The sequence below is a fragment of the Heteronotia binoei genome, chromosome 10 (assembly GCF_032191835.1).
Source record: "Heteronotia binoei isolate CCM8104 ecotype False Entrance Well chromosome 10, APGP_CSIRO_Hbin_v1, whole genome shotgun sequence".
Taxonomy (NCBI): Eukaryota; Metazoa; Chordata; class Lepidosauria; order Squamata; family Gekkonidae; genus Heteronotia; species Heteronotia binoei.
In genome coordinates, this window is record NC_083232.1 from 52828837 (window position 1) to 52973015 (window position 144179).

Consider the following 144179-nt stretch of genomic DNA (forward strand, 5'->3'; position numbering starts at 1 on the left):
TTTCTCCTAATTTAAAATGGTTGAAGGGTGCCTTTATTTGGTCTTGTTTTCCCAATATAGCAGATATGCCAGTAGGATGCAGGTGTAACCTCTCCCCTGTTTACATCATCCTCTTGATTGTAACCAGGCCTCCGTATTCCTGGTGGCTTTTGAAAGGACTGGGAGCTCCTGACAAAAACTCTCACTGTATTCTCTATAGGACTAACCACTTAAATCATACCCTTAAAAAACTTAAAAATCTCCACTGGCTCAGACTTCAAGCTAGTATCTCATTAAAAGTTTAAGAAACTGACCCAGTAGATTCAGATATGTGTGGAACCAGGGCTTTTTTTGAGCAATTGCACAGGAACACAGTTCCGACTGGCTTGGTGTCAGGGGGCATGGTCTAATATGCAAATGAGCTTCTGCTGAGCTTTTTCTACAAAAAAAGCCCTGTGTGGAATCCTTACCCCTAATAACAGAGTGGTGTTGTAAATTCCATGCTCATCATATCTGCTGCACTGAAGGACCTTCTCTCAGCACTGATTCGAATTGGAAGAATTTCCATATGTGGAAACTTTGCACATTGTAATCTGTGGATCATTTGATCAAACCAAGTTATTAACTTGTTGATATAATGGAACCTGGAGTTCTCCTGGAAGGGCAGCTGATCTGCATATTACAGAGATCAGTTCCCCTGGAAGAAATGGCAGCTTTGGTGGCTGTGCACTATGGTATTGCATCCCCATTGAGCTTCTTCCCCAAGCATTGCCCACATCTCCAGGAACTGGAGTTGGCAACCCTAGGAACCCTGTGACTACAATGCTCAAACCACACTACATAGCACTTTGAGGATTAGAATGTATATTGCTCTCTGGAAACTCATCCTAAATAATTCCTTTCTTTTTTCTTTTGCACACTCTTAGAAAAGGTACATAATAGTGTCAAAGTACTTAAATGTCACTATAAACATCTTGCAGCCTATTATTTTTCCTAACAAATAATTGGATTTTCCTTCTCTTTATATGTTGTATGTTCTCTTTACTATGTTGTAATCTCTTTGATTCTTGCATATAACTACAGAAAACTACAGAAAAACAGATGCAATTTGAAATGTATATTTTGCAGTGGTATCTGATGTTTTTGCTTTTATCATATTTAATTTGTATTGTACTTTTTGTAAAAATAAGTGTGGATAAGTCATCTGTTTTTATGGATTTATTTAATATGTAGAATCTTTCTAGGAAAAAACAGCAGTTCAGAATATAAATACACATTGTTCATTATAATCTTTTAAACCATTTGAAACAAATCACTGCTTTAACTTCCCTGAAAGCTTACTACGTGTTTTATTTAAAGTATATTTTTGTAGTGTATATAACTAACTTTAATTTCAGTTTATTTATTAATTTGTCACTTTAGTATATCAAGAGATAGTTTATTTTTTTATGAGAGCTGCAATAACCATGACTTAGCATTAAGTTAATGCAAAATTATTGTACATTGTCTAAAAAAATTAAAAGAATCTCTGCCTCTGATTCCTTTTGTTAAGTTGTGTCTTTCTTCCATCTTTAGTGACATGCTTGTCATGTTCTCTCTACTGAAAGGCCTTTATTTTATTTTTATTTTTTAAAAAAAGAATATTTGAGTGTGATTGCTATAATCCTGTTTATCATAATTTATGTGCAAATCCTGGTGAAGTCATGTTTTGTTTTCTTTAATAATGTGGTCTTTTAAAAGTCTTGGGTTGGATCCAAAGGTTGTGTTTCAGCAATGGTGAAGCATTCTTCCAGTAAAAAAGAATGGAGAAAGAATCCCTCATTAGTAGGTCAGAACCTTTGGATCAGACACCTGAAATTTATCTTCAAGTAATTGAAATTCAGGATTTGGCAGGTGTAAGTTGAAGGAAATAGTTGTATTGAAATAATTATACTGAAACTTAATTTGCTGTTCAACCTCTATCTATATTTATGGACTGGTAACTTCCATTTCAATGTATCTGAGAGCATGTGCGTGCACATGAAAGCTCATACCTTAAATAAAACTTTGTTGGACTTAAAGGTGCCAGAGGATACAGCCGTTGCTGTCCTTGGCCAAATGTGCAGCAAAACCTCTCTGCCTTACAAACCCTGCAGAACTGCTTCACATCCTGCAGGGCCTGGATGTTATTTGGCAGTAAGTTTCACCAGGTTGAAGCCAGAGCAGAAAATGCTCTGGTTCTGGTCAAGGACAGCCAGATATCCCTTGGGCCAGGGATCACCAGTAGATTTTGGTCTACCAAGCGTAACACTCTTCTGAGGGTATACCAGGAGAGGCTGTCCCGAAGATACAAGGATCCCAGCCCATAAAGGGCCTTAAAGGTCAGCACTAGAACCTTGAACCGCATCTGGTACTCCACTGGAAGCTGGTGCAGCTCAAATAGCACAGGCTGAATGCGCATTGTGTACCCAGACTTTGTAAGGAGCCACACCACTGCATTCTGCACGTGTTGGAGTTTCTGGGTCAGCCTCCAGGTTAGACCACATAGAGCCTACATGGTTCACTCATACCAGTGTAATCTTAAGGGCACTCGTCCCAGAGTAAGCCCTGTTGAATAATGTGAGACTTGGACCTGCTGGGGATTGCTCCCATTGTCTAGCATTGGTCCATCAGTACTTATGTAGCAGTTTGGCAAGTATTTACTGACAAGTTTGTCCTTGTGTAGTTGTCCATCTTAGTCACATCATACAGAGGAAGAAAACTGCAGATTGATACCCCGCCCTTCTCTCTGAATCAGAGACTCAGAGTGGTTTACAATCTCCTATATCTTCTCCCCCCACAACAGACACCCTGTGAGGTGGGTGGGGCGGAGAGGGCTCTCACAGCAGCTGTCCTTTCAAGGACAACTCCTGCGACAGCTCTGGCTAACCCAGATAAGAGTCCACACACTTTACCACTACACCAAACTGGCTTTGAGAGACAATTTCATAACACTTGCACTTGAGTCTTGAGAGAAACTTTATTTATATAGACCTTCCCACTTAAATGCCAGGATACAAAAACTAATTTCAGTTTTCATCATCCACAAGAATGAAAATAAATCCATGGAACTTTCATCTGCTACATTAAGGTCTTACTGCAAATGAACAGTGGGATTACAGTAGGAACAGCTAAATCTCAATAAATCTTACCATTTTGCTTCTACTTTTTAAATTCTTTTCCATTTAGCGCTGTACACTGTTTGCTCAGCATAATCCCAAGAATAGTTTTGTTGGATTTACTTGAATTGCAAAAGTTTGGACAGCCAAAACAAAATCAAATTGCTTCCTGAAAACTGTTGGTATAAAAATATTATTTCTGTGATATAGAATTGCAGATTCTCATATGTCTTGTGCAATTGTGTGTAAATAGTGGGCACTGAGTTCTGGAATACTGCAAATAATGGAAATGAGGTGCATGATGAAATTGAATAATGTGCATTTTCAACTGCTTGACACACAGATTAAATGGTACACAACCTGTGACAAGTGATGGCATTGAAGTTGTAAAAGGCTGTGGCAAACATGCAATGCCTTGGAGAGAGTGCTAGCTGAAAGACCACTTCCTATGAAAATCTTGTTTTCTTTAGGTGTTTCTCACTGAGGCATTTAAGTGGGGCAGCCTGGTTTAACTTAAATCTAAAGAGATTTTAACCCAAGCTGGTTATGGCCACAAGCCATGACTAATGTGGACTGAGTGAACCACAAAAAAGTTGTTTTGCCTTTTTGCTATGTAATCATCATGGATTGTATATAGCAGAAACTGAAGCTGGCCACATGTTCAGTGCAAGGTCATGGAAAAATGATCTTCCCAGGTCTTCCAGAACATTACATCTACTATTGCGGTATAAGCTTTTTGTTCCTATTGAATTATATTTAGACTCTTGGCTTCATTTTGTTTTTTAGAGTGCTCCTCAGTTACTTTCCTTACTTCTCTCCTTACTTCTGACCAGTTACGAAGAAGACCACAAACAGTAGATTAAGTCATGCATGTGATCATGACCTGCATGGGAAGATAGGATATGTATGTATTTATTTCAAACATTTATATACCACTTTTCCACCCAGATAGGGTTCTTAGGGTGGTAAACATCAAAACATTAAAACAATTCAACAGTACAACAGCATGTGTGTGTGTGTGTAATTAATTCAATAAACAAATACACAGGGCTTTTTTGTAGAAAAAGCCCAGCAGGAACTCAACTGGCATATTAGGTCAACCCCGATGTCACCATTGTTTCACACAGGACTTTTTGTATAAAAAGCCCAGCAGGAACTCATCTGTACATTAGGCCACATCCCCTGACACCAAGCCAGCCAGAACGGCATTCCTGTGCATTCCTGCTAAAAAATCCTGAAAAACCCATATACACACAACACAACCAATGAAACAAGTAGTCTGTACCTGTTGGTAGAAAATGAAGGATCTCCATGAGGAGAGAATTCCAAAACTTCAGCAACATGACCTAAGAAGGCATTTTCTCAGATTGCCACAGATCTAACCTCAGGTGGTGGGAACACAGGAAGCAGACCCTTGGAGTGTACAGGTAGAAGTGTACAGGTAGGTTCATATGGGAGTAGACAGTCCTTAAGGTATGCTGACCCCAAGCCTTATAGGGCTTCAAAGGTCAATGATAGCACTTTGAATTGGGCCTGGAAGCAAATTAGGATCCAATGTAGATAGGTTAAGCCTGGAGTGATATAATCCCTACAACCCACTCCAGTCAAAATTCTAGCTACAGCATTCTATGCCATCTAGCTTTCAGACAGTCTTCAATGGCATTCTCATACAAAATACATTGCAGTAATCTAGTCTAGAGGTTACCAAGACATGCACCACAGTGGCACAATATTTCCCTCCCAGGAAAGGCCTGCGGCTGGCTCACCAGATGAAGTTGGCAAAAGGCACTCCTGACCTGCCACCTGTTTATCCAACAGGAAGTCCTGTTCCAGAGGCAACCCCAACCTATGCAGCTGCTTCCCCTACATCACCAGCGTGATGATGTCACCCAGAAGTGATGTCATCGTGACAGCACACACCAGCTGCTCTAGGCATTTACAGGAAAACTCTATGGTTTTCCCAGATGCTCTAAGCTATTTGGGAGGGAAAATTCTATGGTACAATAGGTGCTATAGAGTTTCCCCCTCCCAAATGGCTAGAGCAGCTGGAAAAACCATTTCCCAGAAATGCCTAGAGCAGCTGCACATGGTACCGGGACGGAGGAGATTTGGCAACCCTAATCAGGCCCCTGGAGGGCTCCTAACAGGACTACAAACAGCTCATTGACATCTGCTTCCTTCTCTCTCTTCCTACTGCATCACAGCTTGCTTTGCCAGGCTTGCTCAAAACAGGAGATACAGAGCAAAGACTCTATTTTCTCCATTGGCTGACCAGCACATGAAACTACTTATGTACAAAAGCTTGCAATGCCCAGACATTTCATGTTTTCCCCTGGGTCTTAGGCTCAAAGCATTGACCATGAGATTTCTGTAATGAATGTCGATAAATCAAAAGTAGGTTTCCAACTTACAGACATGTACCTGAACAAAACCTGAAAATCATACTCAAGATTGCTGCAGCACATTGTCTCCAGATTTTGATGCAATAATTCAGAGCAAGAGGTGTCAGTTACCAGAAATATTGCAAGAGTGCTAATTGTTTAAGCATATTTTATATTAAATTTTTAATAAAAATCTTTAATTTTGTTTGTCTGTGTCCTTTATAAAGTTTATATCTTCACTACCTGGAATTACATTTTATGACACACATGACCCGGCCCAACAAGGTCTCATTTATGTCAGATCCAGGCCTCATAACAAATACGTTTGATACCTCTGCCTTAGGGAATGCAACCCCATCCAGAACATAAGATATCTTAGTTCCTGGGTCCAACCTCCCCCTCCCCCCCCCCACACACACTGGTTGCACTTAATTTTGTCATTATTAAGTTTCAGTTTGCTAGCTCTCGTCTATTCCAAAAGTGCTCCCAGGCATGTGCTCAATGTTCCCACAGTCATCCTGGGATCTACTGGAAGTGAAAAACTGAGGTTTCCTGAATCTTCAGTGTATGATTTAGAGATCTAGTATTATGGAAGAAGCTGGTCCACTGTCTCCACATCATGCATAATTTTATAGATCTTTATCATGCCTTACCTTACTCACTTTTTTCCTAAATTAAACAGTCCTAAGCATTGTAACCAATCTTCACAGGGCAGCTGCTCTAACAGTGGCTATTTGTATTGCTATTTTTGGCACCTTTTCAAATTCTATAATATCCTTTTTCAGGGAAGGTGACCAGAACTGTTCACAATATTCCAAGCATGGCCTCACCATAGATTTGTATAAGGACTGTATGATAACAGCAGTTTTATTCTCTATTCCTGTTCTAATTACAGCCAGAATTGAATTTGCCTTTTTCACAGCAGCTGCACATGTGATCAACATGTTCATTGAGCAACCTACTACCCCTTTCTTGGTCAGTTGCTACCAATTCAGGTCAGATTATGCTTCTCTATATAATACTCCTTTGAGAGTTTTTATGTCCTCACAGGTTCATGTATGTAAAGTATATTAGAATTTAGTAATTTTGGTCACTATAACCTTCAGGTTGTGTGTATTTTTCAGTCTGAGGTGACCTCTCTCAGGTTGCTTACACTCATTGAGAGTTATGGCTCAATATGACATTTTGGGGGTGTTTATGTCCAAGTGATGGTGCAGATCTCCTAGGATTACAACTGATTCCCAGGTGACAGAGACCAGTTCACCTGAAGAAAATAGCTGCTTTGGAAGGTGAACTCCCTTCCCAAACTTCATCCTCCCCAGGCTCCATCCCCCAAATCTCCAGGTATTTCCCAACCCAGAGCTGGCACCCCAACCCCTAAATCCAGGTCATTTAGGAACAAGCTGGAAAGCACTGCCACAGTACAGATCCTTGAGTTACCCTGCTGCTCATTCCTCCATTGTGAGAAATGACCATTTATTCCTACTCTGTTTCCCGTTCTTTAGTATATTTTCAATTTATAAAGTTGACTTATCTCATTATTCTGAAGTTTGCTCAAGAGTTGTTGGTGAGGGACTTTGTCAAAATCCTTTTGAAGTCCAAATAAACAATTTCACCTGCTTTATTCCTGTCCACATGTTTATTGACACCTTCACATGACTTACCATTGCAGAAGACATGTTGGCTTTTATTCAGCAGGGCTTGTCCTCCTGTATGCTTGACAGTTTTATCATTAATAATGCCTTCTATCAATTTACCCAGAACAGACATTAAACTATTTCCAATTTACCCCAATTTCTTGGAATTGTTACAGTTGCCACTCTCCAGTCCCCAGTATGGAGGCTGATCTTAGGCACATGTTACATGTCTTAGATCAGAAAATCAGCCACTTCACATTTGAGTTCTTCAAGAATTCTAGGTCCTGGTGATTTGTTAATTTGCAATTTGTCTTTAAGTCCTAGGATTTTATCTGCCTTATATCTTCAGCTGTGAAGACAGATGAGACAGATTCCTTTGGCTTTTCAGCAATTACCTTCTCCTCCTTCAGTACTCCAGTGGTCCAATTGCTTCCTGAGCCAGTTTCCTGCTTCTGATATATTTAAAGAATTCTTTATTGTTGGTCTTGATGCTTTAAGTGATATGTCCCTCTGTAATTCTGGCCTTTATTTATGCAATGTGTTTATTCAAGTTGATTCTAAAACCTGAATTTCATGGAAAAGCCTCTTATCACCAGCCTTCCTTCTGCAACTACTGCTGTGGAAGCTATTAGCGTGACCTGCTACTATTTTTATGAAAAACTGTTCTTTGTGAGGATATAAGCTGTTAAACTATCTGATTTTACTGTAGGTCTATGTGGGAGTATTGAGTTCTGCTTGACACAATTCTTTTTACTGAAAACCCTCTGAGGAATTTCATCTTGGAATCTCTCCTCCTCCTCTCTTGAACTACTCAGTTTTTCATTCAAGTGCTGTTTATTCATCTGGATTATGTCTGTTGAAAATCTGCTTTATTGCTGCAGACTCTGGGATTCCAATCTTGGATCTATGCCTTTGTTTCCACATAGAACCTCTATCAGTGATTCTCTGGCTTTCCATAACTGCTTTGTCCTCTTCATAGTTCTCTGGAAATATTTATTTCTTCCTCTAAGATCAACTAACTGGTTGAGCAGCAGGACTGCAACTCATTATATGTGTGTTAAAATGGACAATGCGCACTGGTTTTGACAGATAACCCTGGATTAGTTTGAAATATACAGAAACTGTTTTGGCTAATGTCCACATCAACATCATCACACAGGAAACACCATGAAATATAAATATTAACAATGGTGTGGTTCAAGGACTCCTAAATCCATATTGTGTCAGGTGATCTTCAGCTTTTGTAGGAAAGGTACAGTGTAATTCCATTGGGAATGTAAAGTGGCTTTCCATATTTTATTATTTTGCAGAAGAAAGTGATTGCATTCAACATAAAATAGGCATGATAAATACAATTAAATTCCTCAGCATAGTATTATCAACTTTGTTACCCATGATGAGCCATCTACTATTTTCCTTTAATAAACCATCAAATCAGATATTGTTAACCTGCTAGTATATTCACATAACTTGTTGTATGCAAGTTGAGACCAGGTACCATAATTTATCAGTCCCATCCATAGCCTCACCTTGTCTATACATGATTTTCTTGACACTATTTTCTTTAGTTTCCACAGTTGAGCTAGCATCAATCAAGCTGCCATTATAATATATAGTGAAATCACTCCAGATTTCTTTGGGATAGTACCAACAGAAGAATAATGCAGGTAAAATTCAATCATATGTTCAAATGCTTTTGCTAATATTATGGCCACTATCTGTAAGGTTGGAAGGATGGAAGACTGAGTCAGCCTCGAGCCAGCTACATGAAAAACCAGCTACCACTGGGGATCGAACTCAGGTCATGAGCAGAGCTTAGGACTGCAGTACTGCAGCTTTAACACTCTGGACCATGGGGCTCTGCCCTTAATCTCAAGGGAATAAATCTTTACAGAGCCACTATATTTTTTTAAACTAAGGAAATGGCCTCGATTTTACACTTAGTCTTGATTTTCTCAAGCAGAGCCAGCAACTGTAAACCAAAGAAGCTGGGCAATGCTTAACAATAAACATGACATAGAAAGAAAAGGCATACTTTCTCCTGTTCTTTCAACAACAAACAGAACCTTTCTTAAAACAACATGTTATGGTCTTCCAAGGAATGTGTGTTCTATGCCTTTCATTCCAGGTGATCAGTGGTGAGGCCCACCTGGCCTATGCAGCACCCAAAATAAATATTACATATTACCAGGGCTTTTTTTTAATGGGGAAACACAATGGAACAGAGTTCCAGAACCTCTCCATGGAAATAATTTTTTTTTTAAATTAAAAGTTCACAAGGGGCACCCATTTGTTTCTCTTTCATTTTCCTCTTGAGAGTTCCGGCACCTCTTTTTCCAGAAAAAAAAGCCCTACATATTATGTTAACATATTTGTAACCATGAAAGCAAAAGCTATGAAATCCAGAGAAAAAAATAGTTTTCAAAACACTTCCAATCACATACATGCATATACAATGGACGGACGGACGGACAGACAGACAGATAGATAGTTTGTCAGACAAATCAGTGTAGGATGTTTTGCCTGGAAGTAGAAATATAGAAAATAGTAATATAGAATGTTGTTATAGAATAAAAAGGTGGGGATAAGCCATTTGACTAGAATTCAATTGGCATTAATACTCCATCATACTAGAATAGCTATAAGTTAAATTTCCTCTTTTGTTCTGCCAAAGACAGGTAACCTGGGACTTTAAAACAAGGCATCATGAAAATTGAGTTGGTGTTACTGTTGCAGAGCAACTGTGCCATCCAGTGGCTGTATAGGTTAATTCATATGAACTGTTTGATCCACAGTGATGCCTTTCATGAAGAAAGATTCAGGTGTAAAGCTGTGTTGGTCTGAAACAACAGAACAAAGTTTGAATCCAGTGGCACATTTAAATCCAATAAAGTTTAATTCTGGGTATAAGCTTCTGTGCCATGCACACTTTATCAGAATATTTAATATTCAGAACTAAACTCTGTGGGTCTTAAAGGAGCCACTGAACTCAAACTTTGTTGTATTGATCCATAGTAATAATTTAGAAATTTAGGAACAATTGAGAAAGAATGTGCTTGTCACAGCTGTAGGCTGCTCTTTTTTCAATGAGCTCAAAACAATATATTCTTATCCTTATAGGATAAATTTAAACTGGGTGATATTTACTTTCTCAGGAAAGGAAAGGAAAGGTCCCCTGTGCAAGCACCAATAGTTCCCAACTCGGGGGTGATGTTGCTTTCACAATTTCACAGCAGACTTTTTACAGGGTGGTTTGCCATTGCCTTCCCCAGTCTTTTACACTCCCCCCCCCCCAGCAAGCTGGGTACTCATTTTACCGACCTTGGAAGGATGGAAGGCTGAGTCAATCTTGGGCAGGCTACCTGAACCAGCTTTCGCTGGGATAGAACTCAGGTCGTGAGCAGAGAGTTCAGATCACAGTACTGCAGTACTGCTGCTTTACCACTCTGCGCCATGGGGCCTTACTTTCTCAACCTACTGTTTTATGTCATTTTGGTTAGTCATAATTAAAAGGCATTATGTAGCTTTTGGTTTGGGATTTTGCTTTGGATGAACGTGGGCACCTGTACCAGTGAATTTCATGGATGGGCAGAATACTCCTGACTTTTTCCTACATATTTTACCACATACTGCTCAGGCACCTATGAGGCCAGCTGAAAGAGACACTGATATTTCTAAAAATAAAAGTCTCTTAATACATAAGAATGTAAAAAGAGTTACTGGATCAGACCACAACATGTACTTCAGCATCCTATTTCAAACAGCGTACAACCAGTTGTCCTGGGAGACCAACAAGCAAGTTACAGAGTCTACTCAATATTACCTGCTAGCACTTGAATTCAGAGGTTGCTGCCTCTGACTATGGCATTTCTAGGGTTCCCGATTTTCCACTGCCACTCCTGCAGCAGGCAGGAGAAAAAATAATGTTAAAAAATAGCCATTGACAATAGAGTCTGTCCACTCTAGGAACCACCAGAAACTCAGTGGTTTTACTGTTTACTGCCTAAACTCAGGTGTTTACTGTTTACCGCCTAAACGCAGTGGTTTTGTTGCTTACGGCCTATGTCTGTAAGATTGTTTACTGTGCTGCTCCTGCTTTGTAATGTCTGTTTTTATGATATTATTTTAACTCTGTGGTTTTATTGTTGTAAGCCGCCCTGATCCCATTTGCGGGATAGGGCGGGATATAAATCTAAAAGTTAAATTAAATAGAGATTCCAGTGATTTCTATACATGTATGACATTCCTTCCAGGTTTTCCTGGAAGTGATGTAGGGTTGTCAAGTTGACTTACCTGGCTAGCAAGGAGACCAGAAATGATATTGGTCATTTTTGGACCTACTTTTGGTTTCAGGCCTACTTGCAGTTGGGGGTGACACTCTGGCTTTCTATGATAAATTCAGCTTCAAACCATAGAGTTTTGCCCAAAAACTAGAGTGTTACTCCTCCCAACCAGAAATAAGCCTGAAACTGAAAGTAAGCCCAAAAAGGTCAGTCAAAAAGGCAGGGGTAGGGTTGACAAGTCTTACCTGGCTTTGGGTGGGGATTGGAAGTGATGTTACTGTGCTGGGCACATCACACATATAATGCTCCAGCAATCGGGTAAAAACTCTATGGCACCGGAGAGTTTTTTACCTGATTGCTAGAGCATCTCATGCCCAGCATGATAACATCACTTCCAGGTGATGTCATCACACCAGGCCTGTTGCAATGCACTGGAGCTCTTTGGGGACAGGGTTCCTCCACTAGCCCATTATGGGGTGGGAGGTTGGAGGTCCCAAAATCAGGGGAACCCCTGTTCTTGGGGGGAACTTGGGAAGCCTAGTTGGGGATGAAAACAGGGGCTCCCCTGCTTCCACTGAAGGGGAACCCCTGAATAATTAATGAATACCCCTATAATAACAAATGAAAATATGTTTTTGCCTTCAAAAGCAAAAAGGGTGTCTGATGCAATGTGTTAGAAGCAGACAGCCTTCAATCGGTGTGGATTTACAGATGTGTATTGGATAATAGAGAGGCCTCTTGGAGAAGCTTCTTGCTGAAGCTGATAACGCAGGGGGACAGAGGAATGGAAAAATACTGGAAGGAAAGCAAGGGGGTGGGGGAATGTTGAATCAGATAATTTGTAAGGGCCTGCCTGCTAGGCTTGCTTTGTGCTTAAAAAGACAGTCTGAAGATCGGGGAGGGGGGTTCAGTATTTTTGGAGCACTGATGCTCAACTGAACCCTGCTAACGGTACCAGTAGTAAAATACTTCGTTTCATACCAGTAAGTGTGTGGCTCCGTTATTTTCCTGCTACACCACCAGGGTGCTGGCTGTCAAGCTCTGTAACTTTATCATACTGAAATTATAGAATACTAACCAAATGGACTCTCCATACTAACCCACAGCCTTTTGTTATACTGTAGCTAGCATGCATATCAAAGGGGAGATGTTTGAAGTGCTAACTTTGTTTAGGTTGTAAAAGGAGCAAAGGAATGTGACCGTTAATAGATACCACCGCTGGCCAGCATCTTCCTAGAGGCAAAGAGATAAGCAGAAGCTCTCGTGTGAAAGTTTGCACCTTCACTCCCTGTTGTTTTGAGAATAGTGTCTTTGTTTAGATATTGCTTTGATGTAGATTCCATAAGACTAAGAGACACCCATTCCCAGGTATTAATCTCAACTTTTGTTTCCAGCTATGAGTTTCCAATAAAGTATTACATTGTCTCAATGAATACAGCCTTGAGTCTCCATCGCCTGACACTGGCAACTCTAAAGTTATGTCACACCATCTCTAACCTCATTGCACCCTGGACTGCTGTAAGTTTCCAAGTCATGCCTGGCAATTCTAAGTTCCCTTTAACTACCATGGCTTGTTGCCTTTGTTGGATCTGTCTAATACCCTTTTTAAGTCATCTATGCTCTTGGCCACCACTGTGTCCACTTGTAGTGAAGTCTACAATTTATTCATTCACTGAATAAAGAAATATATTTTATTAGTCTCAACAAAAATCTCACAGAACCACATGCAGTCTTTGGTATCCTCAGCAGACTGAACTTTCAATATGAAAACCCAAAACATGGGGTGAGAAAATTAAGAGGCCATGGTGGATAAAAATCCCAAATCTGCATTTGTAGTGTTAAAATGGAATACAAGAAATGTCTGAGGTCAAACTTCATTGGACAGTTTTGGATTCCAAGTAGGTTTTCAAGTGGCATGAAAGATAGTCCAGGGCATCGCTGATACTAAAACAGAGCTTCAGATCCCATGTTTAGCAGAAAGCAAAAGAAAAGGTGGTCAACATTATATTAGCAGCACTATACTCATTAATGTGTTGAACTAGATTTTTTTAAATTAACTGTGTTATAGTCCACTTTTTCACTGTGACTCTAAACAGATTACAAAGTTAGGAAAACAATACAAGTCATACCTAAATAGTGCAGTAACTAGATAACATTTAAAAAACAACAACAACCCTGCAGTACAAAATTGAGCCATTTTTGAAGCCTCAGACCTTCAGAATGGAGCCTCACTGTGCAGACTTCTTTATGCTTAAAGGTTTGAGGTAGCAATCGCTCTCTGCCATGTCTTCTGATAAAACTGTGTTTTCACTCCATATTTTCACTTTAAATTTTAACTTTTAGACACTAATGTAGGGGTGTCAAATGTCTGGCTCATGGGCCAGAACCCAGCCTGCCCAGGCCCACCAGGCTCTTTTCTCCCCCTCCCCATCCTGTCCTTACCCTTTGTAACTGCAAGGCTGCTGAAATTCCCCATTCTTCCTGCCTCGTCTGACTGCAGCAGGAAAAAAAACTGCAAATAAAATATGGAGTGGATTTTCCATTAAGGTATCTATGCCCAGATAGATAGGGCCGAGAGACTTTAAAGGAAAATCCATCCCATGTTTTCCTTGCAACTTTGTCTATGTTGTTTCAGTGTTCCTATAGCTGGTTGAAGCTCATGCTTCCTGGAATTCCGTCCTTGCAAATAAAGGGTTGATGCTTTGAACCAGCTTGTTTCTGCTCAGTGGACCTGAGAACTGGTGCCTAGTGAGTAATATAATAATAATAATAATAGATTTTATTTATATCCCGCCCTCCCCGCCTAGGCGACTCAGGGCAGCTAACAACATTCCATACATTAACATAAATAGGTAAAACTTTAAATTTAACAATTAAAAAATTTAAACATATAAAAACCAGTTAATTGAGTTAAAATACATAATTTAAGTTACATTAAATGTATCTGGCAGCAATAAAACTGTTCTGGCGCTGGTTCTGCCAGTTTAGATAGTTCCATGGTAATATTATAGATGGCGGTTCTTTTATTCCTAGCAACTCAGCAGTCGATATCAGTATAGGCTTGTCTGAAAAGGGTGGTCTTGCAGGCCCTGCGAAACTGGTCGAGGTTCCGCAGGGCCTGCACTTCCTCCGGAAGCTGGTTCCACAGTGCAGGAGCCGCGGCTGAAAAGGCCCGTGCTCTGGTGTTTTGGAGTAGTCTACCTTAGGAACCCATAGTCAAAGGCGGGTATTACACTGGAGAGCCATTACCAATCTAAGTAGATGCGGGATGGGGGGAACGACTTGCAATGCCATTTTTCCCCAGGCTCAGAGTATTTTATATTTTTAGTTTCTGCTGTGATCCTTGTGCTTTTTCTTGATGTTTATTTTTAAAATTGCATTACCAAATCCTACTATTCCCCCACCTTTCCATTAAAAAAATTGCAAGAGTTTTAAGCATGTTTGTATTTTAAGTTAAAATGTATCTTTAATTGTGCTTGTCTGTGTCCTTTATAAAGTTTATATCTCTGCTATCTCACATTACATTTTATGACCCAATCCCACAATGTCCCATTTGTGTCATAACCGTCCCTCCTAACAAATGAGTTTTACACCCCTGCTCTAATGTGATAAGAAACTGATAAGAAATAGTTTTTGGAAGCCCGTTCTTCCCCATTTTAAGCAGTTAAAAAACCCCTCTCACTTGGTTTATCTGGCTGTTTTAGTTGTAATCTTTGTTTGGCTGCCTCTCATATGTTTTCTCCAGACAATGAAAGCAGATAATTTGTGACAGCTGCAAGACATCTTACAGGCTTTCTTTTTGGTATATCTTCTCAGAGTTTTTGAACATAAGCCCTAGCAGCCTACAACTTTATAGTTATTGTTATTAGTTACCAACTATGGGAAAGGAAAAGAGTACAAGGACCCATTTAGATGTATGTTCTCCAACTAACGCTGCTAAGCAGCATTGTATTGATGACTTTCTTGTAATGAAAGAAACAGTAACTTGATTCCGTGATTCTTCATCTCTCATTGGATGTAAAGTTGTGGAGCATGAGTCCATGTCTGTCCTGTAAGGTTATTCTTTGGATATGGAAGAAGTTTCCAGGGGAATAAACCCACTGATAATTGCCAGCCTCTCCCTAATTTGGATGGGAATGCTCTTGTCAGGATTTTTTATTAAAATTCAGAGGTGACCATTGCCTTCTTACTAGGGAAAGTGTTGTGACTGTTTATCAGCAGCTTAACAATATTTCAAGTGAACGTGACAAGATCACCAGTAATTTCACAACCCTTCGAAAGAGCATTGCAATTTCTCTCCCCACTCTACAACTGGAACTGGGTGCATAAATAACCCAGGTGACAACTTTAACTCCTTGGCTAAATGGGCAAGTAATGGACAAATTGTTTTTTTCTGGGTTGAGAAAGAATGGATGGAGAAAGCCGTTAGAAGGATCAATGCATAGGTTGCAGAGTAATCAAATCACCTTGTTTGTTATCTCCACTCAGCTGAATAAAGGACAATGGGTTAACCAAATAATTATTCTTTACTCACTGAGTCAAATGCTACAGGCGTATGTTGACTTTCTTGACCTTGTACAAACTACCACCTGTAAGACTCAGGTCTTTTGGTCTTCAGTTGCCCTACAGTTCCTTCAATGTTGTCCAAAATATGTAAATTTATTTCCTCGTTAGAATTTTTTTCCTAAGCGGGTTTTCCTTGAGGAACCAGCTCAGCAACTGATAACTCAGTAAGAGGAGGTCTTTTTTCAGAGCCTACAGGTACAATGTGCAGTCATCCCTCATCCACATCATACACTGTTGACAAGATAGTTGCTAATTCAGTGATTTCCTGGGCACAACAAACTCCCAAGCCAATTTAGTAAAACCACAAACAGTTAACTCTTTGGGGACCTGCTATCAGGAGGAACAGTAAAAGATCTCTTCAACTCGGGGAAATTTAAAGATCTTTGCAGAATCTACGATCTTGTGCTGGATCTCTTAATCTCTTCCTTCTAAAGTTGGGAGCAGGTAGGACTCAAACATTACCATCCTCTACAGGCACTGACAGCAGACGTTCTACAAATACTCTTGAAAACAGCAATAAAACAGACTCTTCATCAAGAACTTACTGATCTGAAGTAAGTGGGCAGCCGTGTTGGTCTGAAGCAATATTACAAAGTTTGAGTCTAGTGGCAGCTGCAAGATCAACAAGTATCTTTCCTCAACCAAATGTGTTGCCCCCAAAAGTAATGCCCCCTGCCCAAAGGGAGACATCAAATTGCAAGACTCCTATGCACACCTCTGAACTTCCTTTTGTCAGTTATGGAGTCTTTGTTACTTAATAACATAGAAGGTGATATGGCTCTTAATTCTCTGCTTAATCATCTACTTTTAGTCCTGTAAGTGATAACTGTCTGTCCCTTTTTACAGATGATTTGGTAGCTTGTCCAGACCTCCTGAGGCCAGAATCCTATATAATTTTGTAATTTTTTTTCCAGTAGGAGAATAGTAGTTAGCCTGTAATATATATACCTGCAATACATAAACAATTCAATATGTATAGTAATAAGGGGATTCAAATACATCTTGAGTTGTATAGGAAATATTATTTAATGGTTTTAATAATATGTCATGAAAAGGTTTATTCATGGCCCCCAGCATGTACAGATATTCACAGAAGCATATTTACTCTGTCCAAACCATCACCAGATTATCTACTCATACAAATAGACTGTAGATGTTACTAGTAATGCTTGTCTGCCTTTATTGAGATGATTTCATCTGTAGAGTAGGGTGTGAAGTAAAGATCATGTCTTGCTGTATCATATCATATGAAGCAGCTTTTCTAGTTACTAGAAAAGTACGGTGGTCTACTTCATGGGTCATAAAATAAATAGCAATAGGTGTACATTTGCTTACCTGGAGCAATTTGCAAATATATTGAGACCTAGTGACCTCAAATGCCTATATTCAGGACTTTCAGAATCCAGTCAAGCAGCTAGTTTTCATTTGCCAGAAGTCCACTATGTCCAACAGGGGTTATGTTGGCAAGAGAGAGCCAGAATGGCATAGTGGTCAGAGTAATGAATTCTAATCCAGAGAATGCCACATGAAGCCTGCTGGGTGACTCTTGGCAAGTCACAGTTGTATCAGAACTCTCTCAGCCCCACGTACTTCACAAGGTGCTGTTGTGGGCACAAACAGTACAAATGAACAGATGATGTTGCTTTCTACAGATACAACCCATTGGTTTATCAAGGTCAGTATTGACTACTCTGTCTAGCAATAGCTCTCTCAGGTCTCAGGAAGAGGTATTTCATGAATCCTGTTACCTGACCCTTTTTAACTGAGGGTGCCAGAGACTGCATCTGGGACAATCTACATGCTCCTCCCAAAATTATGTATAGGATTGCCCTGGTAATATCCCAAATGAGGCTGCATGAGAGAGCTTTATTAAAACATTACAGTAGGGATGAACTTATTTTCAGACCTTTTCCCAATAACCCCTATCATGAATTGGGGTATTTTTGTTTTATTTTGTTTTTTGGAGTGATTTTTTTTAATTGAGCCCCAGCCTAGTCTTTCCTAGTCTTGCACCACCAATTCAGCCAGCAGGAGACAAGGAAATTTTAAAACAGCTGCCTGAATATAATTTAAATGCCCTTGCCTGTGTCTTGAGGCAAAGAGATGAACAGCCACAACTTGAAATAGTTATGCTGTACAGTAACCATGGGTTATTACACTTATGAAAAATAACATGGCCATGTGTTCAGCCTCCTGTGCTGCTCACCAGTTTTAAAGGGCCAAAAGATGGGATGGAACAGCCATTCATATGTTTGCCTTATTCATGATTTAAGTACATTTTTAATCCCACTCTTCGTCCAAGGAGTTTAGGGTGATGTACATATTCTCCACCCTCCATTTCATTCTTACAATAACTCTGTGTGGTAAGTTAGGTTAAGACAGAGAGTGACTTGTCCAAAGAAACACAGCAAAGCTTGATGGCAGAGAGGTGATATGATCCTGGATATGGTGTGTAATATTTTTACATGAAAAGCAGGATGTGTCCAGGGGGCACAGTGCTCCTTTGTCACTGTGCTCCTTTGCCTTAAGCATTTTGGTACCATTGCCTATTTACTCTATTCATTCAGTGTGAAGAGATCCTTTCGATACTCTTCACATTCCCTGTCTTGAATATTGGTCATTGGTAAATGTAGCCATCTTACTGCTCCCTCTGTTCCAGATCATTTATGTACGAATAGATTAACACAATTGGTTTTTTTTCCCTTAACAAGTTGCTATTTGAACTGAGAAAGAAAGAACACAATACATTTTCAAACATTTTGGTATTTGAAGAACAATTTATAACATTGGTCACAATATCAACTGTTACTTTTAAGGGGGGGGGGGGAGTAAAAGCTTTGTTTTATTCACCTAAATCCACAACTAATAATTTTGGTCACAGAAACAGTGTTATTGAAATAAAATAAAAAACAGAGTCCATCATTTTTATTTCTCACAAAGTTTTCAGAAATATTTTGCAAATGTTGATCTCTTTACTTCCCTATCACTGTTTGACAGTATCAGTATGTTACCTTTAAAACAGAAAGCAAGTGGCAGGGGGGACTACAGCGGACAAACCATTCTACACAGTTTATGATGTTTACATTCAGAATGTAATGTACACATCATTGTCTTTTTAAAGGCTGATATGATGAGGACATCATAGTAATTTTTCCTGAACCTTTGGTTTGTTTTATTTTTATATTGCTTTATAGATGATACAAGGTGTAAACTAGTCAAAATGAGTCATATGTGACATTTCACCTAGTTGTTAATCCAAAGTTGTGCATAACATATATTCATATCCAGGGCTTTTTTCCTGGAAAAAGAGGTGCTGGAACTCTCAAGAGGGAAATGAAGGCGAAACACACAGGTGCCTCTCATGAACTTTTAAACACTTTTCAGGAATTTTGTTTCTACAAAGAAGTTCTGTAACTCTGTTCCACCACTTTCCCCCAGAAAAAAAAAGCCCTGTTCATATCTGTATTGGCACAAATAGCAACTTGAATAGCCCAGTCTAACCCAAGCTCATCTAAGCTTAGAAGTTTAACAGGGTTGGCTGTGGTTAGTACATGATTGAGAGACCACCAAGGAAGACCAGGGTTGCTACAGAGAGGAAAGCAATGGCAAATCACTCCTGCTTGACTCTTGTCATGAGGCATCGCTATGATTGTTGTAACTTGATGGCACTTAAAATAATTATTATTATTACTGTCAAAAATAATACTGTCTGCTGTAGTGTGGGTGAGCTGCAATCCCATTCAAATACATGAACAGTAGGAAAACTGAATTGTAAAAGACTCTGTAGTGGTTAAATGTAATTATGGTTTTTTGGGTAGAAAAAGCCCAGCAGGGATCTCATTTGCATATTAGGCCACACCCCCTGACATCACCATTATTTTGTGCAGGGCTTTTTGTAGAAAAAAAGAGCCCCGTGATGCAGAGTGTTAAAGCTGCAGTACTGCAGTCCTAAGCTCTGCTCACGACCTGAGTTCGATCCCCAGTGGAAGCTGGGTTTTCAGGTAGCCAGCTCGAGGTTGACTCAGTCTTCCACCCTTCTGAGGTCGGTAAACTGAGTACTCAGCTTGCTGGGGGGAAAGCATAGATGACTGGGGAAGGCAATGGCAAACCACCCCGTAAAAAGTCTGCCGTGAAATCATTGTGAAAGCAATGTCACCCCAGAGTCAGAAACGACTGACGCTTGCACAGGGGACCCTTCCTTTCCTTTTGTAGAAAAAGCCTAGCAGGAACTCATTTGCAGATTAAGCCATACCCCCCCTCGCCCCTGACACCAAGCTAGCCGGAACTGCATTCCTGTGCGTTCCTGCTTCCCAAAAAAGCCCTGAATGCAATAATGGGACAATAATCAGGTGGTGAATGAAAGTGGTGTAAAAACTGATGGAAGGAACACTAACAATTTGAGATACTGATGAAGGTGAAAGCAGAAAGTGCCAAAGCAAGATTACAGCTGAACAGCAAGAAGACAAAAATAATGACTACAGGGAATTACATTATTTTTAAATTTGATAATGAAGAAATGGGCATTGTTAAATATTCTCTGTTTGTTGACTCAATCATCAACCAAAAGGGAGACTCAATCCAAGAAATCAGAAGAAGACTGAGACTGGGAGGACAGCCATGAAGGAGCTAGAAGAGATCTTACGTGTAAGGATGTGTCACTGGCAACCATGATCAAGATAATTCATACCATAGCATTCCCCATGACTATATATGGGTATGAAATGGAAAGAATGTTGATTCATTTGAAATGTGGTATTTATCTGTAGTGTATTGTTAGAGAAGAGTTTTATGGATACCGTGGACCTCCAAAAAGACAAATAAGTGGGTTCAAATCAAGCCTGACCTCCTTAGAAGCTAAAATGACTACACTGAGCCTATTGTACTTTGATCACATTATGAGAAGAGAAGAGTCACCAGAAAAGACAATAAGGCTAGGAAAAACTGACGACTCAGTCAAGGAAATACCTGAAAGATAAGTTAAAAAACAAAAGCAGGGCCAAAAGCTAAAACAAAATATGAATTAATTGTACATAAAAATACATGTATTGATTCTAAAGACATGTCTTTGTAATAAATTAGGGTTGCCAGGTCTGTGATGGAAAATATCTGGAGACTTTGGAAGTGGATCTGGGAGAGGGTGGGGTTTGGGGAGGGGAGGGGCCTCAGCATGGTACAATGCCATGGAGTCCACCCTTCAAAGCAGCTATTCGCTCCAGGGGAGTTGATCTTTGCCAACTGAAGATCAGTTGTAAAAGCAGGAGATCTCCATGCCCCATCTGGAGGCTGGCAACCCTATAAATAAATACATGTATTTTAATGTACAATTAGTTCATATTTTGTTTTAGCTTTTGGTTCTGCTTTTGCCTTCTAACTTACCTTTCAGGTTCTTGATTCAATTTTGTTGGGTTAAGTTTTTCCCCTCTCCCTTTTTAAAAATCCAAACAAGAAAGTCAGTCTGCAAGACCTGAGCAAGGCTGTTAATGATAAGATGTTTTGGAAGTCATTAATTCATAGGATTGTCAATACTTTAGAAGTGAGTTGGTGGCATATAACACGCACACACATTCCCAGAATAGTATTGGTGTTTCTGCCCCAGCACAAAAGCCTAAATTAGGCTAACACTGTTGTGCCAAGGTGAAGAACCTTGGCTTGGCTTTTAGGCAGCTAATCAATATTATACAGGAAGCAAAGTTACTGCCTGCTGTAGCAGGTTATTGTTATCATCTGTTATTGGTATCATCTGTCATTTTTCAGATCCTCGGATTTATGGAAATCATAAATATTTGAAAAAACTTCATATAAAGTAAGAGCACAACACTGAAGGAAAAATTAAATAAAGGAAATTTAAATGTAAGAATGCACTACAACTGCATTCTACAAACTATTAAATTTAGAAACAGTTGAAAGACAAGTAAAGCAATCAAGAGAAACCTTGTAGTTAATGGAAATATAATTAATAGTATTTGTGCAATTAACAAGGACTATATAAAAATTAGCTCAGAATGTGAGTTAACAGAGGTATTGACACGGATTACGTAATCGAAGTAAATTGTACAATTTTTTTAGAGAGAATCCTTTTCACTGCCTGCAAACTAGTGAGATATCATACCCTAGAAAATATAAAATTGAATTAAAATAATGAAAATTAGAAGTGGTATTTCAGAAACCTGTGAAATGAACATGCCCGCTCAAATTTAGTGCACATTAAGAAGTTATTTGTAGAGGAGTTTAAGGGGCTGGTGTAAACAACATCTCAAAACCTCAAGGTATCTTGTGGAGTTCTACAGGTTGCAATCCTACCCTCCATGCTTTTCAGTTGTGGCATAAAGCCCACAGGACAAATCATTCATCGTTGGGGACTGGCTGTCATCAATATGACAAAAATATCCAGCTGTATATATCATCCAATATCCTAGAGATGCAATAGAGATCCTAAATCACTGCCTGGCAACTGTGCTAAATTGGCTAAATGTGAACAAACTAAAACCTGAAAAGACAGGTAATGCTGATTGGGAAGCCAGAGGTTTTGAAGGGCATTGTTCTCCCTGCCTTCAAGTGGAGTTCAAGCTCACCCTTGCTGACTCCATTAAGATCCTTTAGGACATACGAGATTCAGCATTACTGCTAGACAAACAAGCCAATGCAGCTACAAAAAGTTTTCTTCCAACTCAGTCTAGCCTGGAAGATAGCCCCTTATCATAGCTATCTTCCAGGCTAGATCCATGGCTTCTCATGACCCCTATCTGGCCACCAGGATCCTTGCCACAGTAACACTGTGACTAGACTATTACAATGAACTCTACTTTAGGCCTCTCCACAAAATCAACTCAGAGACTACAGTTAGTGAAGAACACTGTGGTTTGGCTGTTATCAGGAGCTAGATGGAGCATGCATGCTGTTCCCATTCAGTTCATTGGTTACCCATTAGTTACCAGGCTCAGTTGGCTAATGGGATAGTGGTTAAAAGAGGTGTAGTGGTTAAAAACAGCAGACTGTAATCTGGAGGACTGGGTTTGATTCCCCACTCCTCCTCACAAAGCCTACAGGGTGATCTTGGGCCAGTCACAGCTATCTCAGAACTCTCTCAGTCCCACCTACCTCACAAGTTGCCTGTTGTGGGAACAGGAAGGGAAGGTGATTGTAAGCCATTTTCTGTCATGACCCCCATCCTGCAGAATGGCCTGCCTAATAAGGCCAAAAGGTCTTCTACTCTCTTGACTTTCTACAAACTGTAAAACTGAATTATTCCAAGGTGGCTTTTCTATAGAAACAGTAAGGCTATACTGTAACAAAACAGTCCAAACAGATACTTGGGTACAGAGTCAGGGACTGTAGCCTATATTAAATCATACTATCTTTTTACTTATGTTTTGCTTTAGTTCTGTTTATATTTCTGGTTGGTAACACCAGGGGTTTTTTTGTAGAAAAAGCCCAGCAAGAACTTATTTGCATATTAGGCCACACCCCCTGTTATCATCATTGTTTCACACAGGACTTTCTTGTAGAAAAAGCCCAGCAGGAACTCATTTGCATGATAGGCCACACCCCTGACACCAAGCCAGCCGGGACTGCGCTCCTGTGTGTTCCTGATTTTTTTAAAAAAGCCCTGGGTAACACAAAAGAAGAGGTAAAAGCCCAATTCCAAAATGGTACTGGATACCTAAAAGGTTGAGGTTACAAACATATTTTAAAAAGATTTGATCTTACATTGCACTTAAATGGTTCATTAAAAACAAAACAGGCCTTTAGGCCATACAGATCACATACTCTGTGTAGTACACATTACATGCACTGCTCTTTGATTACCTGGTTAACATCTGAAGTTGCATCATCTTTTCATCCCCTTGTAGTCATCTAGGGCTCTTCTTAATTTACAGTTGGCAGCACACATATGAACACTGTAAGTAAAGGAACTGCTATATTCAGGTCAGGTGGATAGTCATGTTGGTCTCAAGCAACAGAACAGAGTTTGAGTCCAGTGGCACCATTAAGTCCAACAACGTTTAATTTTGGGTATACTTTTATATGTGCATGCACACTTTTTCAGATACACTGAAACAGATACATTGGCCTATTATGCAGAAGAGTTTTGCTTCACTTTCACCATACATTCACCCAGTTTAAACTGGGTGGTGGGAGAAGGCAGTGCAGAGATGCACCTGCAGGGAGCCATCAGCTCCCCACAGCCATAGTGATTCCAGCAGGGCTGCTGTAGCTGCAGAATAACTACACTGGAGAAAAAAGAATGGTGCTTACGGAAGGCACAGAATCCAAAATTAGATTTAAGGGCTTAACTGCTCTGATTATCTATAGTAAGCTGTGTGAACATAATAGGCCATTTAAACATGTAAAGTGGAGGTTTGGGGAGGTGGTGCTCTGTTTTTTTCCCCCAAAAAATGAATGTTATAGGTGTGGGAAACTAAAAAAAAAACAGAGAAAAGTGGTGCCACATCATTACTTTTCCATTGCATGTGAACAGGTATATCTGAGTCAACATAAGCACTATCTGAAGGTCTCTTTAAATGTAGGTAGCTGTATCATACATCATAAATGTAGGTAGCTGTATCATACAGGGGCAGTGGCCAGAAATACCACACGATAACTGTCCCCTGAAAAATATACATGAAAACTCCCCATCACTGAGGTGTTATAGTCCTCAGGAGGGGAGTATACCGCTGGAATTTCATATGTATGGTGTGGGGTAGTATTTTAACATGTGCACACTCAGAACAAAATATCATACAATTTGGGGGGGGGGGGGTCTCCCAAAGTGTAAAATTTTGACATGGGGTGATACTTATATGAGGTTCTTGGAACCAAACACCAACAATGTCTCTCTCTCTCGGCTTGGCTTCGCGAACGAAGATTTAAGAAGGGTGCAATAGTCCACGTTTGCTGCAGGCTCGCTGGTGGCTGACAAGACCAATGTGGGACAGGCAGGTCCGGCCACAGCGGCTGCAGGGAAAAGTCTGATTTAGGGTTGGTCCTGTAGCAGTGCGATTCTTCCTCAATCTCCTTTTGTCCTCAAGACCAGCTATGCGTGTGTTCTCAAAGGAAGAGACAGCCTGGTGGATGGTGTGCCTCCATGCTTTGCGATCTGAGGCTAGGTCAGACCACTGGTGATGGTTGATGTGACAGGTGCTAAGGGATTTCTTCAAGGAGTCCTTGTACCTCTTCTTTGGTGCCCCTCTATTTCGATGGCCGGTGGAGAGTTCGCCATACAGGGCAATCTTGGGAAGGCGGTGGTTTTCCATCCTAGAAATATGCCCTGCCCAGCGCAGCTGCGTCTTCAACAGCAGTGCCTCGATGCTGGTAACCTCTGCCCGCTTGAGGACTTCAGTGTTGGTCACAAAGTCACTCCAGTGGATGTTGAGGATGGTGCGAAGGCAGCGCTGATGAAAGCGCTCAAGGAGTCGCAGGTGATGACGGTATAAAACCCACGATTCGGAGCCATAGATGAGGGTTGTCATCACAACCGCTTTGTAAACATTGATCTTTGTGCCTTTTTTCAGATGCTTGTTGCTCCACACTCTTTTGTGCAGTCGGCCAAATGCACGGTTTGCCTTTGCCAGCCTGTTGTCAATCTCCTTGTCGATCTTGGCATCTGAGGAGATGATGCACCCCAGGTAGCTGAACTGCTGGACTGTCTTCAGAACTGATTCACCCACAGTGATGCAGGGGGGGTGATAATCTTCCTGGGGTGCAGGCTGGTGGAGAACTTCTGTCTTCTTCAGACTAACTTCTAGGCCGAATAGCTTGGCAGCCTCTGCAAAGCAGGACGTCATATGCTGCAGAGCTGATACCGAGTGGGAGACGAGTGCAGCATCATCAGCAAACAGTAGCTCTCGGATGAGTTTTTCCATTGTCTTGGAGTGTGCCTTTAGTCGCCTCAGGTTGAACAGGCTGCCATCGGTGCGATAGCGGATGTAGACACCATCGTCCTCATCTAGATCTACTGCGGCTCTTTGAAGCATCATGCTAAAGAAGATCGTAAAGAGAGTTGGCGCGAGAACGCAGCCTTGCTTTACACCTGTGCCTATTGGGAAGGGCTCCGAGAGGTCGTTGCAGTGTCTGACTTGGCCTCGCTGGTCTTCGTGTAGCTGGATGATCATGCTGAGGAACCTTGGGGGACATCCTAAACGTTCCAAGATTTGCCACAGGCCTTTCCTGCTAACGGTATCGAAAGCTTTGGTAAGGTCGACAAAAGTCACATACAGAGCCTTGTTCTGTTCCCTGCATTTCTCTTGGAGCTGCCTGAGAACAAATACCATGTCGGTGGTGCTCCTGTTAGCTCTGAAGCCGCACTGGCTCTCTGGGAGGAGTTCTTCTGCAATGGTGGGCACCAGTCTGTTCAGGAGTATTCTGGCAAGGATTTTGCCTGCGATGGAGAGCAGGGTTATCCCCCGGTAGTTGGAGCAGTCTGACTTTTCCCCTTTGTTCTTGTATAGGGTGATGATGATTGCATCGCGAAAGTCCTGTGGTAATTTGCCTTGTTCCCAGCAGGTGACAAGTACTTTGTGAAGTGAGCTATGTAGTACTGTGCCCCCATGCTTCCAGATCTCTGGTGGAATTCCATCAACTCCTGCTGCCTTGCCACTTTTCAGTTGCTTGATGGCTTTAACAGTCTCTTCTAGGGTGGGGATCTCATCCAACTCTGTTTTCACCGGTTGAAGTGGGGTGAGGTGGATTGCTGAATCTTGAACTACGCGGTTGGCACTGAAGAGAACCTGAAAATACTCTGACCACCGGTTCAGTATGGATGCCTTGTCTGTGAGGAGCACTTGGCCGTCTGCACTATGCAAGGGACTCTGAGCCTGATATGATGGACCATATACTGCCTTCAGGGCTTCGTAGAACCCTCTTAAATCACCAGTGTCTGCACACAGCTGGGTTCTCTCTGCAAGCTTGGTCCACCACTCGTTCTGAATGTCTCGAAGCTTGCGCTGGAGGTTGCTACATGCAGCGCGAAAGGTTGCTTTTTTCCCAGGACAGGAGGGCTGAGCAAGATGTGCTTGGTAGGCAGATCTCTTTTTTGCCAGTAATTCTTGGATCTCTTGATTGTTCTCATCAAACCAGTCCTTGTTCTTCCTTGTGGAGAAGTCCTCGGGTTCACCAACAATGTACTAGTTGTATTAAAGACTGTCATTTATGCATCCTGAATCTACCTTTAGTTGGTCTTCCATGGAGAGTACAGAAGAAAAACATTTCACTGGGTTGCATCAGTCCCCATTCACAGACATCATCTTCACTGTCCTGAAGAATCCCACATTTGGACTGGCATCACATTGAAATTCCTTTATGTTCAGCAGGTTCAGTAAAAGGTACTGTTTGAACTGCTCTAGGATGGACCAGTGATACCAGTGTGTTCTATTGGTGAGAGTGTCAGACTAGTATCAAGAGACCCGGGTTTAAATGCCCACTCTGCCATGAAGTTTGCTGCTTGATCTGACAGGCCAGTCATATATATTCTGCCTCATTTATGTCACAGGGTTATGATTTTAAATAAGAAGAGAGAACCCTGTACATTGTTGTGAACTCCCAGGAGGAAAAACAGGGTAAAATATATTTGACAGAGGCATGTTGTAATTAATGAGCCTGTTGAAGAGGTCTCAAGCGGGTAAGCCAAGGATAAATTATGGTATTTTATGGTAATAATCTTGATACTCAGAAGCCCTGGAAGAACAGAGGATGAATAATATTTTTCATTTACAATTCTTTGTTGAGCTAACTCCCTCCAGCCCTCTGTAGATGCAATGCATTTCAACTCCTGTCCTTTTATGGCATGAGTTCATTGATCTAAGGAAGTTGCAGATCTTGTCCTGAAAAGTAAACTTCAGTGAACTCAGAGGAATAGCCAGATTTTATTTATCAGCTCAATCTTTCTTGAGTTAGATGTATTGTATATCCCTGGAGATAATTAAAATGTCCTGGCTTGTTTCTTCAAGTTCATATTAACACCACAACCTGAAATGGTTATATTCTAGGGGGTAGCTGTTTGTCTGAAGCAGAACAAAGTTTGAGTCCAGTGTGGCACCTTTAAGCTTACATACAAAATTTTATATCCAGAAGTAAGCTTTGTGTCTTAAAGGTTCCACTGGACTCAAACTGTGTTCTGAAATGATTACAGTGTACAATAATCATGAACCATTACATTAAGGAAAAAAGACATGGCAATTTGGTTATTCAATGGAGCTTATTCCTAGAACAATGTTCTTAGGATTTCATTGTATTTGTCCTAGTGTAGCACACAGTGTTCCTCACAGGTCTGATTATTCACTTCATTTATACTCCACCTTTCTCCCCCATGAGGACTCAAAGTGGCTAACATTGGTCACTTTATATATTTATTTATTTATTTCTTCGACTTGATGGATTGCCCTATCCCAACCAAATCCGGGCTCTGAGCAATGTACAGCTTAGCTAATAAATAATAATAATAATAATAATAATAAGTTTTATTTGTATCCCGCCCTCCCCGCCCAGGCGGCTCAGGGCGGCTAACAACCTTTTATACATGTACAATAATAGATAAAAACTTTAAATTCAACAATAAAAGCATTTAAACATTATAAAAACCAGTTAATAATTAAAAATACATAATTTAAGTTAATTTAAATTGATTTAAGTTAATTTAGGTTAATACAAACATTTAAAACCAATTAAATCAATTTAAATAACAATTATAAATCCTGATGCCATCCTATTAGCGTTTTTTCCAATTCAGATTTCTGGATGCAGCATCAAGGCAGGGGACTGGTGGGTGGGGAGGATTCTAGCTTGGCAACCATCCCTGTCATTAATCGAAAGCCTGGTGGAACATCTCTGCCTTACAGGCTCTCTGGAACTGTAAAAGATCTCCCGAGGTCCTAATATTCTCTGGAGACAGTTCCACCAAGTTGGGCCAGGACTGAAAAATTTCTAGCCCTTGTCAAGGACAGCTGGACCTCTTTAGGGCCAAGGATCACCAGTAAGTTTTGATCAGTAGAGCATAATGCTCTTCCAGGGACATAGCGGAGGAGCCAGCCCCATAGATATGTCAGTCCCAGACCTCTCAAGGCCTTAAAAGTCATAGCCAAAACCTTGAACCTGACTTAGTACTCAACCAGAAGCCAGTATAGCTGGTGCAGTACAGGTTGAACGTGTGCTATCCTAGGCGTTTCCGTCAGGACCTATGCCATCACATTCTGGACCTGTTGGAGTTTCTGGGTCAGACTCAGAGGTAGGCCAATGTAGAGCAAGTTACAATAGTCTCATCTGGAAGTGACCGTTACATGCCACTTCGGCAATATCCGTAACCTGGGCCTCCATGTGTAACCTCTCCTCCATTTTATCCTCCCAATAACCTTATTAGGCCGAGAGCATTTCATGGCCTTAAGTCATCCAACAAGTTTTTATGACCAAGTGGGGATTCCCATCCTTCTTCCAATAACCTCATGATGTATTAATACATCATTCACTCCCCCCTCCATTTCATTCTTACAGCAACAACTCTGTGAGATGGATTAGGCTGAAAGACCTAAAGCTCTTCTCCCACTTATCTCCCTGCATTCTGTTGCCTCAAGCTACCCACCTCAGCTCACTTCCAGGAACAGCACTGAGCTGGGAGAAACATGTTTTCAAATAATGGAGCAGGTAGTGTAAGCTGGAGGAGACTTTCCTTACTCCCCCCATGAGCTCCTTTTCTTGTAAAGGGAAAAGCCCTTCTGACCATGTTTTATCAACAGGTAGACAAATAAATGAATGCATGTTGCTGGCCTGTCATGTCTACCTTAGCCCTTATATTCTATAAAGCAATTTTCAACAGTTCCCCCCCTCCAAGTACCTTATACATGATTTTTTCCCATAGTGTCAGTGTCACTGACACTTCTAAAATGATGCAAGTAGCTGTACTCTGACAAGGAAGAAATATTTTTAGTGGTTTTAAACAAACACCTTTCACCCATAACTGAGGCAACTCAAGGCATGTTTACTCAGAGGTCATTTCCTTCCTGTTCAATGATACTTACTCACAGCTTGACTTTGTAGAGAAGGTTACAATGTCTTTAAGAAGACATTTTATGTGCTCTGTTGGATCCAACCAACTATCTGTCTAGAAGAGCATCCTCTATCCCAGATGCTTTCTGGAAGTCCACAAGGAGGTCATCAAGCAGGAGCAGACTGGGAAGCGAACGTAGCCCAAGATCAAGTTAAGCTGAGTTGTCCTTGTGATGCTACAAGCCAGCACTGCAGGGGCTATTCAACTCAGCAGGGCCAGCAGTGGTCATTAGCTCATCCACAGCTTCCTCTTTCAAGCTGTCTAGGAGGCAACAGGTAAGCTGCCAGTGTGATTATTGTTGCCAATGATCTGAGCCAAATGGACAGTGAGACTCTAGCAAAGTTGCTGGGGGGAGGGGGGGCTTGGCTGTGCTTACACCTGGTCATCAGTGGCTCTCTGACCACCCCACCCCTGGCATCAAGAGGAGGAGGAGATTGGATTTATACACTGCCCTTTGCTTGGAGTCTCAGAGTGGCTTTCAATTGTTTTGCTTTCCTCTCCCCACAACAGACACCCTGTGAGGTAGGTGGGGCTGAGAGAGCTCTGAGAGAACTGCTCTTGAGAGAAAAACTGACCCAAGTACACCCAGCAGTTGCACGTGGAACAAGAAGAAGACTGCAGATTTATACCCCTCCCTTCTCCCTGAATCAGAGACTCAGAGCGGCTTACAATCTCCTATATCTTCTCCCCCCACAACAGACACCCTGTCAGATGGGTGGGGCTGAGAGGCTCTCATAGCAGCTGCCCTTTCAAGGACAACTCCTGCGAGAGCTATGGCTGACCCAAGGCCATTCCAGCAGGCAAGTAGAGGAGTGGGGAATCAAACCCGGTTCTCCCAGATAAGAGTCTACCTCTCTTAACTACTACACAAAACTGGCTCTCTGAACTGAAGAAGTCTGCTTATGTGCAAAAACTTATATCTTAAATTATTTTAGTCTTAAAAGTGCCACTGGACTCAAACTTTACTCTTTGGTAGTGTTCTCTAAGCATTCAGGGTTACATTCAATATGGAGTTTCCATTAGCTGTTATGGTCTAATAGCCACTGATTATGCCTATTTGTTTTCCCCATGAATTGCTTGGCATTCATGATTGCAACCTAGACCTAGATACCCTTCCTAAACTGTGATATTAGCTTCTATTATTGTGCCCTGAAGGGACTAAATCAATGTGCTTGGACTGCCATAGTTTGCATAAAATTGCAGTGTTAGGCTTCAGGAGCTGCTGCCACCTCATTTTTATAAAAGTTAACTAAACAGTCAACAACCAATTGATGGAATTAGATTCATCCAAACATATCTTTGCTATCTTTCAATTAATACCAGCGGTTGTAATTGAAACAGTATGAATATACTTCAACAGATTGAAAGGGAAACTGTTTTTCAAAAGGTCTTGCCAGATTTTGATCTTCACCAACTTAGTATATGCCATTCTCAATTGCTTTGCCTTAATATAATGTTTTCATGTTTCATTTCCCACTATTATAAGGAAGAAAGTTTTGCCTAGTCCCCCTCCTTTTGCCCCCCAGTACTGTTTCTGAGGGTTATTAAACAGACATGTTTGCAGCTATGCTGATCCGAAATGAAAATCCAAAGCCGAACTATAATTGGTACTGTGTCTTTCATTAGGACCAACCAAAATGACACAAAGCAATGTGCAAGCTTTTGAGTTCCCCAGAACTCTTTGTTAGGAAGGATGTTACAAACTTTTTAAAAGTAGTGGTGGGAGAGAGAAAAAGATTTCTCAGGATTGCATGCTGCATTGTGTCATTCAATCATGATTTTAAGGACCAACAAAGCATTGTTCTGGTTTCCAAGTCACTCTGTCATCCAGAACAGCAATTCAGGCTGCAATGGGAGGGGGAAAGCAGTACAGCAGCTCCTTTAGCATATTCCCACTGCTTCCTATGCTAAAGGAGCTGCTGGCTAAGATCCTACACCCAGCTTAAAGGAATGTCCCTCAATATATGTAGTTACCCACCCAAATGGGTATAAAGGGTCTCTAGACAAAACAACAAGGCATTTCTACAAACCTTGTGTTCACACTATTTGTGGACATTTTGTTAGTCATATGTTAATAGTGATTGTGTATGATGTTATTTTCAACTATTTTTGCCTGTTAAGCTTTAGTAACCTCTTTACCTCCCCAATAGTCTGCTACATACCTGACTCCAAACCATCTACCTAATGGAACAGTATATCCTCCATAATCTCATAGCTGAATCTAGAAACAAGAGAGTAGTGGTTCATTTCATTGAAGATATAACAGACAAACTATATTGTCCTATGCAGGGCTTTTTTTGAGCAGGAATGCACAGAAACGCAGTTCAGGCTGGCTTGGTGTCAGGGGGTGTGGCCTAATATACAAAGAGTTCCTGTTGGGCTTTTCCTACAAAAAAAAACCCTGGCCCTATGTTACACACTTCAGAAAGTGGCAACATGTGAAAATGGCAGACTACATTGCAATGGCGAATTTCTGGTCAGCTTCACAAAAGACATGTCATAACCGTATATGTGAGATTTAACTTCTAGTGACTCTGGAAGGGGAGTGGATCCCTGAAGAAGCACAGTTCTCACCCAAAAATGGGAGCAGAGATTTCTTTAAAACTTTCAGGTGTAAACAGGCTTTTATTGAGTAGCCACTAGGCTAGATCCTAACACACACACAAGGACTCCAGCTCTACACAAGACAGCCCTTGCCCAGAAGTCAGACTAAATGACATAAGGTATGTCACATGCTGGCCATGGCAGATAGTCTGTGCCTCACACTTTGGTCAATGGGAAAGGGACTCTCCTATTCATAGTCGCTCCTGCAGACTTTTGCCTGGTGTCTTCTCTAGTGCCCTGAAGAATGGCAGTATGGAATTAACTGGAGGTGTTCAGCAGGAATGGAGGGTCCTACTTGATTGGCTGTGGTGGGAACTTTTTTGTCTGTTTTATAGTCTTTGTTGGGGGGATAGAAAGTCCTTGTGGGGGGGGCAGCCACTTGCTTGAGCATATGGGAGTGCTGTTCCAGCATCCAGTCACCTTGAGAAGGAGAGGTAGGATGATGGAGGGGAATACAGCAGGAGTTCAGTTGAGTTCTGCCTCAGAGAGAGAGCAGTTGAGAGCTCAGGTCTGGCTCATGGAAAGAGTGAAGGGTAGCTCTGCATGGTAGTGTGGCAGAGCAGTGTGGCTCTACTGTGGACAGAGAACAGAGAGTAACAATTGTTATGCCTTTCTCTGACAATTAGCAGACCTTATGTCATTTAGTCTGACTCTTGTGTGAGGGCAGTCTGGTGTAGGGCTAGAATCCTTGTGTGTGTGTTAGCATTCAACCTAGTGGTTACTCAATAAAAGCCTGTTTACACCTGACAGTATTAAGAAGGTTGAAATTACTCTCCATATTAATGTGCCTCAGTCAGGTTTCCCTTTTTTTCTACTTGGAGTCCCGTGCTGCTGATCTTTTCTGGGAAACCAACAAGTAAATAAATTAATAATCTTTTGTTTGTGGTTAATATACAATTCCTGCCTCAGTGATCTACATATTCTACTTGTGCACCAGAAAACTTACTTCATAGCAGCGACCCCAAAGCCCGGTGTGGCCAAACTTTCTTAGCATAAGAGCCAATTAGAATAAAGTCAGATGTTTGAGAGCCACAAGACGGGAAGGAAGGAAAATAGATGGCGGAGGGGGAAGTGAGAGTGAGGTGGAAAGAAAGCAACTTTAAATGCATTCTCCAAACTGTTGGTTTGGAGAACTGATTTAAAGAGAGAAATGCCTTCTCCAAGCTGATTGATGGGGCAATAGGGGCATCTAAGAGACACACAATATGTGTGAAAGAGCCACATGTGGCTCCCAAGCCTTAGTTTGGCCACTCCTGCCGAAGCCTATAAACACACGACCATTAGAACGTGTAGTACCTGAGGGGAAAGTTTATAGTTTACAATAGACCTGGTTCCCTCAAAATCATAAGAGGGTGTTGGGGTCCCCTCAATTGATAGAAACAGCTTGTCAAATTGTGGTTGTTTAGTTAAATAGGGCTGGTCTATGCTTGAGTAAGAGCCCTGTGGCGCAGAGTGGTAAAGCTGCAGTACTGCAGTCCTAAGCTCCACTCATGACCTCAGTTCAATCCCGGTGAAAGCTGGGTTCAGCTAGCGGGCTCAAGGTTGACTCAACCTTCCATCCTTCTGAGGTTGGTAAAATGAGTACCCAGCTTGCTGGCGGGAAAGTGTAGATGACTGGGGAAGGCAATGGCAAACCACCTCATAAAAAGTCTGCCGTGAAAACATAGTGAAAGCAACGTCACCCCAGAGTCAGAAACAACTGGTGCTTGCACAGTGGACTACCTTTACCTTTATGCTTGATTAGGTTCTTATTAGGTAGCAAAATTGGTACAGGTTGCTGTTAAGTAGGAAAGGAACAATCAACAAATACTATGAGGCATTTAACGATAATGGGAGCTCACCTTGCCCTGCTGCTTATGGGCTGTTATGGCTAGAGAGTGAGGGGGGAGAGGCTGCTTTGGTGCTAGGGAACACCAACTGGTGCTTAGCTGCTGAACAGTATGAGGAGAAGCAGGTGAAGAGTAGTACCTTTTGGCACAGGGTTCTATGCAGGCAATGAAAGACTAAACTGGGCAGCTTTGGCTGAGATGAGTTAAGCCAGGAAGAATTACTCATGTGCAGGCAGTTTGTACAGGCTGGCCTGCTGTGGGAGAGGGGCAGTAATAGCTTAATTATTAACAAGATCCTGCACAGATCCATCTTTAATAAAACCTAGTTGATTCATATCTGTGCCTCATATCTTCATTTTAGAACATGGGGCAATGACAACTATTCCCATTAACAACACTTTAACAAGATATTCCCCAAAGGCAAAAAGTGGGGCGGGGCATAGAACAGAGAAAGGTGTCTTCCAGGCAAAAGTGCTGGTCTGTTTTTTTCCTTGCCTTAAGTCACAAGTTGATTGTTCAGCTCAGCACTGTAGGTTTTTATGTGGAATTTCCCTATGTGTGTCTTATTATCCTTTTCAGACGTGTTCATTTTCAAGCATTTTTGTTGTTGTTTTTGTTGGCACATAAAAACAGCAATGCAGTACACATGTGTGAATTAACTAAAATAAAAGTTTACTAAGATATTAGAGAAGGTTACATGGAGGAATAAAATAGCTGAATGAGTGACATTCTTCTATTTAATGTTAAGCACCAAGATGGAAACTTGCATCTGCTCTTAGAACAAAGAAAGGAAGAAGGAAACCCAAAAATGCCTACTGACAAAACTCAGGCAACATTTCCCAGTTACAAGCTTACTAATGATCAGGCTAAAGGTTAGTTCATTATGCATAGGATCTTCCCCTTCTAACGTGGGAACTTCTGCTCGATGCCCCATAGGTCCTACCTATCTGATGAACAATTAGCATAGACAAACACAGGTTAACACTTTCATGGCATCAAGGAGAGAACTTTTAAACATTCCAACAGTTTTACATATGTGCTGTTTTGCTGTTGTGAGGGTGTCCACCACTGAATATAGTCTGCTGCCATATGCACTTACTCACCCCCAAAACTCTTGTTTGCATGTCTGGCCTTTCATTGGTTTGCTGCTTTCCCACATTTGACTCTGTTTCATTGGTTCTGTGGCAAGTTCTCACTGGGACAATTCACTTAGCATGAGAGGGAGCAGCAAAACACAGCTGACTCTCTCAGCCCCCCATGTGCTTTTGCAAGTGTATCCCCTTCCACACCAGTATGCCCTGATGAGCAACATCGGGGGGGGGGGAGCAGTGCACTCCAAAGTAAATGATAAGGTAGGTGGAGCAATAGGACAGGAATTAATATAGGCAGGTAAACAAACGAAAGGAAGGCATTTCAGGAGAGGGGGGGAGATCAGGAGAAAACAGGTTTCATAAAGAGCACAGAGAGCCAGTTTGGTGTAGTGGTTAAGTGCTTGGACTCTTATCTGGGAGAACTGGGTCTGGTTCCCCACTCTTCCACTTGCACCTGCTGGGATGGCCTTGGGTCAGCCATAGCTCTCGCAGAGGTTGTCCTTAAAAGGGCAGCTTCTGTGAGTGAGTGTTATGGGGGAGGAAGGTAAAGGAGATTGTGAGCTGCTCTGAGACTCTGAGATTTGGAGTGAAGGTCGGGATATAAATCCAACATCTTCTTCTTCATCTTCTTTGGGGGGAAAAAAGGAGAAAAGCCATGTCAGCAAGGGGTATGCAATGGAGCTGGAAAGAAGCATTTAAAAAAAAAGCAATGAAAGGAAACAAAGCAGAGCAATCTAGATTTTCTTATTATGAGGAAAGACTAAATAGTTTTTAGTTTAGAAAATGAATGGAGATGCTTAAGAGCAACAAGCTTTTTCTCCCTCTCCCAAAAGACAAGAACCCAGGGGCTTCCACCAGACCTGTAGCCACGGGGAGCACAGCCCCTCCATTCAACCTCCCTTGTGGCCCCTCCATTGGGTGGGGCCCCACTTCCCTATGTAGGACCCCTCCATTGGAGGGCCTCTATGACCCGTGGGAAAGGGTGGGCAGCCAGAGGGAGCAGTAGAAGGGTGAGAGGCCGTACAGGAGCCCCGGCAGGGCTTCCAACGGCCTCTTGGCAGGGAAGGGTGGCAGGGGGTCATGGGGGGTTGAGCGTCTCTCTCCAGGAGCCTTCATGCCCCAGAGGAACGGGTAGCATGAAGGGGTAGAGAGGGGAGGCGGCCACCGCCGCGGGTTACAAAGGGGTTACTATATGAGTGAGTAGGAGAGGGCAGGCGGGGGGAGAAGGCGCGGGTAGCCCGATGGGGCAGACCAGAGCAGGGTCCTCTCTGCAGCTAGCATTGTGGGGCGTTGCTGCTGCTGGTTGGCAGGCTGGAAAGGCCAGCTCAAGATGCTCTTGATGGCAAAGGAGCTGCTGAATTTAGAGCCGGAAGGTGGGGCGGACGATGAGGAGGGTTTCTGGCAGTAGTCAGGGGTTTCTGGTCGGTGCCGGAGCGCAGCGAGGCCAGGGCAGCAGCGGGAACCGGGGGTGGTTGGGCCTGGTTGGGCAGCATGCAGTGCTGGGGGGGCTCCAGAATCCTTGACGGCCAGCAGCATGCCCCTTTTTCTCCCCCCCTTTGGCGCCCCCCTCACTCGAACTTTTATCGCTTGGGCCCCTCCATCCAAGATTTTCTGGCTACTGCCCTGACTTCCACTGAAGTTGATTTAGGACAGATGAAAAGAAATCGTTACTCAACAAATGAAAAATTGTGGAATTCACTGCCAGTGGACATTGTGATAAGTATAGATGGCTATAGAATTAGTGGATTAGACAGATTAATGCAAGATGGGCCTATCAATGATGAGTAAAGGGAACTTCCAAGCAGGACTGGATCTACATTTTGGGGGGTGGGATTAAAAATGATGCCCCCTTATGGGCCCACTCTATCTTATGGGTCCATAGAATAGAATGAACTCCCTACCCAATTTGGCACACACCCCCTCTGGTGGCACCCAGGTTAAGCACCCCCTCTGCTCCCCCCTAGATCTGGCCCTGCTCCCATGCACAAATCTCTGAATACCCTGCTAGGAGGCTTTGAGAACCTCTGGTTAACTGGTTGTGACTGTATGAAATGGTAAGCCTGAATGGACCACTGGCATGATTCAGCAGTGCTCTGTTCTTATTTAGAGGTATTAGGTTGTGGAGGCACATCTGCACTGGTTTTATAATGCTAAAACCCAATTCCCGCTTGTGAATCCCTCTGGTTGTATTCAAAAGTTCTTCTCTTTATAGTCTATCGTCCTGCCCCCTGACTTTTCCACCCTTTGGATCCAAGTAAGAAACCCCGGATTCTAGGAAAGTTAGAAGCTTTGACAGGCAGCTTTTAGTTAATGGAGGGGGGCGGCTGGAGAAGGGCGGTATCAACTATTCTATGTACTCAAAACGATGAGTTTACTCAGGTGTCACTTGTGGACTTTTCCATATCTTTTTTTTTGTTGTTGTTGTTAATAAGAAACCTGGAAGCAGAGCAAACGTAATTTCAAACTCTAGCGAAGCCGCTGGGATGGGTCGGGTGTGTCATCATTTGTGTAGCGTCACGGTCTCCCCTGCCAGGCAAAAGTGTTGTTGCATCGCTTCAGGGAAGACATTCGAAGCCTCCGCTTGACCACGGAAGAATCACCGCAAGCTTTGGCTCCAGCCGTTTCAGCCCAGGTGAGGAGATGCGGGACGGGGCCAGGAAGGGAACTGTGACTCAGTAAGTACTACTAAAACAACCCGATTTAAAGTTATCCGCTTATCTGAAGAAGGCTATTTAGGCCCAGCAGGGGGGACGGGCAGCGTCTGTTTTGAAGCCTGCTTGTTAACACCGCACTTAGAAACATTTTTTGTCACTTACACACTTTTGTAACGTCGCTGAAAATCTGCTGAACTGCCCCTCCTCTTCATCATCTCTTCCCTGGAAACAGAATCGCCACCTCTTTGTGATCGTTCGCCCGATGTATTCTTCTTCGGACACTGCTGGTGTACAAAGTAAGATTACAGAATTTCCTCCAACTTTTTGGGAGCTTCCTTCTTTACCGCCTGCTTCTCCTTGTGTTTTTTTGGGAGGAGGGCATTATCTTCAAAGTTAATCTTTTAAGAAATTCTGATTTACAGGCTGAAGGGAGGTTTTCATCTGTATGTAGCCTATCTTGTCAATCTGAAGATTTTAAACGTTTTGAATATAGTGGGGATTTAAGTTTGTGTTTGAAACAAGGAAATGATAAAAACCCCTCAGATTTAGAACACAGAAAAAAGACAGAAGGAAAAGGTAAGGATGTTGAAGGACTTTTTCTACATTTTCTGATGCGAATATACTTTTGCTTGGGATGTTCATAACTCCATTGCTGCTTCTTTCAATGTTCATATGGTTTTGTGCAGGTAGCTGTCATTAAAAAACAATTGCAGCACTTTGCCTTACTGCTAAAGTGCCTCAAGTAATCAAGGGGAGGGGGAGAGAAGTACAAATACCTTTTCTAAGGTAGTGTGATAAGGCAGTTGTAGCTCATTGGCTTTCCCCATTCCAACCAGTTTCTGAAATGTGCATTGTATCTATGTCATCATTCAGCACCAAACATTCCAGTTCCCACATCTTAAGCCATAGGCTTCTAGTACTGATATATGGGCACCTGAGGTGATTAGTCAGTGGGCCACATGGCAGCTGAGGTATCTGGTCTGCCAGTCCCCAAGTTGAAGGCTTCTCCTGAATAAACATAAGGATAGCAGAAATCTGCAAGCAGAAGTAAAAGCTTCCAGTCCTAGAGATAAAGTAGCTTTTCTGGGACTGTTGTTGGTTCCTAGTTTGTGGTATAATTGCTGTGAAGTGCCATATAATAGCTTTATTTTCTATCTAAGATTTTGTTTTTCTGACTGTCAGTTCTAAGATTGTTGCCAAGGTTTTATTTTAGCTTGGTCTTAATTTTAATTTAAAGCTATACATTGATCTTTATAATAAGAGCTGCAATTCTAATGATGGGATGAATATGAAATTATGTATATGAGCAAGTGTTCTTGTCTGCTTCCAGCATAAGGGAATAATGCAGCAGACCCAAATTGCTTTAGCTTTTGATCCCGAAGCTATGAGACACAAATGGAGTTCTTCACCAGCATTCATTGTAGTAGAGGATACAGTCTGTTCATGCAAAGGAATATGGATTTTGGCAATGACATTGAAATGCATAAGGAAGCATTGGATGCAGCAACTCCAGGAATTCTAGACTGGATTTTGTGTATTACGAATGCAAAATCAGAAATTCTCTAAGAGAAGACCTGGACCGTAGACCAGTTGTAAACATAGTAAATTATCTCAGCCATGTAATATAATTATTTATGCCCTTTCAATAGAATTATTTGTGCCTTCAATTATTTCTACTCTTTCAAATAGAATTATTTGTGCGTTTTCACTTTCAGTGAAGGCCCAAATGACAAATGTTCCCTACCTCTCTCTTTGTGACTTGGCTACAGTGATCCACACAGTGGTCACCTCCAGGCTGAACTACTGTAACTTGCTGTATATAGGACTACCCAGAAACTGCAACTGGTCCAGAATACAGTGATGCATATTCTTACAGGAACATACTGCTCAGAAGTTTCCTATTTGTGTGTTATTGTTGGTAACATTTACTCTGGTTTTTAGCTTGGAATTGAATTTTAAATGTCTGGATTTTAAAATTTTTATCTCTGGTTCTCATCACAATTATGTGTCTTGTAAGCTGCCCTGAGCCTACCTCGCAGGAAGGGTGGGATACAAATAAAAGGAAATTAATTAATTTGAGGCCCCGTAGTCAACCAGTGCTTTACCAGTTGCACTGGCTTCCAGTTTGATTCTGGATCAAGTTCAAGGTTTTGGTTTTAACCTTCAAAGCCCTATGCAGTCTGGGATCAACATACCTTCAGCTTTGTCTCTCCTGGTATGTCCCTCAAAGAGCTTTATGGACCAACATCTTCTGGTGATTCCCAGCCTAAAGGATATCTGACTAGCCTCAACCAGTGCCAGGCCCTTCTCAGCTCTGGTGCTGGCCTGATAGAACACTCTCCCAAGTAAGATTTGGGCCCTGCAGGACCTAATGGAGTTCCTTAGGGCCTGTAAAATAGGAATGTTCTGGCAGGCCTATAGTTGAGGTGACGGAAGTCCCATCTGGTTTGACCTCCCCCTGTCCAGTTCTGCTGTTGTTTTGTCTTGTTTGCCTTCCCATCCATCCATTTGCATCAATGCTAGCCAATAGCTATTGACATACATAGGCAGAGCCTCTGCTGAGAACATAGGTATTAAATTGTGTTATTGACACCAATCAGATTGTTTTAACAGTGAATCTGTATTTAATGAGTTTAATGATTATTTATAACTATGTCTAATTGTTGTGTTTATATTAGTGATAAAACAATTTAATATAAATTAATGATAAAATGATATGGCGATAATTAATTCCTGTCACCCCATTCAATAGGTGATTCTTTTTTTAAGTTACGGGGGTGGAGGGGAGGCAGGAATTGGAATATACAAAAAGAGTTACTGGTATATAAAAAAACAAGTGCATAAAAAGTACAGCACTAACTGGTTATATGTCCTTATAGGTAGTAATATTTATTACATGAAAAGTAGAGGTAGTCCCCTGTGCAAGCACCAGTAATTTCCAGCTCTGGGGTGACATCGCATCATGACATTTTCATGGTAGACTTTTTATGGGGTGGTTTGCCATTGCCTTCCCCAGTCATCTACACTTTACCCCCAGCAAGCTGGGAACTCATTTTACTAACTTCAGAAGGATAAAAGGCTGAGTCAACCTTGAGCTGGCTACCTGAACCCAGCTTCCACTGGGATTGAACTCAGGTCGTGAGCCGAGCTCAGACTGCAGTACTGCAACTTACCACTCTGCACCACGGTGCTCCTATTTATTACATCTAGAGCACCTCAAATAAGCTTTAGAGAGTAGCCATGTTGGTCTACAGTAGAACAATTAAAATATGAGTCCAAAAACACCTTAAAGAACAACAAGATTGTCAGCGTACAAGCTACTTAAATTTAGCAACATCAATTGATTCAAGATGCAGTGGGCAGGATACAAAGATCATATGGCCTCTATTTCATAACAACAGAAATTGTTGTTATGTTTAATGTCCTAAATGGCTTTGGGTTAAGATTTTTGAAGAATCCAGATAGCCAGTTAATTCTTTTGTTCAGGGGTGGAATTCTAGCAGGAGCTCCTTTGCATATTAGGCCACACACCCCTGATGTAGCCAATCCTCCAAGAGCTTACAAAAAAGAGCCTTGTAACCTCTTGGGGGATTGGCTACATTGGCGTGTGTAGCCTAATATGCAAAGGAGCTCCTGCTAGACTTCTACCCCTGCTTTTGTTTAATTTGATTTAATTTTCTCTGGTGGTGAGGTAGGCGAAGGTGACAAGTGATGAAACTCTTTCACTGGAGACACCTCCCCTCTGGAGTACCTCCACCTTGAGGTTCACCTGACACTTTCCTTATTTGCCTTTAGATACCTGGCCAGAGCATTTCTTTTTAACTGGGCTTTAAATTAAGTGCTCCATCTGCTTTAGCTCTGCTTACATCCTGGCTTCTAGCTGAAGGACTGTCTTAACATTACTGGAATGTTTTAGTCAGTTTACTACTGTGTGCTTTTATGGCTTATTTTTATGCTGTGGTTATATGATTTTATTGTACCATTTTATTGTGCGAGCTGCCTCAAGCAGGCTTCTGGAAAAGCAGCATATGCATTTTCTAAAGATAAAAAAAAGTTATGAAGGATGATTTAAATAAAAATTAATATGTTTTTAAAATGGGCGTGCTACCTCAATAATATTCTCTTTGCTCTCTCTATGCAGATTTGTGGTGAATGCAGTTTTCTGAACTGGAACTATAACACAGAACAGAACAATGAATGGTCACTGGAAAACTCAAACCATAAAGGAAACATCCAAACCCGGTAAAACTGATATTTTTAGTTGTTTACTAGTATATTGATAGCTCCACTACTTCCTGCTTATGATGTCTTCAAATGCAAAACAAAAAAAATGAACCTTTTAAATTTTAAACTGAGAGCATGAAACTTTATCCTGTAACAGTCTTAATTTGTAGTATGCATGAATGTTTTTAATAAAAAGGTGTTTTGGAGATCTTTTATGCATAGAATCACCATAAGTCAGAAACAACATGAGGGAACCATAAGTCAGAAGCAACATGAGGGAACCATAAGTCAGAAGCAACATGAGCAACACACACATTATTTGCTTTGTCAGGTCCCCTAGGTGACTAAATTGTGCTAAAAACAATGCAAAGCCTAATGCTGATCCCTTGTACCAGAATTTCACAATTCTGTAAATTGCGACTTTGAAACCTGTATGAAGCTTTATTGAAGTTAGTATGTTCTCATTATTTAAAAAAGGTAAAGGTAGTCCCCTGTGCAACTACCAATCATTTCCAACTCTGGGGTGACGGCGCATCACAACGTTTTCACGGCAGATTTTTTTACAGGGTGGTTTGCCATTGCCTTCCCCAGATTATTCCCCAGTAATAATTCTCATTATTACAGGCCACATTTATAAAACTATCTTACTTAAGTCACATTTAGATAGCAAACTGATCTGTTTTCATAATCTAGTTGTAAGTGAAATACTTGATTTGCATTTAGATAGCAAATTGATCTGTTGTCATAATATAGTGGTAAAGTGAAATACAGGGCAGGCAGGTTCAATGGACTTGTTTTTCCAGAGGCAATTTTTGCATGTGGCAAGGGTTCTTCTTAATAGATTTGGGTAGTCAAAGAAGCTGAGGCAAGATACCTTGGCAACACAAATATATCTTACTTACAGGAAAGAAAACAAGCCACAGCATATGTAAGATCAGTTTCTTACATCTCTTTTGGTTGCTGAGGTGGCTTTCTACAGCAACAACTGTTCCCAGCCACTCCAGGTCTCCAATCAAGCCCCCTTGCTACTGCCATCTCTTCCTCTTTAATCCTTTATAACCTGCCTAAGTGCAGCTTTCTTTGTGTGAACATCACCCAGCAATCATGCAGAGGTTAGTTCTAGTGCCTGCACCTGACACCCCCTTATTAGGAAGGCCGAAGTCTAGGAGGAAGTGACCCTGCAGCCACTTTGATGGAACCTGGCTGCCAGTATGCTCTAAGCCAAGAGCAAGTTACCTGAGAATACTGTACCCAACCCCACTTCAAGGGGGTTCTTCTGCTGATGACACTACCTGCTGTTCCTGCAGCAATTAATCAATAAGAGGCTGTCATGCAGAAAGTAGATGTGAGATACTTTCAGTCGCTACATGGGAAAATGTAGAATCTACCCTGTATGCATTTTCCCATGTTAATGTCCAGATACACATCTTCCTGTGTGAGGATATTATACAGCCACTATTGGAAAGTAGCAAAGCCTTATTTTATGCTGATGCAACAGCAGATGGGGTTAATTTAGTTTACCGAACTGTGTGACTACTTCTTGTCACAGAGCCTTTTGATTGCCTTGTTCTGTAACACAATTTGATATGCACCAATTATAATGTAGAATGATTTGCCTGCAGTTAAAATATGATAAACATTCTCAAATGACATCGGTAACGAATTACTTTTGCCTTTTATGTCTTCTTTATACTGTGTTCTCAGAATATTTTTGCTCGTTAAACACTGGATTGTATTGTTTGAAATGTTTGCATTTGAACACCTTGATCCTAAAATGCCAACCTGTGTATAAATGAATAGAGAAGTAAATCTCAGTGTCATTGGTGGGGGGAGGTATTTTTTAAATGGGGCTTCCTCTCAGTTTTGTATAGAATGCCATTCTCAGTGAAGCCAGTGCTACTTACTGGTATATTTAAGGTCCAGAACTTGAATCTGCAGAACAAGTAAACAGTACCTGAAGCTTATAGGTGCCTTGAATTGCAACCCTACTTATCCTGCTTTCTCATCAACAGAGCATCCAGACAATGCCTATGACAACCCTGCTTTCCAGTTGGATGAAATGGTTGCACAAAAGTAGGTTTTCCATAAGCTGTTTGAGATATTTGTGCTTAAAATGACTTCCACTAATCTATTTTTTTCCTGCATAAATCTCTTTAGAAAGAAAAATGCAGAGTCTAATAAAAAGAAGAAGAAGATGGTTGGATTTTTCCAGTTGGTTAGTGTGTGATCTGTTTATTTTTTTTCCTCATCACTTTTATGGGCCAGTTCACATGTTTTCTCCAGCACACCTGTATGTAGTGAAATCAAAAGCATCTTTCCAACCTGCTTACATAACTGCACACAGGAAGGTAACCCATGGGAGGTTACATGCTTATTTGAATGTGGGATTTCCCTTAAACCTGCCTCTCTTTTTTTAGCATCCTTGGCTATTCAGAGATCCTGCATTCAAACAATTCTGGGATCTTCTTGTTTGGTGGTTACTGTCTACCATAGTCTGAGAGCAGTGGGGAAAGATTGAGGAAGAAGTACATGAGCTCAGATCCCACTCCTGATCCTTCAGGTTTCATTTCTTTATTTTTTAAAAAATTAAAATGTAATATGCAAATACCTCTCTCTTTTTTCATCATAATACCAATTCAACAAGTTCAGTGATAACTCTGGAATTTATATGGCTCTAACTGGGCCTCAGACTGAATGCCAGTCAAGTGAGCAGTCAACAACCTTGTCCCCACCCCAAGTGAGCAGAAGGCTGGAGAGAACGGTACAGTTACCAATTTTGGGCTAGGAAATTCCTGGAGATTTGGGGGTGAAGTTTTTTTGGGGGGAGGTAGGTCAGCAGGGATATGATGCCATAGAGTCTGTCCTCCAAAGCTATCATTTTCTCCAGGTGAACATGATAAAGAAGAGGAGTTGGTTTTTTATATCCTGCTGAACTTCACCTTTGTTACCTTGTCTTCAGAATCAGTTTTTGTAGACACCAGACCTTCTTTGCCTCTCTCTCTCTCTCTCTCTCTCTCTCTCTCTCTCTCTCTCCCCCTCTCCCTCTCCCTCTCTCTCTCACTCCCCCTCCCTCCCTCTGTCCCTCCCTCCATTCCCACTCTACAATTTACCAGGGCAGAATCTTCCCTGTGGCTTTAACACCAAGCTTTCTCAAGTTTCTGTCAGTGTAGCTGTTATGCTTGTCACTTTTCATCCCTGTTGTCTGTCAGTTTACCATTCCCTCTCTGAATTCTCAGATGTCGATTGCTTATAATAGCCTACAATTCAGTCTGTGTTTTGGCCATCCCACACACAGATTCACGCCCCTGCACAATTTAGCTTCATAACATACACATTTGTACTTCTGCTTATGTGAACCTCTGTGATCCTGATGATTATTTTATTTAATCTTTTGAAATACCACCTGTTACTCAAATTTTTCATTATTTGAATGTTTGGACTTTTCTCAGATGCTTAAATACATGACTATGGTTCTCTTCCACAATGTCTTCTGTATTTTACCAGTTTTTCTTTGTATTGATCTAGTTCAGTTTTGCAGACTCACTAGATATTCTTTTAATGCTACTGGGCATCATCACAGCTGCAGCAGTTGGACTTGGGCAGCCTTCTGTTATCATTATTTTTGGACAGATCACAAACAGCTTTGTGGCAACTGGCCAAAATGTGTCTACAAGTAAGTCACTAAACTTACCAAAATAAGTTAAGAAAACTGGAAGATAACAGTTCAGATTTTTAGACAGAGGCTGAACAGCAAATTAGCATGTAACATGATTAAGATATTTTAAGATATGCAAGGATAAAACAAGAATAACCAGTTTATATGGTCAACAGTTGTTTGGATTTATTTAAGAGGAAACAACAGTGAAGGAATATCTATGTCAAAATAGGAGATAAATGTGTAAAAGTATTTCTAATTGTGGGAAGTTTACTGAAACTTCGTTGCTCCTCCCCATTTGTCTCCTCTCAAGCATGGAGGTAACAAATAGAATTATTTTCTTTGTTGGGGTAGGGTGCAGTTCTATGACAGAGAGATGCATTTCAGTTTTCATTGCATTACTTTACAATCACCATACCAACATATAAAAGTTATCTGTGACTTGTGACAGTTTATATTGAAAAAAATGTTGTTAGGTTTTAAGTTGCTACTGGACTTTTATTTTGCTACAAGATATTAACACTACAATAACTACTGTTGAATCTTTTTTCTTAAAGGAAAATATTAATTTGATTGAATAAAGGGCTGCTTTAGAGAAGGTTGCAAAACATGTGCAGAAGATTTCTCATTGGCAAATGATCAGCTGCTATGAAAGTTGTGTGTGATCTAGAAGTTCCAAACCCTACACACTTAAACCTGTGGTTCTCTATTTTTTTCTCCCCAGAATTCTAAGTGGTGGCTTACATGCACTGATGTTTTTTTTATCTACATGGGGCCCAACTGTTGGCTGTTAGATATAGTGATGGTTTTTCTACAATTGCAGGACCATATAAAAATGCCATGTTGACATTGTGTTTGAAAACAGTTTGCAATACATTTTTCAACTATACTCTTGCTACCATTTATTTTATAGATGGGAATAATTCAGAGTGTCCAGCTGGTGCAACAAGTATAGAAGCCGACATGACCACGTAAGTTCCCATACAGTTATTATTTTGAGAAGTTATAACTTTATCTTGCTATAAAGGCAAATTTTGTTTTTGTCTTTCAGTGTATGATTACAATCACACTCCTTTTTTCAGTATACTAATGTGTTCAACAGAATGCTGCTTATTTTAGCTGTTAATGTCTTCATCAGGTTTGCTTACTACTATGTTGGACTTGGTTGTGGTGTGTTGCTCCTCAGCTCCATTCAGGTCTGGGCCTTTTTGACTAGTGCTGCAAGACAAACAGCAAGGATACGTGATAAATTCTTTTTTGCTGTTCTTCACCAAGAGATGGCCTGGTTTGATACCATCCGCATTGGAACACTGAATACCAGACTTACTGAGTAAGAAATTTCTATTCTGCTGTTGGGGATGGGGTATGGAAGGAAGTAACTGTCTTCTGTCTGGAGGATACCTAGCCAGATTTTGTGGGTCTATCTGCCAAATCCAGCTAGAGACTTGGAACCACATAAAAGGTGATTGCCACTCCTGTATGTCTAAATAGTTGGTGAGCTGCATGCATTGTATGTGCTCTTTTCCTTCCTGATCTGCTAGAGATATGCATGTGGATCACTTTTGAAGTGGTAAAAATTCTGCCAAAAGAAAACAGAAGGGCTGCATCAATTACAGAGATTTTAGAAAATAGGGTCACTGATGGACACACTGAATTCTTGAAGGTCTTATTTGTCTCATTAAGTTCAACAGAAAGCAAACTTATGCATATGTTGCCAGAGTTCTCTTCTTTTATAAAGAAAACAGTTGTGGGCTATCTCTTGTTTATGAAATCTGCCATTGGGTCTCATGTACTGGTTCTATGGGAATGCCATATTGTTTGGGAAATTGTGGATATAGGAAGGGTTTATGAACTATAGAAAGAGAAAATTTCTCCCGCAACATAGAAGAATGCATGCATGGATTCTTCCTTTTATTAAAAAAAAAAAAGGAAAATATTCACGTGAGATGAGGGTACCCCTATGTATGCTTTAGACCTCCAGTATTCATAGGAAATAGCTAGGTTGAGGCACACATCTGTAATCTGCAATGGTAATTATTTGGGATTAGGCTGATTTGGTGAGGCATAGTTCCAATGTCACTCTAGGTTCAAATGCCTCAATTTGTCTTTTTTTTTAACAATAACCAAAGTCATGGTGTCACCCAAATGATCCATATGCATATGTAAGTCACCTAGGGTTGCCAAGTCCAATTAAAGAAAAATCTGGGGACTTTGGGGGCGGAGCCAGGAAACATTGGGGTGGAGCCAGGAACAAGGATGTGACAAGTATAATTGAACTCCAAGGGAGTTCTGGCCATCACATTTAAAGGGACAGCACGCCTTTTTAAATGCCTTTCTTCCATAGGAAATAATTAAGAATAGGGGCACCATCTTTTGGGGCTCATAGAATTGGACCTTCTGGTCCAATTGTTTTGAAACTTGGGGTGTATTTTGGGGAGAGGCACTAGATGCTATACTAAAAATCTGGTGCCTCTACCTCAAAAAATAGCCCCCCCCAGAGCCCCCAATACCCACGGATCAATTCCCTATTATTCCCTATGGGAATCGTTCTCCATAGGGAATAATAGAGTGCCTAGTAGACATTTCCCTCCCCTCCCCCCCGCTTTCTGACGACCCTGGGGATTGGCAACCCTAGGTCCACCAGCGGGGCCAGGATAACAGAGGCTGTGGAAGAGAGGGCCATCAGTAGCTGTGAGTTGACATGGGCAAATGGAACCTCTGTAGATAGAGAGAGAGTACCCGCTGGAACACCAAACACCACGAAACCTAAGAAAACACACAGAACATTGCAGCCTTATCGCATGGCCCTAGCTCAGTTTACTAAGTGGGACTTACTTGGGGAGGCGCTGGGTTGCCAGCTCCAGGTCGGGAAACCCCTGAAGCTTTGGAGGCAGAGCTTGTTAAGGACACAGACCAGGGGGGGGGGGATGCAAGCCATGCCCTCGAGGGCGCCCACCCTCCTCCAAAGCTGCCGTCTTTTCCCGGTGGGGGCGGGGCTCCCTGCAGCCAGGAGCTCCGTGGCCATTCCAGGAGCTCTCCAGGCCTCACTTGGAGAAAGGTAGCCCTCCCGAGCGGGCCCCTGGCTGCGGGGAGGGTGTCTCCCAGGCCCGGAAGGAAAGGAGGGAGGCCGAGGTGCTTTGCCTGCGGGCTCCCCAGAAAGGCAGGCACTTGCTGGAGGGCTGGCCGGGCTGCGGTCGGTGGCGCTGGGGCTGCCCGCCTCCTTCTCCTCGGGGCCGTGCGCAGGCAGGGCAGGGCAGAGAGGGCCATGGGGCAAGGGCAGCAGTGCAGGGCCCGCCTGGTGGGAGCCCCGCCGCCTTACCCTCCTTGACGCCGGGCAGCTTGGACTGGTTGATGCCGATTTCGGCCATGGCGGCGCCCGCAGCTCCTCACCTGGCGTCGGGGCTCCTCCGGAGCAAGGAAGGCTGCAAGTGAGGCAGCCGCTGCCTGTGCCCCGTCGCCCTCCTCGTGAGCAAGACGCCGCTGCAGCCGCGCCAGCTTCCCTCCCTCCCTCCGGGGACAGCCGGCGCTCCACCACCAGGGCGCGGAAGAGCCCCCAGCCAGCCGGGCTGAGGTGGGAAGGAAGCTGCGTGGCCGCCACCCAAGAGAAAAGGACTCCAAGAGGGAGCGCTGAGCTCCAGCCCACCCCGCTGGCGCGGCGCGAGACCTTGGTCGGCAGCCAGAACCCAGCCAGAGGCCTGCTCGCCCTCGGCTTGGCTCGGGCAGGTGGGAAGGGCCGCCATTTCCCCCCCGCTTTCCAGATGTTTGGGGAGCGGGGGGAGGAGGCTCCAAATCGGGGGTCCCCCGCCCAGGCGGGGGATTTGGGAACCCTAAAGTCACCCACAGGAGGGTCATCCTTTAACATGTCAAGAGCCTATATACAGGTGCAGTCAGGGCAATTATTATTGGGACCTTCTGCCAGGTATACACCAGCATCCAATATTTAATCCAATGCCTTATATGAGTATGCAGGTTCTTAGAAATTAAGAAAATGGATAGCAAAGGAAATTAGCAAACAGCATACAAAAACACACAGAGATTAAATAAAAGTTCTGTAAATCCTAGCTTTTACTAAATCCTAGCCTTAAAAAGTTACTAATATAAAGGAAGGATAAGGTGGTGGGATACAAAGGAAGAAAACGTATGAATCTATCCACTGAGTGGAATCCAAGAAGGTTTGTTGGAATAAATTGGTGAGAGCAGGGTAGGAAAGCAGAGCACAGTCTTTGGGGGTTGCCTGTCTTGGATAGCAGGGCCAAAGCAGAGTCATGCACACATTTCCACTTTGCACTCCCAAATGAGGGTTTGGAGCTAGTTGCAGGAATCTGGTATTAAGATGGGACCCAGCAGCTAGAACAAAATGCTGGGCATTCTCAGGGCTTCCTTTATATTACTTTAGAATGATAGGAGATTAAGTCGATGTGAGTGAATATGTCCATTTCCAAGCAAATTTCCAGTTACTTTTCTTTCTCCCTTTGAAATAGAGGATTGGCTTCATTGCTCTGAGATCTCCCTTCTTCCTCTCAGATTAAAGAGATACATACTTTTCTAATATTCCAAAGCTTGGGTAAGGTCAAATAAATAAATAAATAAAAAGAATTTGTAGGCCTTCTGGAAGATCTATGGGGGGCCTCCCTTTGAAGCAGGGGCAGCCCAGCCTGAGTGAGTCATGGAAAGCGTATTCGGGCATGGGGAGGTGGAGGGAGGCAGGTGGGGGAAGGTGGGTGCAGGGAGGTGGTGGGTGCAGTGAGAGAGGGTGCCTCATGGCACTCCTAGGCCAAGTGGCACCCAAGGCGGCCACCTACTTGGCCTACTCCCATGCGCCAGCCCTGTGTGTTGTGTTTTCATGCCACTGTTCTCTTCTGACTTGCTGATAAGTCCCTGTGGCTGATTCTCACTCTCTGTGTATAAAGAGAATGGATCTGTTGCTTCCATCTCAATTTTTGAATCCCAGGATGTCTCCAGAAGGAAAAGGAAAAAAGAAACTGGGTTGGTGGGTGAGGCGTTCCTCCAGTAATAATCAGATAATAGAATTTGTGCATGAAATATGACACATTTATTGTGCCTTAAAAGGAAAGGTCCCCTGTGCAGGCACCAGTCGTTTCCAACTCTGGGATGACGTTGCTTTCACAACGTTTTCACGGCAGACTTTTTACAGGGTGGTTTGCCATTGCCTTCCCCAGTCTTTTACACTTTCCCCCCAGGAAGCTGGGTACCCATTTTACCGACCTCAGAAAGATGGAAGACTGAGTCAACCCTGGGCCGGCTACCTGAATCCAGCTTCCGCCGGAATCGAACTCAGGTCGTGAGCAGAGAGTTCAGACCACAGTACTGCAGTACTGCTGCTTTACCACTCTGTGCCTTAGAGCTTCAGTAAATGTGATGAGATTCTCCAAAGAAAGATAATGTTCGTATAGTTATGTATTGTAAGAATAATTATTATGAAACCTGAAGAAAATGGGATGAAATACATTAGACTTGAGAGACTTATGAGACTAATTTTGTGTCCACATAAACCCCCCCCCCTACAATGGCACCTAGTTTTTTGGGTCACTGCGTGACAGAGTGTCGGACTGGATGGGCCACTAGCCTAATCCAACATAGCTTCTCTTATGTTCTTATCCATCATTTTTTCTCCTTTGATTGCAGTGATATTAATACGATTCAAGAAGGCATTGGAGACAAGATCAGTTTAATAGTCCAGTTTTCTTCGACTTTTGTGGCGGGGATTATCATAGGATTTGTGCATGGATGGAAGCTTACTCTTGTGATTTTAGCTGTTAGCCCTCTTATTGCTGCATCTGGGGCTGTGTGGTCGTATGTAAGTTGATGAAGCTACTAGTGATAATTCATTAAGTTACACCATTTAAATCCCATGTGCTGTGTTTTCTTTTAAGAGAAAGTAATATCATTTTTTAGCATATGCATTTTTAAAGAGAATGTTTAGCCAGTCATTTTACTAAAATCCATGTCATCACTTTTGGTATAGAAAGCTAATCAGGAGATGGTTACTTCTCTGCACAGAGAATTACATGTGCAGCCAAATTCATATGTGTGAAAATGGGGCTTATGCAGTGCTAGAATTAAGGCATATCACCAAAAGATGTTTCTGATTTCTTATCATACACAGTAACTTTATTCATATAAGGGGAATTAACAGTCTCTAAACTTTGGTGATTTTTCTTTACATTTTCTAGCTTCTGTCCCATCTAACTACTAAAGAGCTGACAGCTTATGCTAAAGCAGGTGCTGTTGCAGAAGAAATCTTGTCTGCCATCAGGACTGTTACTGCTTTTAATGGACAGAAGAAAGCTACTGCGAGGTAAAATCCTGTGGGTACATATGTATGCAGGCTATGTATAACAGCTGCATAAATGTAAGCAAGCAAACCTGTGTAGAAGTGTACATTTTATCCTATATTTCCAAAAACTGAATGAAGCATTCTCCAAGGAGAAATTATCATCCCTCCCAGCCAGCATATAAATGTAACCTTTCAGGGTAGACTTGCCTATCAAGTTTATGTAGTGGGGAAGGAGTGCACAATAGCCTTATAAAGTGTGTGCTTCTTCCCCATCAGTGGGAATCTCTGGCATATGAAGAATAGGCTTATCTGTGGTGGTTGGTAGAAATATTTATAAAACTGTTTCAGTTGCCATGGATGTGCCCAGCACATGCCTTTGTTGTTGTATGTTAGATAAACATTTAAAAGATTCTTCCATGTTACCAGTCTGGAGGATCATATGTATTCACACAGCGCATCATATCCCTGTGAGCAAAGTTTACCATAACTCATATTGTGCCTCTGTTCATCCATGTTGTTAGCAGTGCTCCCTCCAAGCTGAGTTAGTGTGAGATAGCTCACAGTTTTTTAGTACCCAACTCACACATGTTTGTTGTAGCTCAGGAAAAATGACATTAAGAGCAAACTATGCAGTAGCTCACAAATTTAATGCCAGTCGCTCACAAGACTCCACAGCTTAGAGGGAGTATTGGTGGTTAGTAGTAACAAAGGCAGAAAGTAGTGTGGAGTGTACAGGTTGAGCATCTTGCAGCCTTCATCACAGGGAATGTTGTACTTTCCAGCACACTTGCTGCAAAAAAATGAATCTATATATTGAGCGGAGGGAACTAACATGTAATTCACACTGCTCAAAGATGTTGCATGATTGGGGAAGTGTTTATCAAACTGTAATTGTGGAACCAAAAGTCAAAGCAAACATCTGAATTAGAACATTTTGGCTCTGTTTTTAGGTATGATGCAAACCTAGAAGAAGCTAAGATTGTTGGAATGAAAAAAGCCATCACCACCAATGCTTCTTTGGGTATCACCCAGTTTCTTATATATGCATGCTATGCACTTGCCTTTTGGTATGGAACTAAACTCGTACAGGAGGAGCCAAAGACATATGACATTGGGAAAGTGTTAATTGTAAGTTTAGTTGTTCTACTTAATGCAGACTTTAAAATATGGTCTTGGGACTCCAAACACAAGTAAAAGTTTCATTTGGATTGAAGGTTAGGGATCCAGCCTATATAAGCACTGCTCAGTTTTTTATGTACAACTGTTGGCTATTGAAATGGATATTCCTTAAAGAAAAGCATAGTTAAGTAAACCAGCAACTCCACACAGTTACAATGAAAAAGAGATGTGTGGAGGGAGTGGACAAGAAGAAGATAGAAGATGATATTGGATTTATATCCCGCCCTCCACTCCGAAGAGTCTCAGAGCGGCTCACAGTCTCCTCTACCTTCCTCCCCCACAACAGACACCCTGTGAGGTGGGTGGGGCTGGAGAGGGCTCTCACAGCAGCTGCCCTTTCAAGGACAACCTCTGCCAGAGCTATGGCTGACCCAAGGCCATTCCAGCAGATGCAAGTGGAGGAGTGGGGAATCAAACCCGGTTCTCCCAGATAAGAGTCCGCACACTTAACCACTACACCAAACTGGCTCTCTGACAGGGAAAAGCTTTTCTTCCTTTCCCCATAATACTAGAACCTGGGTCATCCACTGAAGCTGAATTGGAAAGTCAGGACAGACAAAAACAAGTACACAGCATAATATAGCTAATTTGTGGAACTCACTACCACAGGATGTGGTCATGGCTGCCAACTTGGGAGACTTTAAAACAGGATTGGACAAATTCATTGAATCTATCAATGACTCCTAGTCTTAATGGATATCTACTTCCTCCAATACCGGAGGCACTATGACTCTTTGTATCTGTTGTATCTAGGCAAGAGAATACTGTTGCAATTGTGAACTTGGGGCCCTCCGAACAAAAATTTTGGGTATGGGGCTAGGTGGACCTTTGGTTTGATCCAGCATGGTGGTTTTGATGTTCTTAAATAAATAACCATACCATGTAGTGTTAGGTGGAAATTAATTGTATTGTAAATAAAACCCCAATGTATCCATGGCTACTGTGCTGTGGGCTGGTTCAAACAGGCATATGATATGATAATGAAGCAGTAGAGGCAGCTGAATGGTCATTGTGTGAACAGAATGCTGAGCTAGATGGACCGAGGCCTGTATGCATAGGGATGCCCGTGAGGTCCAGCCCCACCCCCTGCAAACAACCTGGCACCCTCCCCAAACAGCTGTGCCTCCCCCCCTTACCCCTCTCTGTGAAACACCTGCACAGCTTGCTAGGGAAGGGGAAGTATGTCTCAACTTATACTTGGCTTCTTTCAGTGTGATCGTAACATCTTTGGGCTTTGACTTGCCTCCAGAAGTTCGATAGAAGCCATCGCAGGAGGCAACCTGGGGTTTGCTTTTAAATGCAGAGTGGGAGGAAAGAGGTACAACAGCTGTTAAGAGTAAAGCTGCTTCAGGAGGTGCAAGACAAAGATCCTATCTTTGGTCTCCTTTCAGACTGCCTGCAAAGGTGGGGGGGGTGTACGAAAGGGAGGGAATGCGAATAGCCCATGGCACCGGGGTTAAGGGACTTCTTAAGGGCGTATTGTCCTGCTGCTGTTGCTAGCTAGCCAACAGAACCAGATTGTGTCTGTAAAACCTCAAGGAGCTTTCCCAGTTTCTTCAGCAACACTTGCCAGACCGGGGTTAGGTTTTAATTCCAGAGTAGTGCATAATATGCAGTCCAGGGATCTGGGGTTAGGTTTTGAATCCAGAGCAGTGCATAATGCTTCAGAGAGAATACAACACCCAAGCATAAATCCTAACTTTTCTTTATTATTTCCAGACTGCCACAGGTGCTGCTTCTTCCCTCCCCACACATTTTAACCTGTCACCTCTTACCTAGCCATGTCTCTCCTTCTCCATATTTCCCTAACAACAACAACCCTGTGATGTAGTCAACTCCACTGTACTAAACTGCCCCCTTGGAGACTCCCTAACAATTTCTTTTCTGCATACAGGGCTGAGAGGACCTTTGGTTTGATCCAGCATGGCTCTTCTTATGTTCGTAAATAAATAATCATACCATATACTGCTAGGTGGAAATCAATTGTATTGTAAATAATACCCCAGTGAATCCATGGCTACTTTGCTAAGGACTAATTTACACATGCATATGACATGGTAATGAAGCAGCAGAACCCTGAAGTGGAAAAATGGGTTTCATCATTGCATGTAAATATTCCTTCGCATAAAAAGTTCTCTGCAGATAGAAAACCAGTACAATACAATAGTTCTATCCCCTACTCTTCTCTAGTGTTGGTTTTCTTTTGCAGGGAGTTCTGTAAGCCAAGGCTATTCTGCCATCTCAGAAGATCTCAGTTGTCTTTCTATTACATAACTTCTTGGCATATGCGGACCAGGCCTAATTCTCTCTGGTTTCTCTCTTTTAAGGTTTCCAAAGAAAAGAGAATGTATAACTGGATTGAAAGGAGATACAAACTTGCTGAAAAAAATTGAATAACAATGCTGTATAGTTTGTTCTACTTGTCTTTTTTTTTTTTTAGGGGACATTTTTGGACTTATAATAACTGAATTGCTGCATTAACTGATGGAAAATCATATATAATTTTTTCCCTGTAGGTATTCTTTTCTGTGCTGATTGGAGTATTTTCAATTGGACAAGCATCCCCGAATCTGGAAAGTCTGGCAAATGCTCGTGGAGCAGCCTATGAGGTCTATAAAATTATCAATAAGGTATTTATTGGCCAAGATACATCAGATGGTTTTGACACATTGCAAGAACAATGTGCATACTAAAAGAAATAGAGCAAAGTCTTGATAATGGTGATTACTTTGAGCATCTAGATGCACGTTCATTAACTCATAAGGAGTTATGTTCTTTCCCTGAATGTGGATAAACATTTGTTACCTGCCAAACTCAACAAGATCTCTAAGAGGGAATCAGAGGTTTCTCCGGTAAGACCATCTGTAATCTGGCTGCCAAGCATGCATAAGCATGTGTGTTCCCTGTTTTGCTAGCAGTATGATTTTTATCTCTTACCTCCTTTAACAACCTTGCAGTGTTCACAGCCTTAGTTGCTTAAAGGAACATTGTTGTTCTTTTCAGGATAACTTAAACATGACCTAGGTGAAAGTGATTCAGGAAGATGTGCAAAAGGCAGAGCTAAGTGGGTCACATGGGGATTGTACTCTCCTCCATGAAGGGGACCAGCCTCCACTCATCTTCTTGTATTCTTTTTTTTTTAACTCATTCTTTTAATGCAAGCTGTCATGACACGCATATGTCAAGAGCCAGTGCTGTGAACTGGTCCTACTAAATTCTGGGACATGCAAGTTTAAAGCCTTACTCAGTGGTGAAGTCTATGGGGTGATATTTGGCCAGTGTCTTTCATCCTTCACCTAACGCACAGGGTTGCTGTGAGAAGAGAGGAAAGCCATTCCCCACTGAGTTTCTTGGAGGAATGGTTGGATGAAAGTGGGTTGACAGATGGATAATGAAAAGTCTAGTCTGGGACAAATCAGTACATTAGTTGCCATACACCCACTCGCCCACTCTGGATACAACCCAGATTGTAACTTACTTGCAAATGTCTTTCCAGCCCCGGGCCATAGATAGCAGCTCCAAAGAAGGATTCAAACCAGACACACTAAGAGGAAAGATTGAATTCAAGAATGTCCATTTTAGCTACCCTTCCAGGCCAGATACTCAAGTAAGTTTTTTCTTTCTTTCATCTTTCTGGAGGGGCAGTTGTTTGTGTGCAGGGAGTGTAATGGTCCTACTCTGTGTAACAAAAGGGAAAGTGCTGATAGTTTAAATGACCAATTTGTTTCAAGATATATTCCTTTCAAATATTGTTGGTGATTACAAATAAATATTTGCATCTGGTTAAGAATATATAATGTTCTGAATGTCTTATATGTTGAGTCAAAACTTTGGTCTATCAAGATCAGTATTGTTTACTCTGACTGGCAACTGCTCTCCAGGATCTGAGGTCTTTTACATTGCCTCCTGATTTAGTCTTTTAACTGGAAATGCCAGGGATTGCACCTGGGACCTTCTGGAGGCAAAACAGATGCTCCGCCACTGAACTACAGCACCCCTGATAAAATGTGGTGGTTACTTCTGTCCATTTTAGGGTGTCATTGATTACCCAAGCTGGCTTGGCTTGGAGAAGTGATTTAAAGAAACAAATGCTTTCTCCAAGCTGGCTGATAGGGCAGTGGGGGCTTCAAGAGCCACACAATATGTGTGAAAGAGCCACATGTGACTCCCGAGCCACAGTTTGGTCACCACTGTGTTTAAAATAATTTATTATATTGTAATAGCACATTATCATTTGTTATTAAAAATTAATACATATACATTACATTTTCTCCATCCCTCCCCTCTTTTGGTGACCCCCAGCAGTGCATTTTGTTAAAAAACTAATAAACTTTATCTATTAAATAATCTTACTTCATCAAAAAGAAAGAAGAAAGAAAAAACCATAGGTTATAATTGTAATCCATTTTCATTGTAGTCCTTTAGTCATTAACAAAAAGGAAAAAAAATGAAAAAGATGTATTCTAATAATCACTTTTTTACTATAATCCATTTAAAGTTTCTTTAGAGATTAACCATTGTCAAAAATCGCCAAATACCCTTTAACGTTCCATTGTTTTTCAACATACTTTTGGAACTTTCCCCACTTATTTTTAAACTTCTCTAAATCTTGTTCTTTTAAGATTCTTGTAAGCTTGTCCATTTCACTCCAAAGCATAACTTTTAAAGTCCACTCCCACCTTTCTGGCATTTTGTCTTGTTTCCACATCTGCGCATATAATGTCTGTGCAGCTGAAAGCATATACCAAATTATCGTTCTATCTTGTTTTAAAAATGTTTCCATTTGTAATCCCAACAGAAAAATGTCTGGTGCCTTCTTAATATTATATCCCAAAATTTTTCGAAATCTCTTGCTGAATCATTTGCCAAAATTGTTTTGCCTTTCCACAAGTCCACCACATATGGTAGAAAGATCCTTCTTGGTTTTTATATTTCCAACATCTATCCGACACCTGATTGTTCATTTTTGCCAATTTTTGAAGTGTCATGTACCACCTATATAACATCTTAAAGCAATTTTCCTTAATTTTATAACATGTAGATACTTTCATAGAGTTCTTTCATAATTGTTCCCATGACTCCATCTGTATTTCTTTATTTATATTTATCGCCCATTCTATCATTTGTGATTTAACTACTTCATTTTCCGTAGACCATTTCAATAATAGTTTATATATCTTTGAAATCAGCTTTTCATTTTCCCCAAACAGCATTCTCTCCAGTTCTGTTTGTTCTTGTCTTATTCCATAGTTCTTAATGTTCTGTTCAAGCAAACTCTTTATTTGTTGCAATTTAAACCAATTATATTTATACTGTACTTCCTCAGCCAATTTTAATTCCACCTTTCCTCCTTGAATTTTTAAAAGCTGTTTATATGATAACCACTATTCTTCTTTGATATCTGACTGCAGTTTTATTACTTCTGTTGGCACAATCCAAAGCGGTTTCCTCTCATCTCCATATCTTTTATATTTTGTCCAAGTATTTAACAGATTACTTCTTATATAATGATGCGAGAAGAAGCCGTCCATCTTATTTTTCCCATAATACATAATACATGCCATCCAAAAACATTTCCATGACCTTCTAATGCTAGTAATTTTCTATTTAATAATGTCATCCATTCCTTAATCCACAACAGGCATACTGCATCATGATACAGCTTTAAATTAGGCAGTTGAAATCTGCCCCTTTCTTTCACATCAGTCAAGATTTTTGTTTTAATTCTTCGTTTTTTCCTGGCCCATACAAATTCTAAAAGTTTCCTTTGCCATTTATTAAATTGTTTGTTATCTTTCACTATTGGGATTGTTTGAAACAGGAACATAATTCTTAGTAAGACTTTCATCTTTATTGCAGAAATTCTGCCCAGCATAGACAAATTCAATTTATTCCATTTTATTAAGTCTCCATCAATCTTATGCCAGAGTTTCTCATAATTATTTTTGTACAAATCAATATTTTTTGTTATTTTCACACCTAAGTATTTTACTGTAGCGGTAACTTCACACTCAGTTAACCTCTGTAGTTCTTCCTGTTTGCTCTTTGACATATTTTTGCACAAAATTTTTGATTTTTCCTTGTTTATGTAAAAGCCTGCCAATTCTCCATATTCTTGTATCTTACGAAGCAACAGTGGTGTTACATGAGTGGGATTTTCATTTATAAACATTACATCATCTGTAAATGCTCTGTACTTATAAAAAAAACCTTTCACTTTCAGTCTCTCTATCTCATTATCTTCTTGAATTTGCATTAGCAAAACCTCTAAAGTCATTATAAATATCAGTGGAGATAGAGGGCAACCTTGTCTTGTTCCTTTACTTATTATCATTTTTTCCATTAAATCTGCATCAATACAGAGCCTTGCTTGTTGTTCAAAATATATCGCCTCTACCATTCTTATAAAATCTTCTCCCAGTCTCGGTTTCTCCATCACTGCAAACATAAAGTCCCAATGCACATTATCAAATGCTTTCTCTGTGTCTGCAAAAAATGCGACTTCTTTTTCAGGATGTTTCTCATAATATTCTATAATGTCTATAACTGTTTTGATATTATCTCTAATTTGTCTCCTGGGAAGAAATTCTGCTTGTTCTTCTTTAATAAAACTGTTCAAATGCTGTTTAAGGCATTCTGTCAGAATTCTTGCATATATATTATAGTCATTGTTAAGTAATGAAACTGGTCTATAATTTGTTACATTTGTAGCATCTCTGTCTTCTTTTGGTATCAACGAAATTACTGCTTCTTTCCATGTGTTAGGGATTTTCCCATCTGTTCTTATAATGTTCATCAATTTCTGAAGTTTTGGTAATAGCACCTCTGCGAGAACTTTATAAAATTTTGCCGTAAGCCATCTGGACCGGGTGCTTTTTAAAACTTCATTGAATTAATCGCCTCTTCTATTTCTCCTCTTTCAATTGATTTATTCAACACCTTCTCCATATTTTCTGTTAAGGGATTTACCTTAATTTTTGGTAGATATACATCAATTTTTTTTCTATCCATACTTTTACTTTTAAATAGCTTGGCATAATATTTATAAAATTCCCTTTTAATTCCTTCATGATCAACAATGTCCTTTCCTCTTGACATGATTTTATTAATTACTTTATTCTCCGTTCTTTTTTTCATTTGCCAAGCCAGATATTTTCCAGGTTTATTCACTCCTTCAAAAGATATCTGTTGGAGTCTTTTTAAATTCCAGTCCACTTCTTTATTCAGCAAATGTCTCAATTGGCTTTGTAATATTGTAATCTCTTTTATAATTTTCTTTTTCCCGGGTTGCTTTTTAAGCTCCTTCTCCTTTTTTCCAATTTCTTTCTGAATGTCCATCATTTGCTTATTTTTGGCTCTTTTATCTTTATTATTTAATGTAATTAAAATGCCGCTCATTACCGCTTTATAAGCATCCCACACAATTTGGGATTGAGTGTCCTACTTTTCATTTATTTGGAAGAAGTATTTAGTTCCCTTTTCCAGAGACACCACTATCTCCTGTTTCTGTAGCAAATCCTCATTTATCCGCCATCTTGGAGTCTTTTTCCCTGAATTTGCAGACCACATTATTGGATTGTGGTCTGCCCCTATTTTAGGAAGTATCTCTATTTTTTTCATTAATAGTCCAAGATCTTTTGTAGTCCATATCATATCAATTCTCGAAAAAGAATTATGCCTTGCTGAAAAGTAAGTATAGGCACGTTCTTTGGGGTTTAGTTCCCTCCAAATATCTTCTAAACTCTCTTGTTTTACCAGCTCAAAAAATGACTTTGGTAATTTCCTTCATTATTTTTTTTCCCCAGACCTGGGAAATATTCCCAAATATTTTTTACTGTTCCATTAAAATCTCCCATTATCATAATTTGTTCATACACCACTTGGTCTAATTGTAGCATAATATCTTTTTTAAAAGAGTCTTTTGCTCCATTTGGGGCATATATTTCCAACAACAGAGTTCTTTTGTAGTTCAATGTTACTTCCACCGCAATGTATCTGCCATTATCGTCTTTAAAAATTAATTTGGGGTTTAATTCTTGTTTGATGTAAAATACTACACCCCTTTTTTTCTCCTTGGCCAATGAACAAAATTCCCTGCCAAGTTGTTTGTTCCACAAAAATTTATAATCCGTTTGTTTGATATGTACTTCTTGCAGGCAAATTATGTTACATTTTTGTTTCCCAATCCAATGAAAAGTTGCCCTTCTTTTTTGTGGTGAATTTAGTCCATTTATATTCCAAGATATTAATTTGTAGTCCATAATAGTTTTTATTCTTGATCTGTTCCCCCAAATTCCTTATGCTCCCCCCAAAACTTTGTCATTTCCTGACTATTTGTGATGGTAAATCTCTGTCCTTTAAATTCAAAACTTAAACCCTCTGGGAGTACCCATCTGTATCTCATTTCTTTTTCTCTCAGCTTTTCTGTCAGCTTTGTATAAAGTCTCCTGTCGCCGATGACTTTCCTTGGCAATTATTTCATGATTCTTACACTACTGCCATCCACCTCCAATGTGCTCTCAAATTGTTTACTCAGAATCTTTCCCAACATATCTCTTGTCACAAATCTTACTATCACATCTCTTGGTAGTTTGTTTCTTCTGGCATATTCCAGATTTACCCTATAAATGTAGTCATAGAAATGGTTAGTTTCATCTGGGTCTTCTTCTAAAAGTTCAGCAATAATTTTTATTATATATGTCCTTAAGTCGGTCTCAATAGATTCAGGCACTCCTATTAACTGTATCTGATTTTCCATTAGTTTACAGTCTAGTAGTGATGCCTTCTCCTGCATTTTTTGAATAGTGGAATCCACTGTGTCTATTCTTATACCTTGGTCTTTCACCTTTTCTTCCACCTCTTGAACTTTCTTTAACACTGCTTGAGACTCTTTTCTGAGATCTTCAATAACTTTTTAAATTTCTTTTTTAACTTCTTCTGCACTGGACTCAATGTCTTTTTTTATTTCTTTCTTTATTTCTATTTTGACTCCTTTATTATCTTTACCAATCTTGCTTCCATAGCATCCTGCCTTTTGGCCATTTTTGCTTCTTCAAGTGACCCAGCCCTCGTTTGGATCTGCTTTGTTACTGATTTTTGTACAGACATCACTATTTGCCCATTGCTTAAATAGGCTGTAAAGTTGACCTCTCAAATTCGATTTTCAAGTACTCAGTCTTATAGATTGGACCATGCCCTTTTATATAAGCCCAAAATCGCTGTTCCCTGATGCTCCTAAACCCAGATATTAATTTTTAAAAAATTTTATTCCTTCAAAATGGCATCCGCGGTTTTTCTGTCCTTTAAAAAAAAAAATTCCCTTTTTCTCCTAAACTGCACCAAAGTTGATTCTGAACATATAATCCAATAGATTTCACCTTTTAATAATGATATCTGCCGGCTCCACTATTTTTTAAAGTCCCGTTTTCTTTTAATTAATTTTTAAAATTTTGACCTTCTTTTAATGGCCACCAATACTTCTCTATGATTTGAAGTCCTAGAGAGGGCTGGGAGGCTTGCTATTTTCCCTTCCCTTAATGGCTTCTTCCTTTCTTTCTTGCCACGGAGTCTCGTTTTCAATAGTTAAGAAGTCTCACGTTATTTCTATGACACCATTTCCTGTGTTGTCTTCACCAAGTCAGCAGTTCTCCTCAGAGGGGGTTGTCTGCTCCAGACCACAGGTATTCAAAACAATATTTGTTTTTCCTCTTTTAATCTTATTCCTCCAATTTCACCAGTCCCAGTATTACCCCCTCCTTTATCTTCCTTAATTTAAGATGGTATAATTGGATCCAGACCTTTGTTTTTATTTTAAATTAGTCTTATATTAGTCCCGGAGTGATAGATATAAATCTTTTACCTTCAATGCCGATATCCTTCTGCACACTGCTCTTTTTGAAAATAGATGTTAATCAGTCCCAAAGAAGCTTTGAATCTTGGTGAATTTAAGTCAACTTAATGTCCTCAGAAATCCTCTGTAGATGATTGAATGCAGTCCTTCTCCGGGGACTCTTCAAAGCCAAAAAAGAACCCCACTGGAGTCCCTTGTCAGCCAAAGTAAATCCCCTCAGAAATTAATATGCATATCTTGGCCTTCTCCCTGCCTGGAAGAAGTAGGCAGCAGGTGTTACAATCACCTTCTCTGCCCAGAACAGAGGTTCTGGTCTGCTCCTCAGCTGAGAAGCAGCTCAATCTGCCATGACCAAAACCTGGAAGTCACAGTTTGATCACCACTGATCTATACTATACTCCAATAAGTTCACTTCATGAAACACTTTACAAGGTAGTCTGTCATCATCATAATTTTATTTAATTGATAATGATGGCTCATTCAGTTATGCAAAGCAGAATCATCAGCCCTCCCACAGACAAGGCAACATTTCTACATGCATGGAGGACTCCTCAGATTTGTAAATTATTTTGTAACTTTGAAAAGATAAAACCCACTGAGTATTAAGTCTGCTCTAGAAAATCTTGCAAGCAGTAAAATCTTGTAGACATAAAATCTTGCAAGCAATTTGCAATCATTTTTTTTAAAAACACAAACAGAAAAAATATGGAAAACTTTGCTTCTCAAGCTCCTGTCAGCTTATGGAATTTTGTAAGGACAGACTTGGTCAGAGGTTGAGGGATGTTTCTGGATAATGTATGTATACCCCCATTATTTTTTGTTCCCATACAATATAAAATGCCAATCAATATAGCAGTGAAAATCGATTATTACCAACAACATTAAGTAAGTTTATAGACAGCATTATACAGAAAAATATGATTTTAAAACATGAAGAAAAGTAAAAGAAAAGTAGAATTATCAGATAGTTAACTAGATCTTAGAAACTGTGAAATGCTCTCTTTCTGATGAAAAGAGGGGGTATACAATTGGCAGTTGAAAGTGAGAGTTGGTTTGAAAAACTCCAGCTATTGATTCAAAATTTTGAATGGCTTTGTGTGAGAAAAAGAAGGCATACAGGCTGAATCACTGACTGATATCCGAGCCTGAAAGGAAACTACAGCTGCAAAGTGATATAAAACAGGCAGTGTCTATAGAGAAAATGAAAATTATACAAACAGAGAAAAAGGACTCAGAGAAACCTAAGTTTTAGAAAGGACTAAAAATAAAAATGTTAATGTTGAGGTTACTGGAAAAAGAGGTAAGACACTGGTGTTTAGAAAACCACAGATACTATATCCAAATTTGAAGAACAGCAGTTATTTAAAGTTAGAAAAGAAATTATATGAAATCAAGGAGTAATGAAGGATTTCAAAGTGAGTGCAGAAATAGAAGTAGTGGGGGAATTTGTTCAGTCATGTCTGCTGAGGGAAAGGAACACTTAGCAATGTAGAAAAATATATCTGATAATGAAGGAGGGGGAAAAGAAATGTATTTAAAGAATGCATGTTCATATATATTCCAGAAACAGCAACACATAAAACAGGAAAGGGAGGGGAAACAGCATCCATTTTAAATTAAGTCTCTGGTCAATGATAATAGTTCAATTAAAATATAAAAGTATGTGAAGATAATTTTTGTGGCTGGGGAGCTCATAAATGTTTCAAAAACAGATTTAAATACATTTGAAAGTTGTAAAATTGTAAAAATAAAAAAAGTAGAATTGTAAAATGTATTATAAAATGCAGAATAATACCAATAATAGCATTGCAAATTAATATAGCAAAGGCAGGGGGGGAACACTGCAAAAACAAAGCATAAAAAGTGATGAGGGAATCTTTTGGCATAGCATAATATCCATAACAAAAAAAGACTGAATGGAAATAATAATATTATATTGGATTTATATCCCGCTCTCCACTCCAAAGAGTCTCAGAGTGGCTCACAATCTCCTTTACCTTCCTCCCCCACAACAGACATCCTGTGAGGTTGGTAGGGCTGGAGAGGGTTCTCACAGCAGCTGCCCTTTCAAGGACAACCTCTGCAAGAGCTATGGCTGACCCAAGGCCATGCTAGCAAGTGCAAGTGGAAGAGTGGGGAATCAAACCCAGTTCTCCCAGATAAGAGTCCGCACACTTAACCACTACACCAAACTGGCACTACACCAAATAAGAGGAGTCATGAAGGCTGAGAGGAGTCCAATATCACTTCAAGTTACAGACATGAGGCAGTAACTGTCCAAAGCATTGTCAGAAAAGTAGATGGACATATCAAGAAAAGAGAACTCTTTTAAAAAGTTGTGAAAGTTTCAAAAGCAAAGAATTTTCCAAAGTATTGCCATATAAAGTTTAACGCATTACCAGAGAAAAACATGGAAATTTTAAAAGAAATGCTTTACTAAAAAGAAAAGTAAGAAAATATGAAATGTGTGTTTCTCAAGCAGATATAAGAAACAAAAATGTAGAGACTGAACATTGTTGCTACAGAGTTTAATGCGCCTTTACATGTTAAGAAAAAAAAACCCAGAGTGCTTGACTTCCAAACACATTGTCAGTTTTTGATATAATCAGTTATGAGAAAAGTGATAGTTACAAAATGTACTATTAATAATAGCAAGGTCCCTGAACTTTTTTAAAAAGGAAACCTTTTATAATTATTCATGGGTTTTACCATAACACATTTGCCTATATACGTAACCGCATGCTTCCTTTTGTATCTGTAGGAGTCAAAAAATTCTGGTCCTACATGAAATATATTGGGTTTTTTGAACACAGAGAATAGTGTATAATAATGTAACCAACTTATATCCCAACAAATAGTCTGTGGTATCCTGATCATTGTTTAAAGTAAAATGTTTAATAGCCTTTTTAAAAAAGAGAAGAATGGAGCCTAAATAAAGGAAGTATAAAAGAAACAGAAGGTCTTTATGGGAGCAACAGTTTTTATGTATTTCATTTCATGTGAATATAGTCAGCCACATTCATGGAGAGAGATGAATGTCAAAAGTTGTATTGATCAAAAATGAATCATTCCAGATTCTCAAAGGTCTGAACCTAAAAATCCAGCCAGGAAAGACTATTGCTTTTGTTGGCTCCAGTGGCTGTGGGAAGAGCACTACAATTCAGCTATTACAGAGATTTTATGACCCAAATGAAGGAGAGGTATGTTTTGATCAAATGGCTGCTATTCAAGTTCTTGTTTTCCTATGTAAGGGGCTTCTCAGTACATTTCACTAAACAGATGCAGCTCATTCTGATTCATCCTCATCTGTTCTGTCCACTGTATTTCAGGGCATCCTCATCTGTTTCATTCACTGTATTGCATGTCAGTAGATTGTTCATCGTACCACATTGTAACCAGCAAGATCAAGGCAGTACACATAGATCTCCCTTCATCCATTTTGCCTTTTTACAAAAACCCTGCAAAGTATGTTGGACTGAAGGAGGGTGACTGGCCCACTGTCACCCTGTGGGTTTCATAGCTGGTAGAGACTGCTAGAGCTAGGGTTGCCAGGTCTGACTCAAGAAATATCTGGGGATTTTGGAGGTGGAACCAGGAGACTTTGGGGTGGAGCCAGAAGCAAGATTGTGACAAGCATGATTGAACTCTGAAGGGAGTTCTGGCAAAAACATTTAAAGGGACTGCATGCTTTTTAAATGCCTTCCCTCCATTTGGAAATAATGAAGGACAGGAGCACCTTCTTTTGGGGTTCGTAGAATTGGACCCCCTGGCTCCACCTTTTTGAAACTTGGGGGGGGGTGTTTTGAGGAGAGTATCTACTCAGATACACTTGGGAGGTGAAAATTTGGTGCCTCTACCCTAAAAAACAGCCTCTCCCAGAGCCCCAGATACCCACAGATCAATTCTCCATTATACACTACAGAAATCAGTCTCCATACAGTATAATGGAGTGCCCAGCAGACATTTCATCCCCCTCCCCCACTTTCTGATAACCCTGAAAAAGAGGGGGCGTTTTCGCACTCACCTTCAGCCGGCGCGACCCCCCTCTTCACCGCGCAGGATCTGCGCGGATTTCGCACTAAACGCCGCGGAGCAGCCGGAAGAGCCGGAAACTCCTGGTGCAAAAGCGGCGCAAACGGAAACTGCTTTTTGGTGGTTTCCGTTTGCGCCGGGAGTTTCCAGCTCTTCCGGCTGCTCCGCGGCGTTTAGTGCGAAATCCGCGCAGATGTTGCGCGGTGAAGAGGGGGGTCGCGCTGGCTGAAAGTGAGTGCGAAAATGCCCAGGGAGAGCCTACAAGCCAGGGGATCCTCTGCCCTCAACTGGGGATTGGCAACCCTAGCTAGAACATAGCTGGTAGCAACTGCTAGAGCAGATGTGTAATACCTGGTTGTGATGGACTGCACTTTAAAATCTTACAAGGTAATTTAGTTGAGTGACAGGCTGCTCCAAGAGATCTGTTTAGTTAGCAGTGGTAGAGCAGAGAAAGACTTCTGACCTTGTTCCTTCCCTTAGGTTTCTGGGCTGAACCAGCAGAAAAATATTATACTATGACAGGGTGGGACAGCCATTGTTCTTCAGAACAATGAGGCTGCTTAGTCAAAAAGGAAGAGAAATGGAGGGAAAATTTTGCTTCTGGGAGAGGGAAGTGTATAATACCTGGTAATCACTGTTACGCGCACTACCTTGGTATCTGAGCTTATGCCATTCTGTCACCCATTTTCAGTTCTTTCATTCATTTGAAAGTAGTACATGTTTCCTACTTCTAGTCAGTTAGCAGGTAAACTATTCCAGCAGACTAATAGCAGTTAAATGCCCAAGTTTGTTAACAAAAACAATAATTTCATTTGTTGCCATTCAGCCATGCAAAGCTGAGTGAATTGCTCTTCCTCCATTGGACAGTACAGCAAGATTCATGTCCAGATCACAGAGCAGTGTTAAATGTCAGAGCTGCTTTTCAGATTCCATAGTAGTGAGGGAGGAAGATATATCACTTGCAGGGGTCATTTTGTAGAAAAATAGGTGGTGGAGCTTATCCAGGGATTGTTATGCAGCTGCACATACTATTCAATGGACGAGGAGGTAGAACTCTCAGAAGGAGGAGGTGGAACTCTTAGAAAGGTTCAGGAGCTGTGCTCCTGTGAGCTCCCACTGAATCTGAGGCCTTTTCACTTGTGCTTCCTTTCTCCCATGTCAAGCAACAAGATGGCCAATCCACATATTCCCATGCTGTGGATTCTAAATTCAGAGCACAGTTTACAATGTTATGACATAGTACTCCTGACGGTTTGCTTTTAGATTTTTGCATAGATCTATGAATGTGTATTTTTTCACTGTTCTGGCTGACCTGCAATTTTTAGCCTTGAGGAGAATAATTCATGAATCAATAGCTTTATGCCCATAATAAATCCTAGAACAATAGAACAGAGTTTGTAAAAGTTATTCCTTGAAATTCTCAGAATTTGCAACAGTTATTCCTTGGAATTCTCAGAAGTGCCTAACATCACATCTTTAGAAATAACAAATTAGATAAATAAAGTTATGTAAGGCTCACATAATTATGGCTATATAAGATAGCTGCTACTCATAAGATAGAGCTACTCATTGCAAAATTCAGGCTTAAACTGAAGAAAACTGGGGAAGCTATTAGGCCATTCAGGTTTGACCTAGATCACATCCCTTATGAATATACAGTGGAGGTGAAGAATAGATTTAAGGAACTTGAGTTGATAGACAGTGCCTGAAGAACTATGGACGGAGGTTCATGACATTGTACAGAAGGCAGCACCATCCCAAAGAAAAAGAAATGCAAGAAAGCAAAGTGGCTGTCTGAGGGGCTTTATAAATAGCTGAGGAAAGAAGGAAGGTGAAAAGAAAAGATTCACCCAACTGAATGCAGATTTCCAGAGAACAGCAAAGAGAGATAAGGAGGCCTTTCTGAAGGAACAATGCAAAGCAATAGAGGAAAATAATAGAATGGGAAGGACAAGAGAAATATTCAAGAAAATTGGAGAAATCAAGGGAACGTTTTGTGCAAAGATGGCCATGATAAAGGACAAAAATGGTAGGGACCTAACAGAAGCAGAAGAGATCAGGAAGAGGTGGCAAGAATACACAGAAGAATTATACAAGAAGAATCTCAATGTCCCGGACAACCATGACAGTGAAATCGATGACCCTGAGCAAGACATCCTGATGTGTGAAGTCAAATGGGCTTTAGAAAGCATTACTAACTACAAAGCGAGTGGAGATGATGGTATCCCAGTTGAGCTATTCAAAGTCCTAAAAGATGATGCTGTTAAACACAACAATGGCCACAGGATTGGAAAAGATCAGTTTATATTCTAATCCCAAAGAAGGGTAATGCCAAGGAATGTTCAAACTATCGCACCATTGCACTCATTTCACATGCCAGCAAGGTCATGTTAAAGATCCTAAAGAACCTCTTGTTGAGGGTGAAAGAGGAGAGCACAAAAGTAGGCTTGAAACTCAACATCAGAAAAAACTAAGATCATGGCATCTGGCCCCATCAAACCTTGGCAAATAGAAGGGGAAGACATGGAAGTAGTGACAGACTTCACATTTCTGGGATCCAAGATCACTGTAGCCATGAAATTAAAAGACGACAGCTCCTTGGGAGGACAGCTATGGTGAATCTGGGCAGTATAATAAAAAATAGAGACATCATCTTGCCAAAAAAAGTCCGCGTAGTCAAAGTGATGGTATTTCCAGTAGTAATGTATGACTGTGAGAGCTGGACCATAAGGAAGGCCGAGCACAGAAGAATAGATGCTTTTGAGTTATGGTGCTGGAGAAGACTCTTGAGAGTCCTTGGACTGCAAGAAGATCAAATCAGTCAGTCCTAAGGGAAATCAACCCAGACTGTTCACTGGAAGGTTAGATGCTAAAGCTGAAGCTCAAATACTTTGGCCACCAAATGAGAAGGGAGCATTCCCTGGAGAAGATCCTGATGCTAGGAAAGACAAAAGGCAAAAGAAGGGGACGGCAAAAGATGAGATGGCTGGACAGTGTTACTGATGTAACAAACACGAATTTGGGCAGACTTCGGAGGATGGTGGAAGTCAGGAGGGCCTGACGTGACTTTGTCCATGGGGTCACAAAGAGTCGGACTCAACTGTGCGACTGAACAACAGCTAGATAGCCGCACCTTACCCCCACCCAGATCTTTCAGATATGAGTTGTAGTGAGGCTATCTAATCTTTTCTTTAAAGGATTTGTAATTGCATTTTACCTTTAAATGCTGACTAAATAGGAGAAGCAATGATATGCATTCTTTTTAGTGGATTATCTCAATTACATATGCAACTGTTTTCCTTGTAACTGTGCTTCTTGTTTATTTAATCTGTTCAAGGATAATTAGAGTGATTTAAAAAAAATAATGTTCTTAAAAGACAACACCGAGTGATCATTGGCTGGAACACAAAGACCTATTTCCCACTCACCTTTTGCTGCTGTCACATTCATCTTCTCAGTGGGGCTTCCTTCCGATTTCATACTATCTGCCCCGGAACTGACGTTTTCGCGCAGCAAACAGAAACTGGTCTGTGTATCTTCCATGCCTTAGAAAACACCCAGAAGCAGAAATCACTGGTGGTGTGTGGGGGGATGGGGGGGATCTTGTTGTTATTTTGGCAAGTGTAAAGGAGCAGGATATTAAGTATCATGGATAGAGGGAGAATGGGAAATGAGAAGCCCAGATTCATGTGTCAAAAAGTATTCTCAGCATTATATTCTAGGATTTCAATATCATGTTCACGGGGTAGAGCAGAATATAAATTTCCTAAATAAATAAATTAAATGTTCAGTTCTTGTGGCCAATCCTCTCTGAAATCTATGGATTTGTAGAGATATGACTGCTGTCATCACAGCTTAGATATTCACAGATGTATATTGCAATTAAAATTTGTGTCCATGGCCAATGCTTGGGTGGGGGAAATACTTGTGCTGCGTTTTGCAAGGCAAAGCTGAGAAGTGGGAGGTGTTGTTCAAAAATGTAGCTGTTTTCTCCTTATACTACTCTTTGTTTTAAACATCTATTTTCACGGAGGGGGGATGAGAAAATAGTAACCTCAATAATCACTTAACAGATATTTATTTAAACTATTTAGTTATTTTATTTTCCAATATATTATTCACTCAAAACCTGTAAATCTACTAGCTACCTTCTGTTTTGTCTCTTTAAAAAATCCTGTATCTTTTTTTCAGATTACCATAGATGGACATGATATCAGGACATTTAATATCAAGTGGATGAGAGAGAACATTGGCATTGTAAGTCAGGAGCCTGTTTTGTTTGCCACCACAATAGCTGGCAACATCCGCTATGGCAGAGAGGATGTAACAGATGCTGATATTGAGGAAGCTGCAAAAGAAGCTAATGCTTATGACTTCGTATCAAAACTTCCTGATGTGAGTACCAGAGCATTCAGATTCTCTTTTATGATCCTAGTATTTTTGCTCTTTACATTTTTCAACCATCATTCAGTTCAAGTGTGTGGCAAAAAATTGTTCAGTAGGAAAATCTAAATATCATTTGGCTAATCCTTCAGAATTAGCACAGGAGGTGATTCTCCTGTTAGATGTATTTTTATTTATTTATTTTATCTAAAACATTTTTATGGTGCCTTTCCACCTGATCAAGGTCCACAAGGCAGCAAACATGAAAAAGAAAACATTTAACACAAAAATATAGTTAAAATATAAAATAATTCAATTTAAAATGCAAACAAACAACATTAGGAGGAGGGTCAGTAACTGTTACTGGGGATATGCCAGACAAAACACAGAAGTCTTCACCTGCTGGCAAAAAGATACTGATCCAGCGAGACAAACAAATCTCCCTGCGAAGAAAGTTCCAGAGTTTCGATGCTTCAGTCAAGAAGGCCCTTTCCTGGGTTGCCACCTGTCTAGCCTAAGATGTCGGGAGCAAGCAAAGCAGGGCCTTTGATGATGATCAAAGTGGTTGGGTAGGTTCAAATGGGAAGCAGCAGCCCTTAAGGTAATTTAGGATGTTTGTGTCTGAGTTAAGGTTCAAGAATAGTCTGCAAAACAGTCTGTGATCTGCCGCGCTTGTAAGACAGCAACACAACAAAGCAGAGCATTATGGCCCAAATTCTGGCATGATTTTCAACTATGTAACTGATTTAAATGTGTTTTCTTTGAGATACGATAGAATCATAGAGTTGGAAGGGACTTCCAGGGTCAACCCCCTGCACAAGGCAGGGAATTCATAACTACATCCCTCCACAATCCCAGTGACCATGGCAAAAAAAAAAAAATCCAGGATCCCTGGCCAAACTAGCCTGGAGAAAATTGCTTCCTGACCAGTGGCTAACCTTCCTCAGCAAACAAATGCCTTCTCTGAGTACCTGAACATTCAAGTTCTATGCTCTGAAGAAAATCTGTGCAGAATTGTACAGAAAACATCAAGAGTCAAATGTGAATAACTAACAGCACAATCCGGGGGGGGGGGGGGCGGAAAGTCCTTTGGGAGCAGACAAGCCGCTATGTGGGTGCAGGAAGGGTTTGCGCCAATGTACGACCGGTGCCACCACAGTGGGGGGGGGAGTTACATGGGCATGGGGCTGCCCGAGCGGCTCTCCATCCGAGGGCAGCGGCGCCTGAGGGCTATGCCCGAGCGTGGGCAGAAGTGAGGCGGAGCGTGGCATTTAGGTAGAGGAGGGGGTGGAGTTGGGAGCGCAGCCAGGCTTAGGCAGCTTCCTGAGCAGTTTGGCCCATGACATGCCCCCCTGAGAGGTGCAACTTTATGCCGGCAAAAAGGTTGGCATGCTCCATAGGCACTCGTTGGAACCAAAAACAAAGGTCGCCTCTGCCGCTGCGGAAGCTCGCAAATTGTGATTGTTTCACCAATCCCCTCGCTCCTCAGGCTGACGAAGCTCCTCCCCTGACCAGTGGCTAACTGGTCCTGATGAAGCCCCTCCCCTGACCAGTGACTAACTGGTCCTGATGAAGCCCCTCCCCTGACCAGCGGCCAATCACGGTCTCCCCCCTCCTAGAAATACTTCTGTTCTGGCCTTGCACAACTCAGTTGTTAGGGTGAGGAGCGTGTGGCGGGAAATTCTGCCGGCGAGCTCCTGGCCATACAGACTTAGAGTGAGGGACAGGCAGGCACATTGGTGACGGGTTTTGCACCTCGCAGTTGCTTTGACAGTATCTTTGACTTGCGAGGGGGAGAGAGAGGTCTGTCCCCTGGGGCTAACTGCTCTTGTTTCCAGGTCTCCACAGGTTCCGGGCTCCTGAAGGCCCATGGCTGAATAAGTTCCACTGTCCCCATCCCCCCAGCCTCCCCCTCCCCTCACTCTTGACTGCTTGGTGTGCGAGCGTCTCTGGCACTTGAACCAAGCAGTGGACTCCAACAGGGGGCATTTGTTGACCCCGCTCCCCTGTGCTGCCGCCTGCTCCCTTCCCTTGGTCTGCCCTCTGCCGCATTCCCAATCCCTGGCAGGGCACAGTGTGTGTGTGTGTGGCAGCTGCCCCATTGCAGAGAGCTGGGTCAGAGACTGTCCCTTTAAGAGAGCACCCGGCTGAAACACAGCCTGCTCTTCCAGCTGCCGCCCCTGCAGGTGCTCTTGATCTCTATCTCCGTTTTGCATGTGGGACTCCAACACAGAGGCTTCTGCATGTGTCGCTCCACTGCCCCCCCCACTCCCTCAGCTGTTTCTGCCCACTGCTCAGAATGGAGCCCCGCCCACGGCGAGACTGCCCAGCATGCACCAGGGAGACTGTTGCTCTCTGTTCCGGAAAAATAAAGTCTGAGCTGTGCCCTCTGTTGTCTCTCCTGCTTGGCATCTGCTGCACGTTCCCTGGGCAACTCCCCCCCTGTCAGTGGCCTTTCCAAGGGAATGCCTAGGAGGGTGGGCAGACTTGGTTTTGGGGGGGGGGACAGTCTATGAGCTGCCACGCTGTTCCCCGCATGGCTGGACCGGGGAGGGGAGTGCCGCCCCTCAGCCTGCCCGGGCTGACAGCCTACCCGACCCCACAGGGCTGTTGTGTGCAGGGCACTAAGGGGGGGGGGCTGATGAAGTGGACTCAGAGTTCTGTGACTGATGCACTCGCACTCTGAGTTCCGCGGCCCCCAGGGGAGGTGTTCCATGCACATGGTAAGGGGTGTCAGGGCAACACAGGGGGTCTCTGCTGCTGGGCTGCTCACTCCCAGACCACATTCCATCCACTGTCTATGACAGTGAACTCCCGCACTTGGTACTTCCTGCTTGTCTGCCTGCCATTGGCAGAGTCTCTGACAGCGGGAGGGTGTGAGGGGATTCTCCGTGGTCCCGTGCGGGCCTGTCTTGTCCTCACCTCTGCCTCATCACCAAGCCAGGCTTCTCATGTGCGCATGCCCAGCCTCACTCCTGTTTCCTCCTCGTGTTGGTGGGACGTCTCTCTGCCTGTGATGGTCTGCCCATCATTGGCTCCATTCTCTGTTTGGGGACGGGTTGGAGATGGCTATCAGCCTCTCTGTGGCCGCCTCTCCCTATCCCTGAGTGTCATGAGCCGTGGTGCATGCGCCAGGACTGGCCAATGGGGGGGGGGGTGAGCTGGCCCTCCCCTCCGGCTGCCTCTGCCTCCCTTGTGCCTACACCAGCGGCGTTGCCATGGCGATTGTCTCCCTCATGGCAAGCTACGTCTCTCCCCTCCCCATGCTCCAGCGTGCTGAAGTCCTCAGGAAGTCTGCTAGCAGCACGGCAGCTATGTTGCGGCCGGCTGCCACTTATGTCTGGATTGGGCTGTTAGTGTCATAAACCAATGTAATAGCTAACTACAATGTAACAATGTATTCTGTGTTTACCCAAATCAATGAATCTTAGTAATAGCATATAACATTGTGGTCTTGCATTTTGTCCCCCTGGGAATACTTCCAGCTATTATTTAGATTGCCCTGGTCAATTTGGGAGATCACTCCTATATTTGGAAGGTAGAGTATCCTGGCAATAGAAAACAAAACTCTGTGTTTTTGTGTTTGGCTGTAGAATGTTTCTAAAATGCTTATTTGAAAATTAATAACTTTTGTAAAATGAATTGTGAATGTGTTGTGGTTTTTTATCTGATTTCTGTGCTCTGAATTTCTCAGAAATTCAACACCATGGTTGGTGAAAGGGGAGCCCAACTAAGTGGAGGGCAAAAACAGCGCATTGCTATTGCCCGAGCCCTAGCCAGGAACCCCAAGATACTGCTGCTAGATGAAGCCACCTCTGCTTTGGATACTCAGAGTGAATCCATCGTTCAAGCTGCACTTGATAAGGTAGACTTGTTTCTATAATCACATATTTTAAAAGCCTGGTTTTAGTAGTCCTTGCATTTGCAAACCAAAATGTGGGTAAGTGCAACACACACGCTAAGAATTCAGAATACAGGGGTGGCTAGTTTACCATCAAACCTCATAAAATCAGAGGCAGTAACAGTATACACCCTTAGTTTATTATTTAGTTTATGGCCTTGAATCCCTCTCATGAGCCTCTGATTCAACCCTGAATTACTAGACTTGGCCACAATAGAACTTATGCAGATGGTCCCCTTTTTCAGAGTGTTTTCTACAGAAGAAGATGAAGATATTGGATTTATATCCCGCCCTCCACTCCGAAGAGTCTCAGAGCGGCTCACAATCTCCTTTACCTTCCTCCCCCACTACAGACACCCTGTGAGGTGGGTGGGGCTGGAGAGGGCTCTCACAGCAGCTGCCCTTTCAAGGACAACCTCTGCCAGGGCTATGGCTGACCCAAGGCCATGCTAGCAGGTGCAAGTGGAGGAGTGGGGAATCAAACCCGGTTCTCCCAGATAAGAGTCCACACACTTAACCACTACACCACACTGGCTCTCCACACCAAACTGGCTCTCTGATGATACTTTAGGAGGTGATACTTTAGGAGGTGATACTTTAGGAGGTGAACACTGATGATACTTTAGGAGGTGATTCACAGACCATTTATCCTGCAGTTGTCCTGGTAATGTCAGTGGAGCTTCTCAAAGTACATAGTCTGCAGTTCTCTCCCTTAGTGGCTGCTATTCCCCTTTGAGTTACAGGGCGCAGGGCCAGTGCGTGGGAGTAGGCAAAGTCGCCTAGGGGGTACCACTGGCTGCCCCCTCCCTGATGCATGACTCTGGCTCCTGACCACTGTCACCTTGTCCTTTCCCATCACCAAGCTGCCCTCAACAAAGCCAAGCCACCCCCCTCTCCCCAATGTGTGACTTGGCCTCCCACTTCATCCTATCCTGCCACCCTCCTTCCTAACATGGCCGGCAAGCACTTATTCTCACAATTTTTTTATAACATCGCTTTTTTTGAAAAATTAAAGATCAGTAAATTAAAAATGTGAAACGTTTCAAGTTTGACTCTCTTCAATTTACCTATATTTTTTAATAATCGGAGGGGCGCTAGTGGGTGATTCACCTAGGGCGCCAGAAAGCCTAGCACCAGCCCTGGCAGGGGGGTATTATCACATTTTATTAAAAAAGCCACTTATGAACCTAACCTGAATGAATTTACAGTGAATGTTATCCATTGGTGTTCTCTAACAAGCTAGAATCTTTGTCTGCTCATTCTGTTTTGTTTTTTGCTCTTAATAATTAGAACTGTGACTTTTAAATTTAAGTTGCTTTTAAACTGAACAAGTGAAAAACACACTAAAGAAAAATATCAGTCAAGTCAACACCAACGTAAAACAAGAACATGATATAACAAGGAAAGCAGCAGGGTAGGGTTGTCAGCAAATTTCAGCTGCGAATTGGAGAAACTTTTGGGGACAGAGGCTGAGGAGTGAGGAACATCATAGATGCTATGATGCCATGCAGGGATCATCCAGAAATGACACACACACCCATGACACTCTAGCAATTCCCCTAATTTTTATGGTCTTTAGCAATTCCCCTAGCCTCTATGGTCATTAGCGATTCACTTAATCTCTGTGGTCTTTATACATAGGCATTTGTAAGAGTTTGGGCACCAGATGAAAGTAAGTCAGACCAGCATAGCAACAAAGTAATACAATGATCACTCACCTTAAGGAGGGCAAGAGTAGAAAATTAAACACCAAATGGCTAAATAAAGTTTTTGCCTGGTGCCTGAAACTTCATAGAAGAGGTCCAGATGGATATTTATTAATTTTATTTATTTCCTTTACACTCCACTTTTCTTCTCAAAGTGGCTCACAACACTCTCCCCTTCTCATTTTACCCTCACAACAACCCTGTGAGATCAGTGAGTGGCCCAAGGTCACTCAGCCAGCTACCATGGCAGAGTGTAGATTCAGACCTGGGTCTGCCAGATTTTATGGAAAAGCCCCATGGTGCAGAGTGGTAAACTGCAGTACTACACTTTAGCTCCAGTTTGGCCTATGGGACAACAGGTTGACTGCTGTGTGACACAGTATGCTGGACTAGATAGGCCACTGATATGATCCAGCAGGCATTACTTATGTTCTTATGACTAACCCAAGGCCACTCAGTGAGTCCACGTCTGAAAACTCTAAAATACGGACCATCTCTCCACACAGCTGACCCATCATTACACTGCTGACCTTACCCTATTTCTGACTTGATAAATCTCTTGAAACAGTACTGCCCTGCAAGATTAAGTCACAGTGTCAATGTATGCAGCCTAATTTGTAAGGGATCATAATATGAGAGACAATACAACTTCCTTACTGTTTTTATGGTGCAGAAGTTAAAACTGTGCTTTATGGATGCCAGCCACAGTTCTCTCAAGATGCCTATACTTCTCATTTTCACCTTCTTTCCCTCAAGGCTAGAACAGGACGTACCACCATTGTGATTGCTCATAGACTCTCTACAATCAAGACAGCTGATGTTATTGCTGGTTTTGATAAAGGTGTTCTTGTTGAGCAAGGGACACATAATGAACTTATGGAACGCAAGGGAATCTACTATGCTCTTGTAATGCAGCAGGTAAAGAGGCACAATGAAATATTTTGGTTTACTACCTTCCTCCAAGGAGCGTACTACTGCATTTTTGTTATAGGTAATGCACATGACTCCAACTCTATGTGTTTGGGCTATATGAGCATTGTCTCCATCTATGTATTTTTAAGCAAATCTTTTGAGAAGCCTCCCAGTACTTAGTCTATAAATAAGGGACTGAGACCTCTAATAGTGGTCACCTAGGGTTGCCAGGTCCTAGGGTTGCAAGCAGGGTATAGCTGTGCTATTTCCCACTGATAATGTATTTTCTTTTTTTATCTTTTAGCGTTTTGGAGGGGATATTTATGACAAAACATCAGAAGAAGAGACAGAGTCTGAGACTGATGATGATGATGACGATGATGAAACATGTGATGAAGATGATATAAATGATTTTGAAAATACTACCAATTACACAGAAGTGCAAAGAAACAATAGCATGAGTAGAATATCTAGAAGATGCCATATCAGTCGGGCATCTACTAAAAGATACTCTGAAAAGAGGAAGAAGACAAGGAGGAGAAAAACAAAAAAGAATAAAGTGGTATGTGCTGAGATTCTGATACACTTTGCTAAGATAACAAAAACATTGTACTGGTTCATACTGATTTTGACTCATCTACCATGACTCTTTACAATTATGTTTTAGGCCTAGGATGGAGGCTACATTGGTAACCCTGATGGATGACCTGAATTTGTGTATTAATAAAGAACATGCATATTTGCTGCTACTGATAGATCTGCCATTAGCCTTTTACATGGCTGGCGATATTATTAAGGCATTTAGAGTCAAGAGTTGAGAGCAATGATACTCAGTGGCTTAGGAGCTACATGTAGCTCTTTGACATATCACTTGTGGCTCTTGTGAGCACCTTTCCCCGTGTTTCAGGAAAGCTGCCAAGGTTCTTGCCCATTGGGGCTTGTGGTTTTCAAGCTCCCACCTTGAAAAAGCCACTGCTAGAGGAACAGGAAAGCTACAGGTCTCACTGAGGTGCATTGACTCATGCCAGAGTAACTTAATGTGTGCTTGATGGTATTCAGATTTGGGAAATATTCAGGAACCCTAAATTTTTTCCAGATTCATTATACCCCATGGGGACTGTTATAGTCAATGGTCTCTATATGTATAATGGAGAATCAATCCAGGGGTATCTGGGGCTATGGGGGACTGTTTTTCTGAGACTTGGGGAGTTATATGGAAGAGAGGCATCAGCAGCTCTTGAGGGAACAGCTCTGAGAGGGCTTATGACTGACCCAAGGCCACCCAGTTGGCTGCATGTGGAGGAGTGGGGAATCAAACCTAGTTCTCCAGGTTAGAGTCCGGCACTCTTAACCACTACGTCATGCTGGCTCCCCAAGATCAGCTGGGACAGTGCAAAAAAGCGTTGGCTGGGGCCAGCTCACAGTTTAGCTGAATATGCCCAAATAAAAGCCCCCCCCAAAAAAATTGAAATCATGAAAAGCAGTGCATATGGATAACTCAGCAAATGTCCTTAGTTGGTGTGTTTTGAGTTCCTGAGAATTTCTTAGGAAAATTTTGACACTGTGGTTCATTGCCCAGCAATTACATTGCCTCCTGCAGAGTTATCACCCATTGCTGACAGCAGTTTTATTTGTGCCCAATTTTATTTGTCTTGCAGGAAGAAATGCTGCCTGAGGTGCCTTATTCCAGAATTCTGGCTCTGAACAAGCCTGAGTATTGTGTTATTGCTGTTGGTGTCATTGCTGCTGCCATTGGAGGTTGTGTTACTCCTGTGTTTGCAATTCTGTTTGGAAAAATCATTGGGGTATGTTTAGCACTGTTCAGTAGTCAGGTTCTCCTTAGACTTTGCAAAATCTTTCTCTTCTACCTTCCAAGCAAGCCTTCTTACCGTGTCCTTTATAATAATTTTTCTTGGGATCCAAGTTTCTCAATGAAGTAGCCCTGCTTTGCTCAGTTGTGTCTCTAGGAAACCGTAAAACTACAAGAAAGAGGCCTCCCAAATATACATTCAGTTAGTGGAAAGATTTGTATTGAAAATATCTTATAGAAAAAACATGGAATAATACAGAAACATGGAAACAATTGCAGCAGTACATTGAGGGGTCAGGAGTGGTCTAAAGCTGATTCCACACACTGTTTAATTTGCAATTGCCATGATTTGTCCAGTTTTATATGCCATCTGGATATCATGGTTGTCAACTCACTACATTCTAGTATGTTCTGTTTTACTTCTCTATCTTGACAAAGTATTTAATTTAGATTATTGTTTTCCTACTTGTTTGAAGCAATTGATTTTCCCATGTGAACAGCCAAAATACTACTGAAATTTCTTAGAGCTGCCATTCTATTAAAAAGCTTTATCTCTTTTCATTCCAATCTGATTAATTATTTTCTGTTTTCTTGGAGCTTGACCTTCTACAGATCATGAATAACTGGCTAAATTATCAGCTGAGGGAAGGCTTGAGAACTTTTGTTTTCTTGGCAGCAGGCTAATCACTAAACTTTTCTGTTTGATTTTTTTTCTGGTTATTATATTGTAAGAGTGTTATACATTTAAAAATCTGTGGTGATTTTAACTTTCTGCAAAGTAAAAAGTATAAGAAAAAGAAAAGCACTCCCTTCTGAGAATGATCATTTATACACATTATAAGCATGTGAAGGTAGATTTTCGCAGGGAATATTGCACTGCCTGAAAACCCACCCACCCCTACCCCAAAAAAATTCAGTTTTACTTGCGACTGGAAACAAATTGATCAATCCGCAAAAAAAAAGTTCATAGTGTGAAACTAGCTAAATAACATGAGGTAGCTAAATAATGTGAAGAAGAAAGCAGCTAACCCAAAAGGAAATAAAGCAGAATCACATTTGTTATACAGTCATTGTTAAGAGTCTGGATCTACTGCTTTTATGGCATTAAGCATTTGGTGAACTAAATAGAATGGCTGTAAGTTAAGGATCCCCATGGCACAGAGTGCTAAGCTACAGTACTGCAGTCCAAGCTCTGCTCACAACCTGAGTGCAATCCCAGTAGAAGCTGGGTTCAGGTAGCCAGCTCAAAGTTGACTCAGCCTTCCATCCTTCCAAGGTCAGTAAAATGAGTACCCAACTTGCTTGGAGTTAAAGTGTAGATGACTGGGGAAGGCAATGGCAAACCACCCTGTAAAAGTCTGCCAAGAAAATATCATGATGTGACATCACCCCATGGGTCAGTAATGACTCAGTGTTTGCACAGGGGTCTACCTTTACCTTTAAAGTGGTGAATAACACTACGTTTGTAACACAGACTTTCCAAGGAGATGCCGGAAAGGGAAGCGAAACCAGAGTGTTGCTTAGTCTGATGTTTCTTGTACTGGGAGTGATCAGCTTAGTAACATACATCCTCCAGGTAAGCACTAACCTAAAGCTGGCCTAGTATTGAACATAATCATAAAGTTCCTCCAGATGTGAACAAAGTGCCCCAACACATGCATACCATCTAGACAACAGCCTAAGATACGGTAATGGGGATGGCCTTTTCCTTAGAAAACCAGGTTACTTTAAAAACCAGACTTCTGCATTTTATGTACTATCAGTGTGCTTAATGGTTTATCAAAGAAAACTGTAGCATGCAACTGCAATGATAGCCCCCAAAGCACTGACTCCAGTCCTAGGGGCCATCATTCCACTCTGGGTGTTGTCATTCTGTGGCTGGAGATTATCATTTTAATGCATTTCAGTGGATGCCATGTAAGTCAACTGGCTTTCCTGGCTCCCATTATATCCAGTGGGCATTCCATCATATCCCATTGTTCCCAGTGGCCAATCCTTCCACTCATTTTAATACATCCCCTCTTAATGCACACTTGCCTGTCCCTCATGACAGCCTGCAGCCTTTCCAGGTGTCTGGCAGCTGCAACCAAAGATCCTGCCAGTCCCTCCATGCCCTTGGAGAAAGCATCCTTCCCTTGTGGAAGGTCTCCAACCACTTCCATTCTGTCACCACTCACATGGAAGAGAGAATGGGGGAGAAAGGCTTTGCCAGCCATGGGCCCCATGCCCAGGGCCTAGCGAGGGCTCTGAGATCCTGGCTATAGCACCAAAGTCCTCAGGCGTATGCCTGCCTCCTCCACCAGCACCCTCCCCACCCTCTTCCAAAACCATCAAGTTTATCTGCTGCATAGATTCCCCAGCCCCCTGTCATTGATTCTGAGGATCCTATGATGCCTTGCTCTCCAATGCCCTCCTCTTACAACAAGCACACATTTATTTATTCATTACTTATATTCCACCTTTATCCCCAGTGAGTACCCAATGTGGCTTACATTGTTCTCCTCTCCTCCATTTTATCTTCACAACAACAACCTTCTAAGGTAGATTCTAGTGAGTAGCTATGTTAGTCTGAAGCAATAAAACAAAGTTTGAGTCCGGTGGCAGCTTTAAGACCAACAAAGTTTAATTCTGGGTATAAGTGAAGTGTGCATGCACACGGGGGGGGAGCTCCCTCTGGGTGTCCTGCCCCCCCAGGGAAAGTGCATGCACACAAAAGTTTATACCCAGTATTAAACTTTGTTGGTCTTAAAAGTGCCAGGTCCCTGGGTCACAGCCCTCCCTCTTGGTTGCATCATCAGACAGTCCTAGGGGGAGTCATAGAGTGGGTGGGGAGGGAGTAGGGCAGGGAGGGGCATGGAGCTCCTGTCATGCAGTTGAATTACAACCCAGACATTTGAACTCCAAATCAAGAAAACCTCTCATGACTCAAGTTGCTACCTCTCTGGGTCCATGGACCAGTGGACTGAGCCTTCCCTGTCATGGCATGCATCTAAGTGGGGTGGACTTGCAGGTGGAAGATCTGACCAAGTGCAGTGCTCCACTCCAGGAGGTAGACTGGGACTGCAGACTGAATAGTGTAGAGGCAGGACAGTACTGGCCACACCCTGAGGTCTTCCTGCTGAATCATCATCACCTGCAGGAAAGCAAAACAGAGACACAAGTAGTGATGGCAACCAGGCACAAATGCCATGATGTGCTCAGCCAGATCTGTGGTGCCCCAGCTAAGTCTGTGATCCCAACTCCAAGAGGAGGGAATTTGCCTCTAACCACCCTTGAGGCAGTTGCTGGTGCCATCCACATTACATTCACTCATCCTGTGTTGAAGTGCTCCATGACTGCTGATGATCCATGCACTGTAGCAGTTGCAACAGCAGTAGCAGCAGCAGCACAAGGCTCTGATCCTGCAAGGGAATGAGTGCAAGGGTCTCCCAACAAGCTGTTCTAGTAAAGTGGGGCAGCTGCCAGATCCACCAAACCACCAATGAGCCCTGCCCTCTGCTGGTGACCAGGGGAGGCTCTAGGCGAAACAGTGGCTTTTTCTGCACTAACCTTGCTCCGCGCCAGGCTTCTATTTCACTCCAAAGCAAGCTAGTGATTCTGCACCAGCTGCTCCACACTGCCATTTTGCACCGAGGCAACTCATAATTTGACGCACAGCAACAGAAACCTGAAAAAACAGTTTTCCGTTGCTGTGTGCCAAATCACGGGTTGCCCCAACACAAAATGCCACAGAGCAGCTGATGCAGAATTGCTAGCTTGCTCCAGAGCAAAACAGAAACCTGGTGTGGAGCAAGGTTAGTGCGGAAAAAGTCACAGTGAATGAACTTTGTTTACCTGTCACTGCACAGTTGCCCCTTGGGGTCAAGCTGCTGGAGATGGGCTAGCTGTTAAGGTTCTGCATTGACATACATTAGCCACACAGTATGGACTTGGATATTGGTGCTAAACGCTCACCCAATACTGCGAAGTGCCTTCTCTGTACTTTTCCCACCACCAAAATGTCGCATGGCTCTATTTAAGTCCACACAGCAGGGAGCTATCTGAGTCCCATGCTGTGCACCCTGCCTAATAAGTTCTGAGGCATCCCATTCAAGGTTTTGGGGACAGCAATTGTGTACTGGGGTAGCTGCAGGGGAAGGAGGTGACTAGTTGTGCCTGTGTTTGGCATCCTATGCTCCTACAGGCCTTTTGGCCACAGCTGCACCAGTAGGGGGAGGACACTCATGTTTTTGGCTTGTGTGGACACCTATGTGCTACACTGTGTTTTTTGCTGGTATAACTTTTCCCAGATACAATAGTGGCCAAGACCTGTAGGATGGCATTTGAGTGCAGCATCATGCTAACTCTTGGAGATATGCCAGCATAATAACTAGTTGGCTCCCTCAGCACTCTCCCCCCTCCAAATGCTAGCCTTAAAAGGGCATGACACTTTCCTGGTATCCAGAAATAAAATATTTTGTCCTCTTATATTTACAGGGATTAATGTTTGGGAGATCTGGGGAAGCTCTGACTATGCGGTTGCGATCACTTTCATTCAAAGCATTGCTTCAACAGGTAATGACAGAATAACACAGATGGATACAGCTACACACAAGCAGACACATAAATGGACTTAGCATAGTTCCACTTGCATAAGATATTGTGCAACACCTAGTACTTCCTCCCTACATATTATAGTGTCCAGAAATTGATTGTATAACTTCTTGTGCAAGCATAAATTCAAGTGGGGATACAAGCAATCTGACTTAGCCCAACTTAAGATTTATTTTTCATCCATTTCTGCTTGCAGAAGAGCTCTAGTGCAAGTGAAAATGTTGCAATTGGATCCAATCCTGTATTGCTGGTGCTAAATATTTTAATCATAAGCGTGTAAAATAAACTAGTAGGTGTGATAATTAGCATAGTGAATACAGGTATCCTAAGCTTTGCAGTTTCTTTGAACTGGCACTTAATATACTTATGTGATCCTCAAATATAGTCATGCAAATTCAGCAGATTTTGGGAGCAGCAAATAATTGTCATAGATTACCAGGTTTAAAAAAATTGTCTGTAAATGAGGATAGTAAAAACTGTGATCTTCCACCCTTAAATTCTTAAGATGCTCATAGACAAGGAACTTCAGCAAACTGAACATAGAAAATTAAACTGAGACCAGGACCCAAGTTTCCATAGTCTTTCCCTAGATTCCTTTCTGCTTTAATCAACAAAAAGAAAAGTTAAACATCCAAACTGGATGATCCTGCATTCTAGTATCTGAAGACAGCATTTCCAGCTTGGTCATTCACTTCTCGTTATTGTGAAAGGAGCTACTGAAAAAAGACTGAGATCTAACATTGATCTCCTCCTGGAGAAATCCAGCTAAGGCAGTATGTCTAAAGCTCACAGAGTTCTGAAAATTAGGTTATTAGAGAGAACCCTATGTGGATCACTAGTGTTGTCTTAATAACATTGTTTTAATAATTGTTGACTATTTATGTGGGTAGGTTAATTTTTTATAGCTTATAAACGATAAGAAATCACTTAATCTTTCTTTTTAGAATATCATCAATATTTATCCTAGGAAACGATAAATAAATATTTGGGAACTTGAGTTGACTTTCCTTCTTTTTCCTCATTGATTCATTAATTAGGTATATAATATAGTAACAAATCATTGTTGAGGTATGACAAGGACCATGTACAGATACAAAGATTTTCTCAACCACTTTCTTGTTTTCAGGAAATTGGATGGTTTGATGACCATAAGAATGGCATTGGGGTTCTCTTAACCAGACTTGCTACAGATGCTTCTCAAGTCAAAGGAGTATGTGTTCTGTTGTTATTTTAAAATGTATTTCCACAGTAAAGATTTAATTGCACTGATTCAGACAACACGTTATTGTAGAAAGCAAAATTATTGGCCATTTTAAATTACCAGCCATTTTAAATATTGCATTGTTGGTGTCCTGAGCAATTTATGAATGGTATTCATAATGTAATTGTAATAATTACCAAGGTCAGGTGGTATCCTTTTACTAAAGTATGCACTTCATTCGGTATAATGCATCGAAGGTGACTTTCAGCCCATCAAAGGAGGGCTTATGAGAGGAACATCCACACTTCTTAAACACTTTGACAAAGAAAAGTACTTTTTTCCCATCAGTTCACTTATAGTGACTTATGACTTATGGTGACTGTGGCAAAACGGGCCTGTTCCACCCTGCCCTCCAAGATTTTTCCAACACCTGGAAAGGAGAGACAGTTTTGTGTAGTGGTTAAGTGTGCGGACTCTTATCTGGGAGAACCGGGTTTGATTCCCCACTCCTCCACTTGCACCTGCTAGCATGGCCTTGGGTCAGCCATAGCTCTGGCAGAGGTTGTCCTTGAAAGGGCAGCTGCTGTGAGAGCCCTCTCCAGCCCCACCCACCTCACAGGGTGTTTGTTGTGGGGGAGGAAGGTAAAGGAGATTGTGAGCCGCTCTGAGACTCTTCGGAGTGGAGGGCGGGATATAAATCCAATATCATCATCTTCTTCTTCTTCTTCTTTTCTTTCTCTCTTGGGTAACCCACCACTGCCTGACCAGGGCTGGACCATTCACTAGGCAAATTAGGTGATCGCCTAGGGTGCTGATGGTCCAGGAGCGGAGAATTGAACATAGTTCCCCCCTTGCCTCTAAGAGTCTCTGAGAGGCATAGTTGGTGGGGCTTTCTTACTTAGGGTTGCCATCTCTCGATAGGGAGATTTTGGGGGTGGAGCCCAAGGAAGGAACATATAATGCTGTAGAGTTTACCCTCCAAAGCAGCCATTTTTGCCAGGGGGAGTGGTCTCGTCTGGAGATGAGTTGTGATCAGTGTTCCCTCTAAGCTGAGTTAGTGTGAGCTAGTTCACAGTTTTTTAGCCTCTGGCTCACATAATTTTGTCTCAGCTCAGGAAGGATGGCTCCGAAGCAAACTAATGTATGTAGAAGCCAAATTGCTTGCCCACAATTTTAATACCAGTAACTCACAAAGTAGAATGTTTGCTCATAAGACTGCACAGCTTAGAGGGAACATTGGATGTGATGTTGGGAGATATCCAGGCTCTGCCTGGAGGCTGGCAACCCTATTTACTTCCTGGGCTGGAGTGTAAGTTTGCTGATTGTAGATTGGTGTGGAGAGATTCTAGAATGCCTTTATGAAAATCCTGATTATTAATTCTAACAAGGATAAACTGATATTGTATGTTGCTACTTGAAAGCCATCTATCATGTTCAAGATGTTGGTGGCATTGCTTTTCTTTAATGTTGGAGGCAGGGGTGGAATTCTAGCAGGAGTTCCTTTGCATATTAGGCCACACACCCCTGATGTAGCCAATCCTCCAAGAGCTTACAAGGCTCTTTTTTGTAAGCTCTTGGAGGATTGGCTACATCAGGGAGTGTGGCCTAATATGCAAAGAAACTCCTGCTAGAATTCTATCCCTGGTTGGTGGCATTTTGCAACTGTTAGTCAAGGCCAAAGGGGAAAATAAATGCTTCTGCAAAGCCACCTTTAATTGAACTTGCAGATGTTAAAATAGTGACATACATAACACCAAGTCATTGAAACATGGAGCTTTTGTGTTTTCTTCTAAACTGTAATTCTGACATCAATAGACTTCACTTGTTTTGTTTGTCCTTTATGGAAGAAAAATAAGTTAACTTCAAATGCTCTCTCATTTCAGGCTACAGGAAGTCGACTGGGCTTATTAACTATGACCATCTTTACCCTCCTTGCTGCTATTATTATTGCTTTTGTCCATGGCTGGCAATTAACATTACTCATACTGGCCTGTGTTCCTTTTGTTGCAATTGCAAATGCTATTAGATTTCGATCAGTGGCTGGACATGCATTAAAGGATCAAAAAGCCCTTGAAGAGGCTGGAAGAGTAAGTTCTCCAGATCATAAATGCATATACATGATTAGATCCATGGCAGTGGACAATACATGCAACACTTAACTTAACTTTCATTCACGTCAGTCATGCTTATCCACGAATCCCTTGGTTGCATGAGAATGGGACCTGTGTACATGACCATGGCAAAATCTCACCAGATTTTTTTTCTGAAGACTACAGAACTAGTTAAGTTCTCTGTATAGCCACATATGACTTTCTAAAGGATGTTATCTAGGCTTTTCCTACTTTGGGATAGCCTGGAAGGCACAGGAGAGAGCACAGAACCATGATACAACAGTGGCATTGTGTGTTGCCCATTCACTTGCTCACCTTGCCATAAAGCAGGGGTGGGGAATGTCAGGCCCGAGTGCCATTTACGGCCCTTGAGATCACTTGGTCCAACCCTCAGGGATTGCTGGGCCAAGCCAAGCCATGTGGCAGCCTCCTTGGGGCCTGGCTGGCTGACCAGGATCACTGTGAGGCCTGGAAAAGTCACTGTCACAGTTCAGGCAAGTTTTCCCCACATTTCTTTATTTTTCTTTTATTCTATTCCCCCCTCCATTTTTTTGTTTTTCTTTATTACTCTTTCTTCCCCATTTAATTTTGCTTTCTTTCCATTTCTACTCCCTTTTATTTCCCGTTCTTTCCATTTCTTCCCCCACATTTCTTTATTTCCCTTTCTTTCCCCTTTCTTCCCATTTCTTTATTTCCCTTTATTCCCCTTTCTTCCTCCAATTTAATTTCCCTTTATTTTCCTTTCTTCCCAGGCCCATAGCTATGAGGGGGCCTGTGGGGGCACAGCCCCCCCCCTGACTTCTGGGTGAGGCCCCTTGACTCGGGGGCCCCAACCAGCCCCGGGGCTTCTGCTGCATCCTCGAGCTCAGAACAGGGGGCAGAAGCAGTCCCCAGTCTCCCCCTCCAGTTAAAAGAGTAGGCCCTTTAAAAGAGTGTCCCCCCTCCAGCTGATCGGCAGGCCCTTTAACCCACCGGAGGCCAGAACTGCTTCTGCTGCCGGCTTCCCATGCTATTTGAGTGGCAGGGACTGTGGCGATGAGAATGATTGGGAGGAAGAGAAGCTCCTTCTCTTCCCTTCATGTCACTCTCATCGCCAGCTCCCTTCTGCCATGGGAGGGGGAGCAGTGGCCCCCGCCACTTCTGGGAGATCTCCTCCTTGTCCCATCCTCGACTTTCCCTGCCCACCACTCACTCTGGCTGTGCCATGGCAGCTCTCCTCAGGGGACCCTCCGCTGCTGCCACACATGTTCGGTAGCTATTGGAAGAGGGAGGGAGACGTGGTCAAGCCTTGGCCAGCCGCAGGCACACCCCACCAGTTAGCCAGTTTTCAGATGGGCCACTTACACCTGGGGCAGAGAAAAAGGGCCAGCCATTCGTGGGTTGGGCGCCGCATTTAGAGCCTGCCGGCTATTTGTGGACTGGGTGCCTGTCTGAGCCTGCTATGCTCCTGCAAGTCTAGCTGGCCACGGTGCTCCTTGCTTGGCTGGTGATGAGGAGCAGGGGTGCTCTAGGACCCTGTGGAGCAGCCCCTGCCAACTGCCTGTTGTCAGCCAGCTGTGACTCTCTTGGCAGTGACTCTCTCGAGGCAGCCAGGAGCCTCTATAAATTTTAGAAACATTTCAATGTCTAAAAGCTTCCCCCCCCACGCACACACACATCCCAGTAAGTAATTGTTCCCATCTGACTGCAAAACTTTCCCCTTCTGCTGCATATCTGAAGCTATTCATGTTATCTTTTGTAATTCACAAGGTAAAACTCCCCCCCCCCATACACATAAGGAAAGAGCATTTCCTCTTTTAAGCCCCACCCCCCTCCTTCTTCGGTCTCTCTAGCAAGCCATTCATTTTGCTCCAGCTCCACAGCACTGGTTCCATGACTTCCTCCTACCAAGCGAATGACTCAATGCATATTTAAATAACAAGACACCCTGTGTGTTCACTGTAATTTGTGAACAGGTCTTGCGTGCATGCATCTGTGTTGGGGGGGGGGGAAGGCTGGCAATATGCTTTCAATACAGTTATCCTTATTTTTGGGTAGTAGAACTGTGATATATGGACTTCAATTGATAGAGCTGACAACTCTGGCTGGTAAATTCCTGGATATTTTGGGTGGATCCTGAGGAGGTCAGGGAGCTCAGTGGCATGTAAAGTCCAGAAGAAGAAGAAGATACTGGATTTATATCCTGCCCTCCACTCCGAAGAGTCTCAGAGCAGCTCACAATCTCCTTTACCTTCCTCCCCCACAACAGACACCCTGTGAGGTGGGTGGGGATGGAGAGGGCTCTCACAGCAGCTGCCCTTTCAAGGACAACTTCTGCCAGAGCTATGGCTGACCCAAGGCCATGCTAGCAGGTGCAAGTGGAGGAGTGGGGAATCAAACCAGGTTCTCCCAGATAAGAGTCTGCACACTTAACCACTACACCAAACTGGCTCTCCACATTCCCCCCCCCCCGCCTAAAAAGCCACCCTGTACAGAGGAAATTATCTCCGTAGTCCAGAGAACAGTTGTTATTCTGGGTGATCTCCAGGCCCTGCCAGGAGGTTGGTAGCCCTGCGACTAAACCCACCAAATAAGAGGACTAAAGGTAGTTCTGCTTCCCATTGCTTCAGGTGACCTTCCTGTAGTTTGCTTTAATTTTTACACACACCCCTTCCCTCCCAGCGTTGTTATTCCAAGGAGGTCTCCCATCCAAATACCTTGCCAGAGCAATTTAAAGTTTTTTGAAAATTGGTTATCATTGGGGGGGAGGCAAGAAATTAGCTTTGCCTAGGGCACACAGTACAGTGCCAATTGCTTTATATATTATATTGTCAGGATAAGTATTGTGGTCTCCCTGTAAGATCAGACCCAACTGAGACTGCTGCTTCAGAGTTACAGCTGGGTGTCTCCACAAACATGTGAGTCTGCTATTGTGTCAGTGCTTGGATCTTAGTGAATCATACATACTGTTGTATTTAATTCATTATCTTGAAGAAGTACGATGTTAAACTTCTCATTGAGAGCACCTGGCTCTGGCTGCAGTCTTTTAAAAAGTTTCTTGGGGTGTAAGCCTTACTTCTGAGTAGACCTGCTTAGGACAGTAGCTTTTCATTTCAATTAATCAGTTGCTACAGTTTGTCTCTGTCAGGAAATTTATGTCTCTATTACCTTTATTGTTATGGACACTCTTTGAATTTTACTCAATCACAACACTTACCACAACTTCTCATGACATAATATTGTTCCCAGTGGCTAAATTCATGAGACTAAGACCCAGTGTTCCTTAAACATATGATAGCATTTTATTCCTCTATGTACCCAAAATACAGTAAAAGAAGAAAAACAATTTCCAGTTCTCAGATATTAAAGCTTTTAAGCTTATACCTTATTACTTAACTTCTACTTATACATTATACCTGCTAATATCTAAGTCCAGCAAGCATTTGCAGAGACTAAGTCCCAAAAGCTTTCAGACAATCTAAGAGAGATCGCTACAGGAGAATTGGCTGGTACCCCAGAGACAGGACTGAATCTACATGTTTTTTAAGGAGGGGCAAAATTAAGAAATGGTGCCCCCTTATGGGCCAATTCTACCTTATGGGCCCATAGAATAGAATGGACTCCATACCCAATTTGGCACACACACCCAAGTAGCACCTGGGGCAAGCACCCCTTCTGCCCCCCCCCCCCCCAGATCCGGCCCTGCCCAGAGAACAGTTTTATTCTCTGACTTGGCAGCAAGAAATAGTGTGAAATACAGCCCTTTTATAGTATCTAACGTGTGAACCCCTTTCTCATCAAAGACTTTTTAAATATAAAGACCTTGTATTATCCATGGTTTTAGTGATTCCTACAACCAATAAATTGTGACCAAAAATGCAGCTTTTTTCAGCTTTAACAATGTTAACAATGAAAATACCCCTCACCCACTCAGTGAGCTTTATAAGGAGAAAGAAAAGTCTTCTTCACAAGGAAACTTGTCCAGGAAACTAGGCTGGAATGCAAGGTTTCTCTGCAGCTTGCACACAGCTTGGAAGTTTATCTTCCCTTGCTGAGGCCTCTTCACTCCCTACATGTCCTCCTGTGCTTGAAGCCGTTCTCCCTCTGCCATCCAACGCCACTGTCTTCCAAAGCTGCCCTTGAAGCCACCACTAAAGCCACCACCATCCTCTCTCCAAAGTTGCCTGCTTCTTATCTACACAGCTCTCCTATCCCAGGTGTTCTTCATTTACAATGTGTGTAGGATTTAACCTCCCTGCTGTCCTGGGACTGCCATTCACATGGAGAAGGGCTGTATGGCTCACCATTTATCTCCTCATGTAATTTCCACTACACATCTTGCTCATAAATCTTTATTTTGACATATCCCTTAGCATCTAGATAACAGACGCACTTAAGTGTTGGCTAATTGGCATCCCTCTTTGATGCCATCTGGACACTGACAATGTCCAGCGAGAGAATCTTGATAACAGGAGTTTCTCATCTCTAGTAAACCCAAACATTTTTCTTGCCAATAATACTCTTTTCTATCTCTTGTCCCGTCTGAGATGTCCTGATTACACCCTTATCTGACCTAAGATACACTCTTTCAGGCAGCTGTCTTGCAAAGCATCCTGGGGCTTGTAGTCAGTAAGTGTTTGAGTGCTTTAAACAGTGAGTGTTTCATAAAGTGAATTAATGTTTCATAAAGGTGCCAACCTAGAATTTTTCCATGGCAGTCTCTTTTTAAGCTACTTGCTTTTATACCATTGAAACTGGCTATATAGCCAATTGTAAGTTAAACTGGGTTTGCTGTGTCTAAAAAAAAAAGTTGCATTATAATAAACAGCAAAAGGGGGAGCTAAAACAGAATTTTTTTCTTATTTCTCAAATTAGATTTCAACAGAAGCTGTAGAAAACATAAGAACAGTGGTTGCATTAACAAGAGAAGACCGATTTTTTGAGCAGTATAAAAACAAGCTTAGAAGGTCCATACAGGTAATTCATGCAAGACACTGACTTCTTCGTATGTTGTGGTGGAAAATGAGGGGATGCTGAGTGTAGACAGTATTACTGAGTAAGATCTTGATAAGGGAACGAAGTAAAACTAAATTTGCTTAATGTATAATAGTACAGTTCTTGGTCTTACTTACCCTAATCTCTGTCTTACTTACCCCAACACATCTAAATTAAAGTACATATGCTCAGTGTGCAATGGTTCTCCTGGGGCTTACTGATCACTACTGCTTCTCCTCAGGGCCCTTTGTAACACCCATCTCTCTCTGATTGCTCAACTGTGCAGCTCTGTGTTCTGAGGTAAAAATCAGTTAATGGACCAGTCACAGACTTTCAGCCTAACTTGCCTCACAGGGTTGTTGTTCAGATCAAAGGGGGAGAGGAGAATGATGTAAGCTGCTTTGGTTCCCCCCCACACACACACACACACTATGAAGAAAGACTGTCCTTTTCCTATGTAGAGGCTTCAGGGAGGGGGAAGGCAATGAAAACCTGAAGTCAGAGGGGCAGATAAATGGACGGATATAGGGTTGCCAACTCCAGGTTAAGAAATTCCTAGAGATCTGAGGGGTGAAGCATGGAGAGGGTGGGGTTTGAGGAGGGATAGGACCTCAGAAAGCTGCAATGCCATTTCCTACTGGGGAACAACTAGAGATCAATCAGATTTACAACTGCTTTCTAGATGGCAGAGATCAGCTCCCTTGAAGTGGGGGGAGTCAATGCCTTCAATTGGGTGGGGAGAAGATAGCAAGGGTGGCAGGCACTCACCCAGAGCCTTCTTCTAGAGCCTGTTGTGTTTTTCTTCACAACAGGCCTTACTCCTAGTATTTAAAAAAAACATTCCCAGAGAAATCTTGCATTGCATACCTTTAACAAACTGTGGAATTAAACACTATCTGGTAACACTTCCAGTATTGTACTTCATTAATGAAGATGAATGTATGTTCAATGCAACTTACTGTGCATAAGGATTTTACTGGAGATGTCCCAGTTGCATGGAAGTAACATGATTGAATACATATAAAGAGACTTACCTGTTGGACATGCTTGGACTCTCTCATTTCCTGTTTATGCACATATCCATTGTGGTACAAGAACTGGAGTTCACGGCATATATGGAGATATTTTGTGAAATTGTGTTTGCACTCTTCATAATTCGATGTAAAATTGTGTGACTGAGATTATTGTTGCACAGAGCCTTGGTACTTGCTTTTTTTCCCTCCACCTGGAAAGTGGCAATCCACCTGAGAGGGAGTTTCAACCTTCCCCCCCCCCCCCCACACACACAAGTTTATTAATCCGAGCTGACCTTCCTACCTCTCCTCCAGTTGTTGTTCCCTTACAGTTAACATTTTTAATACTAATCAGAAGACAGATCTAAATCAGTGGCAATTCTTGTAGCATGTATGTTTGTTACTACTAAAAATATAGGTGCTCTGAAAAGTATATTTTTTTCTAAATTCTTTTTTTTTATTGACTGTATCTTATGTCAGGGACTCATTGAAAAAAGCTCCACTTAGTGGGTTTACATATGGAATATCCCAGTGTACCAACTTTTTTATAAATGCTGCTGTCTTCAGATTTGGAGCATGGCTTATTACACATTGTTTGTTAAATGCTGAACAATTCTTTATGTGAGTATGTTTTCTGTTTTTAAGACCCATAGTAATGGAAATAATTGGTTTTAACTATTTACTAAGCTACAGTGTACAGCTGTGTGTGTGTGTGTGTGTATATATATATATATATATATATATATATATATATATATATATATATATATATATGAAATCATTTGTGGTATATTCATTTCTTCAGAGTTATTAAATAAGGCAAGGCAGACACAGAGCGGCGGGAAGATCGGGCCTGCAAGAGCAGCAGCGGTGGAGAGAGCAGGGGCTGCCAGAACAGAGGTCCCCTCCATCGGAAATTTTATTCTGCAGGCCCCCCCACCTAAAATTTTCTGGCTGCAGGCCTGGTCCTATGCATGTCTATGCAGAAGGTCCACTATGTTGATTGGGACTTAGTCCCAAATAAACATGCATAGGATTGCAACCTATACTGTTAATTCTATAATGTCATATAGTAAAAGTTTAAATGCAAAATCATGTGATACACTTAATGATACAGAAGTTAAAATAAGTAAGTTTTAAAAGAAAGTAAGTGTTGCATATATTCCAGGGCATTCTGGCCTTTAAAGGTACCTGAGAAAATGCAGCTCCCATTCAGTGTGGCTTTTGTAGATGTAGATCCCTTGATCGCCCCCAGAATAACAGCTTTTGTTGTTCAGTGAAGACCCCTCATTCCTTTCTCGCCAGCTAAAAATCTGGCTGATATAACCCTGCCTTTCCAAATTACACTGTATAAATTCAAATGGGTAGCCATGTTGGTCTAAAGCAGCAAAACAAAGTTTGAGTCCAGTTTTATTCTGGGTATAAGCGTTCATGTGCATGTACACTTCAGATATATTGAAACAGAAGTCACCAACCATTACATATAGGTAGAGGGTGGAAAGGATGTTTCCAGCAAGGGCTAATTGGAGTTGAGATGCATAATGCATAATAAAAGAGTTGACAGACAGACATAAGAACAGAATGACCTTAGCATGTGTAGAGAGATGCAGTGAGACACTATAAAACTTAATCTTTGATCTGCAGGCTATGTTGCTGTGTCTTTTGTTTTCTAGTGCAGCTGCTTAATATCTGTGTTTTGTGATTCTAGAGTCTTTGCTTCTGTGATTTTTGCTGCTATGAATGTTGGGCAGTCTAATTCTCTTGCACCAGATTTTGGTAAATCAAAAGTTTCTGCTCAAAGAATTTTTCAGCTTTTGGATCGGAAACCTCAAATTGATAGCTACAATGAAGAAGGTGAAAAACTGGTGAGGTTTTCTTTATCATGCTAAAGAAAGCTTTTGATTTGATTTTATTTAAATAATCTTTTATGTTTCTCTTTGCAAATAAATAAACAGTAGCAATTTTTTAAATTGTAACCTGATGGAATTTTTAACTTTTTCCACTGAAGAAACTGCCATGGGACATTCTCCTGCACAAGTTATATAAGCCAGTCAAGAAAGGAAATTATACCTATTCTCTTAAAGTCTAACTATATATGATGTTTTCTTTTTTTCTTATGTGGGTCCATGACCAGACATCCACTTGTGACTTCTATTTGGAGAACTTTTCATATGCAAGCTCAGCTATTACCAGAACTGCAGTATATCAGAAGGGGGATTGAGCTCGTGCCATTTTCCTGACCCGAAATGGACTCTGAGAGCCACTTTGTGCCCATTAGGGAAAACGTGCATATAACCCAGAGGAGAACTTACTTCTGTCATCTAGAGATCAGTTGTAATCCCATGAGATCTCCAGGTCCCACCTAGATGCTGGTTACCCAACCATGTGTGCTCATGGTTATCCTAATGGAGCAAGCAGCAAATCCCTGGAGCCATTTTAAGTAGGGTTGCCAAGTCCAATTCAAGAAAGATCTGGGGACTTTGGGGGTGGAGCCAGGAGACTTTGGGGGTGGAGCCAGGAGACATTAGGGGTGGAGCCAAGATCAAGGCTGTGACAAGCATAATTGAACTCCAAAGGGAGTTCCGGCCATCACATTTAAAGGGACGGCACACCTTTTCAATTCCTTCCTTCCATAGGAAATATTGAAGGATAGGGGCACCTTCTTTTGGGGCTCATAGAATTGGACCCCCTGGTCCAATCTTTTTAAAACTTGGGGGGTATTTTGGGGAGAGGCACTAGATGCTATACTGAAAATTTGGTGCCTCTACCCCAAAAAACAGCCCCCCCCCAGTGCCCCAGATACCCGCAGATCAATTCTCCATGATTTTCTATGGGAATAAATCTCCATAGGGAATAATAGAGTTCCCAGAAGACATTTCCCTCCCCTCCCCTCGCTTTCTGACGACCCTGAAGCAGGGGGAGGGTCTCCAAACCAGGGGATCCCCTGCCCCCACCTGGGGATTGGCAACCCTAGTTTTAAGTCAAGTCAGGAAAATGGCACAAGGAGAGGCTACAATTCTCTTGATCTAATTCAAATCAGCCTGCACATGTTGGGAATTAAATTCCCAGTGTGCAACATGTATCTGATCACCTAGACACAAGAAGGGTTTAAGGGAAACAGTGTGCAATTAGGTCCTCATGAACTAAACATGAAAACTTATAATTTCATAATTCCTGTTACCTTCATCAAAAACTTTCCATTGAACATAATTTTGCGCTCATTTTGTAAGAATCAGAGAGAGGAAAAATGTGTTTCTTGCCAGATCATTATTAAATCTCTTGCAGTTTATTTGCTTGTATGGATAATATAGATGTCACCTCTCACAAGCAAAAATGATAGTATAAAATCTTTAAAATAACATAAGTGATCAATATTAAACACAGGCTCTATTTTTAAAAACTCATTCTCTCTAGAAGAAATTTGAAGGCAACATTGAATTCAGGGACATCCATTTTGTATATCCAACCAGAAGAGAAGTTCATGTTTTGCAAGGGGTCAATATAAAGGTTAATAAAGGACAGACTCTGGCACTTGTGGGGAGCAGCGGCTGTGGAAAAAGCACCTCCATTCAACTTCTGGAGAGATTTTATGACCCAGGATCAGGACACGTGGTAGGTCAACATCCACCCTTGGACCTTAATTGGAAGGAAACATTGCATCAGAAACATTTCTTCACCAAATTATAAACACCCACCAAATTTTCACGAGTCTTTTAAAAGCAAAAAAGATCTTTTAATCCCATAATCTACAAAAAAACCCCTGATCTCAGCTCATCTCAGAAAATGGCTTCCTAGTTAAGCAAGTGATTCTCTGTGGCATCCAAAATGACTAGTGCTATTCACCATATGGATTACTGCCATCATGTTTCATTGTCTCCCTAGACCAGGGGTGGCCAAACTGTGGCTCTGGAGTCACATGTGGCTCTTTCACACATATTGAGTGGCTCTCAAAGCCTCCACCACCCCATCAGCTGGCTTGAAGAAGCCATTTGTCTCTTTAAATCACTTCTCCAAGCCAAGCCAGTTGGCAGCTTGGAGAACACAGTTAAAATTATAGTTGCTTTTTTTCTATCTCTCCCTCTCCAATCTATTTGCCTCCCTTCCCCCTTTCCCCTTCCTGTCTTGTGGCTCTCAAACATCTGATGTTTATTCTATGTGGCTCATGATAAGCAAGTTTGGCCACCCTGCCCTAAAGTAGCCAGTTTGGTGTAGTGGTTAAGTGTGCGGACTCTTATCTGGGAGAACCAGGCTTGATTCCTCACTCCTCCACATGCAGCTGCTGGAATGGCCTTGGGTCAGCTATAGCTCTTACAAAGGGTGTCTTTGCAAGGGCAGCTGATGTGAGAGCTCTCTCAGCCCCACCCACCTTACAGGGTTAGGGTTGCCAAGTCCAATTAAAGAAAAATCTGGGGACTTTGGGGGCGGAGCCAGGAGACTTTGGGGGTGGGGCCAGGAACAAGGATGTAACAAGCATAATTGAACTCCAAGGGAGTTCTGGCCATCACATATAAAGGGACAGCACACCTTTTTAAATGCCTTTCTTCCATAGGAAATAATTAAGGATAGGGGCACCATCTTTTGGGGCTCATAGAATTGGACCCTCTGGTCCAATCATTTTGAAACTTGGGGGGTATTTTGGGGAGAGGCACTAGATGCTATACTAAAAATCTGGTGTATCTACCTCAAAAAATAGCCCCCCCAGAGCCCCCAATACCCACAGATCAATTCCCTATTATTCCCTATGGGAATCATTCTCCATAGGGAATAATAGAGTGCCTAGTAGACATTTCCCTCCCCCCCATGCTTTCTAAAGGGGGGGGGCCTCCATACCAGGGAATCCCCCCTCTCTGCCCCCTCCCTCTCTCTCACACACACACACAAACACTTACCGTACTTGGTCTTCTTCCAGCAGAATATGCTTGCTGGGAAAACGAAAGCAAGGCTCCACAGGAAAAGAAAGGGAGGGGCCGTTCTCATGGAAACTGTTACTTTCCCATGAAGCCCTTCCTGTTTCCTGTTTCCTGTGCAGCCTTAAAGGGGCACATTTTAAAACAGATCAGAAACTCTACAACATGATGCCTAAAGGTATGTTCTCTCCCCCCCCGCCCCCAGATTTTTTGAGAGCGGGGGAGGAGGATGCAATTTTGGGGGTCCCCCGCCCTGGCTGGGAAGCCTATACAGGGTGTCTGTTGTGGGGGAAGAAGATAAAGGAGATTGTAAGCCGCTCTGAGACTCTGATTCAGAGAAAAGGGCAGGGTATAAATCTACGGTCTTCTTCTTCTTCTAGGAAGATAAAGATTCTCAGTATGGTGGCAGTGAGCCACACACAAAAATGCCAAACTAAATTATATGTTTGGCCACGTCAGAAGGAGGTTCTGATCCAAATTGATTTCCCACAGCCACATGCAGCTGCAAGAAACTTACTTCCCCAAGTAGTTCAGGGCCCAATTTAGATTGGGACATCTGTACTGCAGGTAGGGTTGCCAAGTCCAATTCAAGAAATATCTGGGGACTTTGGGGGTGGAGCCAGGAGACATTGGGGGTGGGGCCAGGAGCAAGTTGTGACAAGCACAATTGAACTCCAAAGGGAGTTCTGGCCATCACGTTTCAAGGGACTGAACACCTTTTAAATGCCTTCCTTCCATAGGAAATAATGAAGGATAGGGGCACCTTCTTTTGGGGCATATAGAATTGGACCCCCTGGTCCAATCTTTTTGAAACTTGGAGGGTATTTTAAGGAGAGGCACTAGATGCTGCGCTGCAAATTTGGGGCCTCTACCTCAAAAAACAGCACCCGCAAAGCCCCAGATACTTGTGGATCCATTCTCCATTATTTCCTATGGGAATAGCTCTCCATAGGGAATAATAAAGTTCCCAGCAGATATTTCCCTCCCCTCCCCCTGCTTTCTGATGACCCTGAAGTGGGGGGAGGGCCTCCAAACCAGGGGATCCCCTGCCCCCACCTGGGGATTGGCAACCCTATTCATATCTATAACTTGTGAAGAGACAAACCAGCAGAAGTACAGCTGAGCATGCATTCCCAGCACAATCAGACCCTACAGAAGGAAAAAGGGCTCTCAGCAGCAGTCTCCAACAGACACATGCAGCTAGGAATCTGCATCCGAAGCACCCCACTTTCCCCGGTGCCCCTATCCTAGAAGCCTTCCAGGGTCAGCAGCCACTCACCCCCTCTCTGGAACGCAGGCAGCCTCTTCCGCACAAAGACAACCGCCAATAGCAGGCAACGACTCGAGCTCGCTCCACCACCCTACGCCAAGTATTCCTCTGCTCGCTAAGCATTTTGGGAAATGTAGTCCGTAGTGGACTTCAAGCGTTCAGTGATCTGTTTGCCGTTCTCCCCCTCCCCTCCCCCCGCTTTCCCTTTTATGGCCAGTGGGGGGAGGAGGCTCCAAATTGGGGGTCTCCAGGCCTAGCGGGGGATTTGGGAACCCTAACTGCAGGTGGAGGGGTTGTAGCTCTTCCCTGTTGTGTTTTCCCAAGCCAAAATGTCCAAGGGAGCATTTCAGTTTGGGAAAATGGCACAGGAATGAAAGCAGGAGACCCTCCTCCCCATCATTGCAGTCCTTATTTGAATAAATCCCCCATCTGTATATCCTAGATTTCAATAAAACCCACTTTCAAATCGTGAAACTTGGAGGGCTGAGAGGAGGGACATTGTACCTTCACAAACTGTGACATCCTTCTCTTCCCATCCTACTTTTAATTTCACAGTGAAGTGTTTCTGTACTACTTCTATTGGTTTTCACCCTTCCAATTTCTAGTTTGTAGATGGAGTGGACACAAAATTTCTGCAAATACAGTGGTTAAGATCCCAGCTAGGCCTTGTGCAACAGGAGCCTATTCTGTTTGACTGCAGCATTGCAGAGAACATCCAATATGGAGACAACAGCAGAGTTGTCAGCCAGGAGGAAATTGAGGAAGCAGCCAAAGCTGCTAATATACATGATTTTATACAAAATCTCCCAGAGGTAAATAAAAATGTACTTTCATTATCCAACTCCTGTCTGCAAGGACAACTGTGCCCATTCCTCCTTCTTTTCTCATATTCTGGCAAGAGGTTTTTAAAAATAATCTTATCCAACTTTTAGCTGTTGTTTTACCTGTAACCAATTAATTTTAATGGTCCAGAATTATATATTATATACAACTTTTCTAAAAAAGCTAACTATGAAATGCATGTTGTTTCTCCTTCTATGTCTGCATTTCAAATATTCTGTACCCCTGCTTATGGCACTGGCATTCATTCACAGAGAAAGCTCACAAGGCCTGTGATCTGTCTTTTCAAACTGCAGAAATATAATACACGAGTAGGTGATAAAGGAGCACAGCTTTCTGGAGGCCAGAAACAAAGAATAGCCATTGCCCGTGCTCTTGTCCGTAAGCCAGCAGTTCTACTCCTTGACGAAGCAACATCTGCCCTTGACACTGAAAGTGAAAAGGTGTGTAAACCCTTGCTTTACTGTTCACAATACAAATGAGAAATATTTGATAAGTTTTACAATATGTGTTATGTCTCTATCCTATCATTGTAAATATGTTTTGTATTTTGCTGTTGACTGTAGATTGTGCAGAAGGCCTTGGACAATGCCAGAAAGGGTCGAACATGTATCGTTATTGCTCACCGGTTGTCCACTATCCAGAATGCTGACATCATAGCAGTAATCCAAAATGGCAAAGTGATGGAACGAGGAACTCACTCTCAACTGCTAGCAATGGGAGGGTTCTATCATACACTGGTCAATGCACAAGTGTCCCAGTAGCCTAGGTTCTAAAGTTTGTCCTATTCTAGGCATAGAATCTCTGTAGAAGGAACAGCCAGGATCCAAAGAACTAATATAGCTGTTTCTATGTGAGCCCAAGGTAGCTTTGAGCTTGTGTTTTGCCTTATCAGAGGAACCTTTGAAACCATGGGTGGGAGAATTCTGCCATATAGATAACAAATGTCAAAAATTCTACCAGGCATGCTTCTCCTAATTAGACTTTGAGAGCACTTAAAATTCTTTGAATTGTTGCCATGATTATGACTAGCTATGCTATGTTCGTAAAATTGTCATCAAGTAGTGTTGATACAAAATGCAGGCATGTTGGGTGCATACATGAAAAGAAAATTAGATATTTATATGTGGGGGGGGGGGGTTGTACATGATGCTGATTTTGACTTTTGTAATATGCATAGATTGGCAAAGCCAATAACTTTTAATAAACCTTATTGGTAAGGCTGGAACATGCCTTGTGAGTCATTCTGATTTAGAGCATATCCTAAGAGATTTAATATGTGCAGTTATCTAACCCATAAGAATCTAGCAGCAGAGAGTAGGAGAAAACAGAGATCTATCTTCTGTTCAACCAGGTAAATCAGAATAGCACTAAAGTATGGCTATTTTTAAAAAATAACTTCTTTAAAAGATTGTTAGAATATCTTTAAAATTTATTGTTGAGTGTTACTAACATTTTGAAGTTGGTATTACATGAAAATATTTAAATATCACATTTAACAAAGTCCGTATTTCCTGCAGTTTATGGATAGTTGTCAGTATGTAAATATTGGGTTATTCCTCTTCCCTAATGCCTGTTAGAAATATTTTCCATTTCTTGCTAACTTTCACAAATGTCATTGGCATGAAATGCAAAACCCCAAAACTGTTCCTTGCCCTGTTTCTTTTTTTTCCTCCAGCTTGTCCAAACACTTGCTATTTCTTTATCTTCTAACCCAAGAATCTGAATGTACCAAAGAATACAAAAAAATTATCTTAACATTATAAGAAACTAAATTAGATCACTTCATATCAGAAGTGTTTGCTTTGCTGGTTTTAAAAGAACAAAACAGAAGAGAGAACAAGAGGTCAGCTGGTATATGTTTCTGAGGCGTCTTTTCATTTCTCCTAACTAAGGAAATCTGTAGAACTCCACACTTGGGAAACACCCAGAAATTGGCGCAATTGCAGGTATTTCTTTTCTTTTCTTTTCTTTTTTTTTTTTGCATCTTTGCTTCATTTTGGAGTTAATACTGCAAAAAAAAAATTTCTTCATTGACAATTGACTGATCTTTTCCAAATGTTCTTTCTACAAACACAAACATTGCAAAATTTAATTCTGAATATCCAGTATTAATTTATTTTCCTCATTATGAATAATTCAAATTTGTTGGTAGCCCTGGGGTTTGAATCATAGATAATCTCTTGACTATATTCATATTTTAATTTTCCATGAGCATTTTTCATTTTTATTTGTCAACTGTAATGTTCTTTTTTAGCAAATTAACTGATGAATTTTGAAATAACTGCAAGGTCAATTACCTTGCAAGGATCTTCAGTTAGTTAAACAAGCCTATAACTGAAAAACATTACTCTCATCAAAACACACGGACTGGTGGCCCAACTATTTGCTAGCTCTAACTCTTATCAGTCTGGGTGCGCTTAACTTATTTTATGAGAGCAAGACAAAGCATTGTTACCTGAAATGGTCTCATCTTGATATTGGGGAGATTAGCTATGAGACTGGACAGCAAGCAGGGCAAAATAGACCACACACCTTTGTCTACCAAGGTCCAGTTTAGTAAGAAGATTCCAGATTTAAAAGAAACTAAGAAAAATTAGGAATGAAAATGGACTTTAAGAAGCAGCTATGGGGGTTATACTACCTTTCCAGAAGTGCAGACATCCATGTTGAAGAAGTCAGGGTGAGATGGTCACAACCAGTAGGTCACGTCCAAGAGAACCAGATACTAGCATAATGAAGGTGTAACCTGTCTAGGTGCCCACAAATTTCACACCTTTATACTATTTTGAGGGGTGGTCTCCCCTTCTGGAAGATGATGGATTCAGTGACCATTCATGGCCCTTCCATGGCAAACTGAATAGGTTCCCAGGTTTAGACAAAAGATGAGAATGGGTGCTAATGGGTGTCAGGAAAAATCATAATGATCTTAATGGTCGGAATAATTTTTATCTTGGTACCCTGGGGCAGGAAGGACAGGGTTTGTGTGGCAGGAAGGAGGGGGTTTGAGTGCACAAGTTCATAACACAAAAGGGATTGGGTGGGGTGCTGAAGTCATGAGAGGATTAACCAGATATTGCCATCCAACTTTCAGTATGCAGATACTTTACCAAGTAGAACTTACTGTTATTGTCATCCCATTGTGTGTGTGGGGGGGGGGAGAGCAACTGGAGATTGCCCTTGAAAATGCCTTTTGCAACCTTGGACAGAAACCCTTGTGTGAAGCCTTGGCTGACTTCTGGGCACATGCAGAGCATGTCTTTACTTGGCCTGGGTCTCTAGTTCAGGTCAGTAATGGGGGCCCCTACCTTTTGGAGTGCTCCCATCAGGTAGGCAGCACCTCTTGGCTATAGCAACTAGAAATGTGTATGAATGGACATGTAAGGCTTTGAGAAGAATTATGTTGTTGCCAGCATAGACAGGGGAGGTATCATCGCTAGCTGGAATATGGCAGTGATCAAAGTTAGTGCTGTCTGAACAACCATGATCAACATAATCAGATTATGACCAACATAATCAAAGAATTGTTAGACACAGAGAGGGACAAAAGGGAAGTCCTGGCTTCCCAGCTTTTTGGAATTCTTTGAGGAAGTGAACAGACATATACACAATGATGACCTGGTAGGAATTACATACCTGGTCTTTCAAAAGGCTTTTGACAAAGTCCCTTACCAAAGACTCCTGAGTAAATTCAGCAGTCATGGATAGCAGTCATGGGATAAGAGGATGGGTTCTCCTATGAATTAAAAACTGGTTAAATGGAAGAAAGCAAAAAGCAGGGATCAATGGACAGTTCTCACAAAGGAGGGAAGTAAGAAGTGGGGTCCCACAAGGACCACTATTGGGGCCAGTACTATTTAATTCTTCAGTGATCTGGAACTAGGGATGACAGTTTCCAGATGACACAAAATTGTTCATAATGGTGAAAACCAAGGCTGACCTGCAGGGAGTGAAGGAATTATAGCCAATAGAACCGGGGAACTGGTTTTACAAGAGTCAGGAGACATTTTGTAAGATTTTAGTGTAAAACCACCATGAAGATCCAACCTAATATGAATGTTTTCATTAGTGATGATTTGTACAGTTGTGGAATATACCACAAAGAACTTTTAAAGAATGTTGTCTGGCCACAATTGTTGGTAATATGAAACAGGTAATATGGCCATATTTATAAATTAGTTGCTGTTCAGAGAGATTGCAACTTGAGTTCCAGGTACAAATTAAAATAAATAGAACAATAAAGCAATTGCTTCCTTCATTGAAATAGCATTCAGCATCTCATAAAGATGATGATAATGTTGAATTTATATCCCGCTCTCCACTTTGAATCTCCGAGTCTCAGAGCAGCTCACAATCTCCTTTATCTTCTTCTCCCACAACAGACACCCTGTGAGTTGATTGGGGCTGAGAGGTGATAAGCCCTCTCAGCCCCAACTACACTATTTCTACCAGTAGGCAGTAATCCTGGTAGCATAGTAGCTGCCCTTTCAAGGACAACCTCTGCCAGAGCTATGGCTGACCCACGGCCATTCCAGCAGGTGCAAGTGGAGAAGTGGGGAATCAAACCTGGTTCTCCCAGATAGCAGTCCGCACACTTAACCACTACACCATTTGCTATAAAACCATTTGATTTCTTAAATTTCTGAATGACAATCTGGATGCAAAGTGACCCGATGTCTTCAGCACTCTTCCAACAGTAATGTGTATCCACAACCTTCATCTCATCATGTTCAGAAGATTGTCAGAACTGGTCCTGAGTGGTGGAAGAAGAAAATGTGTGAATAAGGCCTTAGAAGAATTCTATGTGATTTGTACTATAATGTGCTAGGCGGCCTTTAATTTAGCCTTGCACAAATTCAAAAATTCATGTATGCTGCAGCAGGGTCACATTCACTTTGCTGACAGCATTATCAGACAGCTGTTCAGGGAGAAAAGGGGACTGGATTCAGTCTCTCTCCAAAAGGTGGTTTACATTTGAAACTGACAGCAAGCATGGAGTTCTAGTGTAACTGTATGAAACTGTTTACAGATCCCTGCTGCTGGATACAAAAAAAAAGCTAAAGCTAATCCAGACATGGCATGAATGCATGCCTGTGGTTTCCAAAAAGGATGCTGTGAACTTCAGCTCAAATGTGATTCCTAGGTGATTGTATCTTGCTGGACTTGCTTGAACAGATGCAAGAGAAGCTCCTGACTGCATTGCCTTGATGGTCTTTATCAAAGTTTGGGTGCAGCATTGTCACACCCACACAACGGTTGTTTATTCAGCAGAGTCAGGTGGTTGCCTGTTTGGTTCTTACTGTTCCAGGGTAGTGGTCTTTCTTTTTTCATTGCCATGATCACATCATTACACTATTTCTACCAGTAGGCAATAATCCTGGTAGCATGGTAGCTACACAGGAGCAGTTTGCTGAATTTTTCCAGTAGCTCATTGTATGTATTTTATGTTTAACAATGGAACTGCTTAGTATAATGCTTGTGTTACTTCCAAATAAAAGTTCAAACTCCTGTTGATTTATATGCCAACAATAAACTCACTCATAATCCAGATCCAATTTTAGTTACTGTGAATGGGATGCTTTTATGAAGCAAGAGCCATGTGCTGAGACATCTGTAATGTGATTTATTTTTAATACTTGGTAACAGAGGTCAACTTGGAATGCGCACAGTTCCATATGAAGATTCATGTTTCAGTTTTCTTATAAATCTTATTTTACACATCTTTTGAGAGTTGAAACCATTTTTCCGTGTAACTCTGCCAGGCCTTTGAATGTTTCCCCTACCCCAGTGCTCAGCTTTGATTTCCATTGCTTTTAAACTATAACCTATTAGTAGTGGTTTTCACCAAAGCATCCACTTACACAAGACTGAAATGTATATTTATTTGTTATTTATTTTGTGCACCGAAGTGGTGTACAAAATAATACAATCATTACCACATTTTAAAATAGACATAAAGCAAAAAAAAGGGGGGGGACCCTGTCCAATTTAAAACTTGGTTGCAACTCTATGATAAAAAGACTTTAGTCTTTTACTAACTCAAATGCAGTTTACCAAATTTGCTAGTCTTCCTGGAGAAAGAGTTCCTTTACAGAGGTACAACACCTCTCCCCCGCAAAAAACATTTTTAAAAAACAAACCTCTTGTCATGTGCTTTAGAGTTAGACCAGGATCTGGGAGACCCAGGTTGGAATCCTCACTCTGTCATGGAATCTTGTTGGGTGACCTTGGGCCAGTCACACACTCTCAGCCTAACCTGACTCATGGGTCATTGGGAGAATAAACTGGATGAGAATAGAACAAGCTGCTTTGGGTTCCCATCAGGAGAAAGATGGGATTGGGAATTAAGTAAATCAATATTCTCATAGTCACCAATCTCACCTTTCATGGCAGTAATTTCCAAACTGGGCTCTAATTTGTTCACTTTTATTCGTAGCAGAAACATTGCAGTCATATGAGACAACCCTGAACCCTGATTGTAACTGGTATAATTCATTCCCCATTCTCTGTATAAGCAGAGGGTATAGCCATTCCAGTCAGGCCTCAATAGAAATGCTGCCATTGTGCACACTGCAGCAATACCTTACTGTTTCTCAGTATGGGATGCCCTCCAGCACTCAGCACAGTTTATCCAATTTTCCACCCCTCCCTAGGTTCTTAAGGCAAAACATTTGTGCACACTAATTTTATTTTTTGTGTATTTTATAAAGACCTTAGCCTATTAGTGTTCCAGGAAGGGTTTTTATGGACCATGATACTTTCTCTAAATTTCCTTATTTCTTTCAATGGACCTAAATCAAACAACTACATACTGGAGAGTAATAGATAAATGCAACTCCTGTTTTTGTAGAAATTCATAAAACAATGAAGCTGCTTTTTGGTGAGTTCATCACAATGCAGCATGTTTGATGAATAAAGAGAAGTTATCTTCCAGTAAGTCATAGGAAAATTCCAAATGGTTGTCACCGATGATAAGGGGTAATAAGGTGCTACATGACAGAAACCAGAAATCTGCAGGTCAGAAAGTCAGATTTTGTAGCATTGCTGTGGACAGACTAAAATAAGCATAATGAATAAAAATGTATTGCTATTAAATACAATCAATATAACAAATTCCTGCTTTGCTTGGACATGGACACTATGTAGAATTAAATCAAGAGACAGCAGCTCATTTAAGAAAGTGCTCCTCTTCCTGCTAATATAGTTTTCATTGTTTTATAAATGTTTACGAAAACAGGAGTTGCATTTATCTATTACTCTCCAGTATGTAGTTGTTTGATTTAGGTCCATTGAAAGAAATAAGGACATTTAGAGAAAGTATCTTGGTCCATAAAAACCCTCCCTGGAACCCTAATCTCAGAACAGTTGGCTCACCAGAAAGCAATATTAGCAAGCAGACATATGGAGCTGCAATAATGTATTTTGCATACAATGGTGACATCTAATGGTTCAAAAGAACACGTAGAGGGAGGGGGGAATAATGCTATTTCGGCTGTGATCTAAAGGAGTCACAGGCATATCCTAATCCATGGTCTCACAGCAATTGCTTGACAATCAGTTTGGGGATTTGAAATAAAGCCAGGGTTGAAGGAAAATCAAAAGTAAGTATGGTGCAGGACTAGGGAGCTATGAGCTCATTGGCAGAGGATCAATCTCCCTCTGCTAGTCTAACCTTCCTCACAGAGTTGTTGTGAGGATAAACTGGGGAAAATGAACCTTGTATATGCTTCACTGAGCTCTACGGAGAAAGGGCAACCACTCTGTGTCCAAGGAGATAAGGTGGAGTATAAATATTTTAGATAAATAAATAATAGATTATATGAACACAAACCAATAGAGCTGAAGCATTTGTAAATCTGTGGTGTAAATGTATATATGTTTCTTTAAGAGAACTGTTATAAGAAGATATGTATATAAGTCAGATCAGGAAGTGGGAGTGAATACAGATATGCAAATGTGTTTAACTGCTATTGGCTGAGATCTTAATAAACAGATTTTGGAATTTGCCGTAGAGGCGTTATTGAACAGAAGTAGCAAAATCCTTTGAATTTAATGAGAGAATTATGCATGTACCTGAATGGATTGTACCCTGTAACCAAATGCCCAAGACAGTCAGTTTGGTAGATTGGGCAGACAGGAGGGAACTGTTTTTGTGTGTTTGTGTGCATCAGAAAAAGATACCCTTCAAAGTGTGTTTAGAATAAATCCTCTGAACTATTTTTTTTTTAATCTGATACACAAAGTTGTCATAGTTGCACTGATGTGCAGTTGGCATGATACTATATGCATGATATAGAAGAGCAACTTCCATGGTAAATTATAAGAGCCTTTAAGGCACGGGTGTTTTCCCTCACTTTCTCCATGCATGTCCATTGGGTTTTCTTTTTCATACTGCACTGAATTTCCTCTCTTCAGTGCTCAGTTCACTTTCTGATCACTGTTTCCTTGGGTATTTGGAGAGCACTTTTGGATCATTCAAACCAGCAAGGGACCCATGATTGGAGCAGGGCAGTGAGGATTTGGACCTACTGACCATTGTTCCTGAGTCCCCAAGCTCAAGCCTAAAAGCTCCAATGAGCCAGGCAGGAACCCCATTCCAAAGTCATTACATTAGTTTATATATACAACAGAGCGGGCAGGAGGGAGGGAAAGACCAGCATCAGGTTGTGTGCCACTGATCAAGCCCAGCATTGAGTGCAGTGGCCAAAGCCAATGCTCAGCCGCTGTGCATGTGTGTGTGCGTGCGCATATACAGAATGGACCAGCCAAGTTGTTCAACAAGCACTCTCTCCCCTCCCATCTCAGCATCCCCATAGCTTCCCAGTCCATTCCACTCCTCCATCTGTCTCCAGGCTCTAGTGGATGTGTTCAGAAAATCTGCAGTAAGTTTTGTGTGTGCAATAAGTCAAAGAGGGGTGCTGTACATTCACTAAATAGCCCAGGGGTGGCCAACGGTAGCTCTCCAGATGTTTTTGCCTACAACTCCCATCAGCCCCAGCCATTGGCCATGCTGGCTGGGGCTGATGGGAATTGTAGGCAAAAAACATCTGGAGAGCTACCCTTGGCCACCCCTGAACATTAAAGCAGAGTTTCTTTTATTTGAGACTTACTGCACACAGCAAAAGCTATAGCTACCCACATTCCCTTTGGGAGTTGCTTTATCCTAAAATTTAGTATTGAAAGGATGAGAGCATGCAGAGGACTCCATGTGAGTCTAGAAAAAAAAATTCCAATCAGCATATTTAATACAGTATTTTGTGATTCCGTTCTCAACTGCTGATTGTTGATCCTAAAAATCCATCATCTGCAAAAGTAATTACTTCGGTCCCTCTATTTGTTTAACGATTGAACTTTGCTAAGTGAATATGTTAATTGCAATCTGAATGCAAAAATATTTGCACAAACAGGAAACACCAGTGGAGGTAATTATGCCAGAAAAAAAATGTTCCCTACTTGAGGTCAGAGTGCCTGTTTTGAACAATATATCAGCCAAAGAAAAGCTCTACAATCTGTCAGTTGGCAACTGTAGAACTCACTGAAAATGAAATTGGCAAAGATAAGTAAAGAATTTTTCCAGTATAGATTCACATCATGTCTGTTTTTAGATCTCCTATTATATGGATACTTACAAAAATTTATTGTGGTTACTGTTTCTCAGAAGTCACAACATTCAGCTACAAAACCTATTCCACACGTACTATTAATTAGGTAATTCATTAAAAGAAAATGTCAAATGCCTTCTGGTAGGTAATTAATTAAAATAGGCAATTAAAATTACATAATTACATTAATTAAAATTATATGATTAATTAGATGAATATGTCAAATATTCATGTCTATTGCTCTTGTGTTTTATTTACCTGAAGTAGCTGATTAGCTGCTCTGGTCACAAGTCTTGTTCCATCTTCACTGGATCCCAGCTTCCTTCCAAGTCCAACTCAAGGTGCTGGTATCAATCTTTACAGTCCTATATGGCTTGGGACCAGCATGCCTAAAGAACCATCTACTCCCATTTGAACCTAGCTGATTGCTATAATCATCTCTCAAATTACTGTTTCAGGTGCCCCCTCCATCTGAGATTAAATGGATGCCAGGCAACCTGAGAAAGGGTCTTCCCAGTCATGACATCAAAGTTATGTAATTCCCTCCACAAGGAGATTCGATTATCCCCTTATATCTCTTTGTTTCGCCACCAGATGAAGATTTTTTTGGTTTTGTCTGGCAGTCCCTGATTTGTGATGAAACTTCCTTCCCATTTTTGTATCAGTGTGTTTTGTTTTAATGCCTTCTAGTTGTTTTGTGCATATATGTGTGTGCTTTTAAACTTGTTTAAATGTGTTTGTGGCTCACTCCCTTGGAGACTCTAAGCTAGGTGCAAAGGTGGCCTAAATGCTTTAAAATAATATTAAAACTATGTGATCAGCTCAAGTGTAACAGTGATGGGTAGGCTGAACAATCTCTAGAAAAGACTGTTTGAAAGAGTCTAATGATCTTGGAAAGTATGTGCCATAAACAGGAAATAATTAGAAGAATAGAATTATACACTAAAGCAAAGAACAGGAAATTAATTTAAGCTGAGCTGGCATTTTTGCTGAAACAAATTGTGTCCGCTTTGGTCAGTGTTCTGCTTCCACATTCCACAGGGGAGCCCTTGTGCTGGTGAGCCTTCAGGAAGCTGTGGCCAAGCTTTGCTACTGATCATGAAAACAAAGTTCACTGGTACATGAATTTTAAAATGTTTTGCTTTGTGAGTTGAGAAAAGTCTGTTTAACATTTTCACAACATCATGTTAACAATTCCACAGGGCATGTAAGGCAGAGATCTTCTGACAGGCATTTGATTGAGGACAGCCACAGATCTTTCCATCTAACTGGCACTCTGGACTCCCTCACCTCCCCCCTGAAGATGTTGGCATATCCCTGGCAGTTTTACCGCCATCTTTCTGTTATAAGCTAATGTTTTAACTGCAAATGTAAATTTTAACTTTGAGAGACTGTGAACTTGTAAATAATCTTTGATGTACACTGCCCTAAGCCCTATTTTATAGGAGTGGGTGGTTTAAAAAGCCAATATAATAAATAAATAATAAATAAACAAATTGTAGACAATAATTAGCAGAGTAATAGAAATCCTTGAACAATACTCAGTAACTCAGAAAAATAGCCATGATTAAAAATGAACTACCATTCTGAAAACCGCAGTTCCAAAAAAACAGAATTTGTGAAAATGAATTTTTACTGGTCTTTTGAGAGTTAACCAGTATGGATCCAAGCTGAATCTTGCCAGGGAAACTATTCCATAACTATATTCTAGGGAGAGAATTCCTATATAGAAAGTAAAAGAGGGCCATTTTGAAACAATCTATATTCTGATATAGTGCCACATGAGCAGCCAAGTTAGTCTGTACCAGCAAAGTAATTTAAGTCCCACTGGACTCTTGTTCGCTTTGATCTTTTTTTTATTCAGTCAGCAGACATGGCTAGGGGTGTGCATTTGGTTCGGCCAAACCGAATCAACCACCGAATCGCCCCTGATTCGGCTGTATGCGGAATCGCATACAGCCAATTCCAATTGGGGCCCATTATGCAGGAGTCGAGTATAGCTCCCCGTATACTTCCGTATAAATATTCGGAAGTATACGGATGTCAATGCAAAAGGCGGGAAAGTGGCTTCTGCAGCCTCAGGGGAGCTGCTAGCCTCCTTTCCTGCCATTGGTAGCCTTTTCCCGCCTCTCCCATAGCCTCCCTGGGATCAGGGGGGGAGGGGGAAGAGGAGCCCCAGCAGCCAATCCAAAGCATGTATTTGCAAAATGCATTGCAAATACATGCTTTGAAGGGCTTTTGTGTAGCTGATCCTCCAGCCATCAGCAACAATGTTGTTATTTTGTCTGTGTGTGAGAGAGATTGTTCTGTGCTGGCCCTTGGCCTCAGCCTTACCAGACTTGCTTGGTGTAAGAGAACATGTCTAAAAGGTAAGACAGTCTTAGGGTTCTTGTTTTTATTTTTAGTTGGTAAAAGGACTTTTTAAGACTCAAAGTCCCTTTACTTGTCCAGATTTGAGTAGTGGGTACTAGCTTATTTGGGGTTAGGGGGTTCTGCTGGGGTGGAGGGGGATTTTGCCAATTTGCCCATATCTTACTTTAGTGAGAGGACTTTTAAAAGTGCAGTGTGCTTTTACTTTTCCTGATTTGGGTGGCTTGGATTGCTTGGGGTTAGTGTGAAGGGTTTTTTTGGTGGGGAGGGGTTGGTAAAGTTCCTGAATTGTTAAAAGTTAAGTTTTTTACTGCTTTAAAAGGATTCTGTGTTTGATTTGTTGCTGCTTGATGTGCTTGGCCAGCTCTCCCCATGTTGTTTGGGGCAGGGCTGGAGAGCTGGCATCTGTAGATTGTGTGTTCTGTGGCAGGGAAGCTGGCACCTGGGTGAGAGACCCAGAACCTTCAGGCTTGTTGTGTTTGGCCAGCTCTCCCTGTGTTGTTTGGGGCAGGGCTGGAGAGCTGGCATCTGGGTTTTCTGCAGCCAGGTCTGCAGAGCAGACCTTGAGCAGATTGTGTATTGTGTGGCGGGGATGTTGGCAACTGGGTTTATATTGGTTCCAGGCCTGCAATGCAGGGTTCATAGAGTAGATAGAGGGATGTAGTGCATTTGGGTCCTATAGAGATTATCTGGTGTGAAGTTAGGTTTGGCTTTGGGTGCCCCTGGAATTGGACCCCCTGGTCCAATTTTTTTTTGGCCTTGTGGGTTTTGTGTGAGACAGTGCCCTGAAGGTGCACAGCAGTTTGGGGGGCTCTCCTCAAAACCTCCTGCTCCCCAGAGCCACTTTTCCCATGACAATTACAGTGAGGAAGTGGCTCTAATTGTTTTTTTCTCACCATTGGGAGCAGTGTTCCTTTTGGAGTGCCCACAGATAGGGTATAATGGTGGAATAGGGGCACCCTCTTTGGGTGCCCCTGGAATGGGATCCCCTGGCCCAATCTTTTTGGGACATGGGGGTTTGTAGGGGCAGCTCCCCTGCAAATGTGGGGGCTCTCTCTCAAACCCCCTCCCCTCCAGGTGGCTTCAAATACACCCTATTTGCCATTGATTTCAATGGCCCATAGGGAATAATGGGGCCATATATTCGGAAATAGCCGCGCATCTACCGTATATGCGGCTATTCAGACTACGGAATTCAGAAATATACAGGATTCCGAATTTTTTTCCCCCATATACTTCTGAATCTGTAATTCCGAATTATTATTTTTTTGCACATCCCTAGACATGGCCACCACGTAACCATATTTTGTGGCATTTGCAAAAAAAAAAGTTTAAGAATATATTTAGTTTAACAGATCATTCTATAATCAACAAAAGTAAAGCAATTTTAAAATAGGGACATCATTTAGTTAGCATGATGGGAGCAAAGCCCACCCGTCCAATTAAGGTTTCATATTTCTCGAGATTATTTCTCAGGATAACCTATAGTTCTGGTTATTCTGGGTTATAAAAAGTAATCCAATAAACACTCTTTAAATACTTTTATTTGGGTCATTTAATCTTCAATATATTCCTCAGGAAGGATTAGAACCTTGCTGTGATATTGTCACATAGCTACCATTGCTAATGGCTTACTAATATTCTATCATCCATGAATTTGTCTAATAAATATATATAAACTACTGGAGACTTCACCTTTTCAATTTCCTACCAACAAACTATCTCAACAAACTATCAACCAGCAGTATGTCTACCACTGTGATCCCACCAATCTAAATGATAAGCTGCTTGTATGAAGGGTATGAGACAGTTCATGGTCTAGGTAAAACAATTAACCGTACCAGAAAAACAACTGGTAAGGATGATCCAGATAAACATCTTAACATGTGTTTAGACATTGGAAGTAGTAGTATCTAGCTTCCTATAAGCTTGGAGACACACAATACAATGTTGAAAAAGGCCTAGTATATTTGGATATCATTTGATTTTATACATTCAAATAATGGAATGAAAAGGAGGTAAATTATATTAACATTACCAGTACATTAGAAATCTGAGTATGGCCTGTGTTCCAAGCAGTTGTTCAGGTTATATGCATCTGCAGTGATACTCTGTTGGCATGAAACACTCTTTTCAAGACATTTTCATTGTTTTGACACTATCATTTAACATTTTGAATAATACAAACACTATTAAGAGCAACTCATTGTCAAATACATATAATCCCCATAGAATTATTAATTTTCTAGTAGGAATGTGCAAAAAACCCCGGTATTTTTAGAGTTCCAGTATATTGAACCTGAAAAATATTGGTATTTCCTGACATTCCCAAATCCTAATACTAGCATGGTATTCAGATTTGGGAAACCCATTTTTTTCAGGTTCATTATACACTATGGGGACCATTATAGTCAGTGGCCCCCACAAGGTATAATGGAGAATCAATCTGGGGGTATCTGGGCTCTGGGGGCTGGGTTTTAATTTTTTAGGTAAAGGAACCCAATATCCAGCACAGCTGCTGGTTCCTCTCCTCAAAAAGAATCCCAAGTCTCCAAAAGTTTGGATCAGGGGGTCTAATTATATGGGCCCCCAAACAAGTTGCTGCAATTCCTTTAAATGCCTTCTGCAAGCTGTGCAACTCCATGGTGAGTGAACTCCAAAGGCATTTAAAGGGCTCACAGAGTTCACTTGCCACAGAGTCGGGAAAGGTATTTAAAGGGTCCGTGATCCCTTTAAATGCCTTTTAAGTTTGTTTTTCCAGCAGTCTCAAAAATCCTGAATATTTTCAGGATTTTGGGGGCTTGGCCATTTTGGATAGATGAACAATAATTGAAATCACTATCCAGCTGAAACAATATCTGAAAAATACCAATAAGGTATTTTTTGGGATATTGTTTAGGTTCAGATTTAGCTGAACGCACACCCCTGTTTTCTAGATTTTCTGGTTTGCTCTTCCCTTGCTAAACTGTTCCAAAACTTCAATTCCCCAGAGGTGATACTGTCAACCCCAGTCTATTAACTTCCCTGAAATTTTCCTGACTTTAATGTGTTTGGTAGCCTGCCACTTCAGAGTTCATGATGAGAGCACAGAATTCCTCAGAAGCACAGACTCAGCTTCTTATTAAGTTCAAAATATATACACGGCATGTCATTTAAAAAAGCCCTCTTGGGACCCAATAATGCAAGGTTGCATGTTCTTCTTAAAACAACCCTTTGAATTGATAACTTTGTGCTTAATCCAGTGCAAATTGTGATCCTGACATCTATGTGTACCTGGTCACACACAGTTCCTATAGCTACAACAGGGCTCTGGAGATAAAAGAAATTGTGTTTATAACCATATATGCATGCATTTCTGCTTCACAAGCTTGTACCTCCATGCATAAATTAGTAAGCCCATGGACATCCACATGTAAGAAATTCAGGATCACTTCTGCATGTGTGAACCACCTTTTTGTGTCCTGTTCTAATGCAGTGATATCACTAAATGGAGCAGAGCTTTCTTTTTGGGGGAACATGGCAGAATGGAGTTCAAGAACCTCTTTGTAGAAGCAAAATTCTCAAAAAATGTTTAAAAGGTCATGATAGGCATCTATGTGTTTCTCCTTCATTTCCCTCTTGAAAGTTCTGGCACCTCTTTTTCTAGAAAAAAAAACAAAACCCTAAAATGGAGCATATGTCGCAATCTGTCCTCCCTAGTATTACCATAACAAAAGCTGTCTGACAAATCAAAGCATGTGTTGCTGCTGTGCATTTTTGGAACATTTCTTTAGAAATGAGAACATATCTCCAGAGAAGTGGCACAGAAAAATCTGTAAATAAACAAACACTGAATCTAACTGTAGTAAACATCATTAGCCATTTCTGAATAAATGTTTTCAAAGTAGAAAGAGGCTGAAGAACTCAAAAACTTGCCCACTGCTTTATGCCATTTACTACAATGTTAACCATACACATCTATAGCAGCGCCCACCTCACGGCCTCACTGGATCTCTATATTTTCGTCTCTTCGGGGTATTTTTACTTGTTCTGTTGATGGGACCCCAGCAGCTTTGTTTATTCTTCCCACAAAATATATAGGCTCATGAGAACTTTAACTTAAACCACAGATTTATTGTAACAAAAAGTCTTAACTGGGGATATGGGAGATATTTACACAGGCTTATTCTTTGTTCAGTTGTTTCAAGCTTACAGTCACTTTTACTTTCTTGGATCTTTCACAGTTACACAGTTCACCGTTCCCTTTAACTCACTCTCCACCTCTAGCCAAGGTCTGGCCTCTTGGGATTGATGTGTCTAGTCTCACCCCTCGACTGGAGTCTCTCCTCTCAGCCCTTCTTGGTGTCTCAGACCCACATCCACTCCCTCAACCTCCTCACTAGATCTTTAGAGTAGTTTCCCGGTGTCTGTGACCATTCTGGTCTTAACTGACTCACACACACACACAGCCCTCTTGGCTGGTTTTGTCCAGCTGGCAGTCTCTGGAAGACTTCCCCGTCTCCGTCTCCAGCTTCTTCACAGGATCAACTGCCCTCTTAGCCCTTCTGGCCGGCACTAACTGACCCTCTCAGTCTCTGTCAGGTCCCCACTGATAGACTTCTCTGACAGGCCTCCACTCTGTCAGACTCCAACTGACTGAACTCCTGCCTCAGCAGTTTCCCTCACTAAACTAACTTTTTTCCCTCCCTGAGAGCTCAGAGCACTTTGCCCCCACCCTCAGGTCACCTGACGCAGCCCTGTGCGTCTTCAGCTTATGCTTAACCCATTGCTTTCCGTCACATGTCCCTCCCCCTTTTGAGACATTGCGCAAGGCGAAAGGTCTCAGCCTTTTGCTGAGCAATGGGACATGGGCACGCTTGCTTGGGTTACACTATATTATAACACCACACTTTTGTTATAACCCCAACTTCAAAATTATATGCATTCTTCATCAGTTATACAGACTAATATTCTTTAACACTACTATACAAACAGACTCTTCAAACTTTACATTCTTCTTGACAGTGCATCAGCAATCACATTTTGCTTCCCAGGGATATGCTGGATGTCAAAGTTGTAATCTTGGAGCTGTAAACTCCACCTTATGAGTTTGCTGTTCGTATCTTTAACTTGGTTCAACCATTTCAGGGGAGAATGATCTGTACATAATGTAAACTTCCTTCCCCATAGGTATGGTTTCAGTTTACCTATTGCCCACACAATCGCTAAACACTCTTTTTCAATTACTGAGAGGTGTTGCTCTCGGTCCAATAACTTTCTACTAAGATACAGAACTGGATGATACAGTCCTTCCTCTCCTTGCTGACTTAGTGTTGCTCCTACCCCAACATTAGATGCATCAGTAAAGAGGGTAAACTCCTTTGAAAACTCTGGAGTTCTCAACACTGGTTCAGTGGTCAGAACCACTTTCAGATGTTCATACGCTTTTTGACACTCTGCATTCCAGTTTACTGGATCAGGGTTCTTCTTCTTGGTGCACTCACATAGCGGTGCTGCTATCGTGCTAAACTCAGGTATGAACCTTCTGTAGTATCCTACTACGCCCAAAAACGCTCGAATTTGTTTCTTGGTTTGGGGTCTAGGCCACTCATGTATGGCTTGCACCTTTCCCCAATCTGCTTTGATCTTACCTCCTCCTAGCACATGCCCTAAATACTTAACCTCGGCCATGGCTAGTTGACACTTAGATGCTTTGATGGTGAGACCCGCATCTTTCACTCGTTGTAACACAATGGCCACATGCTGCAAATGTTCCTTCCATGTAGCACTGTAAATAGCAATATCGTCAATATATGCAAGAGCAAATTCTTTCAGTCCCACTAACATCTTATCAATTACTCTCTGGAATGTGGAGGGAGCATTCCTTAACCCAAATGGTAACACAGTAAACTCAAAGAGTCCCTCTTTGGTTACAAAAGCTGTTTTCTGCTGATCTTTAGGATCCATAGCTACCTGCCAATAACCTTTTGTCAAGTCTAAGGTGGTAATAAAATTGGCAGCTCCAATTGTCTCGACCAACTCGTCTATGCGAGGCATTGGATACACATCCGGTACTGTGATTTTATTCAACCTCCTGTAGTCCACACAAAACCTCATAGTTTTGTCCGGTTTGGGTACTAGGACTACAGGTGAGGCCCACGGACTTTCTGATGGTACAATCAAACCCAATTTCAACATTTCTTCTACCTCCTGCTGTACATACTTGGCATTCGGGCCGGTCACTCTATATGGTTGGAGTGCTACAGGCCTCGAATCCCCTGTGTCAATCTTGTGACACGCTAGGTTTGTCTTACCTGGTACATCTGAAAAAATTGTTTTGTACCCTCCCAGTATTGTTTGTAACTGGCCTCTTTGTTCTCCATTAAGAGAAGGGGCGAACTGAACCTCCTTAAGGGTCTCTTCCTGGGATATTTTCCCCCAACCCGACAATTCAGTTCCCGCACACTCTCCCTTCTTTGCAATTAAAACCAAATTACCCCTGTCAAAATAAGGTTTTAACATATTTACATGGAACACTTTACATTGTTCACCATCTTCACTTAAATTCACTACATAGTTCACGTTGGAGACCTTATGGGCGATGGTATAAGGTCCCTCCCAGGCCACATCTAACTTGTTCTTCTTCCTGGGCTTCAACACCAGTACTCTGTCTTCTGACTTGAACTCTCTGTCTCTGGACTTGGAGTCATACCACTGCTTCTGCCGTCGTTGCGATCTTCTCATGTTGTCTGCAGCAGCCGTCCTCACCTCCTGCAGATGCTGTTGTAGTTCGTGTAGGTAAGAGATGACATCTGTCTCCTGGATGTCCTCGTTCCCGGACCACGCCTCTTTCAGAACATCAAGGGGTCCTCTGGCTTGCCTTCCATACAACAGTTCAAATGGACTGAACCCGGAACTTTCTTGGGGTACCTCCCTGTACCCGAAGAGCAGGTGTTGCAACCTCTGGTCCCAATCGTTGGGATGCTTGTATGCGTAAGTCTTTAGCATATGGTTCAGGGTGCCATTAAACCTTTCATTGAGCCCATTTGCTTGTGGGTGGTATGCTGTTGTAGTCACATGCCGGATTCCACAAGCTCTTAACAATTCTTGCATCACATTTGACATAAATGTGGTGCCTAAATCAGTCACCATCTCTTTTGGAAATCCCAATCTTGAAAACACAGTCAATAGGGCTTCCGCCACTGTCTTTGCCTCAATATCCTTAAGTGGAACCGCTTCTGGAAACTTGGTGGCATAATCTACGATGGTCAGGATGTACTTGTTTCCCCTTCTGGTCACTCTGGAGATAGGACCAACAATATCTACTCCTATCTTCCCAAAGGCTTCTGTGACTATAGGGACTGGCTGTAATAGACCCTTAGTTTTGTCTAGAGCTTTCCCCACCATTTGGCAGGCCTGACACGATTTGCAAAAAGCCCTTATGTCCTTGCCCATATTTGGCCAAAAGAACCGTTCTTGCACTCGGTCCCTTGTCTTATTGATGCCAAGGTGAGAGGCCATGGGTGATGCATGAGCCAAATCCAACACTTGCATCCTATACTTTCTTGGCAGGACTAATTGCTTCTTTCTTTCCCATACTATGTTATGTTTTCTTTTTAAGGCCACCCGGTATAGTTTCTGGTCTATCACTTTAAATTGGCATGGGTGTTCAATTGTGATCTCATTATCACTCACCCCAGTTCTCTGCCATAATTCCTTCAGGCTGTCATCTTGTTGCTGCTCTCTGAGGAATTCTGCAGCAGGGATGGTCTGCAACATTGTTTCCTCTTCTTCTGCTGGTTGCTGTACACACACCTCAGGAGCTGCTTCTGGCCTGCTTCTGGTAACAATGTTTACAGGATTAGCTTGCTGTCTCTTTACCTCAGCAGCTAAATCATTGCCCAATAAAAGCGATGTTCCTATGTCACTCAGGACTCCCACAATCCAATCACCTTGGAACTCTCTATACTTGATAGGAACTTCTGCCAGGGCCACTTCAAATGTAGGTCCTTTAATGCCTTTTATGGTGTAAGTTTTCCCAGGCAAATACTGATGACTTTTTACTAATTCTGGCTGTATTAGGGTAACACGCGCCCCTGTGTCCCTATAAGCCTTGACTTCCTTGTCATTTACTGTCACAGTCTCAGTATATTCCTCATCCAAGCTTTCCTGTACCTTCCACACTTTCAGAACACTAGCGGGTCTTTCTGGTGGTGTGTTCTCTGGAAGTGAGGGGTTTGTTTCTGCTTCTTTCTGTTGACTCTGCACCATTTTAACTGTCTTAGCTGGTGGGGTCTTTTTTCCTTTTTCTGGGCAAAACCTGGCATAGTGCCCTATGCCCCCACATTGGAAACAAGCAGCCTGAGTCTTTCTGTAAAGAGGCGGACTGGACCGCTTTGCAGGGCTGTTGTTACCCGCCCCAGACTTCTCTGGAGAGTTCCAGACTCGGGTTTTTTTAGTTGGAGCAGTCCACATTGATCTCCCTAGATCTGATTCAATCTCATCTAGAATCATAGCTGCTTCTTCTACTGTCTTCAATTTCTTGTCTCTCAGAACCCACCTATACTGAGAGGGGACTTGGTTATAAAACTGTTCCAAGCCCACTAAGTTTTTCAGGTCTTCCAAAGTGGAAACTTTACTCCCTTCTACCCATCTGTTAAGGGCTCTGTCTAACCGACAACCTAGTTGAGAGTATGTTTCTCCAGGCTTTCTTCTGATTTCTCTAAATTTTTTCCTGCTTTGCTCTGCTGTTAAGCCAAAGCGGACTCTGACCCTTTCCTTGTACAATTGATAATCAGAAGTTTCCTCATCCCTCAGTTCAGAGTAGATTTCACTCAACTCTCCACAGATCTGAGGTCTCAAATAAATCATTCTGTCCTCATCAGCAACTCTTAAATCTTTACAGGTTCTTTCAAAATTAAACAAAAAAGCTTCCACATCATCCCCTTTTTGGTACTTAGGGAATTTCTTTTGTTCTACTGTGAGGTGCCTCTCATTTCTAGTATCACGTTGAAACTCTGGCCTTCCCTGAATCTCCTGAAGTTTCAAACTGTACATTTCTTTCTCATGTTCTCTCTCTCTTTCCGCTTCCCTCTCTCTGCGTTCTCTGTCCTCTCTTTCTGATTCCAGCCTAGCCATCTGTATTTCTCTCTCTCTTTGTTCTCTCTCTGATTGAATTTTGGCCATCTGAATTTCTTTTTCTGCTTCTATTCTGGCCAATTCCAACTGTATTTTCATAGCCTCCAAGCTCTGACTAGGATTCTCCTCAGGAATCTCTTCTTGTGTCTGCCCATCCCCCGTGGCTGTGGTAGTTCTCTTAGGAGGAGCCATTTCTGACAGGAATTTTTCACAAATCTGTCTTAATTCCTTTACTGCAGTGTCCCTCTACTTAAAACTGACTTGAAAGAGTGGACTTTATTAATAATATTCTATATGCCACCAATTACTAGACACCATCACCATTCATTCACCATATGAAAGAGTGTTTACATTAGCTCCCTCCTCTTATAAAAAAGCAGCTTGAGTGGGGTGAGCATTTCACTATCACTCATTCAGACCACTACAATGCTGTTGACACCCTCAAATATCCACCTGAACACTGACATCACATAGCCCTAGTTCTCACTGAAGGAGGAACTTTTGCCAGGACTACACCTCTTCAGGCCAGAAATGCTCAGTTATCCACTGCTTCAGCTTATGTCCCACTTATAGGCAGCAATCATGGGAGGTGAACATTTGACAAATCATTCATTGGACTCTGAATAGTTCAAAAGTCTCTGTCTTTAGGCAAAAGACAATGGCCCACGTGTAATTGCGCAAAGCTCTCCCTTGCTCCCACTGCCACCACCACCACAACCTTGTCTCTTTGTCTTAGCTCAGCCAGAACTAGTGCCACAAAGATTGTATCTTTGCTTGCTATCTCCTCAGCTCTCAAGTTCATGATACATGCTGGGCTCAGCTCCTGATAGTAGGGTTGCTAGCCTCCAGGTGATGGCTGGAAATCTCCTGCTATTATGAGGAGGAGCACACATACTGGATGGGAAATACACTTCTGGATGAACAAAATCATGGGGTCAATGGTGGAATCAGCTAGCTAGGAAGGTGGTGTGCTCCCCCTCACTGGCAGTCTTTAAGCAGCGGCTAGATGAACACTGGTTGGAGATGCACTAGGCTGATCCTGCATTGAGCAGGGGGTTGGGCTAGATGCCTTGTATGGCCCTCTCCAACTCTATAGTTCTATGTCTGATGCTACCACTGCCTCCAATGTGAAAGGACATGTTTTTTGGTATTTTTTATATTTTTATGTGCATATGCATGTGCGTGAGTATATGTGTGCTCACACACACACCTGGAAGTCAATGCAGCCTCTGGTGACTGACCCCTACTGGGGCCCTAGAGAGGAGGCTAAATGAAGTCTTTCCTGCCTCCTGACTTCTGGTATTCCAAGGAGGTCTACTATCCAAATATTTGACAGTCAAACCTGCTTAGTTCTCAAGGTCTGATGAGACTGGGCTTGCCTGGACTATCCAGGTCAGGGTAAAAGGACACATTTTTAAAGGAACAGAAATTATATTTTGCATTTTATGTTAGGACATATTTGTTGTCTCTATGACAGCTTAATTTATTAAATAACAGCTGCTGAGTTTTCTGTATGTAGACCACTTTGTACCTGCATGTTCTCACATGTCCTCATGACAGTTGCAGCTTATTTCCCCCCTCACTCTCCCACTGAATCCATAAAAATAACTTGCTTTTAAAACTTCGCAGCTATTAGGGTTATAAGTCTCCAGGTAGGACCTGGAGTAAGTACTTTTCTCCCTTTCTCACAATACAAGAACTCGTGGGCATTCAATGAAATTGCTGAGCAGTCAGGTTAAAATGGATAAAAGGAAGTACTTCTTCACTCAAAGGGTGATTAACATGTGGAATTCACTGCCACAGGAGGTGGTGGCGGCTACAAGCATAGCCAGCTTTAAGAAGGGATTGGATAAAAATATGGAGCAGAGGTCCATCAGTGGCTATTAGCCACAGTATATATATGTGTGTGTGTATATATATACACACACACATATTGGCCACTGTGTGACTCAGAGTGTTGGACTGGATGGGCCATTGGCCTTATCCAACATGGCTTCTCTTATGTTCTTATGGAGCTCTCCTGAAATTACAAATGGGCTCCAGGGATCAGTTCCCCCAAAGGAAATAACAACTTCAGAAGGTGGACTCTGTAGCATCACATCCCCACTGAACTCCCTCTCCTCTCTAAACTCAGCCTTCCAAGATGGAACTGGCAGCTGTGGTTACTAAAAGGGATGCATCTCAATGCTTGTATTTTGGTATTCCTGGAACATGGCACCGGTATTAACAAACTAGCTGAATTTTCCCTATCAGAGATAAATCTGAGCGAAAGCGGGCACACTGTGAGTGCTCGGTGCCTGCAAAGTAGGTCACTTTCAGGGCTTTTTTTTGAACAGGAGCGCAAGGGAATGCCATTCCAGCTGACTTAATGTCAGTGGGTATGGTTTAATATGTAAATGAATTCCTGCAGGGCTTTTTCAACAGAAGCCCAATGGTAACTTCAGGAGGTGCAGTCTAAAATGCAAGAGTTCCTGCTGAGCTTTTTCTACCAAAAAAACCCCTGGTCACTTTAATGACCAAACCATGACATTGGGGGTAAGAAAGGAAATGTGGGGACATTTTCAAGCTCCAACAGACACATCATTGCCTAGGGTGCTGAAAAATTATATTTTACTCTAAGCTCTAGGAAGTTGGAGAGCTATGGGGTAGCTGCTTAGTTCCAGCTTTCCTTGGGTAGACTCGAATTTGAGAGCCAGATAGTGAGATGAGTTCATTGGTCTAACTATGGCTCTTTCTGCACTCTCTTTTTAATCCACGTTCCCCACAGTGTCCTCGAAGCAGTTCTGCACTAAAATCAAATCCAACCTTCTTTTTATTCCAGATTTTTTTTTTCTAATTCTACATTATGTTACCCCCCCTTCAGTGGTCAGCCCAGTTACACCCCACTGTTGAACCAGATTATTTGGATGCTGTTTTGCTGAGGACTTAATTACCTTGACTCAAAGTGAGTGGCTACCCAGGCAGTAAGGGAAGCGGCAGCGACTCGAGCTGGGCGAATGAATAGGGAGGGGCAGAGCAACGAGAAGCAGAGCCAGTGGCATTGGCCGTTGTGGTGGAGCACTCGGGCAGACAGGAAAAGCAGTCAACCCCACCCCCAGCCGACAAGGAAAACTGTTAATCTCCTCAGCCGACCTTCGCCCACTTGCCTGGTTGAAGAAATTGTGCCACCTCCCCACCACCCATAGGCTCTGCGACGAGTTCAACGCAGTGGCAGTTTTCACCTACGTATTGGGCCGACACTATCTGGCTGCTGGTGACTTTCTGGATCGTCGGCGGCGGTTGTGCTGTTCCTGGGCTAGGATTATACCTAGCGGTGTTGGGCTGTCCTCTGGCCGCTCCCACTGTCGGCAGCACCGGTGTTGCTGAGTCAGCTGTGGCCCTGGCAGGGCAGCCACTTAGGCTGTGCTCGGCGTGGCAGTGCTGTGTCTGGCTCCTGCTTGGAGAGCTTCTATGTCTGGAGGGCACGATGAGGATCTTTGTCCCCTCTGTGCCTGCTGGGCAGCTGACTGGCGGGGGCTAGACGTGGCCCCATGATAGAAGGGGTGCCTGCACATAGACCGCACTTTAAATACTATCTTTATTTATCACCAAAGCACTTTAAATACTATCGTTATTTATCACCAAAGCATTTTAATAATTAGCACTTTATTGCTAACACTTCACTTCAGTGGTACTTTAGTGCAACCACCTAACCTAACTATCTTTATTGCTAACGATGGGCTTCGACTTATGTTTTAGCTGCCAAATTTAATTGAACCTATTGTATTAGTGGTTGATTAATTTGGGGTGAGTAATTTGGGGAGGGGGAATTAATTTGGGTTCAGATTGTTATCAAATTAATTAGCTACTAAGATAATTGAAAGTTATTGGCTGATTAAATTGGGAGTGTAAATTAGTGGGTGGGGGGACTTAGAACTTAATTGGCTATAGGGGATAATTTGATTAGCTAATTAATCAAGGAGATTGGAATTAAGTGGGGTGTTAGTATTAATTAACTATTTAGGGAAGGTTAATTGGCAGGGGTTGATAGATTGATTGGGGAGGGTTTTTAGTTAGCAAGGGCAGCAATGGTTGAGACTAGAACTGGAATACAGGATTGCATCAGGGCATCCTATACTGGTCTGAGGCGACTGTGGAGACCAGTGGGGGAGATGACCGGCCTGGGGATTCCAGTACTCCTGGGGTGGGGAAGGTATGACAGTGGGAACAGACATAAATGTAATGGAAGGCGGCTGAGACGTGTAGGTGCTCAGCCCCCTTCCAGTCTGCGTCCCATCTCAATGGTGACAGGGGGTGGGGCCAGGTTGAATTACTCGCCTCCGTCACTGGTGTTATGGAATGCCAGGTCCATAAATAATAAGACCTCAATCCTTCGGGACTTCCTGTGCGAACAGAATATGGACTTGGCATGCGTGACTGAGACCTGGGTACGCGACGGGGAGACATTAGCCCTCTCCCAAGTGGCCCCCCCAGGGTCTTTCACCAGTCACGGACTAGCGGGCGGGAGGCAGGAGTGGCACTATTCATATGGGAGGCTTACTCCTTCCGGGCTCTCCCAGCTCCAGAGATTGACGGCATTGAATGTGCGGGTCTGAAGTGGGATGTTGGAGAGGGTTTGGTGATCTGGCTGGTGTACCGACCACCTAACACACCAGCCAGTGCCTTATCATCCCTGATGGAGGCTGCAACAAGCTGGGCATTGAAACACCCAAGGCTTTTAATCCTGGGTGATTTCAATGTCCATGCCGATAACACGAACTCTAATCAGGCGACGGACCTAGTGTCATCCATGGCTATGCTAGGACTCTCTCAGTTTGTAACAACACCCACACATCAGGCCAGGCACATGCTGGACTTGATCTTTGTGTCAGGGGTTACAGTGGCCCGAATTACTGCTGATGCCGTGCCATGGTCAGACCACTATGTCCTGAAGGCCCTTGTGGATGTGCCACCCCCAGCCCATTTAGGCAACGAAAATATTTTAGTTCGCCCGCAGAACCTTATGGACCCAATATGGTTCCAGAGGGAACTGCGGGATACCTGGCCCCCTGGCAATTCACTTGATGACCTGGTCGAGTCCTGGCAAAATCGGCTCACCATGGCCATTGACGAGATTGCTCCCCGGCGTCCTCTGCGCCCCTGTTCAAAGATGGCACCGTGGTACAACATGGATCTGCGGTTGATGAAACGGAGGCTCAGACAGCTAGAGAGGCAGTGGCGGCATACTCACGATGAAGCGACCAGAAGATTTTATAGAGAGTATATGAGATCCTATGAGATGGCAGTCAAAGCTACAAAGAAAGCTTACTTTGCGGCCAAGATAGCATCTGTGAATTCGCACCCAGCTCAATTATTTAGTATTATTCGGACTTTTACAACTCTGCCGCAAGGCAGACCAAATCATAGGGAATTGGATATTGACTATGAGGCTTTTGCAACCTTCTTCACAGATAAAGTCTCATCAATCTGCCGAGACCTCCCGCCACAATTGAAACAGTATGTGAGCTCGAGGCTCCGTGCCTGTTTTCCAGATCAGCTCTAGACAGTTTTACAATACTCAGCTTGGAGGAAGTTGACAGAATCCTCTCTACTATGCGCCCAACAACATGTGATTTAGACCCTTGCCTATCCTGGCTGATTAAAGCGTGCCAGATGGAGCTTCAATATCCTGTGCGGGATATTGTAAATAGATCCCTCTCTGAGGGGATTTTTCCAAGGCCCCTCAAAGAGGTAATAGTCCATTCCCTCTTGAAAAAAACAACATTAGACCCGGCCGAATTGGCACACTATCTGCTGGTCTCAAATCTACCCTTTTTGGGTAAAATCATTGAGAGGGCAGTAGCGCTGCAGTTACAGAACTTTCTGGAGGACACTTCCGTCCTAGACCCACATCAGTCCGGCTTTCACCCAGGCCATGAGATGGAAACAGTGCTGGTCGCCTTAGTGGATGATCTTCAGCGACATCTGGACCGAGGCGGGTCGGCAGTACTGATGCTGTTGGACCTGTCAGCGGCTTTCGACATGGTTGACCATCAGTTGCTGGTTCACCGCCTCACCAACACGGGGATTCAGGGGTTGGCCTTGCAATGGTTCTCCTCTTTTCTCCTTGGTCAGGGACAAAGGGTGTTGATCGGGGGACAATCATCCCAGAGACATCCGCTTAATTGTGGGGTGCCTCAGGGTGTGGTGCTCTCCCTGATGTTGTTTAATATCTATATGTGCCCCCTTGCCCAGATTGTCCAGAGATTTGGACTGGGTTGCCATCAGTATGCTGATGACACCCAGCTCTATCTGCTGATGGATGGCCGGTCTACCTCTGCCCCAGAAAATCTACTCCTGGCACTGTAAGCCGTGGCAGGGTGGCTCAGGCTGAGTCATCTGAAGCTGAATCCCATGAAGACAGAGGTCCTTTGTTTGAGTTGTGGTGATCTGGGAAGGGAAATCCCTCTACCAGCTTTTGATGGGGCACCATTGATATCGGCGCCCAAAGTCAGAAGCTTGGAGGTGCTACTGGAGGCCCAGATAGCAGCCACTGCGATAGATAGCACATTGGCTATGGAGGCTCAGATAGCAGCCACTGCAAAATCCACCTTTTTCCACCTTAGGCGGGCACAACAGTTGGTCCCCTTCCTGGAGCACATCGACTTAGCAACTGTGATTCATGCAAACTACTGCAATGCCTTCTACATGGGGCTGCCCATGTCCCAGATCTGGAAACTGCAGTTGGTGCAGAATGCGGCAGCCAGGCTGTTACTGGGTATCTCTATACAGGAACACAAACAGCCAGGACTGTGGAAACTGCACTGGCTGCCAATAGTATTCCGGATTTGCTACAAGGTGCTGGTTATTACCTTTAAAGCCCTATATGGCCAAGGGCCTGTCTACCTTAGGGATCGTCTCTCCCCACATGTTCCCCAGAGGGTACTTAGATCTGGATCACAGAATCTACTGTCAATCCCTAGGCTGAGGGAGGCAAGACTGAAGGCTACCAGAGAAATAGCCTTCTCAATTGCGGCCCCCCATTGGTGGAATCAACTCCCAGAAGAGGTAAGGGCCTTGCAGGACCTTGCCCAGTTCCGCAAGGCCTGCAAAACAACTCTATTTCGACTGGCCTTCAGCCCAACTACGTAGATGCCCAACATCGCTGAATGTATTGTATCAACTTTAGCACCAAAAATTGTTTTAATGCTTTTAAACTGTTTTAAATTGTTTAAATTGTTTAATTGATAATGGATTATTAATTTAATTGTTTACTTACTGTTTTCACTGTCTGATGTTAAATTGTTGTTAGCCGCCCTGAGCCTGCTTCGGCGGGGAGGGCGGGATATAAGTATGAAGAATAAATAAATAAACACTGAGAAAATCCAGAGTGGCAGGCAAATGCAGAAAGGGCCACAGTCTCACCATTCAGATCTCCACATAGCCGTGAAGTTTGTTGAGCAACTCTAACTCCCAATATGTTTTGCCTGGTCAATGGTAGGAAAATATGGAACAAAACATATGCAGTTGTTGAACAGGGGGCTTGCCTTCTTTCATTTTTTTTTCCAACTAGAAAAATTAATTGATTGCAAGTTTTAAAAAAATAAAGCAAGCCTCCTTTGTGACCGTTAGGATCATTCTTGTAAAACCTGGATATTTTTTAGACCAAGGGGAACAAAGTGCCTGTAAGCAAAAGAAAACAAAGAAATACTTGCTTAAGATATGTTCAAATGACTCAAATAAAATTCAGAGGCGAAAGCAACAAAACTCTAGAGGCTTCAGGCAGCTCAGCCTGGCCAGAATTCTTCCTTATGCCAAATTTGGAAGGGCAGCCAAGACAATGAGCTCTTTAATCATTGAATTGGATGACAATCTATATGCTCCTCTACACATCATGTTCCCTTTGACATCACTTCTTCTTAAATCACTGCAATGTTGTGAATGGTCTCTGGCTGAACATTAATTGCAAGCAAACTGTCACAGCAGTTGGCAGGAGCGGATGTGGCCAGGAGTACAATGGTCCAGCTGCTCCAGGGTTTTACGATCCCCACGAGGAAGAGATGAGTACAGCTCTTTTACAAGGAAGTGGTATTTGTGCATGCTTCAGAATTCCTCTTTTGGCAAATAAATCTTAGCCAAATAATGTTTAAAAATTAAGCTTATACAAGTCTTTGGGGAGAGCTCAGACAAGGTGCAAACAGTAAGTGAAAATGACAGAAGACCCTGGCTGATAAATATCATAAAGCCAAATTCCAGGAGATCGTGCACATCTCATTGCTCCAATAAGAAAATAAATATGGTAGGGGTGTTTTCAAAATGAGTGGCTGGTGATCTAAGCTGCCCAGGAAAACACAAGTATGTTTCATCAGACACTTGAAGGGGAGAAAAATCAACAGGAGTCCAATGGCAGCTTACAGACCAAAACATACTCCAGCAGAAGCTTGTGAGAGTCAGAGCTAACTTCTTTGGATGCATTGTGGACATTCATTAGGCTGACACATTTCTCTTGCCAACAAAAAGCCAGCAGGAGAGAAGTCACAAAGAGACGTCAGAGAAAGACAAGACCTGCTTTATTTCATCACCGCAGACTAATATGGCCACCCATCTGGAATTTCCAGCTTTGCAGTGGAGTGTCCTTGTTATGTACCTGCTGATGTGACATTAAGTCAGTCACAAGTTCTCACAGAGCTGCTCCTCTCAAGAGCCATTTCTGTTAGAGCTCTATCAGCTCCATCTACCTCACAGAAAATTTGTTGTGAGGAGGAGAAGGGAAAGGAGATTGTAAGTTGTTCTGAGACTCCTTTGGGTAGTGAAGGGTGGGGTATAAATCCAATCTCCTCCTCTTCTTGAAACAAAGTAGATCAGGGTTTTCCTTATAACCAGTCCATTCCTACACTCTTACTGTGCAAGGGCAGTAAAGGACAGGATCAGGATCCCGCAGGCAGGATCAGGATCAGCAGCCAGGCTGTCAGTATTGGAATAAGACCAAGGCAACACTGACTCCTACACAACAGCAGCAGCAACTGCTGGGGCTAAAGCACCAGTGCTCCAGAGTCCAGGCAAGTGATAATATGTACAGCTACACTGCACAATGGATGTTTAAGGTGGCAGACAAGGGCAGAAGAGGACACTCAACTACCAAAGGGCTCTTGTACTTTATCCTATCAGGCCATGACGAGGTCTGCTGAGAGCCATCACAGGTCCTTAGGAAAGATGTTTTGGAGTATCCTTTCTCACAGTATTTAGATCCAACCATAACATTCTGTGAAAGCAAATTACAACTTGTCCTTCTTTTACCAGCAGCGACTCTCCAGGGTCTCAGGAAGAGATCTCAGGCATCCATTTTTTTGTGGCAGCCACTACCTACTCTTAAAAGTCCAGAAGAGTCTACACGTTTATCTATGGTGACCACTTCCATACTGTACTTAGGGCTGCTCATTTCTTTTAACTGGCACACTACACCAGTAGTGTGCTAAATATATAGTGAATCCTTCTATCACATTCTGTTCAACCCTGAAATATTATCAGTGGATTGAGCCAGAGATATAACTGCCTTTAAAATGATGGGTAAGGGGTACAATTAAGAGGAAAAAAGTCTACAGGCATGTTAAAGACTAGCCAGATTTTATTTCAGCATAAGGAGATACACACCAGTGATCTCTCTAAGCTGAGTTAGTGTGAGCTAGCTCACAATTTTTTAGCCTCCAGCTCACATTTATGTCTCAGCTCAGGAAAAATGGCCCTAGAACAAACTAATTTATGCAGCAGTTCACAACTTTAATGCTAGTAGCTCACAAAGTAGAATTTTTGCTCACAAGACTCCACAGCTTAGAGAGAACATTGATACAGACTAGACTCTTCTTCTTCAGAGGCAGCACAGTGGCTTCTGAGCAGATCCTTTATGAAAAAGAGAAGCAAGCTTGAGGGGCCATGAACTACAGGAAGTACAGGATGAAACAGAATTATGTAAAATTCAAACCTAATCAAGAAAATATGTAGGCCATTCATGAGTTTTGATAAACTATTGAACACCAGCAGTTAAAGGAGGGTGATTGCCCCTACCTTGAAGCAAATAAGGAAAAGCACTGCGTAATTACATGTTGCAGGCATTTGCTAAACAAATTTCTTTTATGTTCTATTACACATATAATTTTTTTTCTCAAACCATTCACAAATCAAAATACAGTCATTTCTCACATATATTATTGTAAGGCGCTACTATAGTCCACTGTCACAAAACTTCTTGATTTGAAAGACGTAGACAGTCCTGCAGTGAAAATTACTTCTCCTTTTGGGTAGCAGACCAAAGTCTGACAGGTGCAGTGGCTACACAGGTTTTAGGTTCAGTCTGTGTTTCATTCACCTTCCACAGGCCGCTATCTTTACATTCCAGAACCCGTGCTTAGGCAATTGCTCATACAATACAACTTAACTCCTCAGTTAGCACATCAGTTGGAGAACCATTCACGTGCTAACTTGAGGAGTGAAACATAAAAGAAATTTGTTTAGCATATGCCTGCAACGTGTAATTACGCAGTGGTTTCCTTATTTGTTACCTACCTTGAAGCAGGCAGTGGTGCATCCACTTCCAGTGAAACCTACTCTGGACCCAGGACAGTTTATAACTAATTCTGAGTCTCAAATAGAGCTCCCAGGTCTGTGTTGGAAAATACCTGGAGACTTTGAGGGTGAATCCTGGAGAGGGCAGGGTTTAGGGAGGGGAGGGGCCTCAGCATGGTACAATTCCATAGAGTCCACCCTTCAAAGCAGCCATATTCTCCAGGGGAGCTGATCTCTGCCAACTAGATATCAGTTGTAAAAGGGGGAGATCTCTAGGCCCTACCTGGGGGCAGGTAACCCTAGTCTCAAATGTACCATCTTTGAGCAAGTGGTGTATTTTAAACACTGTTTTAATATTTGCAATGTTTAATATTCACTACCTTGGGGACCCTGAGCTAAGTGGAAAGACAATGTAGAAATGTTTAAAATAAGAGAGGGGGGTTGAGGTTTTGGGATTTTTTACATTTAAAATCCATATTTTAGTACTTTGCTGTTTCCTTTAGGTATCGATATCAATTAAATAATAATTATAAACAAATGTGAATGCAAATTGCATAGCAATACTTAAAGTTTTTATATTCCTTTGCAAAAATAAGAGCTTTTTTCCAAAAACAAATGACAAGTGGTCTGCCATAAAGCAAAGTAGAGATTCTAGAAGGTAAATCTTGTCATCTGCAGCCACCTTGTGGCTGAAAATAGAACATGCATGGTCTTTCAGAATGATATTTAATTATTTTGTGTATTTCCAGATTAGCTATTCATTGTTTGAATAAATGCATTGCATTTGAGATTATGGCAGCTTTCTGTGGTATTAAATCCATGATGGCTTAACTCTATATACAAATAAACATATGATACTAAATAATATCCACATAGGAATCTGCCCAGGGCTTTTTTCTTTTTTCTTTTTGGTAGAAAAAGCCCTGCAGGAACTCATTTGGCTATTAGACCACACCCCTGACATCACCATTGTTTTGCATCCTGACATCACCCCTGACATCACCATTTTTCTTCCAAAAAAGCCCAGCAGGAACTTATTTGCATATTAGGCCACACCCCCTGACACCAAGTCAGCCGGGATGGTGTTCCTATGCGTTCCTGCTCAAAAAAAAGCCCTGAACCTGTAACTACAAATTTCCATTAGAAGCACTTAAATCTAGGACTGTAGCTTCTGGATTCAGTTGCTTTCAACAGAAATAACTTGTTCTCAGGAAGATCAAACTAAATTAGGTTTATGAAAGCATATATATTCATGATACCAAAGAAAGCTTTGAAAACTACTGCAGTGTTTGCCCGGGCAGCTTTGGAAAACAAACAAAAGGCTTTGTTGTTTTTATGCCATTCACTTTCATGTATGTTCAGAGCAGAAGTTTGGGGTTTACTGATTACCTAGTACTTGGGAAACAGAAGCCTTCCATGTCTTATCTCTGCATAAACAGTCCATCATCCTTTCATTTAGTTCAGCCAGCATGCAAAACCATGTTTGAATTAAAATAAGGTTAATGCTGGCCACTTCAGTAACTATGTCAAAAGGTTACAATTGGAAGGGATCAGCAGGGTGATCTAGTCCAACTCCCTGCCAACTACAACTATAATATCCTCAACAAGTAGGTATCCAGTTGATACTTAAAATCCTTCAACGATGAAGAATCCACCACCTCATAAGGGAAACAGTAAAGTCTTCCTCAAATTTAGATTAAACCTTCTTGGCTGTATTTTATATCCCTTCATCTAGGTCCTCTCATCCAACATGACTAAAAACATATTTACTTCATTCTTTGCATGGCATCTCTTTAGGTTTTGGAAGATGGCAATCATGTCACAAGCAGTGTTCCCTCTAAGCTGAGTTAGTGTGAGCTAGCTCATTTTTATAGCCTCCGGCTCACACATGTCTTAGCTCAGGAAAAATTGGCCCGGAGCAAACTAATTTATACAGTAACCAAATCACTTGTTCACAAGTTTAATGCCAGTAGCTCACAAAGTAGAATTTTTGCTCTCAAGACTCCGCAGCTTAGAGGGAACACTGGCCACAATCACCTCACAAGTATCTCTTCTCCAACGTAGAGACTCCCAGCTCCTTCAGTCTCTCCTCATGGGACATGGCCTCCAAACACCTCACCAGCTTTGTTACTCCATGCTGGATTCCTTTCAGTTTTTTTACATCTTAACATCAAGACTGCTGGTGTACAGTGAACATGGTACTCCAGGGGAGGCCTAATCAAAACAGGATACAGCATCACCAATACCATGCATGACCTTAACACCATATTTCTGCTAATGCATGATGTGAAAGTTGTACAATGAATGGGTCTGAAAGTCAAACAATGAAGAAAGCTAACAGGAAAAAAAGTTAATTTATTTGAAATGTGGTGTTGGAGGTGAGTTTTATGGATACTGTGGACTACCAAAAAGACAAATAAGTAGATTCTAGATCAAATCAAGCCTGAACTCTCCCTAGAAGCTGAAATCACTAACTGAGGTTATCATACTTTAGTCGTATTATGAGAAGACTGGAGTCATTAGGAAAGACAATAATGACAGGAAAAATTGAAGGCAACAGGACAAGAGGAAGACTCAACATGAGATGGATTGACTCAGTAAAGGAAGCCACAGCCCTCGGTTTGTAAGACCTGAGAAAGGCTGTTAATGATAGGATGTTTTGGAGGTCATAAGGTCTCTATAAGTTGGAAGCAATTTGACAGCAGCCTAAAAGTACATTAGCCACTTTTTTTACCACCACATCACACTGTTGGCTCATATTGAGCTTAACCCCCAGATCCTTTCCAGAGGTGGTACTTCCAAGCTAGATTTCACTAATTTGATGATCCACTTAGTAATCTTTCCCCCCCAAAAGTCACTTATATTTTCAAGATGGAAGAGTTGTTCTGATTTTCAATTTCCATGAACCAGAGACAATTTCCTAAAAATATATGTTGGCTTTTGGGACCTATTTCCAAAATTAAAAATCTAGATCTTGAACACATGGATTTTCACATCCAAGTTTGGGTGATTTTACCTCAAATTAATTTAATTTCTATTTAAAATGCTATCAAATATAGCTTGCTGCTCTTAGCATGTGAAAAATAAACTGCCACACAGTTCAGGTGAAATGCTTTTACATAGATAAGAAGTTTTGCACTGTAGGTTTACCAAATTTCAGCTTTTTATGGTTTCAATCCAATCAGTTTTTCTGCTAGTACAAAAGGCTTTCCTAGAGATCTGCATGGGCAAAGGTTATATGGAATGGGGACTGTGGCAAGGAAGGGAATTAGGTGACATTGAATAAAAATTGACAGAATCCAAACTTATGTGTTGTGGTAACTGTTTTATATTTCCTGTATAACTATTTCTATATAACTATTTCTGTATCTCCTTGAATGAAGCAATGAGCCCAATGCCACTATGTATATAACACCCCTCATATGGCCAGGTGGCTGGCCATGCTGGTCTGAAGAAGTGGAACAAAGTTTACATCCAGTGACACCTTTGGTTAGTCTTCAAGATGCCACTGGACAAACTTTGTTCTACGCCTCATAAGTGTTTCACAGTTTGCCTCAACATAATAACTTGTTTTTCCTTCAGTTTCTTTTTACCTTAGACTTAATTCAAACATCACATGAAGCCATAGTTTAATTAAACTATTTATAGTTTATGTGATTTATCTGAATGCAAGCCACTCCACCAACTATGGTTAGTTAAAGTCCATCCATTCAGGATCTGAAGATGGTTTATTAACTGCAGTCAATGTGATGGTGCCACTTGACATATGAAGGCATATATCCTAGTTTCCAGTGCCATCTGACTTCTGTGCACTTAAAAGGGTGTTACTCTGCTAGGTGACACAGCTAATCCTGATTTAATTCCAGTTTGTACCCCATACACACTCTCCCAAGATACAGAGAGAAGACAATGCAGAAGGAAAGCAGAACTGTCTATGAATTGAGTCCTGGCTTAGCAAACAAAGTATATGTAAGAGAAGTCATGGTTTTATGTGATGTGTGATTTAAACCTTAGTATTGCAGTTGTTTACATAAAGTATAAAGACTGGCCATAAAACAAACCATATTTGTTTCACTTGTATCTTTGCTTCTTCACTTGTTTAAAGTTCAGGGTAGGCAAAAATATTTTAATTATTCTTCGGTCTTTTTATTTCTGTTGCACTTTACTTGCCTGTGTGTGTACTGAAACACATAAATCAGATTCTGATGGTACATTTATTCTAATTTCATTCCTCAAATTGGACCATGCTAAGAAGCGGACACACGAACAGTTCAGCTGGTTCTTTTTGTAACCCATAATTGATCCTAGTTAATGAGTAGCTACAAGTCATTCTGATATATAGGCCACCCAAAACTCTTACACTAGCATGACTTCTGTTCTGTGGAAGCTAATTGCTGACCTCCTTTCTTTCTGACTACAAGGCTGTTGAACAAAATAAGATTTATAGATACAGCCTCAGACAACAAGGGATGAAGAGGTCTGCATCCTGAGATGTCAGTATAATAAATTCAAGATATCTTGGGGAAAGGGGGGACTTGTTGCTTTTCAGAAAAACCCACAGAGGCAGAATATTTCAAAGGGTTGGTAATTATTGCTGCATTTATAGTGCATGCAAACACATCCATTTAAATTCATTCCCAAAGCTCTGCCTATTTGAATTCCATTTGGCACATATGAAGTCACTACAGGGTCCCCAGTTTGCCACTTAATAAGAATTAGGCCATGATTGTTGAATGGAAATGAACATTTCTTCTCATTAATCAAGTAGCGGAATGCATAAATGTGTGGCTGTAAACCAGGATCCAAAGAATCATGATGCTTGTTCCAAAAACCCAAGGGAGCTTTATGCTTGGGGTTTTTTTTTTCCCTCGGCCAGCTGACTGACAAACTCTTTCTGAAACTCAGAACTGTTTCAAGTTGTTAGTAATTGTGACAGATGCCTTCCAGTTCCATCCTTCAGGGGTCACAGCCAATCCCTGATCCCACAAGATGTATGTTAATTCCTAGACTTTCGAGCCTATGGGAGGCTGTGGGTCCTCTATGGGAGAGAGGGGAAGGGAGAATCCTGAGATGCTCACTGACTTCATAATAGATAACGTCCACACTTTCAGTGTCACTTTTAGCATGATGAAGGCAGTAGAGAGATCCCAGTGTTTAGAGAGCCTTTCACAGATAGAATGATTCCAGCAACTTATCCAGCCTTAATTTCTACATTTAGCTTTACTTACCACTTGCAAACACACATTTATTGTGTGCTACCCTCTGCTAGTCAGAAATATGGTTACCAAAAATATTCCAAATGAGGAATCATCATAGGTTTACACAGGGACTTTATAATATCAGCTGTTTTATTTTCAGTCCTTTCCCTTATAATCCCCAGCACAGACTTTGCCTTTTTCACTGCTGAGGCACACTGGCTTGACATTTTAATTGAGCTATCCACTACAACCTCAAGGTCTCTTTCTCTCTCAGGCTTAGCATGTTCAGAGCCCATGAGTGTGTACTTAAATTTGGGGATTTTTATTCTATTGTGCATCACCTTATACTTACCTACATTAAGCTTCATTTGTCACATGGTTGCCCACTCACCCAGTTTGCAGAGATCCTCCCAGAGCTTTTCAGAGACAGTTTTGGCTCTCATTGTCCTGAATAATTTTGTGTCATCTGCAAACTTGGTCAGTCACTATTCTGCTCACTTCCATTTCTACATAATTTGCAAACAAATTAAATAGCACCAGCCTTGATACTAATCCTTGTGGGACATAGCGATGCCAGTGTGACCTGGGGATCCCCTGGAATTACAGCTCATCTGCAGTTCCCCTGAGAAAATGGGTGTTTGGAGGGTGGATTCTATAGCATTGTACCCCACTGAGATCTCTGTCCTCCACAGGCTTCATCTCCAAATCTCCAGGAGTTTCCTAACCTGGAATTGGCTAGCCTACCTCCACCCATCACCCACTGGTGGCTAGGGAGGACCTGACAATCCAAGTGGAACCTCACTGCTTACTTTCCTCTATTGAGAGAAAAAGAGTTGGTTTTTATACTCTGCTCTTCACTACCAAAAGGAGTCCCAGAGCAGTACAATCACCTTCCCTTCCTCTTTCCACAACAATCAGCCTGTGTGACTTATAAGAAAACTGTGACTGACCCAAGGTTACCCAACTGGCTCCATGTGGAGGGAATCAAACCCAGCTCTTCAGATTACAGTTCACTGCTCTTAACCTGTACACCAAACTAGCTGTCCATTTATTCCTACTCTCAACTTCCTTTCTTAGGTTATTTTGAATCCATAAAAGGATGTCTTCTCTTATCCCATAACAGCTAAGTTAATTCAAGAATCTTTGTGAGGTACAGTGTCAAAAGCCTTTTGAAAGTTCAAGTACACAAGCTCTATTGGATACTGCTCCAGTTGGTTCTTTGACCATCTGCTCCAGTAGACAGTCATTTATGATTTCTACAGCATGATCCAAGCACATGTTTATGTAGTCAGTGTGAAGGTAGTTGAAGTCTTCTAGTATCATAACATTATCTGCTTTAGTCACTCCATTATTTCCTTCTCCATCTCAAAATCAGCCTCAAGGGTTTGTTTAGGCAGGCCTCATTTTAAAGTAACCCTTAGTATATTCACTCATAATAATTCTGTAATGGAGTCTGTTCCTTTTGTGTTTCTAGCTTATCCTTACATGTAACATTTCACTGACTTTCATTTATCAGAATAAATATTGAATTTGCCACAAGGATGATGATGATGATAATCCCATTAATAGATTTACATATTTCTGAACCTTCACATTTCCAAAGCAGAGAGCAGGACTTCCAGACAGTGGTGAGCAAATATCCATTGACAAACCAACTGTCAAGCGCTCTCATTTCTGGACTGCATTGTTTAGGTAGAGAGCAGGTCATCAGCTCTCCATCTCTCCCCCCTTATTTACAGCCAGCGGGCAAGTAGTAAACCATCTGGCCCTGAGATGTTTATGTTACAGACTGGCTGTTAGTACCTTCATGTTGCCTCTCCCATTATTCCACGATCGAAGAGTTCCAGAGAGGCTTGAATGCCATCGTGCTGGATCGAACCCTCCAACAAGCTTACCCTACCTTGCTGGTGAGGTGGGTGCAACTAGTGGGAGAAGTAAAGACCAACATGAAGAGAGTGGCTCTCCAGCGCAACAGCAGCAAGGGGGTAAGGGGGATCTGAGTCTCAGCTGGGGGCAAAGGCAGAAGGGCGGAAGGCAGGCCAGTCTGTGGGGGGTAACTAAACCACCCACCCCCCAATGCTGCTTTCGATGTGGAGACCCTAACCACATGGTGGCAAACTGCCCCGAGCAGCCTCGACCCCCCCCCCACTCCAAAAACCAGCGCACCCAAAGTGAAAAAGGTGGAGGGACGAGCGAAGGAGCCAGCAAAGGGCAGCTCGGCGTCCACAACCCCACAAGAGGAAGAAATCATTGTCATTGATGAACTGGGAGAAGAAGCCTGGGAAGAAGAACCAGCGTGAAACAAGAGCGGTGTTGAGCGGTGCTGAGCAGCAGGTCATGGAGTTAACGGCGCCACTGAGGGTGAGAATTATGGGGACTTTGTTTTTCATCCCATTGACTTTACTGAACCCAAATCTTAAGCGTTTTATACACGCATGAGCGCTACTAGATTCTGGGTGCACCAGAGACATAATCACACCCAAACTAGTAGAGGCTCTCGGACTCCCTACAAGTTCCCTGCAGCACCCCATACAATTTGAGCAGATGGATGGGATGGTGATGAAGGGGGAACCATGTACGGAACAAACCCAAGGGGTGCCGGTAGGAATAGAAGATCACTGGGACATGGAGTTCTTTGTTGTGGCCCCCTCATCATCATTTGACATCGTATTGAGGGTGGGATGGCTGGCCAAACATGAACCTAGCATAAAGTGGGGGGACCAAATCATAGACTTTAGAGATGAAGGGTGTGAACCCCACAAATGGAACGAAGAGTGGGGCCCTGAACCTCCCCCACTGAACAAGAAACTATGCCTCACCATAGAGGAAGTGAGATTGATCCCAAAGACTTAAAACAGGTGTTTAGTGAAGAAGAAGCTAACGAACTTCACCCCCCATCGGGACACTGACTGTGCCATAGAACACATCCCGGAGTCTAAAAATTTCCTAGCGGACGCTCTATCACACCTCCCCCAGCACAACAGCCAAAGAGAAGAAGTGATCGATTTGTTAATCTCCCCCAGCCACTTGGGGGGAGCTGTGACCACCCACTCACAGTTAAAGCACGAAAAACCCGAAGAGCAGTGGGGGGGGGGCAAAGACTGATTAAAGAGGTAGAAAAAGAAGGGGATGCAATACCAGAGGGAGTGAAAAAGGGGGAGGGAAGCTTCTGGTACAAGGACAATAAACTTTACATACCAGAAAGCCTCTGAAAAGAAGTACTGCAATCCTGCCATGACAACAAGGTAGCCGAACATTTTGGGTATGTCAAAACCTTGCACCTAGTGAATAGTCAATTTTGGTGGCCGTTTATGAAAAGAGACATATCTGAGTATGTAGCCTCTTGCCCAATTTGTCTAATGGCGAAAAGGTGAGGGGAAAACCCAGGGTGACTATTACAACCACTGGAGACAGCAGCCTAACCTTGGTCGGTGGTGTCACTGGATTTTATCGTGAAACTCCTTCCTTCCCAGGGAAAAAACATAATTCTCATAGTAGTGGACACCTTTTCTAAACAAGCGCACTTCATCCCATGCTCCCAAATACCCACAGCTAAGAAACTTGCTCAGTTATTCTTACAACACGTGATGAAATTACACTCCTTTCCTGATAAGTTAATTAGTGACAGAGGAGTACAGTTCGTTGCCAACTTCTGGCAGGAGTTCTGCAAGTTAACCAGAATTGAGCAGGGATTGAGCCCCACTTATCACCCTCAGACTGACGGGCAGACTGAGAGGATGAACGCATTGTTAGAGCGATATTTAAGGTGCTTTGTGAACTATCAGCAGTCGAATTGGGCAGAGTTGCTCCCTTTTGCAGAATATGGTTATAATAATAGCATGCACAACTCCATCAAGTCCTCCCCCTTCCTGGTGGTGAACGGCTATGAAGGGAAGTCCTTTCCACAATTGCCGGGAGGACTAATAGCAGAAACCCCATCCACTTTTGAACAATGGTGGGGAAAGTTGGGGAAAGCTTGGAACAACATCCAAGAAAATTTAGAATTGGCTAAAGAGACATACAAAAAACATTACGACAAGCATCACTCACCTGCTTGGGATTTGAAAGTGGGAGATACAGTATTCTTGTCCACCAAGAACTTGCCATTACCACCAAGAACTTGCCATTACCACATGCTTGTTCCATATGTTTAGAATTTTCCCCTTCCATTTTGAAATGGTACAATCCAGATACAGATTTACCTCAGTGAGAATGAGGAACATTTCCCAGACTGAGTTCCAGTTTCACAGATCCAGAAAGAGGCAAGCATTTTAGATAGAGCCTAATTTCCTGCAGGTGATGTCCTTATCACTTCCCTTTTCCCAGAAAGTAGTTCAAGCAGTGCCAGTCTTGCTACATAGTGCTCATTAAGCTATATATTATGAGCACCGACTGGAATCTCATCAAGATATCTGATCTTCCTCTGACATTTATTAGTGCCTTACTTGCCATCAATGCAAAGTATTTGACTGTGCAATGCCTACAGGCGTATGTGAGTTTGGTTACCCAAAAGGCATTTCATCTCAGTTGTAAATATTAAGAATGTGATTTTTAAAAACTGCTACTGAAACAGAAGTTGCATAGAGAAGCAAAGTCTTCTCTTCATATTTGAAAAAGTCACCAAGGTTACTAAACAGCAATGATTTATGAGGTTTTGCATTTCACTGGCTTAGAGTACAAAAAGCAAATACTGATCCTGAAAATAGGCTAGTTTGATAGAATGGGGGAGCCATTGTGGAGGCTAGACATGACCTTGCTTATCTAACTTAGGTTTAGCTTTTTCCCTGGAAGAAAGACAGCTTTGAAGGCAAGCCAGAACAAGGTAGAAGAAAGTCTCTGGTAAAGGCCTCCATCCACCTTTATGATTAGTTTGTCTCTGCCAAAGCTGGGGTTGTTTCTCATAGACCAAGATAGCATACCATCAGTTCAGGTTGTTGCATTACAAAAGAGTATATCTATCCCCAGCCTTGCCTAATCGTATAGTCTGGAGATCTCTGATGACCCTCACAGCTATCATACAGATGGACACTTTAAGTTGTTATTAAATAAAGGGTTCATTTACCAGGAGATCAACTATCTTTCCTAATAACAGATATTGGGCCTTCCAGTTAAGAGCCCTACTGTAGCAAACTGCTGTTAACACCTGTGAACTGTGTTTCATTACCTCCGATATGTATGTTATGTTCCCGGTAAGAGGAGATAGCATTGTAAAAGCAAGAGATTGCTAGAACTGATTAGATTTCACTGTTAGTTGTGATTAGATTACTTCACTGTTGTAAACTGAGTGTGTGTGATTCTGTTTGTGTATTTCACTGTTAGATCACAAGAAGAAAAATCTATCACTGGCCATATTTATTAGATATTTCCTAAAAGCACAATGTTGTGGTAATAAAATCATAATTAGTTAATAATAAATCCATAATAAATACAATGAAAACATCAATTCTTAGTGGTTTTAACCTGTGAAACAAAGCTATGTGGCTCTTCCATGTATTTCCCATCCAGGAAAGGATTAATGATTAGGATGAGGGATACATGTGGTAGTGTTCCTTCTACTACTCAACCGGTCACATTTTGTCTCACAGAGTAAGAAAACTCACTGCAATGAGTTACTCTCACTCCCCTTTGTATTGTGCTGTGCCATTAAGCTGATTTATTTGACAAGGCATTAGAGAACAATCCCATAGAATCTTCATAGGAAACTTTAAATTATTATTTTGAGGAAGCAAAACATGTGTGGACTTGGGCAGTTAGTAATTGATGGAATAGGTGGTTTTATACGGCTGAGGAAAGATGTATCACCTGGAGAACCTTCAAATGTTCATGATGGTGAACTGTGACTTCCACTCGTATATGATAATAAGATATAAGAAATCATTGTGACAAGCTGCTGCCAAGACCAAATAGCAAGTATATAGATTATCAATGTGCCCCAAAAACAAAAGGAAAAGAACACTGTAGGTCCACCACAGTGATAATTACTGATGTACATAGTCAACAAGATAACCATGATGGTTGAGTACAGGTGAAGTATAATGCTAGATTTCTATCCAAACACAGTTCTGTACTATATTCAATTCCATCATGGAAAGCTGCCCATCTTCCAAGCAGTGCAACACTGAGATACATTCCTGTTTCACCTACTCCAATTCCCATCTCATCAAACTGTGCAAAAATGAACATGCAGGAAAGGGGGGGGGGGAATGATAATAACATGGACTGATTAGACTTTTAGATCAATTCAGTGTTTCAACACTGGCTGACTGACTGATTTGCATACCATTTATTTATGAGATTG

At 42.0% G+C, this 144179-nt stretch overlaps 1 protein-coding gene across 1 annotated transcript; it reads left to right on the top strand.

Moving 5' to 3' along the window:
- The first annotated feature begins 44586 nt into the window (after window positions 1–44586).
- ABCB5 (ATP binding cassette subfamily B member 5) lies at window positions 44587–102283 on the top strand. The gene is given in 27 exon segments (XM_060247702.1): window positions 44587–44635; window positions 45946–46093; window positions 46989–47046; window positions 47214–47405; window positions 51722–51893; window positions 52270–52394; window positions 53324–53501; window positions 56069–56182; window positions 57049–57159; window positions 66477–66602; window positions 71626–71829; window positions 75512–75682; window positions 78181–78342; window positions 78641–78898; window positions 79995–80141; window positions 81621–81722; window positions 84623–84700; window positions 85866–85949; window positions 87824–88027; window positions 92906–92989; window positions 92991–93007; window positions 94519–94659; window positions 95747–95903; window positions 97453–97650; window positions 100821–101027; window positions 101352–101498; window positions 101622–102283. Coding segments are annotated over 27 exon segments (3804 nt in total). The 5' UTR covers window positions 44587–44614; the 3' UTR covers window positions 101820–102283.
- The last annotated feature ends 41896 nt before the right edge of the window (window positions 102284–144179 follow it).